At 47.1% G+C, this 144,179-nt stretch overlaps 1 protein-coding gene across 1 annotated transcript; it reads left to right on the top strand.

Moving 5' to 3' along the window:
- Positions 1–27,692: 27,692 nt before the first annotated feature.
- LOC120991097 lies at positions 27,693–122,334 on the top strand. The gene is made up of 7 exons (XM_040419989.1): positions 27,693–27,795; positions 28,330–28,357; positions 30,643–30,934; positions 48,858–49,473; positions 80,464–80,666; positions 81,035–81,158; positions 121,427–122,334. The coding sequence occupies exons 1-7, from the start codon at positions 27,693–27,695 to the stop codon at positions 122,332–122,334; spliced, it is 2,274 nt and encodes a 757-aa protein (XP_040275923.1).
- Positions 122,335–144,179: the final 21,845 nt, after the last annotated feature.

The following is a 144,179-nucleotide window of genomic DNA, read 5'->3' as shown; positions in this document are numbered from 1 at the left end:
AACTTTGGGTTGCCCCGCAATATAATGGTAAAATGAAAATAAAAATAGGATTGAATGAGGAAGTGCCCTGGAGTACAATAATATATTGTTAAGGGGAGGTAGTTAATGTCTAATCTGCACAAGGGATGGACAGGTCCTGTGGGATCCATGCCTGGTTCATTTTTATGAACGTCAGCTTGTCCACATTGGCTGTAGACAGGCGGCTGCGTTTGTCTGTAATGACGCCCCCCTGCCGTGCTGAGTACACGTTCAGACAAAACGCTGGCCGCCGGGCAGGCCAGCACCTCCAAGGCATAAAAGGCTAGCTCTGGCCATGTGGACAATTTGGAGACCCAGAAGTTGAATGGGGCCGAACCATCAGTCAGTACGTGGAGGGATGTGCATAGGTACTGTTCCACCATGTTATTGAAATGTTGCCTCCTGCTAACACGTTCCGTATCAGGTGGTGGTGCAGTTAGCTGTGGCGTGGTGACAAAACTTTCCACATCTCTGCCATGCTAACCCTGCCTTCAGAGGAGCTGGCCGTGACACAGCTGCGTTGGCGACCTCTTGCTCCTCCTCTGCCTTCGCCTTGGGCTTCCACTTGTTCCCCTGTGACATTTGGGAATGCTCTCAGTAGCGCGTCTACCAACGTGCGCTTGTACTCACGCATCTTACTATCACGCTCCAGTGCAGGAAGTAAGGTGGGCACATTGTCTTTGTACCGTGGATCCAGCAGGGTGGCAACCCAGTAGTCCGCACACGTTAAAATGTGGGCAACTCTGCTGTCGTTGCGCAGGCACTGCAGCATGTAGTCGCTCATGTGTGCCAGGCTGCCCAGAGGTAAGGACAAGCTGTCCTCTGTGGGAGGCGTATCGTCATCGTCCTGTGTTTCTCCCCAGCCACGCACCAGTTATGGGCCCGAGCTGCGTTGGGTGCCAGCCCGCTGTGAACCTGCTTCATCCTCATCCTCCTCCACCTCCTCCTCATCCTCGTCCTCCTCGTCCTCCAGTAGTGGGCCCTGTCTGGCCACATTTGTACCTGGCCTCTGCTGTTGCAAAAAACCTCCCTCTGAGTCACTTCGAAGAGACTGGACTGAAAGTGCTAAAAATGACCCCTCTTCCTCCTCCTCCTCCTGGGCCACCTCCTCTTCCATCATCGCCCTAAGTGTTTTCTCAAGGAGACATAGAAGTGGTATTGTAACGCTGATAACGGTGTCATCGCCACTGGCCATGTTGGTGGAGTACTCAAAACAGCGCAACAGGGCACACAGGTCTCGCTTGGAGGCCCAGTCATTGGTGGTGAAGTGGGGCTGATCCGCAGTGCGACTGACCCGTGCGTGCTGCAGCTGAAACTCCACTATGGCCTGCTGCTGCTCGCACAGTCTGTCCAGCATGTGCAAGGTGGAGGTCCACCTGGTGGGCATGTCGCATATGAGGTGGTGAGCGGGAAGGCCGAAGTTACGCTGTAGCGCAGACAGGCGAGCAGCGGCAGGGTGTGAACGCCGGAAGCGCGAACAGACGGCCCGCACTTTATGCAGCAGCTCTGACATGTCGGGGTAGTTGTGAATGAACTTCTGCACCACCAAATTCAGCACATGCGCCAGGCAAGGGATGTGCGTCAAAACGGCTAGTCCCAGAGCTGCAACGAGATTTCGCCTATTATCGCACACCACCAGGCCGGGCTTGAGGCTCACCGGCAGCAACCACTCGTCGGTCTGTTGTTCTATACCCCGCCACAACTCCTGTGCGGTGTGGGGCCTGTCCCCCAAACATACGAGTTTCAGAACGGCCTGCTGACGTTTACCCCGGGCTGTGCTGAAGTTGGTGGTGAAGGTGTGTGGCTGACTGGATGAGCAGGTGGAAGAAGAGGAGGAGGAAGCTGAGCAGGAGGTGGAGGAGACAGGAGGCAAAGAATGTTGCCCTGCGATCCTTGGCGGCGGAAGGACGTGTGCCAAACAGCTCTCCGCCTGGGGCCCAGCCGCCACTACATTTACCCAGTGTGCAGTTAGGGAGATATAGCGTCCCTGGCCGTGCTTACTGGTCCACGTATCTGTGGTTAGGTGGACTTTGCCACAGATGGCGTTGCGCAGTGCACACTTGATTTTATCGGATATTTTAAGTGCAGGGAAGGCACGGCTCTCCTGGAGAAGTAGTGCCGGCTGGGAACAACATACTGTGGGACAGCAAGCGACATGAGCTGTTTGAAGCTGTCTGTCTCCACCAGCCTAAATGACAGCATTTCATAGGCCAGTAGTTTAGAAATGCTGGTATTCAGGGCCAGGGATCGAGGGTGGCTAGGTGGGAATTTACGCTTTCTCTCAAATGTTTGTGAGATGGAGAGCTGAACGCTGCCGTGTGACATGGTTGAGATGCTTGGTGATGCAGGTGGTGGTGTTGGTGGTACATCCCATGTTTGCTGGGCGGCAGGTGCCAACGTTCCTCCAGAGGCGGAGGAAGAGGCCGAGGCGGCAGCAGCAGCAGAAGAGGCCGAGGCGGCAGCAGCAGAAGTTGTAGCAGAGGGAGCCTGAGTGACTTCCTTGTTTTTAAGGTGTTTACTCCACTGCAGCTCATGCTTTGCATGCAGGTGCCAGGTCATGCAGGTTGTTCTAAGGTTCAGAACGTTAATGCCTCGCTTCAGGCTCTGATGGCACAGCGTGCAAACCACTCGGGTCTTGTCGTCAGCACATTGTTTGAAGAAGTGTCATGCCAGGGAACTCCTTGAAGCTGCCTTTGGGGTGCTCGGTCCCAGATGGCGGCAGTCAGTAGCAGGCGGAGTCTCTTGGCGGCGGGTGTTCTGCTTTTGCCCACTGCTCCCTCTTTTTCTTTTGCTACGCTGTTGGCTCGGTCTCACCACTGCCTCTTCCTCTGAACTGTGAAAGTCAGTGACGCGACCTACATTCCATGTGGGGTCTAGGACCTCATCGTCCCCTGCATCGTCTTCCACCCAGTCTTGATCCTTGACCTCCTGTTCAGTCTGCACACTGCAGAAAGACGCAGCAGTTGGCACCTGTGTTTCGTCATCATCAGAGACGTGCTGAGGTGGTATTCCCATGTCATCATTATCAGGAAACATAAGTGGTTGTGCGTTAGTGCATTCTATCTCTTCCACCCCTGGGGAAGGGCTAGGTGGATGCCCTTGGGAAACCCTGCCAGCAGAGTCTTCAAACAGCATAAGAGACTGCTGCATAACTTGAGGCTCAAGCAGTTTCCCTGATATGCATGGGGGTGATGTGACAGACTGATGGGCTTGGTTTTCATGCGCCATCTGTGCGATTTCTGCAGAAGACTTGGTGGGAGATAATGTGAACGTGCTGGATGCACTGTCGGCCACCCAATTGACTAATGCCTGTACCTGCTCAGGCCTTACCATCCTTAGAACGGCATTGGGCCCCACCAAATATCCCTGTAAATTCTGGCGGCTACTGGGACCTGAGGTAGTTGGTACACTAGGACGTGTGGCTGTGGCAGAACGGCCACGTCCTCTCCCAGCACCAGAGGGTCCACTAACACCACCACGACCATGTCCGCGTCCGCGTCCCTTACTAGATGTTTTCCTCATTGTTACCGTTCACCACAATAAGAAAAATATTATTCGGGCCAATGTATTGAATTCAAATTCAGGCCTTTTTTTACAGACACCTAACACTATCTGGCTATCTATTTAGGTACCGTATTACACAATTACAGGCACAGCAGTAATGACAGATTTAGCTCAATATAAATTTGAGGCCTATTATTTAGGCGCTGGGTGACAGGTATACGTTTACGGACAGAATTAGACTTGGATCTGCACTGTAGCGTGTGTGTGAAGTTCTTGAGAATTACCCTATCAGCACCTTGAATCTAATATACCCTTTTAGGGATAGATTTAAAGTAGGCCTGATACAGCAGAAGCCACTAATTTTGAGAATTGCAAATTTGGGAATTGTTTTTCAACCCAGAACAAAAACTGTGCTTTGACGGACACTAAAAATAACTTGACCAGCTAAAACAGTACAGATTTGGATGAATATAAATGTGAGGCCTATTTTTTAGGCGCTGGGTGACAGGTATACGTTTAATCAAAGAATTAGACTTGGATCTGCACTGTAGCGTGTGTGTTAAGTTTTTGAGAATTACCCTATCAGCACCTTGAATCTAATATACCCTTTTAGGGATAGATTTAAAGTAGGCCTGATACAGCAGAAACCACTAATTTTGAGAATTGCAAATTTGGGAATAGTTTTTCAACCCAGAACAAAATCTGTGCTTTGACGGACACTAAATAACTTGACCAGCTAAAGCAATAATGACAGATTTGGATTAATATAAATGTGAGGCCTATTTTTTAGGCGCTGGGTGACAGGCTCAACTTGCCCCTGATGTAGTATATGGCCAAAAAATAACCACACTATTGATGGTTAAATGCACTTTGTGACAGGCTCAACTTGCTCCTGATGTAGTATATGGCCATAAAATAACCACACTATTAATGGTTAAATGCACTTGATGAAAGCTTGACCCTGATGTAGGATATAGCAAAAAATAACCACACTATTGATGGTTAAATGCACTTGGTGGCAGCTTGTGCTGGCGCACAAGCAAGCCACAAAATGGCCGCCGATCACCTCAGAAAAAAGTGACTGAAAAACGCTCTGGGCACCCTAAAAACACTGAGCAATTGAATAGCAGCACTTCAATGATCCACAGCTGTAGATCGATCACTGAAAGAAGTCTTTTGGAGGAGTTAATCTGCCTAATCTCGCCCTAACGTCGCAGCTGCAACCTCTCCCTACACTTGTATCAGCAGAGTGACGTGCAGCGCTACGTGACCCAAGCTTATATAGAGGCTGGGTCACATGCTGCACTGGCCAATCACAGCCATGCCAATAGTAGGCAAGGCTGTGATGGCCTCTTGGGGCAAGTAGTATGATGCTTGTTGATTGGCTGCTTTGCAGCCTTTCAAAAAGCGCCAAGAAAGCGCCGAACACCGAACTCGAACCCAGACTTTTATGAAAATGTTCGGGTTCGGGTCCGTATCACGGACACCCCAAAATTCTATACAGTTCGGGTTCGCTCATCCCTAGTCACAACAATACACAATCACAGTCTGCTTAAACTAATAACACACAAAGAATTAAATGTTACCATGTTTTTATTGAACACACCATGTAAACATTCACAGTGCAGGTGGAAAAAGTATGTGAACCCTTAGATTTAATAATTGGTTGAACCTCCTTTGGTAGCAATAACTTCAACCAAAAGTTTCCTGTAGTTGCAGATCAGATGTGCACAACGGTCAGGAGTAGAACTTGACCATTCTTCTTTACAGAACTGTTTCAATTCCGCAATATTCTAGGGATGTCTGGTATAAATCGCTTTCTTGAGGTCATGCCACAGCATCTCAATCGGGTTGAGGTCAGGACTCTGACTGGGCCACTCCAGAAGGCGTATTTTCTTCTGTTTAAGCCATTCTGTTGTTGATTTTCTTCGATGCTTTGGGTCGTTGGCCTGTTGCAACACCCATCTTCTGTTGAGCTTCAGCTGGTGGACAGATGGCCTTAAGTTCTCCTGCAAAATGTCTTGATAAACTTGGGAATTCATTTGTTCTTCGATGATGGCAATCCGTCCAGGCCCTGACGCAGCAAAGCAGCCCCAAACCATGATGCCCCCACCACCATACTTCACAGTTGGGATGAGGTTTTGATGTTGGTGTGCTGTGCCTCTTTTTCTCCACACATAGTGTTATGTGTTTCTTCCAAAAAAGTCAACTTTGGTTTCATCTGTCCACAGACTATTTTGCCAGTACTGCTGTGGAACATCCAGGTGCTCTTGTGCAAACTGTAAACGTGCACCAATGTTTTTTTTGGACAGCAGTGGCTTCCTCTGTGGTATCCTCCCATGAAATTCATTCTTGTTTAGTGTTTTACGTATCGTAGATTCGCTAACAGGGATGTTAGCATATGCCAGAGACTTTGTAAGTCTTTAGCTGACACTCTAGGATTCTTCTTCACCTCATTGAGCAGTCTGCGCTGTGCTCTTGCAGTCATCTTTACAGGACGGCCACTCCTAGGGAGAGTAACAGCAGTGCTGAACTTTCTCCATTTATAGACAATTTGTCTTACCGTGGACTGATGAACAGCAAGGCTTTTGGAGATACTTTTATAACCCTTTCCAGCTTTCTGCAAGTCAACAATTCTTAATCGTAGGTCTTCTGAGAGCTTTTTTGTGCAAGCAGCGTTTTGGTGTCCGTCTCCAAAGCGGAATGGAGACGGAACTGAGGCAAACTGATGCATTCTGAGCAGATCCTTTTCCATTCATAATGCATTAGAATGCAAACTGATCCATTTCAGACCGCTTGTGAGAGCCCTGAATGGATCTCAGAAACGGAAAGCCAAAACTTATAAGTATACTTAATTTGAGGATATTTACATCCAAATCAGGTGAGGAATTACAACAGTTTGCATATGTGCCTCCTACTTGTTAAGGGACCAAAAGTAATGGGACAATTGGCTTCTCAGCTGTTTCATGGCCAGATGTGTGTTATTCCCAAATTATCCCAATTACAATGAGCAGATAAAAGGTCCAGAGTTCATTTCAAGTGTGCTATTTGCATTTGGAATCTGTTGCTGTCAACAAGATAGCAAAAACATGAGGCGTGGCCAAAACAACTGTTTGGAACATTTCTAAAAAGAAGGAACGCAACACCAAAAGACCCGGAAGACCACGGAAAACAACTGTGGTGGATGACCCAAGAATTATTTCCCCAGTGAAGAAAACACCCTTTACAACAGTTGGCCAGATCAAGAACACTCTCCAGGAGGTAGGTGTATTTGTGTCAAAGTCAACAATCAAAAGAAGATTTCACCAGAGTGAATACAGAGGGTTCACCACAAGATGTAAACCATTAGTGAGCCTCAAAAACAGGAAGGCCAGATTAGAGTTTGCCAAACGACATCTAAAAAATCCTTCACAATTCTGGAACAACATCCTATGGACAGATAAGACTAAGGTCAACTTGTACCAGAGTGATGGTAAGAGAAGAGTGTTGGGAAGGAAAGGAACTGCTCATGATCCTAAGCATACCACCTCATCAGTGAAGCATGGTGGTGGTAGTGTCATGGCATGGGCATGTATGGCTGGCAATTGAACTGGTTCTCTTGTATTTATTGATTATGTGACTGCTGACAAAAGCAGCAGTATGAATTCTGAAGTGTTTCGGGCAATATTATCTGCTCATATTCAGCCAAATGCTTCAGAACTCATTGGAAGACGCTTCACAGTGCAGATGGACAATGACCCAAAGCATACTACAAAAGCAACCAAAGAGTTTTTTAAGGGAAAGAAGTGGAATGCTATGCAATGGCCAAGTCAATCACCTGACCTGAATCCGATTGAGCATGCATTTAACTTGCTGAAGACAAAACAGAAGGGAAAATGCCCCAGAAACTGAAGACAGTTGCAGTAGAAGCCTGGCAGAGCATCACCAGGGATGAAACCCAGTGTCTGGTGATGTCTATGAGTTCCAGACTTCAGGCTGTAATTGACTGCAAAGGATTTGCAACCAAGTATTAAAAAGTGAAAGTTTGATTTATGATTATTATTCTGGTCCCTTAACAAGTGGGAGGCACATATGCAAACCGTTGTACTTCCTACACCGTTCACCTGATTTGGATGTAAATACCCTCAAATTAAAGCTGTGATGGTGTATAGAGCCAAAAATTTTAGAATTGTGTCGGTGTTCCAATATTTATGGACCTGACTGTATGTGAAGTTCTTATCGACTCTTGACCTGGCCAGTGGGTATTGGCAGGTACTGGTGGCCAAGAAGGAAAAAGCGAAGACGGCCTTCATCCTACCTATGGGACTCTACGAGTTCAACTGGATGCCATTAAACCTTTCCAATGCCCCGGGAACATTCCAGCGGTTGATGGAGCACTGTCTGGGAGATCTCAACTTCGAGTTGGTATTGATATACCTGGACGACATAGTAGTGTTTTGGGCCTCCTTTGAGGATCACTTCCAGAAGCAGAGACAGGTCCTAAGACAGCTGCGAGACCATGGGCTCAAGATCATGCCCAATAGGTGCCAACTGTTTAAACAGCAGATAGAGTATTTGGGACATTTGGTCACCCAGGAGGGTGTAAAGCCGGCCCCGAGCAAGGCGGAGGCCATCCAGAAGTGAGTCCAGCCAAGTACACTAGAAGAGGTGCGGGCGTTCGTGGGACTGGCTGGCTACTACAGGAGGTTTATACTCAAATTTGCTCATTTGGTGGGCCCGTTAAACAAGTTATTAAGGGGCACTGCGGGGGGCCCAAAGAATCGTTGCTTAGAGTGGGGACCCCAGCAACAAGAGGCCTTTGAAGCAGTTAAGGAGGCGCTGACCAGTGCCCCGATTGTGGCTTATGCGCGGTTCAACACACCATTCCTGCTGTACACTGACGGAAGTCTACATGGTCTAAGGAAGTCTACATGGTCTGGAAACCGTGTTATCCCAAGTCCAGGATGGACGTGAGAGAGTCATTGCCTATAGCAGCCAGCCTCTGAGGGAGTCAGAGCGCAATGCTCACAACTATAGCTCCTTTAAATTGGAACTACTGGCACTGGTGTGGGGCATGACTGAAAGGTTCGCGGAGTACCTGACAGGTGCAGAGGTGACTGTGATGACACATAACAACCCGTTAGCACATCTGAAGAATGCCAAGCTCGGTGCGCTTGAGCAGAGGTGGTTGGCTCGCCTTTCTAAGTACCAATATAGTATCAAGTTCCTGTCAGGAACGGCAACGCTAACGCACTCTCCCAAGTCCCTATGGAGTTGTCAGCTCAGAGTGCCGATCAGGAGCTAGAGGACACTGAAACTCCTGATCTTGGTCGATTACCCATGTTCCAAGACGTGGCACATTCAAGTGGGGTGGCATCCGGGATGTCAATGGTTCTGGGAAAGACGTTGGCTGATTGGTCCAAAATGTCTGCCCAGACCTGTGGAAAGTGAAAGAATGGGTCCAGACTAAGAACTGGCCTCAGCCAGATGAGGGGGCTTGTCTGACTTCAGAGGGTCAAAAGTTGTTGAGGCAGTGAGATAAGCTGACTGTTACCCAGGGCCTTCTGTGTCGGACCATATATTTACAGTCAGAGCTGCAGTACCAGTCCATGAGAGGGGTGCCTATTTTGGGAGCGACAAAATCTTCAAGTGGCTCCAATGGCTAGTATACTGTCCAGATCCGGCAAACATTTTGGCCGAGGTATGTCTTAAGTTTCGGCCGTGCGGGCCGAGTAAGAGTACAGAACAGCGGGCTCCTTTCCAGGTCATCCGAACCTCAGCACACCTTGAGCTCCTTATAATCGATTATGTACAGATTGGGTTCTCTCCCTCGGGACACTGATACTGTTTAGTCATGACAGATCATTTCACAAAGTATGCGGCGGCTTTTCCCACCAGAGAACAGACGGCAGAGTTGGCCGCTGAAGCAGTCTGCAAACACTTTATACAGGTGTTTGGGTGTCCACGGAGGATACATTCGGATTAGGGGCATGTTTTCAGGGTACTCTAATGAATGATTTGTACCTACTGTATGAGATCGAACATTCCTGCACCACCGCATATCACCCCCAGGGAAAAGAGGCGTCTGAGCGGTTCAACTGCACCTTGCCCCAGATGCTGCGGACTCTGGAGGACTTCCTAAAGGATCGGTGGCCCGAGTACCTACCTGAACTGATGTGGGCCTATAACAACAGGCTACACAGTACCACCGGATACTCTCCACATATGCTCATGTTTGGGAGAGCCGGACGGAAGACTGAAGATCTCCACATATCTGATCCGATGGAGCCACTACAGAGAAATACCACCTCATGCGTGCAAGAGCACCGCCGCCGGCAGAGAGTGATCCACAAGGTTGTGGGGGAGCACCTGGGACAAGTGGTACACCCTAACCCAAGACCAGTGCAAAGGGATGGGTACACCCCTGGTGATCGAGTGATGGTCAAAGCCAAGCGGTCGTCTGGGAAGTTGGATGGGCACTAGGAGGCAGTCCAATACACGGTGAAGCGGAGGGTAGACCCTGCCATCCCAGTCCATGAGGTAGAGCCAATAGGGACTGGGGAACCCTCACAAAACTTGCACCGTAACATGTTGAGGCATTGTAATTTTGATTAGCTAGTGTGCATGGAGGAGATGCCTCCTCCTGCTCAGAGTACCGAGGAAATCCCCGTAGAGGAGGTGGAGGAATGGTGGGTTGTCCCTGCCCGGCACCCACAGAGGCTCCAGCTCCAGTTTGCGACCCAGGGAAAGTGTTGAGCGGTCAGCAGGTCCTCTCAAATTAAATGTGCCTGACGTCCCCAGTGCTTCTGAGCCTGTCACTCTACGAAGGTCAACAAGGACCAATGCTGGTGTGCCCCCACAGAGTTATGCCCAGGATGAGTTTGTATGGGGAGGGTTGCTGAGGACGACAACCTTTAGTGGGGTGGCATGTGAGATGGGGACACAGTTCTCCTTGTCTGAACACTGTTTGTGTAATTAAATTAAATGTTCTCGACCGACATTCTGCTGTTTGGCCACAAGCTGTTTCCTAAACACAGCTACAGACTGCACATATATCTCAATATTCATGAGAGAGGTGAGGTTTACACAGAGTCTGGAGAGAAGAGGAGGAGAAATCAGCCATCTTAGAGGGAGGTGAAACTAAGGAACTGTGTGAGCAGAGAATCTGATGGCATCCAGGTGTGAAAGCATCCCTCAGTGACCAAAGCTGCAGCTAAGTGAAGCTGATCATGCCCAAGATCCTGATTCTGTCCAGAGGAAGGAGGATTGCTGCCAGGAATGCTGATGAGAGCAGAGAAACAAAGCAACACTGCGGTACCGCATGCTTGTTGGAGAGACATTTGTTCTGTTCAGAGTCACCAGCGGATGCAAAGCAGACCCGACTCAGTAAGATCACATTGTTGGCGCTTAGAGACTGAGACTAGGCCTGTAGTTAGTTAGTTAGGGTTTCTGTTTGAGTCAGGTCACAAGTATTACTACTGTTCATTTCAAGGACTCCATAACTTAAAGTGACATTTCACATTGGAGAGCTGATAAAATTCTCACAAACTCAAGCCAGACTGGTGTTTTCTTGCTCAGGGGGAATACTCAGGCACGTGCTATAGGACCAGTTATGGGAGGGGGAATACTGTAGAACTTGGTAAGATTGTAAGCTGTTGTGCTGCACCGCAGGATAGCCCGTAACAAACACCCATACAATGCTTCTTTTACTTTTATAAATTACTGCACTTTCCTCCTTCATCTATCGGAGGATGCCATGCTGTGCTTCACAAGGGTCTCAGCCTTCGGACCGGGTGTATGTAAATTGATTGTATGTTCCCAGCATTTGTGGTTGTGTTATGAACCATTAAGACAAAATGGATACTTGCTTGTTGAGGACTATGTTTAGCTAATATGGCGGCCAGGCATTCAGCCAACGCCTATAAACTAGAATCTTACTTTGTGTTTTATCATGTGCTTCTTTGTGGTTTCCGTTCAGCTCAAGCAAGCAGTTTCAAAGAAAGAAGAAGTAACGGCTTCACCCACCAGCAAGGGGGGAGAGGGGGGAACTTCCTCTTGTAATCAATGTTACAGAAAATATAGAGTTTATAGCCAATAGAAAAGATACACCCCTCACTCTTTCCTGTCCTAACCTATGTACTGTCTGCTGTTCCGCAAATAAACCAGAGATCCTGTTATAACCCCTAGCTGTGTGTTGTCTCAGTTTGATCTCTACGTGCACGTACATTAATCAAATTCGGAGCAGTACATCAACCGAACTGGCAGTTTGACCAGAACCAGAACAATTTGGCGCCCAACGTGGGGCTCGAGGATTGGACCCTCTGTTCCCGTACCCCCGGAGACCAGATGAGGAGAGGTGCACTAACGGACATCGGGATAGCAACCCGTAATATGAGGTAAGAAAATTGAGTCATCTTGCCTATAAAGTGTCCCCTGGTGTATCCTCTTGATGATCGTCTGAGGGAGTGGTGCGGCAGCAGTCTGGGACGTCCTCGAGGGCATGAAAGTAAGAACCCCATATGTTTTTTAAAGTCTTGATGTACTGTGTTGTGCCTATAAGTTGTGAAGACCCTGTTGACAAGTATCACTGACTGAGACACGGAGTTCTCCTATGTGCCTGTATCGGAGTTCAGCCCGGCGTCTGACTCAAATCTCCATAAAGGGGACGATCACAGAAGGGGGGAGAGCGGTCCGTGGTAGCCCAGAGTGTGCTGACCGTGACTCAAAGGTCTTCACGTCCATTGATTACTCTATACAGAGGCCTTTAGATGGCTTCAGTAGGTGCGAGAGATAATGGGAAATGAGGAAATTGTCCCGAAGGGCTACTGTTCACCTGAACAGTACGTGGCGGACAGGAGAGGCAAACGTTTCATAAAAGGATTAACTAAGTTGGAGAAGAGTTATAGTGTCTGAAAGGAGGCATCCTATGTACTGCCACCTGGCAAATGTTGTTAAACGAGAAGAGGGGGAAGTTAGAGGATGATAAATTGACAGACATGGTTCGTGTGTGGTTGGACTGTAGTAAAGAATTTGAACAGACCGGGGGGGGAACTAAATTTTGATGAGAAAAGACAGATATATTTCTGTAAACCTGGTGTTGCACTGATACATGACTTGCCACCACCCTATAATGGCGCACGGAAGAAAGCAGGTGGGTGGACGTGCAAAACATGTGGTCAACAGAATCCCTCCTCCCGTGATACGTGCCTTCCCTGTGGGGTTCCCCACCCACAAAACCACACCTTGGTAACTACTCCCCGGCACGTCCCATCACTTCCCGTGTTAGCTACGGCGCCATCTTGTCCCCAGCCAACGCCCATGAACAGACCTTTAATATAATTCGGTCCGGACCCCCCCCGTCACTCCTACAGTAGGTGAACCCGATTTTGTGTCAATCTCGCCGTATTTCTCGGCGAGATTGAGCACATACGAGCCCCATCGCGGGAGCCAGCGCCGAGCTGGCTTGCCGCGATGGAGAGCAAGCGCGTCATAGAAGAGGCGGGAGATCCGACTTGGATTCCCGCCAATTCTACACGTGTGCGGCGTTTGTTATGAATCCTGAGGGGGAAGTCCCCGCCGGATTTTAAATAAAAATCCGGCCTGGGTCCCGCCCTCAGGAGCATACCGGGCCCTTAGGTCTGTTATGGGTTGTAAGGAGAGCCCCCCCTACGCCGAAAAAAACGGCGTAGGGGGTCCCCCTACAATCCATACCAGACCCGTATCCAAAGCACGCTACCCGGCCAGCCAGGAAGGGAGTGGGGACGAGCGAGCGCCCCCCCCCCCCCTCCTGAGCCGTACCAGGCTGCATGCCCTCAACATGGGGGGTTGGGTGCTCTGGGGCAGGGGGCGCACTGCGGCCCCCCCACCTCAGAGCACCCTGTCCCCATGTTGATGAGGACAGGGCCCCTTCCCGACAACCCTGGCCGTTGGTTGTCGGGGTATGCGGGCGGGAGGCTTAACGGAATCTGGGAGCCCCCTTTAATAAGGGGGGCCCCCAGATACCGGCCCCCCACCCTAAGTGAATGAGTATGGGGTACATCGTACCCCTACCCATTCACCTGCAAGAAAAGTGGTAAAAACACAAATAAACCACACAGTGTATTAAAATATTTTATTTTTCTGCTCCGGAGGCCGCCCCCTGTCTTCTTTATTAGCTCTTTTACCAGGGGGGGCTCTTCTTCTTCCGATATCCCGACGGGTCTTCTCCGCTATCCGGGGGGGGTCTTCTCAACTCTCCGGGGTTCTCCTTCTGTCTTCTCCTTCTGTCTTGTTGTCTCCTTCTGTCTTCTGTCTCCGGGGGGGGCTCTTCTTCTTCCGATATCCCGACGGGTCTTCTCCGCTATCCGGGGGGGTCTTCTCAACTCTCCGGGGTTCTCCTTCTGTCTTCTCCTTCTGTCTTGTTGTCTCCTTCTGTCTTCTGTCTCCGGGGGGGGCTCTTCTTCTTCCGATATCCCGACGGGTCTTCTCCGCTATCCGGGGGGGTCTTCTCAACTCTTCGGGGTTCTCCTTCTGTCTTCTCCTTCTGTTCTTCTTCTGTCTTCTCCTTCCTTCTTGTTGTCTCGGCGCACCCCGATTCTTCTCTCTGTTGTTGACTCGGCGCACCCCGGTTCTTCATCTCGCGAGAAGAGAAGAATCGGGGTGCGCCGAGTCTCGCGAGACGAAGAACCGGGGTGCGCCGAGTCAACAACAGAGAGAAGAATCGGGGTGCGCCGAGTCTCGCGAGACGAAGAACCGGGGTGCGCCGAGACAACAAGAAGGAAGGAGAAGACAGAAGAAGAACAGAAGGAGAAGACAGAAGGAGAACCCCGAAGAGTTGAGAAGACCCCCCCGGATAGCGGAGAAGACCCGTCGGGATATCGGAAGAAGAAGAGCCCCCCCCGGAGACAGAAGACAGAAGGAGACAACAAGACAGAAGGAGAAGACAGAAGGAGAACCCCGGAGAGTTGAGAAGACCCCCCCCCGGATAGCGGAGAAGACCCGTCGGGATATCGGAAGAAGAAGAGCCCCCCCCGGAGACAGAAGACAGAAGGAGACAACAAGACAGAAGGAGAAGACAGAAGGAGAACCCCGGAGAGTTGAGAAGACCCCCCCCGGATAGCGGAGAAGACCCGTCGGGATATCGGAAGAAGAAGAGCCCCCCCTGGTAAAAGAGCTAATAAAGAAGACAGGGGGCGGCCTCCGGAGCAGAAAAATAAAATATTTTAATACACTGTGTGGTTTATTTGTGTTTTTACCACTTTTCTTGCAGGTGAATGGGTAGGGGTACGATGTACCCCATACTCATTCACTTAGGGTGGGGGGCCGGTATCTGGGGGCCCCCCTTATTAAAGGGGGCTCCCAGATTCCGTTAAGCCTCCCGCCCGCATACCCCGACAACCAACGGCCAGGGTTGTCGGGAAGGGGCCCTGTCCTCATCAACATGGGGACAGGGTGCTCTGAGGTGGGGGGGCCGCAGTGCGCCCCCTGCCCCAGAGCACCCAACCCCCCATGTTGAGGGCATGCAGCCTGGTACGGCTCAGGAGGGGGGGGGGGCGCTCGCTCGTCCCCACTCCCTTCCTGGCTGGCCGGGTAGCGTGCTTTGGATACGGGTCTGGTATGGATTGTAGGGGGACCCCCTACGCCGTTTTTTTCGGCGTAGGGGGGGCTCTCCTTACAACCCATAACAGACCTAAGGGCCCGGTATGCTCCTGAGGGCGGGACCCAGGCCGGATTTTTATTTAAAATCCGGCGGGGACTTCCCCCTCAGGATTCATAACAAACGCCGCACACGTGTAGAATTGGCGGGAATCCAAGTCGGATCTCCCGCCTCTTCTATGACGCGCTTGCTGGGATGTGCTGTCGCTATCCCAGTGAGTGCGAGATCTCGGCACCACGTCGCCGAGTATCAGCGCGACGCTGTCGTGCTGAAAACACAATGTCACAAACACCTACTGTATGTCACCCTTGGCCCTTCCTACTGCTACCGTGTACGCCATGGTCAACCTGGACGGTACATTCATGCTACCTCACACACCTGCCACCTTTACTCCTATAATGGTGGGGGGGGCAACCTGATAAAGCAGAACAGGGGGATGCAGGCGGTGCTGCAGAATCCACTATGGGCATACAAAATGCACCGGGTGATATGCAGACTCCTCTGCGGGGTACCCCGACAGACTACGGTGATCCGCCAACTTTATCCCTAGCACCACAGTGGACTGTACCCATGGCCGTGCGCCCATCACGACGTTCACAAGATCAAATACTGCAGGGTCAGATTACAGAGTTACAAAAGAACTTACAGAAAATTGAGCAGGGAAACCTTGAGACACTGAAAAAAGCCCTAGCAATTAACCGGCCACAGGGACCACCAAAATATGTGTCTTTCACGCCAGAACAGTTATTCACCATAGTGAATTTACTGCCTGACCCTGAGACCCATCCCATGCCCTTTTTCAGGAAACTGTCCCAAGTGCATTAAACCTATGGGTGCACATGGTCGGACTTGCAAAGTATAGTGGAAAACAAGACAGGTGAATACTCTTCACTGATAATGGATCAAATCCACACCCCTGAACTGAAGGGTGATAAGTGGTAGGCAATTAAGAGTGCCGTGTTTGTGTGAGGGGAGGCGGGGCTTTAATTATTTAAACCTGGCTCTCCTGCCCCCACTTGTCGGTTCGAATGCTTTCGAATCGGCTCGTGGGTTGGCTGTCCTTCCAGAGAGGTCACGTGTCTCGTTGTTAGTTTGTGCGGTCGGCGGCGTCGGGCTCATCGCTGCGGAGAATAGGTAGGCCGGGTGGCTGCACACCCGTCTCGTTATTTATGTCATGTCATGCTGCCGGGCGTGCCCGCCGGTCCCCAGCCGCACCTGTGACTGCCCGCACTTCCGATCCGCTCCAGGCACCCCGCTCCCACATGCAGCGTCCCCCAGGCTAAACTGTACAACAGCCTCCTCACCTGTGGCTCCGTTGCGGCGAGTCACACTCCTGCTCTCGCAGCGCATCGGTCACGCCGGCCATCGGCTCCACAGTGCGGCTCACTGCCCTTCGGCGCTCTAGCAGGTCCTGGTCTGAGAGAGGGCGACACCTACAGGCCATGCTGGTACTGCAGTCCAGGTACTGGGCTCCTTGCTCAGCACCAGTGGCTAGGCACTAAGGCAGGCGTCAGTTTAAAAAAAAAAAAAATATATATATATATATTTTTTAAGTATTAAATAAAAGAGGGTTCAAGGAAGGGGATGGCCACTACGCCTTGCGCACGCAGCCTGGCCGCCCATAGCCCATACGGTACGTCGGGAGTCAGTGGGTCGGTTTCGGGCACAGCCGGGACAAGCCGGTGGTTAGCTAGGGAGCGGTTGCGTGGGTGAAGGGTCACTCAGCCGAGGTTCGCTCACTCACATGTCTGTCCTGGTTTATTCAGGTCCACAGGTGGTTGGCTACTTTGCGATACTGTGGGGTTTGTGGCTGTTATGGCCGCCAGGTGAGTCAGGTGTGGTGTGCATGCGTGGGCCACCCCCCTTTTTACTCCTGTGTGGGCTTGGGGGACTGGGTATGGTGGCCTATCAATGCTCAGGCCACTGGCGCATGTCTTGCCTACAGTCGTGGCCTTTGGTGGGAAGTTGAAAAAAAAATATATATATATATATATATAAAAATATATATATATATAGATATAAATTTTGTTTTGCCAGGTCTGTCACGACTACAGACTCGTTATAAAGCCCTGCCACGACTGCAGGCATCAGTCTGTCACGACTACAGACTCGTTATAAAGTCCTGCCACGACTGCGGGCATCAGTCTGTCACGACTACAGACCCACTCTAAAGCCCTGCCACGACTGCAGGCATCAGTCTGTCACGACTACAGACCCGCTCTAAAGCCCTGCCACGACTGCAGGCATCAGTCTGTCACGACTACAGACTCGTTATAAAGTCCTGCCACGACTGTGGGCATCAGTCTGTCATGACTACAGACCCGCTCTAAAGCCCTGCCACGACTGCAGGCATCAGTCTGTCACGACTACAGACCCGCTCTAAAGCCCTGCCACGACTGCAGGCATCAGTCTGTCACGACTACAGACCCGTTATAAAGCCATGCCACGACTGCAGGCATCAGTCTGTCACGACTACAGACCCGTTATAAAGCCCTGCCATGACTGCAGGCATCAGTCTGTCACGACTACAGACTCGTTATAAAGCCCTGCCATGACTGCAGGCATCAGTCTGTCACGACTACAAACCCGCTCTAAAGCCCTACCACGACTGCAGGCACAAATCTGTTATGACTACAGACTCATTATATAGGCCTGCCACGACTGCAGGTATTAGTCTCATGTCAACAGACTCGTGAGGTAATACTACCACGTCTACAGGCGATGGTCCGTTACCGCTACTCTCGATGTAGGGTCCCCTCACGACTACAGGGGCTAGTCGGTCACATCCACAGACTCGGTCGCACTCCCGTTGACTACAGGCACTGGGTGGGCATCTACGGGTAGTTGCGTCACGACTACGCACGCGGGTCAGCCATGGCCTGGGAGGTCAGCCTTCACGGTCACAGGTAGGTCCAGTCAGGCTTCAGTCTCCCAGCGGGTTCCAGTCACAATAACCAGCCCCTAGGTGAGGGGGGGCACTCCCGCACCGGTGCACAATGCCAGGGAGCTGTGCGGCTCCTCACGCGGCACACGGTTCAAACCAGCGGGGGCCGGGGCCCATGGTAAAGGAAGGGCTCCCTCTGATCCGGTGCACATTGCCAGGGAGTGGCACTGCTCCCCACGCGGTACGAGTGTCCAGCCGGCGGTGGGTCGGCCCTAGCTGAGGAGGGGGGCTCCCCCGCACTGGTGCATTCTGCCAGGGAGCAGCGTGAGCTCCCCACGCGGCTGGGGGGTAAAGGCTCCTCATCTTCAATAAAGTCTGGCACGGGCCGCCGTGCCGTTAGGTAGGCAGGGATCAGGGGAAGGAGTACTAGGCTCGGTCAGGGGGAGCAGATCATAGGCGGTGGCTGGCTTCCTGCTGCCGGCCGTACATAAGGTTCCAAGGGGGTTATTTAGGCACAGGATGTTAGCTAGTCCGTGCAGGTGATCTGCGTTATACCATGCTCTTCATGCTCGTACTCAGAGCTGTGCCCATACGGGAGCTGCTTAAGTGGTTTATAGTTTAAAAAAATATATATCTAAAAAATAAAATTTTTGAGTCTCTCACGCAGAGCTTCTCCGTTTTAGGTTACACATATGACTCCTCCATTAGAGTCTCTCATGCATGGCTTCTCCGTTTTAGGTTACACATATGACTCCGCCATCTGAGTCTCTCTCGCATGGCTTCTCCGTGTTAGTTTTACACATACAACTCCGCCATTAGAGTCTCTCACGCATGGCTTCTCCGTTTTAGGTTTACACATATGACTCAGCCATTAGAATCTCTCACGCATGGCTTCTCCGTTTTAGGTTACACATATGACTCCGCCATTAGAGTCTCTCACGCATGGCTTCTCCGTTTTAGGTTACACATATGACGCCGCCATTAGAGTCTCTCACGCATGGCTTCTCCGTGTTAGTTTTACACATACGACTCCGCCATTAGAGTCTCTCACGCATGGCTTCTCCGTTTTAGGTTTGCACATATGACTCCGCCATTAAAATCTCTCATGCATGGCTTCTCCGTTTTAGGTTACACATATGACTCCGCCATTAGAGTCTCTCACGCATGGCTTCTCCGTTTTAGGTTACATATATGACTCCGCCATTAGAGGCCCTCACGCATGGCTTCTCCGTGTTAGTTTTACACATACGACTCCGCCATTAGAGTCTCTCACGCATGGCTTCTCCGTTTTAGGTTACACATATGACTCCGCCATTAGAGTCTCTCACGCATGGCTTCTCCGTTTTAGGTTACACATATGACGCCGCCATTAGAGTCTCTCACGCATGGCTTCTCCGTGTTAGTTTTACACATACGACTCCGCCATTAGAGTCTCTCACGCATGGCTTCTCCGTTTTAGGTTTGCACATATGACTCCGCCATTAAAATCTCTCATGCATGGCTTCTCCGTTTTAGGTTACACATATGACTCCGCCATTAGAGTCTCTCACGCATGGCTTCTCCGTTTTAGGTTACATATATGACTCCGCCATTAGAGGCCCTCACGCATGGCTTCTCCGTGTTAGTTTTACACATACGACTCCGCCATTAGAGTCTCTCACGCATGGCTTCTCCGTGTTAGTTTTACACATACGACTCCGCCATTAGAATATCTCACGCATGGCTTCTCCATTTTAGGTTACACATATGACTCCGCCATCTGAGTCTCTCACGCATGGCTTCTCCGTTTTAGTTTTACACATATGACTCCGCCATTAGAGTCTCTCACGCAGAGCTTCTCCGTTTTAGTTTTACACATATGACTCCGCCATTAGTCTCTCACGCATGGCTCCGCCATTAGTCTCTCGTGCATGGCTTCTCCGCTTTAGGTTTACACACATGACTCCGCCATTAGAGTCTCTCACGCATGGAGAAAAAAAAAAAAGATTCCTCACCAGGCCCAGCTGCGCTGGGACTAGTCTCTCATCTCACCATAGCTAAGAGACTGATAGCCAATTCCTTGGCCAGTAATACTCTGAGGGCTTACAAGACAGCTTGGCGCCTGTTTCAGAGATATGAGAACACCTACCCGGCCGCTGGCCGGGGGCCTATCACTCACCTATTGGGCTTCGTCAGGGTTTTGCCACTCTCAATTAAACCAGTCCTATAGCATTGTCAACTATACCTGGCAGGTATTCAGCACCATTGGTACATGCTACATCCGGACCTACCGTCACTCTTCTCCGCCCACCCGATCAAAGCGGCGTTGAAGGGTTTGCGCAATATGTCTGTTGTGAAACGACATGTGCGTCAGCCATTTACCGGTAGCTTGTTCAGGCCGTGACAGACGAACTGCAGGGTAAACCGTTCGGGCCGCAGGTTAGCGCTCTGGTAGAAACAGCCTTGTACCTGGCCTTCCATGGATTCCTCAGGTCAGGCGAGCTCATGGGCACCAATACGCTGGCTGGGTGCTTGCGGAAAGGTCAGCTCATCCGGCGCGGGTCCATTTATGTCCTCACCTTGGCCTCGTCCAAGACGTCACGGCCGGGGGAATCAGTGGCGGTCAGATACTTTCCCACGGACAGCAGATGGTGTCCGGTGCAGGCCTTGAAGGCTTGGCTGCGTAGTATTTAGTCCAAGCGGCATGTTCTCCCGTACTCGAACTAGGCAATGCCCGGCTAACCACCGCGGCCTTTCTTACGTACATTCAGGTTTAGTTGACAGGTTCAGGGGTCGGTCCTCTCTGGATCACAGGACATTCCTTCCGCATGGGCGCGGCAGCTGCGGCGTCCATGCATAAGGTGCCAGTAAATGTCATCAAACGGTTGGGTCGTCGCAGTTCCGCGTGTTCCATGCGTTATACGAAATATAACTGGCTTTCGAGTTTTGGTTTGTAGTTTCTGTTATCAAGTTTTCAAACTCCTATGCATGGTTCTTTTGGCCCCTTTAGGCTACCCTTCGATAAGCAGTTCCGGCATTACTCTGCTGCTTCTAGGTAGGGGGGGTGGAGTATAGGCTTAGGTAGGGGACCCTCTCATCATGAGCCGATCCGAGCACAAGTGGTAGGCAATTAAGAGTGCCGTGTTTGTGTGAGGGGAGGCGGGGCTTTAATTATTTAAACCTGGCTCTCCTGCCCCCACTTGTCGGTTTGAATGCTTTCGACCCACCCAGAAGCCCTCCCTTCTTCTCAGGACTCATCATTGGTGTGGCCCCCTTTAGGCTACCCTTCGATAAGCAGTTCCGGCATAACTCTGCTGCTTCTAGGTAGGGGGGGTGGAGTATAGGCTTAGGTAGGGGACCCTCTCATCATGAGCCGATCCGAGCACAACTTTGACCCCTGGGATCCTGAGTCTGGAGAATACTTTATAGAACAACTACAGAAATGGGCAAAAGCAAGATTAGCAGACCAATCTACCACATTACAGGATATGACACAGGAAAAATTTGAAACTGTCGAGAAATTTGCTCAGAGGATTAAACAAAATTACAAAGACATGGGTTTTAGTCAGAATGAGCCTGTTCATCTCAGACTCTTGGCCCGCTCTTTTGTCGATGGTCTACGACCAGAGATAAACAAAGCCCTTGTGATTTGTCACCCCGAGTGGAAATCCTTGACACTAGATATGTTGGAGCAGATTGCAAAGGGTCTAGAGAGTAACACAAAGAAAACCCGTGCTGCTGTGATAGCCGTAATGTCAGGAGAAGATGGTGAAGAACACCCACCACCTTATGTCTGTTATGGGTGCGGCAAGCCCGGACACATCAAATGGCACTGCCGTAGCAAACGTCTGTTGCCAACCAATCAATGGCGACAGGGGGGCACTCAGCCCCCTTCATTGCAATAGGACGCTGGCAAACCAGTGCAGGGAGGGGACATTCCATGTATGACAGTCTCTACCCCTCCTACCGGTCCCACCCCTCGATTGACTCTCGAGGTGGCAGGAAAGGAACTTTCATTTCTTGTAGACACTGGTGCAGCCCGCAGTGTATTATGTGAGACTGCCGTACCTCATTCTTGGCTCACTGACATTCAATTACCCTGTTCTGGACTAGAGGGGGTTGTGCAACATAACCCCGTGACCAAGCTACTCTCAGTAACTTCCCCTAGATTCTCCCGGACTAAAACCCCCCAACTCCACCTCCCTGCAGGAGTCATGTCGCAGTTTGTTGTCAGCCAAACATGCCCCTTCAATCTGTTAGGCTCTGATTTTCTTCAGAAAATCCAGGCTAACATACAGTTCAAAGAGGATGGAACGTTCACTCTCGGTACAGCCCTACACCCGGAAGATACTTGCCTCCTTATGGCATTAACCACACTTCAGGACACTGACTCATATGAGAAAGGGAATTCGCTGCAAACCATTTTGCACCTCATCCCCAATACTCTCTGGGCCAAAGGACCCCAGGATATCGGACGCCTCAATGACCCTGAAGGATCCCAAGGTTCTGCCATACAAAGCGCAATATCCGCTTTCTATCTCACAACAGGATGCTATTACCCTCCAGGTGCAGGCCCTCCTGCAGAATGGGGCAATCAAGATCACTACCTCTCCCTGTAACTCACCCCTTTACCAAGTTTGAAAGAAAAGGTAGAAAGGACAGCCTCCAACGTACCGCATGGTGCAGGACCTCCGAGCTGTCAATGAGGCTACTGTTCTTGAGACACCTATTGTCCCCAACCCGCACACACTCCTTGCTGGCATTCCACCCACTGCCACTACTTTCACTGTCATTGATCTGGCCAATGCATTCTTTTCTATTCCCTTACATGAGAAATGTCAGTTTCTTTTTGCTTTCACACATGCAGGCAAACAGTACACCTGGACTGTTATGCCTCAAGGGCCCCAAAACAGCCCTTCCTGCTTCAGCAAGGCTATGTCCTCTGTTCTGCAACCCTGGCAAGCAGATCACCCGGATGAAGAACTCCTCCAATATGTGGATGACCTTCTCCTCTGTGCGGTCTCTCCCCAAATCTGCATGACTAAGTCTGTCTCACTTCTTCAGTTCCTAGCCTCCGCTGGATGTCAAGTCTCACAAGCCAAACTACAACTGTGTCTCCCCAAAGTTGTCTTCCTAGGTCATTGTATCTCTCAAGGTCACAAGCACCTAACTGAGGCGAGGAAGAAAGCTATCTCTGACAACCAACTCCCGGACACCCCTCATCAGCTGCAAACCTTTCTGGGAATCATCTCCTACTGCAGGCCCTGGATCTCTGATGCTTCTGTCCTCATGCAGCCCTTATATGACTGTATACCTCGCAATGCTGCTACTCCTTTCCAGATGACAATGGAGGCCGGAGAAGCTTTTCAGTCACTGAAGGCCACCATTGCATCTGCCCCTGCTCTTGGCATCCCCAACTACAACCTTCCTTTCCGACTGTATGTCATGGAACGCCAAGGTCACGCCACTGGAGTCCTCACTCAAACTCATGGTGGCCGCAATTGACCCTTGGGTTACTATTCTAAGCGTCTTGACCCGGTAGCCAGAGCCGCCCCTTCCTGCGTCAGAGCTGTCCATGCCGCCAGCTCTCTTCTAGACGTCACATCTGACGTTGTGCTGGGTCATCTCCTCACTATTCTGGCTCCCCATGACATTTCTGCCATCCTCCAGCAGACTCAACCTAAACACCTCACTGCACAGCGTCACCTCCGGCTTCAGTGTAGTCTGCTCCTGCCAGATAATGTCACCATTCAGAGATGCCACATCCACAATCCTGCTGCACTCCTTCCTCTTCCAAGGGAGGAGTATACTGGAGATTCTGAAGATTTTATTGATCTACATGGTGAAGAGGATCTTCAGGAAGAAGAACTATGGGCCTCAACTGACTCTTTTTACAAGGAACAAGAACATGATTACATCACAATGATGGAAGCTGAAGTAGGGACACCACCATCAGTCCAAGACACTCCTCTGACAAACCCTCATTGGACTCTCTTTGTGGACGGCTCAAGGTACGCCGATGACAAGGCGAAGTTCCATACAGGCATGGCAGTCACTAGTGAGCATGAAGTGCTGTGTGCAAGACAATTGCGCCCAGACCAGTCAGCACAAGAGGCTGAACTCATTGCCCTCACTGAAGCCTGCCTCATGGCAAAAGACTCTACCGCCAATATCTACACAGATTCTAGATATGCCTTTGGAGTGATTCATGACTTTGGACTAATATGGAAGGGATTACATCACAGCTGCAGGAACCCCAATTAAGAATGCTGCAGCAGTAGTGGCCCTAATGGCAGCAGTACTCCTGCCCACTCAAAGGGGCAGTGATCAAAGTAAAGGCCCATACTCGAGCTGACACCCCTGAGGCCAGAGGAAACGCCCTTGCTGACTAAGCAGCCAAGGAAGCAGCAGTGAAAGAGGAAAGAGTCCAGTCAGACCATATTATGGTAACACAGGAAGACCTGGAACAAGAAGAAATCACATGGAACCTACTGAAACAAATGCAGAAACAGGCCACTCCCAGGGAAAAGGAAATCTGGCTGAAAGAATCAGCCCTCGAAGAAGAATCTGTACTCTGGACACAAGGAAAGATAGTGTGCTTATCCAGAGCTCTTTATCCCCTTATAGCCTCAGTTGCCCATGGGCCCACCCACCAATCCAAAACCATCATGAAAGAACTAAATGACAAAATATGGGTGGCCCCAGGGATAACCCCTGTCCTGGTGAGACATATTCAAGCGTGTCTCATCTGTGCAGAGTGTAACCCCGGCAGAACCGAGCCCACGCCCCGAAAATGTCTCCCAAAAGCCTTATATCCCTTTCAGAGGATACAAATCGAAGATATCCAGATGCCAATGTGCCAAGGGTTTCAATATGTGCTAGTAGTGATAGACTTGTTCTCTGGGTGGGCAGAAGCCTACCCCGTCCGAAACCAGACAGCAACCACTACTGCTAAAAAACTGATGCAGGAGCTTGTCTGTAGGTTTGGAGTACCTGATGTCATTGAGAGTGATCAGGGCCCAGCATTCACTGCTAGTCTAACCCAAGAGGTCTGGAAGATGGTAGAGTCACACCTAGCGTATCATACCCCATACAGGCCCCAAAGCAGCGGCAAAGTCGAAAGATTGAACGGGGTGTTGAAATCTAAAATGCTGAAGATGACCAGGGAGACAGGGCTTGATTGGGTTCAGTGTTTGCCTATAATCCTTTTTTCAGTTAGGCATACACCAAGGCCCCCACACAAACTAACCCCATATGAGATCTTATTTGGGACAGGGCCAAGAATGGGACAGTATTTCCCACAACAGTTACAAATGCATTATGAATCTGTTGCTTTGAGCAAGCAATTGTCTAATATACATGCACAAGTTTTCTCTTCCATTCCAGATCCTAACTCTGTCCCATCGTCCCAGGAACCATAAGCCATGAGGATTCACATACTGATCATGACTTTGACAGTAGGCATATCCGCAGTATTCACGCCACTGGGTGATGAGTGGGACAATTCACTGATACGGCACCATCAAATTTTAGTCCAGGGGTTGAAGGAGACAGAAACTCTGAGAGATTGTTGGATCTGTACCCACAGTCCCGTGAGTTCAACCAGTATGCCTTATTTTGCAATACCCCTGGACCTTTCTGAACTGATTGACCTGTCTAATTCTACCATCTTTCTCACTAGCATACACCAAGTTAAATCCAGTACACACAAGGACAGGGAAGTGGCCTTACCTGTCGCATGGTGGGCAGATGCCCCATGGCTCATGATAAACAGATCAGGACCCTCGGTAGATTACAGCTCTACTCCCTGGCAAGAGGGACACTGGGCTAATGTCACATGTTTTCCTAGCTGGACACACTGTTATTGTTTCCAAGTACAAACCAAAGGTATGACATTTAGTACACACATACACTCAGGTTGCAATAACTCAAAAACAGACAGCCACGTGCAGTGTATTGGTGTAGATGCTGTGAACGGAAAGGACCTGCCCTGTAACAACCGTACTGTACAGGATCTCCTGACAGGCATATTAGCTAACGACACCGAAGGTCAGTCAAAAAGATATGAGCTGGCGAAAGGGATAAAATTAGCCAAAATAATTACCCGATTATTCAATAGCACAGCAGTGGCAGTTCCAGAAGACATATACTTAGTTTGTGGACACAAAGCATACAAATGGTTATCCGCAGGCCTTTTTATCTGGCGGAACGCCCCGGAACGGCGTTCCGCCACCTATTGCCAACTCGCCCCGCCCCCCTTTAGTTACTGGGCCCAGCCGGCCCGCTGCTTAGCAGTGGCGTCGCCAGGAGGGGGGCCAGAGGGCGCCACGGCCCCCCCTACATCACGCTGTGCCCCCCCATGTGCCCCCCCAATTAAAATGCCTCCCCCCTAATTGAGCCGCCGCCGTCGGGCACAGGGAGATGAGTGCTTCCATTGCGCTCATCTCCATAGTAATCTGCCTGTCCCCTTCCTCTGATAGGCTGCAGGCACTAGGCCGGCATAGGCGGCGCGATGACGTCATCGCGCCGCCTGAGCCATACAGCACGGGACACAGGCCGGAAGAGGCCTGCATCGCATCGCTGACACTGAGGTAAGTATAATATTTTTTTTTGTTGTTTTTTTTTACAATAGTGTTACTGGCACATTGGGGGGCTTATTACAATACTGGCGGCACATGATGGGGGGGCAGGCGGGCTTAATGGCACATGATGGGGGGGTGGGGGGCTTAATGGCACATGATGGAAGGCTTAATACTGGCACATGATGGGGGGGGCCTAATACTGGCACATGATGGGGGCTTAATACTGGCACATGATGGGGGGCTTATTACTGGCACGTAATAGCGGGGCTTATTACTGGCACGTAATAGCGGGGCTTATTACTGGCACGTAATGGGGGGCTTATTACTGGCACGTAATGGGGGGGCTTATTACTGGCACGTAATGGGGGGGCTTATTACTGGCGCGTAATGGGGGGCTTATTACTGGCACGTGATGGGGGCTTATTACTGGCACGTGATGAGGGCTTATTACTGGCACGTGATGGGGGGCTCTTGTTACTGGCACGTGATGGGGGGCACTTATTACTGGCAGTGGCACGTGATTGAGGCACTTATTACTGGCACATTATTGGTGGGCACTATAGGGGCATCTACTGAGGTCACAAAGAAGGGGTATTTTATATGGGGGGCTCTGTACAGTAGCATTTTATACTGGGACACATGGTGGGTACTATGGGGAAGGGAGGAGAGGAGTACTATGGAGTCATCTACGGGGGGCACTAAGTGAGTTCCACCACCTTTTCTCTGAGAAAAAAAGCCCTGGTTATCCGAGAATGTCACAGGACTGTGCACCATCGCCAGGCTTACTCCTGCCACCTTTATAGTACCACACTCTGGCAAGTCACATGTAGTAGAGATGAGCATTTCCAACAAAATTGTTAGTTCCATCTTCATATATCCCATGATAATGCAGATGTGGGATCATCTGGTAGTAGCAACAGACTACCTGGATGACCAAATATGGGAAGTGATGAGACTTATGAATACCTCGAACATTGTCACCAACCAACACACATTAGTTCTAGATTATGTTACAGCTAAAGATGGAGGTATGTGCCAGGTTGTGTGACCCTCTTGTTGCCATTACATAGACCCGCAGGGTAATTTGCAAGTTAAGGTGGGTATAGAGAAAATGGCAGATCTAAGGGATAAATGGCTGGACTCACATAAAGCTGATAAAGATACATGGTGGTCTGATACCTTCTCTTTCCTTAACCCCGACAACTGGTTTAAAGGTATTGGGGGTTGGCTCATGGGAATTGTCCAAGTAATATTGCAGGTAGCCCTAATAATATTGGTGATATATGTAGTGATTAAGCTTGTTCTTATTTGAGTGACCCGCTTTTCAAAAAGAATGAAGAAAACTGATAAACACCCTATCATGCTTCTCTACGATGAGGAAGAACAGAAGGAAACATCGCTCAACTCAGCTCCCCCTGCTCACTAAGATGTCTGGCTGAGATAGGGTGAGATGAATTCCAGGGTATTACCACAAGTCTGAGCAACCGGGAGCCTACCTAGAAGGGGTAGGTTGTCGCCACTGCGGGTGAAGAGGATACGAATGGTATGCCCAGGGGATTCGCTAGGCGAAGGGAAAGTCTACAATCAGGTTTCCAAGGGGGGACTGTTATGGACCATTAAGACAAAATGGATACTTGCTTGTTGAGGACTATGTTTAGCTAATATGGCGGCCAGGCATTCAGCCAACGCCTATAAACTAGAATCTTACTTTGTGTTTTATCATGTGCTTCTTTGTGGTTTACGTTCAGCTCAAGCAAGCAGTTTCAAAGAAAAGAAGTAACGGCTTCACCCACCAGCAAGGGGGGAGAGGGGGGAACTTCCTCTTGTCATCAATGTTACAGAAAATATAGGGTTTATAGCCAATAGAAAAGATACACGCCACCTTACACCCCCCACTCTTTCCTGTCCTAACCTATGTACTGTCTGCTGCTCCGCAAATAAACCAGAGATCCTGTTATAACCCCTAGCTGTGTGTTGTCTCAGTTTCATCTCTCCGTGCACGTACATTAATCAAATTCGGAGCAGTACATCAACCGAACTGGCAGTTTGACCAGAACCAGAACAGTTGTGTTTATTGCCACATTTAAAGGGATTTTGTCATCAGAAATTAGTCCTATAAGCTAAACATATGGCGATGTCCCTTGTAAAACACAGAATCCTAAAGTGAGTTTATCAAATGCCCCTGTGGCTCTATATTCATAAAAAGAGGTTTATATCACCTGTCAATCACTTCAAAATGTGTCCAAGGGGACGTCTCATGGTGAAAGGTGCCCGGCTGCAGCCATCTCGTTTAGGTGCCCAGCGCCACCTTCTGAGCTGAAATCGCCGCCCTCCCTTTCATTCGATCCGCCTACCTCAGGTGACTAACCTTCCTTGTGCCCAGCCGTGCCCAGCCACGCCCGCCTGTGAAAGAGCCCAGCACTGTCTATGTCTCCTCCTTTCATCAACGATAGATAGACGTAATCTCGCGATGCGCGAGCTCGCGCATGCGCAGTGCCGGTATAGTGTTCCTTCCCTGTGCTGGCATCAGCCTCAAGGAAAGAACTGCGCATGCGAGATTACGGCTATCTATCGTTGATGAAAGGAGGAGACATAGACAGTGCTGGGCTCCTTCACAGGCGGGCGTGGCTGGGCACGGCTGGGCACAAGGAAGGTTAGTCACCTGAGGTAGGCGGATCGAATGAAAGGGAGGGCGGCGATTTCAGCTCAGAAGGTGGCGCTGGGCACCTAAACGAGATGGCTGCAGCCGGGCACCTTTCACCATGAGACGTCCCCTTGGACACATTTTGAAGTGATTGACAGGTGATATAAACCTCTTTTTATGAATATAGAGCCACAGGGGCATTTGATAAACTCACTTTAGGATTCAGTGTTTTACAAGGGACATCGCCATATGTTTAGCTTATAGGACTAATTTCTGATGACAGAATCCCTTTAAGTAAATTTCTGTTTTGGCAAAAGCTGGTGTTGGGGTTGCTTTCCTCGTTCGTGACTTCACTGTATCCTGGGGAGCCCACCCCAGTACACGGCTTACACTTATGTTTTTAATAGATTTCAAATAAACTTGGTTTTAACATCTTATTAAAGAGTGCTGGAAGGAAATCTATGGTTGAAATAAATGTAGCTCACTGACATATTTTCATATAATCTTTCTTAGAATTATTAATAAAGTTGTTAACAATTCCCCTGCACAATCTCTGGATGTAAATCAGCCCCAGGTAATGAATATAAGCAGCTGCTGACTGTCATCTCTCCTCTGTGCTGAGGTTCTGTGGAGCTTTCAATGACCAGACTGCAGGAGAAGATCAGATCTTGTGGGTCATGGATTGGTCTCCCACATACTCTATATCTTCTATGTTCGTTATCTTTCTTACATTATGTGGTCAGATATACTCATCGTGTAGCCTGAGGAACCTGATAGTTGAATTTGAATACAAATATTTTCAGGAAGGAGACATCATTATCGGAGGGCTGATTTCTGCTCATCTGGACATTATGAATGTTCCTGTATTTTCTACAAATCTCTGTTTATTCCTTTACTGCACAGAGTGAGTAGATTTTATTACTCCACACATTTATTTGTTCTCATTACACTGTATATTGTAAATTATTGCATTGCTTCTAGGGAAAGATCCAGTGCCTCACAGAGTCATTATACGGTGACACATAGAGTGCATATCAGACCTTCATCCAGACCTGTAGAGGTTCCATGTGTATGGGGTCTGTGAATGCAGGGTCTTAGTACCATTAGTTCTGTAGATTTAGGTAACTTTCACACAGTCATGTTGTGATTAATAATTTGCATTGGGTTTTTTAAGGCCAGTCAGGAGGGTTCCAAAGGAAAAAATAATTGCAAATTTCAAAACTTACTTTTTTGTGATTATTTTCTAAGATACTGCCGTTTGAATGTGGCCATAGTTTAAGGTCAATGTTACATTTTAATGCCCTCACAATGTGGCTTAGTCAGGAACCATTAGACCAAAGCTATAAATACAATGTAAATGAAGCTCTTTGTATATTGTGTTGATCTCATTACATTGATGATGTTGTACGCATTTCAGAGTTCAAGTTGATCCATATAAAAACATTTTGGCTTTCATTTTTGCTATTGATGAGATTAACAAAGATCCCGACTTTCTGCCTAATATTACTCTCGGCTATAAAATATTTGACACATGTGGAAGTTCGAGGAAATCTCTGAAGTCTGCCATGCAAATAACGTCTGGAAAAGACAAGGAGGCTCCAAATTACTCTTGTGTGGATAATGGAGAAGTGGCTGCTTTTGTGACTAATCCTGGATCTGATACAAATAGAGCCCTGATAGAATTCCTCAGTCTATATAAGATTACACAGGTTAGTGGCCTCTCTGTGGTATGTATCACACAACAAAATACAGATATAGATACAAATTGATGGTTATAACTTCACTATACAGCAGAATACATGATGATGTTTAAGATTTGTGTATTTTGTTCAAATGGTCATGTGGGGTTAGCATGGTCGCCATATGCAAAGTGTTGTCGACAAGTGACATGCAATTAAACATGGCAGTTAGACAGGGCAGCAGTCTGGTAGGAGATGAGAGATACACATACATACACATTTTCACACTCTTCATTAATTATGTTCATTGTCTCTCTGTACAATTATTATGTGCTCGGCTCCTCCACACTCATTGCCCTGTTACCCTTCCATTGATTTCTCTCCACATCAGCTCTTCTTTCGTTCACTCACCTATGTACAGCTCACATGCTTTTTTTACCTTCCTAAATCATCTCAAATAGAGATGAATGAACATTTTGAGATGTAGTTCAGTTCCCATTCACCAAATGTTTTAAAAAGGTTGGTTCAGACCTCAATCGATTCTACCCGAACCTGTCACCGCAAGATCTCTAAGAAGCTCTGACAGACGTTCTTCTGTACCTCCTGCATGATGTTCTTTTGTTTTGCTTTCACTTTGTCATATCTTTTCCTTCTCCCAGCTGTCATCTATTCACACTGATTGCCTCCCTTTATAGCCCCTCCCATACTGCCTCACTTTGTGGTTTATACTACTTCCTGGATTGTGCTCTCTGCTAGAAGCTGCAACTGCTGGTTCCTCAGATAAGTCTCTTCATTTATTTGTGTTATTTGTGTTTTTCTGCTGGCTTGATTCTAGGTGACCCTGACTCCCTCCGTATTAAGTGCAGGGAGCCGGTGGTCGTGTCCCCTCACTATTGTAAGGATTTCAGGTGTCATATAGTCGAGGCACGAAGGCATGCAATTATCTATCATAGAGATCTTTGCATGGGCTGAGCAGTAAGGGAGAGCTCTAGGGCTTTTACAGGGCTTACCCATATGTTCCTTAGTTTGGGATCAAGTCAGTCTGATGTTTATTTGTGACTTCCAGTTTTCTGCAACACCATCCGTGACATTATAAACCACCAAAACCGTTTTTAGCATGGATCCGGTTTCAGCCTTGACGGACCGCATGCGGGGTCTTTCATTGGAGGTAGCAGATCTCCGTGAAACTGTATCTCAGTTTCAGGTGACCAGTTCTGCTTGTGTTCATGGAGTTTGTTCTGAGCCTAAGATCTCACTTCCGGATACTTTCTCTGGGGGTAGTGAGAATTTTGTTAGTTTTAGAGAGGCTTGCAAACTCCATTTTCGCCTACTTCCCCATTCCTCTGGTGATGAGGAGCAGAGGGTGGGGATCATCATCTCGCTGCTCAGGGATAACGCTCAGTCTTGGGCCTTTTCGATGCTGGTGGGGGCACGGCCCCTCCGATCGGTGGATGAATTTTTTGTAGCCCTGGGTCAGATATATGATGATCCGGATCGTATTGCTCTGGCTGAATTTAAACTGCGTCATTTATGCCAGGGTAAACGGTCCGCAGAGATATACTGTTCAGAATTTCGGAGATGGGCAGCTGATACTGGTTGGAATGATGCTGCACTCCGAAGTCAGTTTTGCCATGGTCTATCGGAGGGATTGAAAGATGCATTTGCCTTTCATGAGAGACCTGACTCGTTGGAGTCTGCCATGTCTCGAGCTGTTCGTATTGACAGGCGTCTTAGAGAGAGAGGAGAGATCACTCCTTCCTGTCATATCCAGTCCAAGGACAGTGGGGAGGTCTCATTCAGTGCGCAGGGGCCTCAGTCTCTCTCAATCCCCTCTCAGCAGGAGCCCATGCAGCTTAGTTTGCTTGCCTCAGATAGTAGAAGATTCAGCTCTCAGAGGAGTGTTTGTTTCTGTTGTGGAGGTATAAATCATTTGGCAAATGTTTGCCCCTCTAGGAGATTCAGGGAGTCTTTTGAGGGTAATAAAAAAACAAAAAGAAAAAAAATTCTCTAAAAACTTTCCATCTGTTACTATTGGCAAGGTTGATGCGGAAATTGAACAGGATACCTGTTTTTGCTATCAATTCCGCTCCACTTTCTCAAAAAGTCGTTAAAGGGCATAGTTCACAATATCCGTTTGACTGTGGATGATGCTCATGTTGAGGATGTGTCATGTTTCGTCCTGGGCGGATTACCTACTCCTCTAGTGTTGGGGCTACCCTGGCTCTCTAAACGTAACCCCACCATTGATTGGCAAGCAAGGCAAATAAATGGTTGGAGTGACTTTTGCAGAGAGAATTGCCTCACGGCGTCTTTCTCAGAGGTTTCTACCAAGTCTGTACCATCTTTTCTCTCTGAATTTTCGGATGTGTTTTCAGAGAGTGGTGTCCAAGACCTACCTCCTCACCGGGAGTATGATTGCCCTATTAATCTCATCCCAGGCACCAAACTGCCTAAATCACGTTTATACAATCTCTCCCAACCTGAAAGGGTCGCTATGCGTACTTACATCTCTGAGAGCCTGAGAAAGGGACACATCCGACCCTCGAAGTCATCTGTTGCCGCTGTTATTTTTTTTGTTAAGAAAAAAGATGGTTCTTTAAGACCATGTCTGGATTTCAGGGAGCTGAACTGTATCACAATTCATGATCCTTATCCACTTCCTCTGATCCCGGACCTGTTTAACCAGATTGTTGGGGCAAAAGTTTTTTCTAAGTTGGATTTAAGAGGGGCATACAACCTAGTCAGGGTCAGGGAAGGAGACGAATGGAAGACGGCCTTCAATACCCCTGAGGGCCATTTTGAGAATTTGGTTATGCCCTTTGGTTTGATGAATGCTCCAGCCGTCTTCCAACATTTTGTGAACAGCATTTTCTGTCATTTAATGGGGAAATTTGTACTGGTGTATCTGGATGACATTTAGATTTTTTCTCCTGATTTCAAAACTCATAGGGACCACCTATGTCAGGTCTTGCTGATTCTGCGGGAGAATAAATTGTACGCTAAACTGGAAAAATGTGTGTTTGCGGTTCCAGAAATTCAATTTCTGGGTTTTCTTCTCTCCGCTTCTGGTTTTCGCATGGACCCTGAGAAGGTCCGCGCTGTGCTTGATTGGGAGCTTCCTGAGAATCAGAAGGCGCTGATGCGGTTTTTGGGCTTTGCCAATTATTGCAGGAAGTTCATTTTTAATTATTCCTCTGTTGTTAAGCCATTCACTGATATGACTAAAAAGGGGGTAGATTTTTCCTCCTGGTCGGTGGATGCGCTTAAGGCCTTTTCTACTATCAAAGAGAGTTTTGCTTCCGTTCCCATCTTGGTACAACCTGATGTCTCTCTGCCTTTCATTGTTGCGGTGGACGCTTCTGAGGTGGGTGTGGGTGCAGTCTTGTCTCAGGGTCCCTCTCCTGCCAAATAGCGACCGTGTGCCTTTTTCTCAAAGAAACTCTCCTCCGCAAAGAGAAATTGCGATGTGGGAGATAGGGAGTTGTTTCCATCAAATTAGCTTTTGAGGAATGACGCCATTGGCTAGAGGGAGCCAGTCACCCTATTACCGTGTTTACCGACCATAAGAATTTGGCCTACTTGGAGTCAGCCAAGCGTCTGAACCCGAGACAGGCCAGATGGTCTTTATTCTTTTCTAGGTTTAATTTTGTTGTCACGTTCCGCCATGGGGTTAAAAATGTGAAGGCTGATGCCCTGTCACATTGTTTTCCGGGAGGAGGGAACTTTGAAGACCCGGGTCCCATTTTGGCTGAAGGGGTGGTCGTCTCTGCTCTTTATCCTGAATTGGAAGCAGAGGTTCAGGCAGCCCAGGCAGAGGCTCCTGATCTTTGTCCTCCTGGGAGGTTGTTTGTGCCTCTCGCTTTATGACACAAGGTTTTTATGGAGCACCACGATACTGTCCTTGCTGGGCACCCGGGGAGTAGAGCCACAGTGGATCTCATTGCTCTGAGATTCTGGTGGCCGGCTCTTCGTAAGACGGTTGAGGGTTTTGTGGCAGCCTGCGAGACCTGCGCTCGTGCCAAGGTCCCTCATTCACGGCCATCGGGTCCTCTCCTCCCGTTACCCATTCCTTCCCGTCCTTGGACGCATCTGTCCATGGACTTCATTACGGACCTGCCTCGTTCCTCGGGGAAGACTGTGATTCTGGTGGTGGTGGACCGTGTTAGCAAAATGGCGCATTTCATTCCCTTTCCTGGGTTACCCAATGCTAAAACGCTGGTGCAGGCATTTGTTGATCACATTGTCAAATTGCATGGTATTCCTTCAGACATAGTCTCTGATAGGGGCACGCAGTTTGTTTCCAGATTCTGGAGGGCTTTCTGTTCTCGCTTGGGGGTTCGGTTGTCGTTCTCTTCTGCTTTTCACCCGCAGTCGAATGGCCAGACAGAACGCGTCAATCAGAATCTGGAGACATATCTGCGCTGTTTTGTGGCAGAGAATGAGGAGGGTTGGTGTTCTTTTTTGTCCCTTGCTGAGTTTGCTTTAAATAACTGTCGCCAGAAGTCCTCGGATAAATCACAATTTTTTTGGTGCATATGGGTTTCATCCGCAGTTTGGGACATTGTCTGGCGAGGGGTCTTCTGGTTTACCTGATGAGGAGAGATTTTCCTCGTCTTTGTCATCTATTTGGCAAAAGATTCAGGGTAATCTAAAGAGCATGAGTGAGAGATATAAGCGTGTGGTGGATAAGAGACGTGTGCCTGGTCCGGACCTGAATGTGGGTGATTTGGTGTGGTTGTCTACTAAAAATATCAAACTGAAGGTTCCCTCCTGGAAGTTGGGTCCTAGGTTTATTGGGCTTTACAAAATCTTGTCCGTCATCAATCCCGTTGCCTTCCGTCTTGATCTTCCTCAGACTTGGAAGATCCATAATGTTTTTCACAAGTCCCTATTAAAACCTTATGTCCAACCCACTGCACCCTCCTCTTTGCCTCCTCCTCCGATTGTGGTTGATGGTAATCTTGAATTTCAGGTCTCTAGGATTGTAGATTCCTGCATTGTCTGCGGTTTTCTCCAGTATCTCGTTCATTGGGAGGGTTATGGTCCTGAGGAGAGGATGTGGGTCCCAGTGGCGGACATTAAGGCCTCTCATCTTATCAGGGCTTTCCATAGGTCCCATCCTGAGAAGGTGGGCCCTGAGTGTCCGGAGTCCACTCGTAGAGGGAGGGGTACTGTCACCGCCAGATCTCTAAGAAGCTCTGACAGACGTTCTTCTGTACCTCCTGCATGATGTTCTTTTGTTTTGCTTTCACTTTGTCATCTCTTTTCCTTCTCTCAGCTGTCATCTATTCACACTGATTGCCTCCCCTTATATCCCCTCCCATACTGCCTCACTTTGTGGTTTATACTACTTCCTGGATTGTGCTCTCTGCTAGAAGCTGCAACTGCTGGTTCCTCAGATAAGTCTCTTCCTTTATTTGTGTTTTTCTGCTGGCTTGATTCTAGGTGACCCTGACTCCCTCCGTATTAAGTGCAGGGAGCCGGTGGTCGTGTCCCCTCACAATTGTAGGGTTTTTAGGTGTCATATAGTCGAGGCACGAGGGCATGCAATTATCTATCATAGAGATCTTTGCATGGGCTGAGCAGTAAGGGAGAGCTCTAGGGCTTTTACAGGGCTTTCCCATATGTTCCTTAGTTTGGGATCAAGTCAGTCTGATGTTTATTTGTGACTTTCAGTTTTCTGCAACACCATCCGTGACAGAACCAAAGTGGATCCAATTGCCTCTAGTCTCCTAGGACTCAGAATTTTTAGAAAAACTTTTTTCAGTGGATTGTTAGAGAACCAAGTGTCCAAAAATTATGTTTTAATGGGGTCATAAAGACCATGCATATGACACACACAAGGGCAACATGTTAAAAGAAAAAGTAGCTTTTTTTGAACAAGGCTTAAAAAATTCCCAATTTAATTGGGACAGCAGCAGTGAAGGGTGGATGTGGAAAGGGTAGAGTAGGGTAAAAGGAGAAACGTGGCATCAGCAGAAGCAACATAGCATGGACCATAACAGACAGTGGATGGGATGTCTATGGGTAGTAGTAGTAGTAGTAGCAGTAATAGTAGTAGTAGTAGTAGTAGTTGTATTAGTAGTAGCGGCCATTAATAGTGGTGGCAGTAGGGGATTAGCAGCAAGAAGTTGCAGCTGCGGCGGCAGCATCAGTAATATGGTACATGTTGGCAGGCAGGCAGACAGCAGTTGTTGCATGATAGCAGCAACATCAGTCATAGGGTACCTGATGGTAGGCAGGCAGCAACTAGGGTGGCCACTGGCTTCACCCCAGAAAGCTGGATCTCACTGGTCACAACCCCAAACTGATGAACCACGCCCACCTCTGTGAAGCCACACTTCCATCTCCGTCCCGAGGGAAAAACGGGGGAAGAACTTTCTGATTGGAAGGTGAGCTGGGGGCAGCTTGGGTTCTTCTCTCCCCCTCAGTCAGCCACAGGTAGCCATGTCTGCAGCTCTAGTGACTGACTGGGGGTTAGATAAGCCTCAGTCAGTTGCCGCAGCTCATGCTTAGACAGTAAAGTGCTTCTTCTGAGCCTGAGCTACTAAAAATGTGGACATCCCTGCATCCGTCTAGGCCCTGCGCCTGGTGGAGGACAGGGAGCCTGAAAACTGGACACTGGTGGAGGACGGCTTGGCCTGCCTGGGTGTCATCACACACCCTGCAGCACTGAAAACCATCTCCACGATGACACTGGAGGCTGGGCATAAAAAAACAGAGAGCACACTGGGCCAGTTTCGGCCACGGTTCTAGTCTGCCTACCCAGAAGTTCATAGGGTCAAAAAACTGAGTATGGGCTCTGGAGACAAACCAGAATGTACTTAGGCCTGAACCTAGCTATTGAGGTGGGTTACCACTTGCTGATTTGCCTCAGCCTGGCGTGGCATGTAAAAAAACTGCTCCATCATGTTGAGGAGACTGAACTAGCTGCTGCTGCTGTTACTGCTGCTTCGGCTTTTGCTGCTTGTGGCAGTGGGAAGTGGGTGATTCTGTGGGGGGCAGAGAGGGGCCTTCTTTTCAGACACAATGGTGGCAGGCTCTGCTTGATGAAAGATTCTGCAAGCTACATATGTAGTGTCCCACTAGGTAAAGGTGGGCACTACACAAGGGTCAATTGGGTCACGTCGTACTCCACCTCCTGTGGAACAGTGGCATTGTATTTTACCTCACATTTGAATGTGTATTGCTATGTGTTATGTGCATTTTCCCTGTTTATCTGAGCATCAGGCCTGTTAGGGTGTAGTTCTACCTCCAAGACAGTAGAGGGAGCTAGGGAACCCCTAAAATAAATAGTCAGGTCCTAGTCAAGGAAAGGAAGTGTAGAGTCAGAAGCAAGAGGACACTTTAGCCAGAGAGCAGCTGAAGTGAGCTTCTGACATGCAACTAGACAGCCCAGGTTTGTAGTTGACACCAGGAGGCTAGCAAGTGTGGACCAGCCTGCCTGAGGATATTGAGCCAGAGTTATCTCAGAAGATTGTCACCAGGGGAAGAGTTGCCTCCTGAGAAACCAAGTTCCCATAACCAAGCAGAGCAGAGTTAGTATTCCTGCTAGACAAGAGAAGCTGAAGGGCAGAAGTATTTTACCTAAAGCAAGGATATATACCTGAGGAAGTTTTCTACCAAGGATAAAGCCAGCATTAGGGCATACGGGCCTTGGGGTAAAGACAGCCAGGAGTTCTGAGGAATAGTGCCCTTGATTTCTGAGGAAAAGTGCAGCCTGGTCTGTAAATGTTTTTACCCTCTGATTATCTTGCAAGAACATTGTGCATGCCATATATATATAGCCTGCTTATAACTGCTGCTGTCATATGGAACTTTACCAAAGACTGTATAAAGTTAACTGTTTCCAGTAAAGGAAGTTTTAGTTCACCACAACAACGTGTTCCTCAATTATTCCTATCTTCAACCAGTGTGCCACCGTTACAGGCACTGGCGTCACAAATCTTAAAGGGACCTTGCCCCCGGCACATTAAACATCCAGGGCACCTCACCCACCATCAGGCCTGGTCCCTATGTACAGAGAGTACCCCAGAGGACTACTGTGCCAGCCTCTCCATCACTGCTGTGCGCCTGCCCAGGGTCATCCTATAAACTGTGAGTACCTAAGAGCAACACTCGTTTGCCTAAGTAACCGTGACCTCACATCGCAATACCCTGCAGGGCTGCGTACTGCATATTTTGGCATCACGAACAGGATGCGATCATTCCTGCGCCATTGTGGAATATAAACTGTGTGCCGTTATTGCCATAAAGTGATAAAGCCCTATCCGTTTATTTGGAAAATTGCTGGGCCAAAGAACTGTAAAATTGCGGTGTGAAAATTGTATTTTTATGGACTGTTTGCGGCTTATTAAGTCACTGCTTGCTGTCAGTGAATAGACAGCGTTGTGCACAAAGATGGCTGCCTAAACTGACTGAATTTGTTGCTGCACCATCACTGTATCTTATTGGCCGGAAAAATTGGCACCTTCTGCTAGAAGAGCGGGAAAGGCTGTATGTCCGCGCCACCGCCCTGTCTACAAATTTGCATGTCTGCTGAAATGGACTCCGCCTCCCCTATGTTGGAGTACCTGGGGGCGGCCTCCCAGAGCAATGGGAGGTCTTGACTGAAATAATAGGTGTCGCCCTGTCGCTCTCCAGAGAAGGATCGAGCATGTTGAAGAGCCCTTCCCCAGCAGTGGAAGATATAGAATGCACTGACGCACAACCACTTATGTTTCCTGATGATGAGGACATGGGAATACCACCTCAGCACATCTCTGATGATGATGAAACACAGGTGCCAACTGCTGCGTCTTTCTGCAGTGTGCAGACCGAACAGGAGGTCGGGGAGGAACACTGGGTGGAAGACGATGCAGGGGCCGATGAGGTCCTAGACCCCACATGGAATGAAGGTCGTGCCACTGACTTTCAGAGTTCGGAGGAAGAGGCAGTGGTGAGACCGAGCCAACAGCGTAGCAAAAGAAGGAGCAGTGGGCAAAAGCAGAACACCCGCCGCCAAGAGACTCCGCCTGCTACTGACCGCCGCCAGCTGGGACCGAGCACCCCCAAGGCAGCTTCAAGGAGTTCCCTGGAATGGCACTTCTTCAAACAATTGTCACTACCAGAGCTTTGGGACGTTCTCACAGCTCTGTTTCTCCACCCCTGTGATGATGTCACTACTAGAGCTGGGAGGAGTTCTCACTGCTCTGTTTACTTTTGGTTTCCTTCCTCCCAGCTGTTCCTCATGCGTTTGATTTCCCTCTCTTTATATCACCCCTCCTCCTATTGTAGGGCGTGCATTATAGTTCTCATTTCAGTTGTAGCTCTTGCTTTAGTATCTTCACTTGTAGCTATCAGTTCACTGGACCTGTGTTCTGCTGCAGCAAGTACTCCGGATATTGCCAGCTGTCCTTGGATCCGTCTTCTCTGCGGCTGCAACACCTTCAGCTAAGTGTACAGACATTGTTGTGTACCAGATCATTTTCTGACTGGATCTGAGGTGGCCACGGTTCCCTCCATATACTGAGTAGGGCACCGGTGGCCGTGCCCCTTCCACTATTGTAGGGGTTACAGTGGTCATTAGTCTTAGGTATGTGGGCATGCCTCGTTCCGCCATTTGGATCCGGGCATGTGCTTAGCAGCATAGGGAGAGCTCTGAGGGTCTGACAGGGGTCACCCTTTATCCTCCCTAGTTTGGGTCCGGTCAGTAGCTCTTTTACTGTGTATACTATTGTTGCTCACATACAGCCGTGACATTATAATCCACCAAAACCGTCCTTTTTTGACATGGATCCGCTTTCTGGCCTGGTTGACCGCATGCAGGGTCTTTCTTTGGAAGTAGCGGATCTCCGTCAATCTATGACTCAACTTCAAGCATTGGGCTCTGCTCCGGCTCATGGAGTCTGTTGCGAGCCAAAGGTCTCACTTCCGGAAACGTTCTCCGGGGGCAGTGAGAATTTTGTTCGCTTCAGAGAGGCATGCAAACTCCATTTTTGCTTGTGTCCCCACTCCTCTGGTAATGAGCAGCAGAGGGTGAGGATTGTCATCTCCCTGCTCAGGGGTAATGCTCAGACTTGGGCTTTTTCGCTGCCATCAGGGGATCCCTCCCTTCGATCCGTGGAAAGATTTTTTGTGGCCCTGGGGCAGATTTATGATGACCCGGATCGTGTTGCTCTGGCCGAATCTAACTTACGTGTTTTATGCCAGAACAAACTGTCTGCGGAGCTTTATTGTTCTGAATTTCGGAGATGGGCAGCTGATTCGGGTTGGAATGATGCTGCACTCCGGAGTCAGTTCTGTCATGGTCTCTCAGAGAGATTGAAAGATGCGTTTGCTTTCCATGAGAGACCAACGTCCTTAGAGTCTGCCATGTCATTGGCGGTACGCCTTGACAGGCGTCTAAGAGAAAGAAACGAGACCTCTCTGTCCAGCCATTGTCAGTCTAAGGGCAGTGGTGCGGACTCATTCAGTGTGCAGGGGCCTCATCCTGTCTCGCTCCCCTCTGAGGAGCCCATGCAGCTAGGTCGACTTGCCCCTGATAAAAGAGGATTTAGTCCTCAGAGTATGGTGTGCTTTTGTTGTGGGGGCATAGGTCATTTGGCAAATGTTTGTCCGTCTAGGAGATTCTTGAACTGTACTAAGAGCGATAATAAGAGAAAAACCTCAAAAGGTAGATCATCAAATTCTGCTTCATCTGCTACTTTGGGCAAAGTTGATGTAGGAATTGATGCTTTTCCTCTGACCTGCAGTTCCCGTTTTCTCCTGTCTGCCAGGGTGGTGCTAGAGAGCAAAGTCATTTCTTGTGAGATTTTTGTCGATAGTGGAGCGGCCGTCAATCTTATTGACACTCAATTTGTAGCAATGCATGGTTTTCAGGTTTGCACATTAGAAAAGGATATACCTGTTTTTGCTATTGACTCTGCTCCACTCTCACAGAGATCTCTGAATGGCATTGTTCACAATATCCGGCTAGCTGTAGGTGACACTCATGTGGAGGAAATATCTTGTTTTGTCCTTAACGGATTGCCTTCTCCTCTAGTTTTGGGGTTACCCTGGCTCACTAGACATAACCCCACTATTGATTGGCAAGGAAGGCAAATAAATGAGTGGAGTGACTTTTGTAGAGAGAATTGTCTCACAGCGACTTTTGCAGAGGTGTCTACTAAAACTGTGCCATCATTTCTCTCTGATTTCTCGGACGTGTTTTCCGAGAGCGGTGTTCAGGAGCTACCTCCTCACCGGGAGTTTGACTGTCCCATTATCATCATTCCCGGCGCCAAGCTGCCAAAAGCACGCCTCTACAATCTCTCACAACCGGAAAGAATCGCAATGCGAACTTATATCTCCGAGAGTCTCGAGAAGGGGCATATTCGTCCCTTAAAGTCACCTGTGGCCGCGGGTTTTTTTTTGTTAAAAAAAAAGATGGCTCTCTGAGACCTTGCCTAGATTTTAGGGAGCTGAACCGTATCACGATTCGCGATCCCTATCCCCTTCCTCTGATCCTGGACCTCTTCAACCAAATTGTTGGGGCCAAGGTGTTTTCCAAATTGGATTTGAGAGGCGCGTACAACCTGGTCAGGGTCAGAGAGGGGGATGAATGGAAAACGGCCTTTAATACCCCTAACGGGCATTTCGAGAATCTTGTTATGCCTTTCGGCCTGATGAATGCTCCGGCCGTCTTTCAGCATTTTGTTAATAGTATTTTCTACCATTTAATGGGGAAATTTGTATTGGTGTACCTTGATGATATTTAGATTTTTTCCCCTGATGTTCAGACCCATCAGGATCATCTTTTTCAGGTTCTGCAGATTCTGCGGGAAAATAAATTGTACGCCAAGCTGGAGAAATGTCTTTTTATGGTATCGGAGATTCAATTTCTGGGTTTTCTCCTCTCTGCTTCTGGTTTTCGCATGGATCCGGAGAAGGTCCGTGCTGTACTTGAGTGGGAGCTTCCTGAGAATCAGAAGGCATTGATGCGCTTTCTGGGTTTTGCAAACTATTACAGAAAGTTCATTTTGAATTATTCCTCTGTTGTCAAACCCCTTACTGACATGACAAAAAAGGGGGCGGATTTTTCCTCTTGGTCGGAGGAGGCGCTTGCAGCCTTTTCTAAGATTAAAGAGAGTTTTGCGTCTGCTCCCGTCTTGGTGCATCCCGATGTTTCCTTACCTTTTATTGTTGAGGTGGATGCTTCCGAGGTGGGTGTGGGTGCGGTTTTGTCCCAGGGCCCTTCTCCTGCCAAATGGCGACCCTGTGCCTTTTTCTCTAAAAAACTCTCGCCGGCAGAGAGAAACTATGATGTGGGAGATAGGGAGTTGTTGGCCATCAAGTTGGCTTTCGAGGAATGGCGCCATTGGTTGGCGGGGGCCAGGCACCCTATCACCGTTTTTACAGACCATAAGAATCTGGCATACTTGGAGTCGGCCAGGCGTATGAATCCGAGACAGGCCAGATGGTCTCTGTTCTTCTCCAGATTCAATTTTGTTGTTACATTTCGACCTGGGATAAAAAATGTGAAGGCTGATGCTCTCTCTCGCTGTTTTCCGGGAGGAGGAAACTCTGAGGACCCGGGTCCCATTTTGGCGGAGGGGGTAGTTGTTTCTGCTCTATATTCCGATTTGGAGGCCGAGGTCCAGGCTGCCCAGACTGAGGCACCTGCCCGTTGTCCTTCTGGGAAGTTGTTCGTGCCTCCTGAGCTACGTCACAAACTCTTTAAGGAGCATCATGATACGGTTCTTGCTGGTCACCCCGGGAGTAGAGCCACAGTAGATCTCATTGCTCGGAGATTTTGGTGGCCGGCTCTTCGTAAGTCGGTGGAGGGCTTTGTGGCTGCTTGTGAGACGTGCGCTCGCGCTAAGGTCCCTCGTTCACGGCCTTCAGGTTCCCTTCTCCCGTTACCCATACCTTCCCGTCCTTGGACACACCTGTCCATGGACTTTATCACGGATCTTCCTCGTTCCTCGGGGAAGTCGGTGATCCTGGTGGTGGTGGACCGTTTTAGCAAGATGGCTCATTTCGTACCTTTCCCTGCTTTACCCAATGCTAAAACGTTGGCGCAAGCTTTTGTCGACCATATTGTTAAATTGCACGGCATTCCCTCTGATATTGTTTCCGATAGAGGCACGCAGTTTGTGTCCAGGTTCTGGAAGGCTTTCTGTTCTCGCCTGGGGGTTCGGCTGTCCTTCTCTTCTGCTTTTCACCCGCAGTCGAATGGTCAGACTGAGCGCCTCAATCAGAATCTGGAGACATATTTGCGCTGTTTTGTGGCAGAGAACCAGGAGGATTGGTGTTCATTTCTCCCTCTTGCTGAGTTTGCTCTGAACAACCGTCGTCAGGAATCTTCTGATAAGTCACCATTCTTTGGTGCATATGGGTTCCATCCGCAGTTTGGGACATTCTCGGGAGGGGCTCTTTCTGGTTTACCTGAGGAGGAGAGATTTTCCTCGTCTTTGTCTACCATTTGGCAAAAGATTCAGAGTAATCTTAAAAAGATGAGTGAGAGGTATAGGCGTGTGGCTGATAAGAGACGTGTGCCTGGTCCGGACCTGAATGTGGGTGATCTGGTGTGGTTGTCTACAAGAAATATTAAACTGAAGGTTCCCTCCTGGAAATTGGGTCCCAAGTTTATTGGGCCTTATAAAATCTTGTCAGTCATCAATCCTGTTGCCTTCCGTCTTGATCTTCCACGGGTTTGGAAGATACATAATGTATTTCACAGATCTCTCTTAAAACCATATGTCCAGCCCACGATACCCTCCTCTTTGCCTCCTCCTCCGATTTTGGTTGATGGCAATCTAGAGTTTGAGGTTTCCAGAATTGTGGACTCTCGCATTGTCCGCGGTTCTCTTCAGTACCTCGTTCATTGGAAGGGTTATGGTCCTGAGGAGAGGATGTGGGTTCCGGTGTCGGACATTAAAGCCACTCGCCTCATCAGGGCATTTCATAGGGCTCATCCTGAGAAGGTGGGTCCTGGGTGTCCGGAGTCCACCCGTAGAGGGGGGGGTACTGTCACTACCAGAGCTTTGGGACGTTCTCACAGCTCTGTTTCTCCACCCCTGTGATGATGTCACTACTAGAGCTGGGAGGAGTTCTCACTGCTCTGTTTACTTTTGGTTTCCTTCCTCCCAGCTGTTCCTCATGCGTTTGATTTCCCTCTCTTTATATCACCCCTCCTCCTATTGTAGGGCGTGGATTATAGTTCTCATTTCAGTTGTAGCTCTTGCTTTAGTATCTTCACTTGTAGCTATCAGTTCACTGGACCTGTGTTCTGCTGCAGCAAGCACTCCGGATATTGCCAGCTGTCCTTGGATCCGTCTTCTCTGCGGCTGCAACACCTTCAGCTAAGTGTACAGACATTGTTGTGTACCAGATCATTTTCTGACTGGATCTGAGGTGGCCACGGTTCCCTCCATATACTGAGTAGGGCACCGGTGGCCGTGCCCCTTCCACTATTGTAGGGGTTACAGTGGTCATTAGTCTTAGGTACGTGGGCATGCCTCGTTCCGCCATTTGGATCCGGGCATGTGCTTAGCAGCATAGGGAGAGCTCTGAGGGTCTGACAGGGGTCACCCTTTATCCTCCCTAGTTTGGGTCCGGTCAGTAGCTCTTTTACTGTGTATACTATTGTTGCTCACATACAGCCGTGACAACAATGTGCTGAAGACAAGACCCGAGTGGTTTGCACGCTCTGCCATCAGAGCCTGAAGCGAGGCATTAACGTTCTGAACCTTAGCACAACCTGCATGACCAGGCACCTGCATGCAAAGCATGAACTGCAGTGGAGTAAACACCTTAAAAACAAGGAAGTCACTCAGGCTCCCCCTGATACCTCTTCTGCTGCTGCCGCCTCGGCCTCTTCTGCTGCTGCCGCCGCCTCGGCCTCTTCCTCCGCCTCTGGAGGAATGTTGGCACCTGCCGCCCAGCAAACATGGGATGTACCACCAACACCACCACCTCCGTCACCAAGAATCTCCACCATGTCACACGGCAGAGTTCAGCTCTCCATCTCACAAGCATTTAAGAGAAAGCGTAAATTCCCACCTAGCCACCCTCGATCCCTGGCCCTGAATGCCAGCATTTCTAAACTACTGGCCTATGAAATGCTGTCATTTAGGCTGGTGGACACAGACAGCTTCAAACAGCTCATGTCGCTTGCTGTCCCGCAGTATGTTGTTCCCAGCCGGCACTACTTCTCCAAGAGAGCCGTGCCTTCCCTGCACAACCAAGTATCCGATAAAATCAAGTGTGCACTGCGCAACGCCATCTGTGGCAAGGTCCACCTAACCACAGATACGTGGACCAGTAAGCACGGCCAGGGACGCTATATCTCCCTAACTGCACTCTGGGTAAATGTAGTGGCGGCTGGGCCCCAGGCGGAGAGCTCTTTGGCGCACGTCCTTCCGCCACCAAGTATCGCAAGGCAACATTCTTTGCCTCCTGTCTCCTCCTCCTCCTACTCAGCTTCCTCCTCCTCTTCTTCCACCTGCTCATCCAGTCAGCCACACACCTTAACCACTAACTTCAGCACAGCCCGGGGTAAACGTCAGCAGGCCATTTTGAAACTCATATGTTTGGGGGACAGGCCCCACACCGCACAGGAGTTGTGGCGGGGTATAGAACAACAGACCGACGAGTGGTTGCTGCCGGTGAGCCTCAAGCCCGGCCTGGTGGTGTGCGATAATGGGCGAAATCTCGTTGCAGCTCTGGGACTAGCCGGTTTGACGCACATCCCTTGCCTGGCGCATGTGCTGAATTTGGTGGTGCAGAAGTTCATTCGCAACTACCCTGACATGTCAGAGCTGCTGCATAAAGTGCTGGCCGTCTGTTCGCGCTTCCGGCGTTCACATCCTGCCGCTGCTCGCCTGTCTGCGCTACAGCGTAACTTCGGCCTGCCTGCTCACCGCCTCATATGCGACGTGCCCACCAGGTGGAACTACACCTTGCACATGCTGGACAGACTGTGCGAGCAGCAGCAGGCCATAGTGAAGTTTCAGCTGCAGCACGCACGGGTCAGTCGCACTGCGGAACAGCACCACTTCACCACCAATGACTGGGCCCCCATGCGAGATCTGTGTGCCCTGTTGCGCTGTTTCGAGTACTCCACCAACATGGCCAGTGGCGATGATGCCGTTATTAGCCTTACAATAAGACTTCTTTGTCTCCTTGAGAAAACACTTAGGGCGATGATGGAAGAGGAGGTGGCCCAGGAGGAGGAGGAGGAAGAGGGGTCATTTTTAGCACTTTCAGGCCAGTCTCTTAGAAGTGACTCAGAGGGAGGTTTTTTGCAACAGCAGAGGCCAGGTACAAATGTGGCCAGACAGGGCCCACTACTGGAGGACGAGGAGGACGAGGATGAGGAGGAGGTGGAGGATGACGAGGATGAAGCATGTTCACAGCGGGGTGGCAACCAACGCAGCTCGGGCCCATCACTGGTGCGTGGCTGGGGGGAAATGCAGGACGATGACGATACGCCTCCCACAGAGGACAGCTTGTCCTTACCTCTGGGCAGCCTGGCACACATGAGCGACTACATGCTGCAGTGCCTGCGCAACGACAGCAGAGTTGCCCACATTTTAACGTGTGCGCAGTACTGGGTTGCCACCCTGCTGGATCAACGGTACAAAGACAATGTGCCCACCTTACTTCCTGCACTGGAGCGTGATAGGAAGATGCGCGAGTACAAGCGCACGTTGGTAGACGCGCTACTGAGAGCATTCCCAAATGTCACAGGGGAACAAGTGGAAGCCCAAGGCGAAGGCAGAGGAGGAGCAAGAGGTCGCCAACGCAGCTGTGCCACGGCAGGGTTAGCATGGCAGAGATGTGGAAAAGTTTTGTCACCACGCCACAGCTAACTGCACCACCACCTGATACGGAACGTGTTAGCAGGAGGCAGCATTTCACTAACATGGTGGAACAGTGCGTGGGCCCCATTCAACTTCTGGGTCTTTAAATTGTCCACGTGGCCAGAGCTAGCCTTTTATGCCTTGGAGGTGCTGGCCTGCTCGGCGGCCAGCGTTTTGTCTGAACGTGTATTCAGCACGGCAGGGGGCGTCATTACAGACAAACGCAGCCGCCTGTCTACAGCCAATGTGGACAAGCTGACGTTCATAAAAATGAACCAGGCATGGATTCCACAGGACCTGTCCATCCCTTGTGCAGATTAGACATTTATAACTACCTCCTCTTAACAATATATTCTTGTACTCCAGGGCACTTCATTCAATCCTCTTTTTTTAATTTTACCATTATATTGCGGGGCAACCCAAAGTTGAATGAACCTCTCCTCTGTCTGGGTAAATATCTGCCAGTGGCCTGTTCCAGTGGTGGGTGACATGCAGCCTGATTCTTTGCAATGGGACCTCTCTCCTCTGTCTGGGTGCCGGGGCCTAAATATCTGACAGTGGCCTGTTCCAGTGGTGGGTGACATGAAGCCTGATTCTCTGCTATGGGACCTCTCTCCAATTGATATTGGTTAATTTTTTTTTTTTTTTTTTTTTATTCATTTCCCTATCCACACTTGTTTGTAGGGGATTTACCTACATTTTGCTGTCTTTTGCAGCCCTCTAGCCCTTTCCTGGGCTGTTTTACAGCCTTTTTAGTGCCGAAAAGTTCGGGTCCCCATTGACTTCAATGGGGTTCGGCTTCGGGGCAAAGTTCGGGTCGAGTTCGGATCCCGAACCCGAACATTTCCGGGAAGTTCGGCCAAACTTCTCGAACCCGAACATCCAGGTGTTCGCTCAACTCTACATATGAGTCATCTCCATTATGTTAGAACAGCACAACAGTCCTGACAATGTGTTGCAGTGCAGCTGAAAATAGGGAAGGGATGACAGATTCCCTTTCATTGCTGACTTGTTTGTTTCTATGTGATTTAGAACTCTGTTAGTACATGAACCCCCTGATTGTAAAGCGCTGAGGAATTTGTTGGTTCTATAAAATTAAAGATAAAGTTTTATTATTGTTCTTATAGATAAATTATGGACCTTCTGACCCTCTACTTAGTGATAGAGTCTCATATCCAACATCATATCAGATCACTCCTGATGACCAGGCTCGATATGAAGCTATTGTGAAGACTCTGCAGTACTTTGGATGGAACTGGGTTGGGATCATTACACCAGACAATGGAAATGGTGAAATGGAGTCAGAAACACTTAGTAAAATGATGACTCAGCACGAGATCTGTGTAGATTTTATCATCAAATTAGATAAATATGATTACACTATGAACGTAATGGGGATGGAGAAAATTCTAAATTCACATGCGGAAGTCATAGTGGTTTCTGGTCATTTTAACCGGGATTATGCCCACACTATCTACAGAGCTCAAGTGGAAAATATCACATTGATCCTTCATGAGTCTTGGTTGAGTATTGTAGATTTAGGACGTGAATATTATCAATTGGTCAACTGCAGCTTAATGTTTATGTCACCAAAGAAAGTAATCCCCAAGATTAATGTCATTCAGAATGTGAACCCCATGACCCGTCCAGATGACCCACTGCTGGAAGATCTTTGGTTCATCCTTTATAACTGCCTGACTAACAATAAAAGGAAAAATAAATTATTAGAAATGTTTTATACAGGTGAACCTGCAGTTAACTGCAGTGAGATACGTGGTTTCCCAAATAAGATGTATAAAGGTCACACTCTGTACTATGTCTACACATCAGTCTACGTTCTGGCTCATGTTCTGAATAGAATTGAACCAAAAAAATCTAGTTTACAGACACATGGACTAAGACATAAAGTAAGTAATATACAATCTATCTGTACAATCAGTGCTTAAGAGGATAACTGATATAACTAATCTTATACGGTAGCATCACACTGTCACATCCAGCCCTAACCTTAATGACTTCATTACATGAGTGGACACGTGGTCACCACCCACTAGAGATGAGCGAATCGAAGTTGACAAAGTTTATTTCGAGCCGAATTTCAGGAAAAATTGGATTTGCACTGAATCTGAATTTCATGATGCTTCGTCGTAACAAATGGAATTTTTTCCTAAAATGGCTGCTGCACATGTTAGGACATGGAGCTCTGGGAACGAGGGGTCACCCACAATGCCATGCATGCAGCCAATCAGCAACCAGCCAGCCCTGTGATGTCACAGCTCTATAAATAGCCTCAGACATCTTGGATTCAGCCATTTTCGGCTTATTTGCCGTTCAGCGGTGCAGTTATATGTTCTAAAGCCTTTTTTGCCGATTTTAAGTGGAAAAAAATAAGGGCTTATTTTCCATTCAGCGGTGCATTTTTAAGTTCGAAAACCTTTCTTGGGGTGTATTAGTGGAAAAAAGGGCTTATTAGCCGTTCAGCGGTGTAGTTTTTGATGTATATTAGTGGAAAAAAATAACGGCTTATTTGCCATTCAGCGGTGCAGTTATATGTTCTAAAGCCTTTTTTGGGGTGTATTAGTGGAAAACAAGGGCTTATTAGCTGTTGTGTAGTAAAGTGAGAAAATTACAGACTTTTTTGGCCTGTATTACAGGAAAACAAAAAGTATTATTTGCCGTTCAGTGGTGCAGTTATATGTTCTAAAGCCTTTTTTGGCATGTATTAGTGGGAAAAAAAGGGGCTTTTTAGCCATTGTGCGGTGAAGTGAGAAAATTACTGCATTTTTTGGCGTGTATTAGTTGAAAAAAAAGTATTATTTGGGTTCAGCGGTGCAGTTATATGTTGTAAAGCCTTTTTTGGGGTGTATCAGTTGGAAAAAAGGGCTTATTAGCTGTTGCATGGTAAAGTGAGAAAATTACAGCCTTTTTTGGCATGTATTAGTGGAAAACAAAAAGTATTATTTGCCGTTCAGTGGTGCAGTTATATGTTCTAAATTCTTTTTTGGGGTGTATTAGTGGGAAAAAAGGGATTATTAGCCGTTGTGTGGTAAAGTGAGAAAATTGCAGCCTCTTTTGGCATGTATTAGTGGGAAAAAAGTATTATTTGCCGTTCAACGCTGCAGATAAATGTTCTAAAGCCTTTTTTTGCACATATAAGTGGAAAAAAATAAGGGCTTATTTGCCGTTCAGTGGGGCAGTTATATGTTGGGGTGTATTAGTGGGGGAAAAAAGGGGCCTATTAGCCGTTGTGTGGTGACGTGAGAAGATTATAGCCTTTTTTAAGGTGTATTAATTAATTTTTTATTGAATTGATCTAACAGTATGTCAGACAGAGAAGTTACAGGCCCTGCACAGGGGAGGAGCAGAGGCGTAAATGTTTCTGGCGTAGGCACAGGTCGCAGCAGAGTAAGGGGGCGCGGCAGCGGGGTCACTTCCAGAGGCCTGAGCTCCTGGTTGTGTCTTGACCAGCAACCCAGCGGTTTTTGAATAGTTAACTCGGTCATCCACTTCATCCCAAGTGACAACAGACACCCCCAGCCTTTAGTTGGTGGGTTCGTCAGACACAACCCTTAGTTGGCATGGCCCAGGATCAGGCCCTGTGCTCTCACCTGTCCTCAACCTGCCTCTGTCCTTTTCTGTTGCCTCAGTCAGAGAAGTATTATATGCTGTGGGCTCAGCTCCACTATACAGCGAGGACAAGCTACTAAAGGACAGTCAGCAGATACTGCCCAGCCAAGATCTGGAGAAGACATCCGCTGCTTCCTCCGGTAGGCGGGCAAGTCGTGATGAGCAGAGTGCCGTGGGAGCTGGTGTTGTGAGCGGTCAGGCTCCTGGCTAAGAGACCGTTGAGCAGGACATCAGTGACATGCAGACAGTATTCGATGATGAGGTAGCCGATCGGAATTGGGAGCCGGGTGATGAAAGGGCTTCATCATCATTGTAAAAAGAGTGTGGCAGCTTGCACGTAAGGCAGCGGCGGAGCCAACAAGTCGGTAGCGTGGCCGGGAGTCAGCAGGGTGGCAGCAATGGGAGGTCGGGAGCCAAATGTGCCCGGGGTAGACCACCTGCTTCGCAGGAGCCTACCTGCCCAGAAAGTAGTGGTGCAGGGGTTAACGGAGGCAGCGGCCTTAGCTGTCGGTCAGTGCAGAGTGTTAGGGGTAAAATCACCTACTCTGCAGTGTAGAAGTTTTTAGTTAAGCCGCCGGAGGAGGTGAACATGGACATTTGCCGAATCTGTGGGCAGAAGGTGAAGCGTGGCCAGGGTGACAATGTTGGCACCACGGCCCTGCATCAACATATACAGAGACACCATAAAGTGGCCTTGGAGAACCGTGTCTCCAATGTGGTGGTCCAGCCTGCCGCAGCAACCACCCAGTGGCACGCACCCAATTTCAGGCAGTGAAGGCTCCACCACCTCAGCCGAAGGGAGCTTTCTGTCCTTCCCATCATCTACCAGTCCAGATGCTCCTGCTCCTTGACCTACTACTCCTCGTCAGTCTTTCCGTCAGCAATCGATACCCGAAGAGAAAACAGTATGCGCGCACTCAAAGGCTCAGAAGCTGAAAGTGCTCCTGGCCAAGTTGCTGGTGCTGCAGTCCCTCCATTTCCAAGTGTTGGGCTCTGTACATTTCAGAGAACTGATGGCTTGTGCCGAGCTGAGGTGGAGAGTCCCAAGCCGTCATTTATTTGCTAAAAAGGCAGTACCAGCCCTGCACAAATATGTAGAACAGAAGGTGGGCCAGTTCTTTAGCCTGTAGGTGTCTGCCAAAATGCACGGCAGAGCCAACGTGTGGGGCTGTAACTACGGTCAAGGACAAGATATGTCCTTTACAGGCCACTGGGTAACTGTGGTTCCTGCCCAGCCAAACCAGCAACTTGGTCAGGTGACGCCGCTTCCGCCTCCAAGTTCTCACGCCATTGGTCCTGCGACAATGTCCGCCTCTGCCTCCTCATCTTCCACCGTGTCCTCAGCCTCCACTGCAGGAGCAATTCACAGTGCTCCTCCAGCATACCACATGTGCAGGGAACGGCGGTGTCATGCTGTTCTACACTTCGTTTGCCTGGGCAAACTGAGTCACACAGGGGAGGAAATCATGAGGAGGTTAACTCGGTCATCCACTTCGTCCCAAGTGACAACAGACACCCCCAGCCTTTAGTTGGTGGGTTTGTCAGACACAATCCTTAGTTGGCATGGCCCAGGATCAGGCCCTGTGCTCTCACCTGTCCTCAACCTGCCTCTGTCCTTTTCTGTTGCCTCAGTCAGAGAAGTATTATATGCTGTGGGCTCAGCTCCACTATACAGCGAGGACAAGCTACTAAAGGACAGTCAGCAGATACTGCCCAGCCAAGATCTGGAGAAGACATCCGCTGCTTCCTCCGGTAGGCGGGCAAGTTGTGATGAGCAGAGTGCCGTGGGAGCTGGTGTTGCGAGCGGTCAGGCTCCTGGCTAAGAGACCGTTGAGCAGGATATCAGTGACATGCAGACAGTATTCGATGATGAGGTAGCCGATCGGAATTGGGAGCCGGGTGACGAAAGGGCTTCATCATCATCGTGAAAAGAGTGTGGCAGCTTGCATGTAAGGCAGCGACGGAGCCAACAAGTCGGTAGCGTGGCCGGGAGTCAGCAGGGTGGCAGCAATGGGAGGTCGGGAGCCAAATGTGCCCGGGGTAGACCAAGTTCTCCAAGTTCTCACGCCATTGGTCCTGCGACAATGTCCGCCTCTGCCTCCTCATCTTCCACCATGTCCTCAGCCTCCACTGCAGGAGCAATTCACAGTGCTCCTCCAGCATACCACATGTGCAGGGCACGGCGGTGTCATGCTGTTCTACACTTCGTTTGCCTGGGCAAACTGAGTCACACAGGGGAGGAAATGCTCTGTGTCTTTCATCAAGAAATCGAATCCTGGCTTTCTCCGCGACAACTCAAAATCTGAACCATGGAGACCGACAACGGAAAGAACATGGTGTCGGCGCTGCGTCTACGAGGGATGAGCGATGCGGCCTGCATGGTACACGTGTTCAATCTGGTTGTCAAGCGGTTCCTGAAGTCTTCCACCCATCTGCAAGACATTATAAAAATGGCCAGGAAACTTTGCATGCACTTCAGCCACTCGTACACTGAAAAGCACACACTTCTTGAGCTGCAGCGGCAGAACGTCATCCCCCAACATAGGCTGATATGCGACGTTTCCACCCGCTGGAATTCCACCCTCCATATGTTGGACCGACTATACGAACAGAGAAAGGCCATAAACGATTTCTTGATGATCCAAGCGGACAGGAGTACTCCCCTGTGTAATTTCAATGTCAGCCAGTGGTAGCTCATGCGTGACACTTTATCAGGCCCTTTGAGGAGGCCACATTATTTGTCTTTCGCCAGGACTGCGGGATGAACATCATTCCACTGCTATATATCCTGAAACAGATTGCTGGTAAATCTGGCTGGTCAGGGGACTGGAGACGTGGTGCCTACATCTCACGGCCACATGAGCCCTGTGGGGGCTGAACTGGAGGAGGAGGAGTACATTGGAGCACAAGCAATGTGTAGCGAAATGGGTGGTTTTTCTACACAGGTGACAGGAGAGGAGGAGCAGGGGCAGCCGGAGGAGCAAGAAGTAGATGAGGAAGATGAGGCAGATGACCCAGGCACACAGTGGCAGTATGCACTGGAGATGGAGGCAGGGAGTCCCTCCGAGTCACTTGCGCAAATGGCCCACTGCATGCTCACTTGCTTGGGTAGTGACAGCCGAATTGTCACCATTCGGCAGAGGGATGACTTTTGGATCTCCACCTTGTTGGACCCTCGCTACCGGTCAAAAATGGGGGCCTTTTTTATACCCGCTGAGAGGGAGGGCAAACTGAACTACTATAGAGACAACCTATGCAGTCAGTAGGCCGCTGCCTATATGTGCCATCATCCATCCTCTCACCGAGGGGCCCTCTGTGCTCTCGTTTCACTGCCATGGCATCTGTGGTGGGGTGGGGGGGGTAGGAGCAGTACCAGCTCCATCAGCGGCAGCTTGAGTCTAGAGTCGATGATGGGCAGCTTTCTTAACCCGCCTAGTGAAGCAACTACTCACAGCAGCAGCTAGACCTGGAGAAGGACCTGAACCAGCAGGTGGTGGCCTACTTGGACAGCACCCTGCCACCCCATATTAAAGATCCGCTGGACTACTGGGCAGCCAAACTGGATTTGTGGCCGCAACTGACCGAGTTTGCCCTGGAAAAGATGTCCTGCCCGGTCAGTAGTGTGGCATCAGAGCGGGTGTTTAGTGCGGCGGGGGCCATAGTTACCCCAAGGAGAACTCGTCTGTCCACCGAAAATGTGGAGAGACTGACCTCTGTCAAGATAAATAAGGCGTGGATCATCCAGTATTTCCACCAACCAATGCCTGATGCATCAGATTAGATCATACATGCTGCCTCACCCAAACCTTGAAAAAAAGAGAGCGGATTCTTATGGCTACTTGCCTCAGCTACTATTCTGATGCTGCCACTCGCGTGATGCCACACATCTGATGCCAAGTGCTTCTTACACCCTCCAACGGGTACGGTTATTGCCACCCACCTACCCACTCTGTCAATGGGTCACTCTGTGGTCTCTTAATGCTGCTGCCACCTCACTACTCAGGTCTCCTCATGCTGCTGCTGCCACCTCCACACTCTGTCATTGTGCCACTCTGTGGCCTCCACATGCTGGTGCTGTTGCCACCTCAACACTATGTCACCTTGGCAATCTGTGGCATCCTCATGCTGCTGCTGCTGTCACCTCCACACTATGTCACCTTGCCACTCTGTGGCCTCCTCATACTGCTGCTAACTGAACACTATGTCACCTTGCCACTCTGTGGCCTCCTCATGCTGCTGCTGCCACCTTCACACTATGTCACCTTGCCACTCTGTGGTCTCCTCATGCTGCTGCTAAATCAACACTATGTCACTAGGTTACTCTGTGGCCTCCCTGATGCTGTTGCCACCTCCACACTCTGTCATTGTGCCACTCTGTGGCCTCCTCATGCTGCTGCTGCTGCCACCACCACCCTACGTCACCTTGCCAGTCTATGGCCTCCTCATGCTGCTGAAAACTCAACACTATGTCACTGGGCCACTCTGTGGCCTCCTCATGCTGCTTAGGTACCCAAATCAGATTCCACCTTTCATTTAAATTCTAAAGTTCTTATTCCTAAAATGAAGTGAAGTCTGGAAGAACCGATCTTACCAGTCCCAATATATCCGCACCTCTGGATGCCTAGTGATGTACTTTACATTCCACCTCATGTGGAGGTCAGTTCTCAGTTCCATTAAGCATCTTCAGTACAGGAAGAAAGGTGATTTTGTCTTTTTTTTTGTTTTGTTTTTACTGGCACAAATGGGGGCATTCTAACAATGCAGGGACATAAAGAGATTGACATTATATTGTAGGGGCCTTCATGGAAATATGGGGAAAGTGGGAAATTCTAACACAAAGGAGAACATTTTATTGTTGGGGTGTTGCTGTTTAGTGGGCACTCAGAGGTCACCATTACTGTAAGGGCAGTTTGGACACCATTAGAGTTAGGGGAGAGCTATCACTATATAGGACACAACAAGGGGTACATTTACTCTCTAAGGTACCAAGGGGGGGGGTTATTACTGCCTAGGACACTATGTCTTGGGAGCCCAGTTCCACAATTTTCCCAGGGACCTGCAGGACTCTTGTTAAGCCAGTGACTCTCCATGTCTTTGACTGAAGATTGTACGTTCTTTGAAGATTTTTCCTTTTCAGCTTGTGGGCTCATAGATGGGTTCTTTGAGTTTTTTCAGGTGCTGAAATTTTTTGTGCAGGTCTTTGTTTGTGACCCTTCTGTTCTTGATTGTTGCTGCTTTATACAGTAGTTATTATTATTATTTTTACTCCCCATAATTAATGTCCTTTCTGAATCCATTCCCTAGGCTTGGTCTTGCCTAGGCTTGGTCTTGCGGAAGTACTGTTTCGTCTTGACTGTTAAGATTGTTTCGGCAGGATGAACTTTTTGCATCTATTTTTTTCAAATGCTGAATGGGAGAAACCTGGCATCTTTATGAGAAAAATATTGTCATGGGGAAAAATGGAATCCTTCCTTTCTTAATTTGAGTTCATGGATCTTCTTAAACCCAAACTTCAAACTTATCTCCTTTTCCCAAGCAGTATTGCAGAAGCTGTTCCCATAGCCTTATTCTAACTGATACTTACTCACTCTTTAAGTGCATTCACCTTAACCTTCCCCCCCTTCCGGTACACTACTCCTTCTCCTTAATCCTTGAATCATTCGTTTTTTATACAGTACAAGGATAGTTCACCAATCTTACCGATATACATGCAATGGTGAATATTGGTGTAAAATGCTTGTATGTAAATGTTTGTTTCTCATGTTTATTATGCTGAAAGAATTCAATAGAAACCAACTGAAATAAAAAATGAGGATTGCTAACAGTTTGGTTTGTATTTCTTTTCTAAGAAAGAGTCCTTATCCAAATTTAAGCACAGTTACCGATTTAGCAGAGTTAGCACTCAAACTCTTAACTCAAATGTCTTAACTCATCGTGATCTGCTTGAAAAGCAATTGAGGGTGTTGGCTTAACACAACTAGTTTAAATAACATTAATCACCTAATAGGTCAAATGTTGTAACAATTACTGTCACTGGGATACTCTAAATATTATCTTCAAATGCAGGGAGTGGCAATGGGGGCGACCTGTGCCCCTTCGTATGGCAATTTATTCCTCGGAGCCTGGGAACGGTCGATTTTTCTGGACGGTCAGATCATCGAGATAGATAAGGTACACAATTGGATACGTTATATCGATGATGTCCTCTTCATTTGGGAAGGATCTTTGGAAGACCTAAATCGTTTTATGACACAGTTAAATACCAATGACCTTAATATCAAACTCACCTTTCAGGCTGCAAAGAAATTGGATTTTTTGGATCTCCGGATTACTGTTGGTGAGGGAGGTACCCTTAAAACAGACATCTATAGGAAAAAGATGGCAGTTAATTCCATCTTGCATGCTGAGTCGGCACATCCCAAGACAACCATCAATGGAATCCCCACAGGTCAGTTTTTAAGGCTCAAAAGAATCTGTTTAGAAAAAAATCAATACCAAAAACAATCACAGATATTGAAAGACAGATTCTTAGAAAGAGGATACAGCAATCGGCAAATTAAAAAGAGCATGCGTATAGCTAAACAAAGAACAAAGGACAAATTGCTGCACCCAAATAGTAAGATACTAAAAGATCAAAGCCAGGAACCAAGGTTTATAACCAACTATAATAGACAGTGGGGGCAGATTAATGGTGTCCTGAACAAGCATTGGGAAATACTCACTGACATGAGATTGAAGCAATTGGTCTTAAACAGACCCCTAATAACTGCAAGAAGATCCAGAAATCTAAAGGACATTTTAGTCCACAGTCATTACATACCAGATGTGGCAGGGAAGAGTGAGGAGATAAGAGGGGGCTCATATGCTTGTGGTAGGTGCTTCAAGGCTTGTAGAAACATGGAAAGAACTAATGAATTCATCGATGGAGATAGAAAGAGAACCTATCAAATTAGAGAGTAGATCTCATGCTCTTCCACAGGGGTAGTGTACTATGCCACCTGCCCCCGTGATAAAATATATGTGGGTCTGACTACGCGAGAATTGAGGAAAAGGGTCAGAGAGCATGTGAGGGACATCGAAAAAGCCAGTGAAGAAGAGGACTTGAATAATTTAAAAACCATACCTAAGCACTTTAAAATCTTCCATGGTGGTAATCCAAGTGGACTCAAATTTAGAGGCATTGATCTGATCCATCTGGGGACAAGAGGAGGTAATAAGGGCAAAAAATTAGCACAACTGGAAAGTAGGTTGATTTTCAGGTTGAACACCTTGGCACCTGTAGGGCTGAATGAAAAATTAGGATTTAGTTCCTTCCTGTAAAATGCTGTGTCTTTTAATAAATTTTATGGGGAGAATAAAAATATTTTTAACAGTAGTCTATTTAAATAATAAAAATATTTTTAACAGTAGTCTATTTAAATAATGTATAAATCAGTCTGATCAGTTATTAATCCATGTCCTTTTATATACCACCATCATAGGTCCTTTCCATCTAGGAGACTATCGTTGGAAAAACTTATACCATCTTCACTAAATGTCACCCGCAAAGGGATGTCTGCATTAGTTGAGTCAAGATATTATATCTACAATTATTAGGAGGGTGGAAGGGGGAGATGGTCTCTGGATAATAATGCCAACAATAGTATAATATGGATATGGGTCAGAATTTATTGGTCCCATTAGACTTAGAATTGTCTGGGATGAATTAAAGGACATCCAGCAGCATCAGTATAGCACTGCCGTATTTATTATATATTTAATGCGCACCAATATTTAGGTTTTAATATCATAAAATTATTCATAGTTTTCTGTATTGTTCACTGTATTTGATCATGTGTTTAAATTATAACTACACAATATATTTATAAATGATTAATATAAATATATATACACTAATTTATTTGTATGCACCTTACACTTTATATTGATCCCTTATTAATAGGGAGTATGATTCATTTGCACCTTAGGGAATTAGAGTTATTATTTTAGCACTTTTATGTATAATAATAGATTTATACACTTATACTTTTTATATAATGTTTATCATTGATATGGCTGTTTTGCTGCTACCTATTAGCTGGTCTATAGAGTCATTACCATACCTTGTACTCCTTTTTGTATGATTCCCCCGTTTTTAGAGAGGCCGTTATTTTAAGCTATCCACCCGTAAGTTACAACATGTTCCACACATATCTATATGATCGTGTCCCCTTCCTTCACTATATAGTCTCCTTACCGCTTGCAAGCAGCATGAGAGACGAGAATGGTCTAGTGCGCATGACGGTCCGGCGGTCAGCAGGCTTCCCTCTATCTCCAAGGAGATCAGACGTCGGTGACGCCGGTCAGTGCCGTGCGCGGCACGTGACTGCCCTCACCGGCGTCGGACTCAGGAAATGGGCGGAAGCGGATGTGAAGCGGCCGCTCCTGATTGGTCATGCGCCTCCAGCAGCCTCCACTCGTCACACCGCACATGTGACCTATACTGACACCATTCATTGGACATAATTTCATGTTAAATACCGATCACCTGACCCCATTTAATTACTCCTCCTGAGGACGCAGAACGGCGAAACGTACGTCGAGGAGATCATACACACCTATCCTGACCCTTACCGGTATGTTCTTAACTTTATCTCTGGTTTTCTTATTGGGAACATTTTGTATTTTACCTTGTCATCCCGATTGCCAATTAGGAATAGGGGAGCTACTCACCTTATGTTGAGCTTTATATATAGTGAGTGTTAGTTCACACCAGGCTCAGAGCACTATTGGTTTTAGAGCCCCCTCCTCCTGTTACGGTATTAACCACTGATTGAATTTCCTTGTAAGAGGTAGATTTATATTTATATAGGTGTTGTAATTTATTGGATTCATCCACCATATGCTTCATTATTAGAATTATATGTAATATACAGGGTGGGCCATTTATATGGATACACCTTAATAAAATGGGAATGGTTGGGGATATTAACTTTCTATTTGTGGCACATTAGTATATGTGAGGGGGGAAACTTTTCAAGATGGGTGGTGACCATGGCGGCCATTTTGAAGTCGGCCATTTTGAATCCAACTTTTGTTTTTTCAATAGGAAGAGGGTCATGTGACACATCAAACTTATTGGGAATTTCACAAGAAAAACAATGGTGCTTGGTTTTAACGTAACTTTATTCTTTCATGAGTTATTTACAAGTTTCTGACCACTTATAAAATGTGTTCAATGTGCTGCCCATTGTGTTGGATTGTCAATGCAACCCTCTTCTCCCACTCTTCACACACTGATAGCTACACCGCAGGAGAAATGCTAGCACAGGCTTCCAGTATCCGTAGTTTCAGGTGCTGCACATCTCGTATCTTCACAGATAGTGAAGATACAAAGATAGTGGGGCCATTCTTCATCAATGGAAACCTCAAGGCCACTGGATATGTGAAATTGCTACATGATGATGTGTTTCCCTCTTTATGCACTGAAGCTGGCACGTTCCCTGAGTTTTTCCAGCAAGATGGTGCACCACCACATTATGGGTGTCAGGTCCGAGCATTCCTAGATGAACAGTTTCCTGGAAAGTGGATTGGTCGTCGTGGGCCAGTTGAATGGCCCCCAAGGTCTCCCAATCTGACCCCCTTAGACTTTTAACTTTGGCGTCATCTGAAGGCAATTGTCTATGCTGTGAAGATACAAGATGTGCAGCACATGAAACTACGGATACTGGAAGCCTGTGCTAGCATTTCTCCTGCGGTGTTGCTATGTAAATTGTTATGCATGCTACATGTGACAAAAGGTTTTTCCCCAACTGGCTCTTCTCTAATTCCCATATGGTTAGTCTGCCCCTGTTGCTCATTGAGTGACCCCATGTTGTGCTGTTTTTTGCTCATGGTGTTGTGGTTTGTATTGTAAATTAGAATTGTCTAATTTGAAGAAGAATTTGAAAAAATTTAATTTGTGACAATTTTATTATTTTTGGCAGCTGTCCAAATATATGAGAAATTCTGTTTATATGGATCATTCTGGAAACCCCATTCTCTTTAATGAGAGAGGAAAACTGCCCTCCGAGTGGCATTTAGTAAACTTGGTTTTTCAGAAGAATCAGAAACATTATCTTTGGTATAAATCACACATGGCCTCCTTTGAAGAATCTCCACAAAAGAAAGCCGTACTTAACATTGACCTAGGAAACATTACATGGAAAAATCACAGAGTAAGAGAAGATAAATGATAAATGACTGTTATATAAAAAGTTTCTATAATTCATTGACAAATAATTACCATAAATATAAATACTAAACCAGAAATACTAAAATTTACAAATCTGGATATTATTCTGGTGTGTACTCATTTATTAATCAGAAGTTATACATTAATCCATAAATTGCTCTTTAAGAGGTTTATTTATATGTGTGCTGCCTCTCCAGTCTAAGCATTGAAAGTGTGATCTCTGTAACTTACAGTTGTGATGAGATAGCGGTAACATCAATCTTAGTTGAATTGGCTGACAGTGACTCGATCCAAACAACACCTTGTAGATCATGAAGGAGTTTATTCCAAACTGTGCAGATCATACACCAATGAACAAATGGATAAGTCAAAAAATTATGTTGTGAGCAGCTAACAGGGTACATGTGGCTGAGATGAAGAGTGAAGCCAGAATGCAAGGGAGAGAGGGGAGGAGACAATACAGAGAGCACAGCAGGAGGGGAAGAGAGAAGGGACACACAGAATAAAAAGGCAAACCATGCATGTGTAACATGACACTCCCCGTCGAAATCTATGATTTCTAATAACAATAATAAACTTTAAATAAGTCCATGAATAATAGATGTTTCTTCTTCTGGAAGATCTGCAAAACGAAAAAGGAACAAGAAAAATTCAACAAGGAAAACATTACTACAACACTTGTAGACGTGCTCTAAAGTGTTAACAGCATTAGGAGGAAGATAGATCCGTGAGTCCATCTTAAGAGGGAAAGGCACCAATATGCACAACTCCTTCTTAACTCCCTTTGCATCAAAAATGGGTGTTTTTTAAAACCAGAAAATTATTGAAGTATTCCAAGCTTGTTTTTAACAATGACAGATTCAGCAAACGCCGCAAAATTAGGATTTTGCCCTAAATGACACAGAATATGACAGCAGTATATAACGCTTGAATTTCACACTGACAGATGCAGCAAAGGCTGTAAAATTTTGTATTTTGCCCAAAAAGGGTGTTTTTTAAAACCTAGAAAAGTATTGCCGTATTTCTTGCTTAAATTGCACACTGACTAATATGGCATAGGCCCCAGATGGAGGGTATTGCCAAAATTTGGTGTTTTTTAAAACCAGAAAATTATTGCTGTATTTCAAGCTTGTATTTAACAATGACAGATGCAGCAAACGCTGCAAAATTAGGATTTTGCCCTAAATGGGTGTTTTTTTTTTTATAACAGAATATGACAGCAGTATATAACGCTTGAATTTTACACTGACAGATGCAGCAAGGGCTGTAAAATTTTGTATTTTGCCCCAAAAGGGTGTTTTTTCAAACCCATAAAATTATTGCTGTATTTCTAGCTTAATCAGTATTTTGTGGAAGCAGGTGTATTGCAGGCCTCAATCAATATTTGGTGGAAGCAGTTATATCAATCCCCTTAATCAGTATTTTGTGGAAGCAGGTATATTGCAGGCCTCAATCAATATTTGGTGGAAGCAGGTATATCGCACCCCTCAATTAGTATTTTGTGGAAGAAGGTATATTGTACCCCTCAACAATCAGTTTTTTGGGGGCAACTGGTATATCACACCAGTTGCAATTAGTTGTTCCAATAGCGCTTGTCCCTCTATATAGCTGCGGTATGGCAGCAGAACCGCACAGAACTGCTGCACAATACAAATGCACTATAATATACTTTCTATGTTAGATAGTATATTATAAGTATATTACACCCCTCAGTTTATCACACCTATCAATAGCACACCTATACCAGTCCTTAAAAGGACTTTTGTGGCCCTATTAGGTAGGCGTTTGGTGTCCCTAACAGCCTGTCCCTGCTCCACAAAGCAGCCTTTTCCTACACTGGCAAAACACAAAATGTAAAATGGCTGCCAGATCAGGTTCTGTTATAGGGTGGGTGTGTGTCCATGTGCTGAAATGTCTTAATTGGCTTTCCTGTCCCACCTGATGTGTGCGTCATGGGTCAAATTTTGGCAAAATTCAAAAGAATATGGCACCAGCGGACCTCGTCATATGTTCGCATGGTCGGAAAATTGCGAACGTGCAAAGTTCCCCGCAAAACAACTGCCGGGTTAACCGCAAGGCCATCTCTAAGGCTTGATTTAGTTGGTCCGTTTTGGCCCCGTAAGTGCCCAAATAAGAGAAGTGTGCAGTGATTCTAAGAGCGACGCCTGTCATCTGCATGTCATACTGACTCACAGTATTATTTCACTACCACAGCAGTCTCCCTATGCGTGTTCAGGCTCATGCACACGACCGTATGCCCTCCGAGTCATACGATCCATGAGCGGGCCATATATTCTGGAGCGGCATATATTGTGCGCACGGGAGTACACAGCATCATAGATTACAATGATGCTGTGCATGTTGAGCATCATATGAGTGCAGGACAATGGCACCACGGGTGGTCCGACGTGCACAGCATTATTGTAATCTATGATGCTGTGTACTCCGGTGCGCACAATGTATACCGCTCCAGGACATCCGCTCGCGGACCGTATGTCTCGGAGGGCATACGGTCGTGTGCATGAGCCCTTACTGCAAGGCACAGTGTTCTACATTACTATAAAGGCTCTCTGCAGGCCGGAAATAGCTGTTTAATGCGATTCGTCACAAATACATTTGTTAACAATCCACTTATCTCTACAACCCATGTAGGCGACACAGCAAAGGTGCTTTGGTCACATGAGACCAAAGTTAAACTTTTTGACCTAAATGCAAAACTAACCCTGCACATCACACTGAACACACCATCCCCACCATGAAACAAGGAGGTGGCAGCATCATGCTGGGGGAGGCTTTTCTCCAGCAGGGACAGGGAAGCTGGTCAGAGTTGATAGGAAGATAGATGGAGCTAAATACAGAAAGTGGTAGAGGCTGCAGAAGACTTGAGAATGGGGCAGAGGTTCACCTTCCAGCAGGACAACGACCCTAAAGATCCAGCTAGAGCTACATTGGAAGGGTTTCGCTCAAAGCATCTTCATTAGTGTTGGTCGAGCACCAAAGGACTCGTGTGTTCGAGTAAAACACTTTGCGATGCTCGGGTGTTCTACCGAGCCCTCGAGCACAATAGAAGTCAATGGGAGAACCCCAGGCACCCCCTGCTCAGAAGAGGGGAGGGTGTTGGGACTCTAGTTCTGCTTAAGAGTCCCGGCTCGGACTCCATAAATAGCTATGTCCATATATGGAGTCAGTGCTTGGGGACACCCCAGTGTATTTAAATGTCATTTAGCCTGTATTTCAGAAAAGTTTGAGGGGGGATGCAAACTCACAAGCTTTGACATTACAGCCCAGAATGTTATCCACCACACTACAAGAGCTGCTGAATAGTTACTATAAAAAAAATAAAAAATAACACAATTTGAGACTCCAGCTGGATAGGAATACTTAGTAGTATTTAGGGTTCCTATACAGCAGAAGTCTCACATGTATTTTTCCTTAGTAACTGGCCATGCAGCTCTTGATTCTGGGCTGTAATGTCAAAGCTTGTGAGTTCGAATCCCACCTCAAACTTTTCAGAAATACAGGCTAAATTTAATTTAAACATATATATAACTTTTTAACTCTAATATATTTACATATATTATTATATATTTAAAATATATAATATATTATAATATATGTAAATATATTATGGCTAAAACATCAGTAGTAGTTCCCCACATATTATGCATACATATGTATCAGTATGATTTTTTCTATGATTTAAATTCGAATGAGAATCTGTGGCAAGACTTTAAAATCACGTATGCTCTCCATCCAATCTGACTGAGCGCAAGCTCTTCTGCAAAGAAGAATGGGCAAAAATGTCAGCCTCTAGATGCGCAAAGCTGGTAGAGACAAACCCCAAAAGACCTGCAGCTGTAACTGCAGAGAACAGTGGTCCTACAAAGTACTGACTGAGGGGGAGCTGATGGCACAAAGGACTGATGGCACAGAGGATTAATGGCATGGGGGGAGCCGATGGCACTGGGGGACTGATGGCCCACAGGACTGATGAGATGGGGGAGCTGATGGCACAGAGGATTGATGGCACTGGGGGAAGCTGATGGCACAGAGGATTGATGGCACTGGGGGAAGTTGATGGCACAGAGGATTGATGGCACTACGGGGAGCTGATGGCACAGAGGACTTATAGCACTGGGGGGGCTGATGGCACTGGGGGACTGATGGCACAGAGGATTGATGGCATGGGGGAGCTGATGGCACTGGGGGACTGATGGCACAGAGGACTGATGGCATGGGGGAGCTGATGGCACAGAGGATTGATGGCACGGGGGGAGCTGATGGCACAGAGGATTGATGGCACTGGGGGGAGCTGATGACACAGAGGACTGATGGCACAGAGGATTGATGGCATGGGGGAGCTGATGGCACTGGGGGACTGATGGCACACAGGACTGATGGCATGGGGGAGCTGATGGCACAGAGGATTGATGACGCTGGGGGGAGTTGATGGCACAGAGGATTGATGGCACTAGGGGGAGCTGATGGCACAGAGGACTTATAGCACTGGGGGGGCTGATGGCACTGGAGGACTGATGACACAGAGGATTTATGGCATGGGGGTGATGGCACTGGGGGACTGATGGCACAGAGGACTGATGGCATGGGGAGCTGATGGCACAGAGGATTGATGGCACGGGGGGGAAGTTAATGCACAGAGGATTGATGGCACTGGGGGGAGCTGATGGCACAGAGGACTTATAGCACTGGGGGGCTGATGGCACTGGAGGACTGATGGCACAGAGGATTGATGGCATGGGGGGGTGTTGGCACTGGGGGACTGATGGCACAGAGGACTGATGGCATGGGGGAGCTGATGGCACAGAGGATTGATGGCACGGGGGGAGCTGATGGCACAGAGGATTGATGGCACTGGGGGGAGCTGATGGCACAGAGGACTGATGGCACTGGGGGAGCTGATGGCACTGGGGGACTGATGGCACAGAGGACTGATGGCATGGGGAGCTGATGGCACAGAGGACTGATGGCACTGGGGGTCAGATGGTATGGGAAAAGCTGATGGCACAGGGGGTCTGATGACATTTAATAATGGAAAATGTTATTTTTTTATTATTTTTTTCTTATTAGAGTACTCGATTAATCGTTGAATCAATCGATAGATTACTTGATTACTAAAGTATTCGATAGCTGCAGCCCTAGACTCTACACTGTCCCTAAAATTATTTTCTGTCAGACACCACATAGAGCCATCCACCCTCATTCACATCCCAACACTTAATGACTTTCTGCAAGGACACCTCCCTGCCCGCTGTAGCACTGATTGACCCATCCAGTCTATCGACCAGTGAGCCAATATGGGCAAGCCCTCCCCCCACTTCCTCTTAGGGTCATGTAAGCATCCATCTTCCTCCTCTATGTGTTTTCCCATGATATGGTCAGTAAAATAGGGCTGTGCGTGAATGTCCTCCGCCACCAGTTCACCCCCCACTGGGTTCAGGTGGCTATGAGATGTAGGTCCCACATCTCCTGTCCCCTGGCCAGCCAGATTTATTAGCATCTGCTCCAGGATGTGAAGGAGTGGAATTACATAATTCATCCCATAGTTCTGGCTACCTCAGAGGGGCTGCTTCTGTGTTATTGGACGAGTGCACACATACTGTTGTCTTTCTGCAATGGCCTTGTGATCAGTTGCTGGAAAAATGAGTGATGAGGAGTAGGAGGAGGAGCATCAGGACCAGTAGATGATGGGAAGGAAACACAGCTCCCTTCTGTTAAGGTGGTGAAGCCTTAACTGCTGGAAAAGGATTGCGGGCCGTACCTGAACTTTAGCACCACGGTTTTCCCAGGCCACTTTATGGTGACACTACATGTGTTGATGCAGCGCTGTGGTGCCAACATTGGCACCCTGGCCACGCTTCACCTTCTGCCAACTGATTCATGAAAAGTCACACCAGTGAGTAGGGAATTTTACCCCCTTCACTCCATGCTAATTGCCTGCCGCCTCCTTTATGAACCCATGCACTGCTAGTTTTTTCGGACAGGTATGCTCCTGAATAGCAGACGGTCTACCCCTGACATGTTTGGCTCCAGACATCACACTGCTTACACCCCGCCAACTCCCGGCCATGCTACCACCCTGCTGGCTCAGCCGCTGTCTCATGCGCAAGCTGCCACCCTCATCCCCTGATAATGAAGCCCCCTCTTCACCAGGCTCCCACGGTCTATCGGTTACATCATCATCATCCACTACTGTCTGCACGTCACTGATGTCCTCCTCACCAGTCTCAGAGCCATGTGCCTGACCGCTCGCAACACCAGCTCCCACGCGACTCTCATTGTTGCTACTTGCCTGCCTACTGGAGGAAGCAGCCGATCTCTCCTCCACATCTTGTCTGGGCAGTAGCTGCTGACTGTCCTCACTGAAAAGTGAAGCCAAGCCGACAGCATACAATACTTCCTGAGCAGATGGAACATGACAGAGGAAGTTTCAGGACAGGTGGGGACACATGGCCTTCTCCCAGGTTATGCCAACTAACCGTTGTGTTAGAGGAACCCACCGAATCTTGGCTAGGGGTGTCTGATGCTACTTGTGACGAAGTAGAAGACCAAGTCAACCATTCAAACATCACTGGGTTGCTGGTCAAAACACAACCTCCTTCCCCCCTTCTTCCGCTGCTACTTCTACCAGCTGCAGAAACATTATTGCCACTGTGTGTTCCCTTAGAAGGCCCTGGCACCTGTTTGTCTGACATACTGTACTATAACTGTAAGTATAAAATAGCAGTAGTATAAGCAAGGCCAGTGTTGGGGGGGGGGAGTCAAACTGGGCAATTGCCCAGGGCCCCCATGGTCTAAGGGGCCTCCTGCTTCAGTGTTGCTGTTCAGCTGAACGTTAGTGGAAGCAGGTGGGCGGACAGCGGAAAACCTCCACTGTAATGCAGTGTAAGGTCCCTGTACATATAAGAGAAATCATTACTACAGCGCTGCTCTGGGAACTAACAGCTCCTGACACCAGCAGCGCTCTTCTACTAGAGCTGTAGGACCTGCCATGATGTCAGGTGCAGGAGGCGGAGCTCAGCAGAGAAGAGGGGATGCAGCACCTGTGATGACCTTGCCATCATGTGACCAGAACAGGAGGCGGAGCTCAGCAGTGCAGTAAAGTAATGAAGAAGAAGACCAGTGATGCATGGGAAGAAGTGAAGGACGGATTCAATGTAAGTGTGAGGTAATGCTGGGAGTTATAGTCCTCTCCTCTTATACCTCCTGTAATGTGCACTTATATTACATAATAATGGGCCAGACATGCTGGGAGTTGCAGTCCTCTCCTCTTATACCTCCTGTTATGTAATTTCAGAGTACATTTGAAGATACATTATGAGGAGAGGACTACAACTCCCAGCATGCCCAGCTTGTTATGTAATATCAGAGTACATTACAAGAGGAGGTATAAATGTCCACACTGCTGGGGGCACCAGGGAAGGGGGAAGGAGATCATTAGATATACCGCGCACTAGTGGGGAGGAATGGAAGAGCATTATATACTGGCACTACGGGTACATTATATATATACTGGCACTATGGAGGGAGCATTATATATTGAAACTAGTGGGGGGCACTACAGTGGGACATTAGACCCATTGGGAGCATTATGGTTATATTATTACTATTAGAGTACTGTAAAAGCGTTATTATTATTTGACACAATATGGAGGGCATTGCTACTAATGGGGGCTATCTTGGGGAGTATTATCACTATTGGGGTCATTATTACTAATGAGGACAGTCTGGGTGTATAGTATAGTGTTTATGGACATAGGGGGGGCGCAGCAGGCTCAGTATTATGAGTAGCTTCAAGAGGTTCTCCAGGTTTTTTAATATTGATGACATCAGGATAGGTCACCCGGCACCCCCGCTGATTAGCTGTTTGAGGAGACGGAATGTGCTGTGCGGACGTGTCAATACCCTTCTCTCTTCCTAATCTGCTTCTGTATGTCTATGGGACAGCAGCAGTGAAGAGCACACATCTCCTGAAACAGCTGATCGGCGGGAGTGCCAAGTGTCGGACTGTGTTTTTAGCACATTATTACAAGATTTGGGGCCCCACTTTTGATTTTGCCCAGAGCCACATTTTGCCTAAAACCGGCCCTGAGTATAGGATGCAATTTCACCCCCGAAACAAGGATGAATGGATGTACTTACATATAGGAGAACGTGAGCACCCTCAAATCAGTAGTATCAGACCGCAATTTCACCCCAATCACAGAATCAAGAATTAATGGAAATAACTTTTGTAAAATAACAATGTGATCCCTCCCAAAATCAGTAGAATCAGTCCACTATTTCATCACAATTACATAATCAAGGATTAATGGAATTACTTCTGTATAAACCTGTGGATCAACTTGCAGGATAACAGGCTGACCTGGATGGAGAGATGTCTTTTTTCAGCCTTATAAACTATGTTATTATGTTACTAATGTGAACACCCTGAAATCAGTAGTATTAAACCTCTATTTCACCAAAGCTTTACACTCTCCTATTGGTCCCTTTTCTCTCCCTGTAGTGTGGATAATGCCTCCCTATTATCTCTACACTATCTCTAAGCTGTCCCTGCTCTCTCCCTGTAGTGTGGATAATGCCTCCCTATTATCTCTACACTATCTCTAAGCTGTCACCGCTCTCTCCCTATAGTGTGGATAAAGCCTCCCTAATATATCCCTACACTATATCTAAGCTGCCCCTGCACTCTCCCTATAGTGTGGATAAAACTTCTTATTATATCCCTACACTATCACTAAACTGTCCCGGCTCTCTTCCTATAGTGTGGATAAAGCCTCCCTATTATATCCCTACACAATCTCTAAGCTGTCCCTGCACTCTCCCTATTGTGTGGATAAAGCCTCCCTAATATATCCCTACACTATCTCTAAGCTGCCCCTGATCTCTCGATATAGTGTGGATAAAGCCTCCCTATTATATCCCTACACTATATCTAAGCTGTCCCTGAACTGTTCAAAAGTAATATTTTGTAAAAAAAAAAAAAAAGGGGGGGGGTTTATCAAACTAGTGCAACTTAGAACTGGCTTAACTGCCCATAGCAACCAATCAGATTTCACCTTTCATTTTCTAAAAGCCTGTGAGCCAATGTGGTCAGGCTCTCCTCCCCAGATCCTCTTAGGGTCATGTGAGCATCCATGTTCCTCCGCTATGCTTTTCCCACTGACATTGGCAGTAAAATAGGGCTGTGGGTGCATGAAAGTCTTCCTCCGCCAGTCCAGCCCCCACCAGATGGTGACTCAATTAATAGTGGTACAGATAGGGAGCTCTGCACAAAGACTGGGATCATCGAACGGTGTGTTGTCTTCCTGGCGCTCGAGTTCGACACATTGCGGATCGGGTTGACAGACTACTGGTAGGGGCTGGAGAAGATCCAGCAGTCGTGGTCCATATTGAAACCAATGACAAAGTTAGAGGTACAGTTGCAAGAAAAAGTATGTGAACCCTTTCTGCACAAATTGGTCATAAAATGTGATCTGATCTTCAACTAAGTCACAACAACAGACAATCACAGTCTGCTTAAACTAATAACACACAAAGAGCTAAATGTTACCATGTTTTTATTGAACACACCATGTAAACATTCACAGTGTAGGTGGAAAAAGTATGTGAACTCCTAGACTAATGACATGTCCAAGAGCTAATTGGAGTGAGGTGTCAGCCAACTGGAGTCCAATCAATGAGATGAGATTGGAGGTTTTGGTTACAGCTGCCCTGCCCTATAAAAAACACACACCAGTTCTGGGTTTGCTTTTCACAAGAAGCATTGCCTGATGTGAATGATGCTTCGCACAACATAGCTCTCAGAAGACCTACGATTAAGAATTGTTGACTTGCATAAAGCTGGAAAGGGTTATAAAAGTATCTCCAAAAGCCTTGCTGTTCATCAGTCCACGGTAAGACAAACTGTCTATAAATGGAGAAAGTTCAGCACTGCTGCTACTCTCCCAAGAATAGATTTCATAGGAGGATACCACAGAGGAAGCCACTGCTGTCCAAAAAGAACATTGCTGCATGTTTACAGCTTGCACAAGAGCACCTGGATGTTCCACAGCAGTACTGGCAAAATATTCTGTGGACAGATGAAACCAAAGTTGAGTTGTTTGGAAGAAACACACAACACTATGTGTGGAGAAAAAGAGGCACAGCACACCAACATCAAAACCTCATCCCAACTGTGAAGTATGGTGGTGGGGGCATCATGGTTTGGGGCTGCTTTGCTGAGTCAGGGTCTGGACGGATTGCTATCATTGAAGGAAAAATTAATTCCCAAGTTTATCAAGACATTTTGCAGGAGAACTTAAGGCTATCTGTCCACCAGCTGAAGCTCAACAGAAGAAAATAGATGGAAGAGCGATGGAAGGGGAGGATGCTATGGTGGCCCGGAATAGAAAATTATAAAGCTTGAAGACATCTACCCACAGCGGGTTAAGCTTCGGGCATTCCCACCATATATGAGTCATGGTCCCCCTAGCACCCAGGCACCGCCAACAAAGCTCAGAAACCGAGGGATAGAAAGATGCAATTTCTCCGGTGTCCGATACCATCTGGTAAGTATTTTATAATTGAGTTCTTGCAAATTACACGATATAGAGATCTTATGAGAAAGAAGCATAGAACGTCTCCATTGATCCCCAGTAAAGGTCTCATCCAATTCCGTCTCCCAATCTAACATAAACTTGAGCTTGGGGTAGGAATCTCCAGATTGGCTGTCCCCAGTCACCTCGGTGTTCAGCATGGCATAAAGTATAGAAATAGCATGGCCAGGGACCGCCTGAGCAACACATAACTTTTCAAACTCTGTTAGAGATGTGCGGGACTGCAAACCAGGCATCAGAGAACTAACGAACCCCCTGAGCTGAAAATAGAGGAACCATCTTCCGGGAGATGGCGGGAGTATGTGTGATAGGTCCTCTAGAGGGCGTATCCCAGTTGAAGAACAGAAGTCTCCCAGTCTTACAGTAGATGTGTGATTAACTCGAAAGGCGGGCACCTGTTTAAGTCCCACAGGTAAATCTGGATGATCAGTGAGCATTGAGAGGGGACCTGGGATCTTGGCTAGATTTAATTTAGGTGCAAACTTAATCCATGAGACGGCTAAAGTAGGGAGGAGCATATCAGATTGGGCATGCAGGAGATTACATAAGGAATTAGGGGGCAGCCAAAATATGCCTGTTGCAAGGTGGGGATTCTTTACATGTTCATTTTCTACCCACATCTTAGTATCCTTGTTATGAAACAGATCCAAGACGCAGTTCATAACTGCAGCCCTACAGTATGTCAAAAAGTTAGGTAAACCTGTCCCTCCCTCTAATTTAGGGCGAGTCAAAAGACTATGGCCAAGCCGTGCTCTAGACTGATTCCACACAAATTGAATAGATCAGGGGGATCTTACAGGGAATAGTTTGAAATAAATAGAGCAGGCGAGGTAATATGTCCATTTTAAGGGTATTGATTTTACCAAACATTGAAATTTGTAGGGGCGCCCAGTTCTGAAGACTCGCTGTAATGGATTTAAGGAGAGGAGTATAATTAAGTTTAAATAGGTGTGAGGGATTGGCAGGCATGTGAACTCCCAAATACTTAATAGAGCCTTCCGCCCATTTAAAGGAGAAGGATTCTCCGAGGGATTGCACTTCCCTGTGGGGGAGTGTAATATTCAGAATTTCGGACTTATGTACGTTAACTCTGAAGTTACTGAGGTGTCCAAACATACTAAATTCCTTAAGAACGGAAGGAAGGCCTATTCTGGGGGACGTGAGATATAAAAGTCCGATCCGAAAACCGTTGATTGCTTTGTTTGCCCTAAGGGCATTGGCCAGGGACTCCATAGTCAGTATGTACAGAAACGGAGAAAAGGGGCAACCCTGGCGGGTGCCGTTTCGAATCCGAAACGGTGAGGACAGAGTGCCATTGACCCGCACACATGCCGATGGTGAAGAATAAAGAGCCATGATGCGCTGGAGCATCTTGTCACCCAGACCTAGGTGGGCTAGGGTTTCAGACAGAAACCTCCAGTCCACCCGGTCGAATGCCTTCTCAGCATCAATCGACAGAAGACATAAAGGTGTTTTATATTGTCTTGCTCTGGCCATGAGACCCAGAGACTTCAGGGTATTATCACGGGCCTCTTGGCCGGGGACAAATCCCACCTGTTCTTTGTGAACACTACCAGGAATGTGTGGGCGCAATCGCGTGGCTAGTTTCTTAGCATACATTTTCAGGTTGACGTTAAGAATCGAAATGGGCCTATAGTTTCCACAAACCGTAGGGTCTCTACCCGGCTTAGGGATGACTACTACATGCGCCTGTAAGGCCTGATATGGAAAGGGGCATACAGAAGAAATAGAATTAAAGGTTTTAGTTAGGACTGGAGCTAAGTCCTCTGACAGGGCCTTGTTGAAACGGGGGGTGAACCCATCGGGTCTGGGACATTTCCCTATTTTCAGATCCTGGATTGCTGCTTTAATTTCCGAGGTGGAAAAATCACTTTCCAGGTCAGAGGAAGTCACAGTATCTAAAGGCTTGGGGCCGTTAGAGGCTATGTACTGACATATGTCCTCCGACGGGGGTGCCGAAGATACATCTCGGGAGGCCTGCAAATCATAAAGGGCGGAATAATAATTTTTAAATTCCGTGGAGATCGCCAAAGGGGCATGGGCTAAACCATTTGTGTTTGTATTGATTGCATGCACATGTGTCGCTGGGGGCTTGGGATGGAGGGCTCATGCTAACCACCGCCCGCTCTTATCACCATATTCATAAAAACCATGTCTAACTCTATCCCTGGCACATAGGGATTTCTGATCTAATATCTTTAAAATCTGCTGACGTAGGGAAGAAATGTCCGCTCTCAGGGAATCCGTGGGAGACAGCTTATTCCGCTCCTCACTCTGAGAAAGCTCAGAGAAAAGATTGGAAAGTTTCAAGGTACGCTCTTTTTTCAACCGCGACCCATGGGAGATAAAGAGGCCTCGTAACACACATTTGAGGGCTTCCCATTTCACCGGTTGAGCGGTAGTGTCGGATTCCTGATTTAAAGAAAATTCTGCCACGGCTTTCCTGATGTCAGCCATACACACCCCGTCGTTCAGCAGATTGTCGTTTAGCCGCCATGAGGACGCCCGATTTCCTAGCGAGGAACCCATCAGAAGGCCATATACAGGGGAATGGTCAGACCACACAATAGTGTCTATGGAGCACTTGGGATCAAGGTCAAGAAGTTTCTGTGAGATGAAAAGATGGTCCAGCCTGCCATAACTATTATGGCTATGAGAAAAATGGGTGTAATCTCTGATGCCTGGGTGCAGAACCCGCCACATATCCACCAACCCAAGGACACCTAAGTCCTTCTGAAATTGATGTACACACACCGAGGGGACTGAGGACTTACCAGTGGACGAGTCTAGGGCCGGGTCCATCACTAGGTTAAAGTTGCCACCTACGATAATCGGGGAACCATCAGCGAATCTAGCTACTTTCCTCAAGACTTTAGTCCCAAATGCGGATTGTCCCTGGTTGGGGAAATAAACATTAGCAATAGATATAACAGATTGGTCAACCGAGAGCTTAAGAAAGAGGTATCTGCCCCTAGGATCCACCTCAGAGGCTAATACTGAGTGGCGGAAGTGTTTATGCAAAGCAATGGACACCCCCGCCGCCTTTCTCTCAGGGTTGGGAGCATGAAACCAGGTCGGGAAATATTTAGATTCACATTTCGGGATAGCATTAGCTTTAAAGTGCGTTTCTTGCAACATAGCGATCAATACCCGTTTCCTATGCAATCTGTACAGGACCTGACTCCTCTTTTCCGGTACATTGAAACTCCTAACATTGTATGTACAAAATGAGAGAGGTGCCATCTCTGTGGAGCTCTAGATAAACCTGTATGGGAAGAGGGGTAGGGAGGAACACTAGGAAGGGGATGTGATAAATGGAGCTAGGGACTAAAACACTAAGTACAGGACTAGACCAGACACACACTGAAGGCCGACCAAGGCAGCCAAAAGAAAAGAAAGAAAAAAAATAAACAAGGGGGGGGAGGGGGAAAGAAACTGGACTAGAAAAACAAAGAGAAGGAACTTAAGTCGTGACTTCAGTCACAGGCAGTACTGCGTACCGCAGACCCCTAGGTGGGAGAAGGAGAAGACTAGAACTAAGTGGACTCCACCTTAAACTCCAGCATCACAAGAAAGTGAACTTATAACAGTGCAGGACATATAAAACACACAGTGTGACCCGTGAAAATGACAGGAGAAGAAAAACTATATAAGTAGTAAAACAATAACAATGGCGCAGCCTCCGACCTAAATATGAGTAGCACATTACTCAAAGTCACAAGTGGCAAGCGATACAATATAGGCTAATCAGATATCACAGGCGGACGTCTGGGGGGCCTCTTTGGTTTAGCCGCCACACTCTGCCATTGCTCACGACGTGGGGCCGCCGAGATTTCTCGAGGTCTAGGCCACTCCGGCAGGTCCAGATGAGGTAGATCAAAGGTCTCCAGAAACTTAGGAAGGTCCGCTATAGATTTGAATGACCCCGTCTTCCGGTCCTTATTGGCGATTAGTTGAAACGGGTAACCCCATCTATACGGTATGGAGCGCTTCTGTAGCTCAGAAAGAAGGGGTTTCAGGGCCTTTCTCAGGAGCAAAGTGCATCTGGCCAAGTCTGGCAAGATGAGAATCTCTTTATCTTCAGACCGGACAGGTTCCGCATTTCTGTAGGCTTTTAGGATTGCTTCCTTATCTATGTAAAAGTGCACCCTGCAGATAACTCGCTTGGGGCCTAGCGCCCTATGGATCCTATCCAGTTCAATATCTTGATCAGGGTTTTTTTGTAGGAGTGACCCGAAAAAGGAAAGGGCCCAGGCTTCAAGGTCTTGAGGGAGTATATTCTCAGAGAGGCCCCGTATCCGAAGATTATTCCTCCGGTTACGATTTTCAATGTCCTCAAGATGGGAGAGGATATCTTGAATCTGGTCAGTGTGGTCTTGCAAGACCTGCCTATGCGATTATATGGTCGCCTGAAATTGCTCTTGGGAAGATTCAATTTCCTCCACCCGATTGCCGATATGCTGTATGTCGTGCTGTATAGCCGCCATATCTTGTTTGTGAGACGTCTCAAGTCTCATAAATAATCCATCCATCTCCTGTTTAGTGGGGAGGGACTTGAGATGAGTTTTCCAGTCCCAGTCACCCCCATCATGTTGCAGGACACACGGGCTCACTGACCTGGGTGATGTCTCTGGAGAGCTGCGGACACGTGGTGAGCAGCTCAGGGATGCGTCCACCGTCTTGAAAAGGGCTGGAGAGGACGGGGGAGCCGATGATGGACTCACCGCCGCTGCATAAGAAGTTGGTGAGTGACTACTCGGCGGGTTTCAATTACCAGGCATAGTGCCCTGATCGGGGTTGTTCAGCGCACTGCTGGAGGAAGCAGCCGTCTGTCTCGGAGCCTGCGCCATCTTGGACACCGCGTCGTTCCCGCCGTGTGCACCCGGCTGGTTAGGGGTGTTGAAAAAGCGGGTGATCGATCTCGAGGATCTCAGGGCAGGAGCAGGAGTAGAAGGGGCCCCTCTTCTACGGCCACCCATGGGGTCTTGAAAGTGAACAAAGTCCTGCTGGAAGTGGAAATGCTGGAGTCTTTCAGGAGCACACACAAGACGCGTCTCGCTCAGCCATTGGCAAGCTCCGTCCCCCCCAAAATGGGATATTTTTAAAAGCATCATAAAATCTAATTGTGAGAGGTACATACCGTATGAGATTAAAAGATTAAGGAACAAGAAAAAAAACTATGTGGATAAATAGAACTGTAAAAAAAAGCAATAAATGACAAAAAGAAAGCATTTAAATCACTAAAACAGGGGGGTAGCGAGGAAGCACTGAAAAACTATAAGGAAAAAAAATAGAATATGTAAAAAACAAATAAAAGCAGCCAAACTAGATACCGAGAGATTAATTGCCAAAGAGAGTAAAACTAAGCCAAAAATGTTCTTCAATTATATAAATGGGCAAAAACAGAGCCTGGAAACTATAGGCCGGTAAGTGTAACATCTGTTGTGGGTAAACAGTTTGAAGGTTTTCTAAGAGATGATATCTTGGAGGATCTCAATGAAAACAAGCAAATAATGCCATATCAGCATGGCTTCATGAGGGATCAGTCATGCCAAACTAATTTAATCAGTTTCTATGAGGAGGTAAGTTCTGGACTTGACAGCGGCGAATCAATGGATGTCGTATATCTGGACTTCTCCAAAGCATTTGACACTGTACCACATAAAAGGTTAGTATATAATATGAGAATGCTCGGACTGGGAGAAAACGTCTATATGTGGGTGAGTAACTGGCTGAGTGATAGAAAACAGAGGGTGGGTATTAACGGTACATACTCAGATTGGGTCACTGTCACTAGCGGAGTACCTCAGGGGTCAGTATTGGACCCTATTCTCTTCAATATATTTATTAATGATCTTGTAGAAGGCTTGCATAGTAAAATATCAATTGTTGCAGATGACAATAAACTGTAGGTAATTAACATGGAAGAGGACAGTATACTGTATATATATACTACAGAGGACAGTATATTGTATATATATACTACAGAGGACAGTATACTACTACAGAGGGATCTGGATAGATTGGAGGCTTGGGCAGATAAGTGGCAGATGAGGTTTAACACTGACAAATGTAAGGTTATGCACATGGGAAGGAATAATGCAAGTCACCCGTACATATTAAATGGCAAAACACTCGGTAACACTGACATGAAAAAGGACCTAGGAATTTTAGTGAACAGCAAACTAAGCTGCAAAAAACAGTGTCAGGCAGCTGCTGCCAAGGCCAATAAGATATTGGGTTGCATCAGAAGGGGCATAGATGGCGGTGATGAGAACATAGTCCTACCACTTTACACATCACTAGTCAGACCACACATGGAGTACTGTGTACAGTTCTGGGCTCCTGTGAACCAGGCAGACATAGCAGAGCTGGAGAGGGTCCAGAGGAGGGCAACTAAAGTAATAACTGGAATGGGGGGACTACAGTACCCTAAAAGATTATAACCATTAGGGTTATTCACTTTAGAAAAAAGACGACTGAGGGGAGATCGAATTACTATGTATAACTATATCATGGGTCAGTGCAGAGATCTATCCCATCATCTATTTATCCCCAGGACTGTGACGAGGGGACATCCTCTGCGTCTGGAGGAAAGAAGGTTTGTACACAAACATAGAAAAGGATTCTTTACGGTAAGAGCAGTGAGACTATGGAGCTCTCTGCCTGAGGAGGTGGTGATGGTGAGTACAACTTGCAGGATAACAGGTCGAACTGGATGGACAGCCTTATATACTATGTTACTATGTTACATCAGAAAGGAGTAGAGGGATTGGTTATCTCACCGGTGTTTCATGATAATTAGATTAACCGTTTCATTTCCGTAGTGTTTATCCCCCTCCTTACCAGGGCAATTTTTCAGTTTTAGCAACAGGCCTATTTAACTGCAAATAACAAATTAATGTCACGGTGCCTCCTGTGAGAGAGGTGAGAAGATCGGATAGACTTGCTGCACGTGAGGCTATCTGACAGGTCTCTCTGTTTTCCTCTTTGTATGTTGTGGGTTGGCAGGATCTCACCGCTCCTCAGGTGCGGCTTGTTATCAGTGATGAGGCCCTATTTAGGACCGCCTCACACTACTGACCATGCGATTAATAGTTTCTGCTTGGAGTTGTTAGAGCCTTTGTGTCTTGGATCTCCTGCTTCTCCATACATCTCGAAGCTAAGTACTTGTTGCCTTTGCTGTATGTTGTTATCTGGTGTGTGTTGTTTCTAGGCCTCAGGGAGATCCTTCATTGTGGAAGGAACCAGCTGTCTCATCTGCGCCTACCTATCCTAGGTCTCGACTGTTTCAGCAGGGCTTTAGGTATCCGGCGTATGAGCATTTCCACCATCAGGATCTGCTCATACTGGCAGGAGTTAGGGAAAGGCCTAGGGATTACTAGAAGGTCATCATCCCTCTTCCTTAGCTTTTGAGGCCTAGATTGTCGTCTATTCGTTGTGGTGTGTATTTGGTGTTTTCCCTTCCCCTTACCCGTGACAATTAATTTCTGAGCCAGCCTACATGTATGTTATATTATTATTCATGGGACACCTTAGAAGTTTGTTTTGTGTCATTAGATGACAGATATAATATATAAATATTTTTTTAAAACTAATATTTAAATAAAAACTCCAAATTATGAAAAATCTTTTTTTTTATATAATTTTTTTCTGTTACAAAAGATTTCAAGACAAAATATTTCTAAAACCATTACCATATGTTTTTACTGTGGAAATGGACACTTTTTGGATAATTTATCTACTGGCTGGGCCCATCACAAGACTTCAGAGGACTGGAGCGCATTTTGGATTTTGGCAGCCTATTATTCTTTTGCTGATTCTGTGGCACCGTACCACCAGAACAAGTGTTGTACAGAGCCAAAACATTAGAAGCTCCTTCAAGGTGACTTTTACATGTTTTAAGTTTAAGTTTTTTTTTTTCATTTTTAAATCAGATTAAAAAAAGTGTTTGCATATTTTACATAATATATATAGCTAAAAAAAATTACCTATACTTTCAAAATTTGGAAGAAATAAAAAAAAATACACATTTGTATCTTTAACACAAACAATGTCTGCTATGCTATTACTGTTCTCTATATTTATACTATTCTTTATTCCATTTTTTATTATTTTTTACATTGTTATAAATTTTTTATTTATATATTTAACTTTTTATTTTTATTTTTTCTGAAATCTGAAAAAAGTGAATTTACCCCTTCCTGCCACAGTCAGGGCAGCCTGAAGGCTCACAATTAATTTAACTACCAACAGGGGGCCCTCTGACATCAAGAAGAGCAGGCCCCTGCCGGCTTTTTGACTTCACACTGCGATGGATCGCTGTACACCTGCCTGGGCTCTGGGATACTTACTGTGACCGGAGATGTCTAATGACAGCACAGCCATGGAGATCTACAACCTCATGGAGTGCTGACAGATCTCAATGTGACCTGACACTTTCATATGTCGGGCTACATGTAAGAGCTTACAGCCACAACGCAAATAGTATGGCGGTAAACAAAAGGTTAATGTATGCTGGTTGGTGTTTCATACGATTGTATTTAGTCTGTATTTGTATGGCCTGAAAAAGGCTGATATGAAAGGGGTATTCCACATAGAGAAAGTGATCCCCTTTAAGTGGAAATGTCGCTATGCTTCATATATGCCTGTAACCTAAAGCTAGAAGAAATAGGACCTGCTGACGTCACTCTTCTATGTAATATTCGGAGAACCGCTGGTGCTGTCTTCATTTACTTCTTATGATGGTGACTTCACTTTCTGTAGTCCACCCTTCTAGGTTCCTCATCACTATTATCACATTTGTGCCTTTTCTCTTTTCCTTCAGATCCCGGTATCCCGCTGCTCAGACCCATGTTTACCTGGAAGCCGGAAAATGGCGAGACCGACAATTCACACCTGCTGCTATGACTGCGTCCCATGTTCAGAAGGAGAGATATCCAATATAACCGGTATGTGGTAGTATGAGTTGTTGTACTGTGTTACCAGTGGTGATGATCAGAGATGAGCGAATCGAAGTTGACAAAGTGGAATTTGATAAAAATTTCAGGAATTATTCGATTCGCACTAAATCCAAATTTCCTCATGTTTCGTGATTTTTTCCTAAAATGGCTGCTGCACATTTTAGGACATGGAGCAAGGGTCTCTGGGAACGAGGGATCACATATAATGCCATGCATGCAGCCAATCAGCAGCCAGCCTTATAAATAGCCTCAGCCATCTTGGATCCTGACATTTTCCAGTGTCCTTAGTGCAGGGAGAGATGTCAGCAGGCGCTAGGGACAGTGCTAGGAAAGACATGAAACTTATATTTTTCTCAATAGAAGTTCAGGGAAAGAGCATTAGAGGAAAGGATAGGGATGAATCATGCCAGAGTATTGAAGCAGAACAGGGTTCAGTGGGGCAGTGTACAGCCTGGGTAATAGGAACAATCCTATTACACCTTGCTGCACTGACTGGGGAACCAAATTGGTGTTATACTGCTGCTTTTAGGTTTGCACTATATGATACCTCTGTAATTCCAGCAAACAGTTATTGTTATTGGAGTCTTATTAGCCCTTGTGCGGTGCAGTTATATATATATGTTCTAAAGCCCTTTTTGGCGTGTATTAGTAGGGAAAAAGAAAAGGGTTTATTAGCTATTGTGTGGTGAAGTGAGAAAATTACAGCCCTTTTTGTCGTGTATTAATTTCCTTTTTATTTACTTGTTTGATCTAACAGTATGTCAGACAGAGAAGTGCCCGGCCCTGCACAGGGGAAAGGCACAGGCCTAAATGTTTTGGGCGCAGGAACAGGTAGCAGCAGAGTAAGGGGCGTAGCAGCAGGGGTCACTTCGAGAGGCCTGAGCTCCCAGTGTCAGCTAGTGGTCATGTTTTGACCAGCAACCCAGCGGTTCTTGAATGGTTGACTCGATCTTTGACTTCGTAGCAAGTGACATCAGACACCCCCAGTCAAGAGTCGGTGGGTTCGTCAGACACAACCCTTCGTTGGCCCTTACCTGTCCTCACCCTGCCTCTGTCCTTTTCTGTTCCCTCAGCCAGATAAGTACTATATACTGTGGGCTCAGCTCCACTATATAGCGAGGACAAGCAACTAGAGGACAGTCAGCAGCTACTGCACAGCCAAGATCCAGAGGAGACATCCACCTCTTCCTCCGGTAGGCGGGCAAGTAGTGATGAGGAGAGTGGCATGAGAGCTGGTGTTGCAAGAGGTCAGGCTCCTAGGTCAGAGACCATTGAGGAGGACATCAGTGACGTGCAGACAGTACTCGATGATGTATCCAATCGCAATTGGGGGCTTCATCATCATCGGGAGAAGAGGGTGTCAGCTTGCGCATGATGCAGCGGTGGAGCAAGCAAGTCAGTAGCATGGCCAGGAGTCAGCAGGGTGGCAGCAGTAGGAGGTCGGGAGCCAAAAATGCGCGGGGTAGACCACCCGCTTCCCAGGACACTACCTGTCAGGAAAGTAGTGGTGCAGGGGGTTTACGGAGGCAGTGGTGGTAGTGTCACGGAACCATGAACCAGACGTACAACAAGAGATAAGTGAAAATAAGAAGGCTTTATTGAAAATAAAGCTGTAAAGCAAAAGTCCAAACGGATGGTGAAACCGAGCAGAGTCTTTGCGAAGCCAGAGGTCAGGAACCAGAAGGGTAGTCAGACGAAGCCAGGATCAGGAACCAGCAGGGTAGTCAGACGAAGCCAGGATCAGGAACCAGCAGGGTAGTCAGACGAAGCCAGGATCAGGAACCAGCAGGGTAGTCAGACGAAGCCAGGATCAGGAACCAGCAGGGTAGTCAGACGAAGCCAGGATCAGGAACCAGAAGCAGCAGCAGTCTAGAAGCATGTGAACACAGGAGGACCAAGCAAGGAACTGAAGCCACAGACCTCCTATATATATGAGCTAGGCATCCAGCTCCTCCCAGGGGAAGGAGGAGCCGCAGGGTGGAAGGCTACAAGAAACCCAGAACCCAAGATGGCCGCCAGCACATGTCAAACGAAGGAGAGCAGCAAGCAGGTAAGACCATGACAGTACCTCCCCCTCAAGGGCCCCTCCTCCGCGGAGCACAAAACGGTTTCTGAGGGAAGCGTGCGTGGAAGGCTCGGAGCAAGGCAGGAGCATGGACATCTGCGGAGGGAACCCAGGAACGCTCCTCTGGACCATAACCACGCCAATGGACCAAAAACTGCAACCGACCGCGGACCAGGCGTGAGTCCAGGATATTGCTCACCTCATATTCCTCACGATTGCCCACTTGGACCGGACGAGGCCGAGGAACCGAGGAAGTGAAACGATTACACACCAGTGGCTTCAACAGGGAGACATGAAACACGTTGGAGATCCGCATGCCAGGAGGAAGCGCAAGGGCATAGGCTACCGGGTTTACCCTGCGAAGCACTCGGAAGGGACCAACAAAGCGAGGCGCCAGCTTGGGAGTGGGCACTCGAAGGTTGAGGTTGCGGGTGGACAACCATACACGGTCTCCGACCTGGTAGGAAGGAGCAGGCGCTCGTCTGCGATCAGCCTGGAGTCTCTGGCGCTGCGCAGAGACCTCAAGGGACTTCTGGATCTGTACCCAAGAAGCACGTAGGACGGAAAGGTGATCCTCTACAGCCGGAATATCCTGGGGAGAGAATACCTCCGGTAACACGGCAGGTTGGAACCCATAATTGGCCATGAAGGGAGACGTCCCAGAGGAAGAGTTCACCGCCGTGTTCCTGGCAAACTCAGCCCAAGGCAGGAGGTCAACCCAATTGTCTTGGTGATCGGAGACATAGCAACGAAGGAATTGCTCCAAGGCCTGATTGGATCGTTCTGCGGCCCCATTGGACTGAGGGTGGTAGGCCGAGGAGAAGGAGAGATGAATCCCCAACTGGGAGCAAAAGGCGCGCCAGAACCTGGACACAAACTGACTCCCCCGATCCGACACAATCTCCTTAGGCAAACCGTGCAACCGGAAGACCTCCCTGGCAAAAATCGTGGCCAACTCTTGTGCAGAGGGTAACTTCTTGAGAGGAACACAGTGGCACATTTTGGAAAACCGATCCACAATCATGAGAATGACCGTATGGCCTCGGGATGCAGGGAGGTCCACAATGAAATCCATCCCCAGGTGTGACCATGGGCGCTCCCCGGTGGCTATGGGTTGCAGAAGGCCCAACGGAAGGTGCCGAGGGGACTTACTCTGGGCACAAACGGAGCATGCCGCTACATATGCGGCGATGTCGGAACGTAGGGAAGGCCACCAGAACAGACGTGAAACAGCCCAGGACAGCTGATTCTTTCCAGGATGCCCCGCGGTCTTGGAGTTATGGTAGGTTCGCAACAACCGAGTGCGCAACTCCTCAGGCACAAAACATCTGCCGTTGGGTCTCCCAGAGGGAGCACCAGATTGAGCCGCCAAAATCTGCTCACCCAGGGGAGAGGTCAGGCTGGTGCGAATGGCGGCCAGGATCTGATTCGGAGGTATGACCGAAGTCGGAATCGACTCCTCCCTGGACAGCTCGGAGTACTGCCGTGATAAGGCATCCGCCCTGATGTTCTTGGAACCGGGTAGGTAGGAGACCACGTAATTAAAACGTGACAAGAACAGAGCCCATCTGGCCTGACGTGGTGTCAATCTCTTGGCCTCAGAAAGGTAGGTCAGATTCTTGTGGTCCGTCAGGATGAGAACCGGAACCACCGAACCCTCGAGCAAGTGCCTCCATTCTTTAAGGGCCTGCACGATGGCCAATAACTCCCTGTCACCAATCTGATAGTTGCACTCCGCGGAAGACAGTTTCCGGGAGTAAAACCCACAAGGAAGCAGAGGACCCTCTGGTGTTCTACGCTGAGACAGAAGGGCGCCTACTCCCGTCTCAGACGCGTCCACCTCGAGGACAAAGGGCAACCCAGGGTTGGGATGCGACAGAATCGGAGCCGACACAAAGGCGGACTTTAGGGCCTCAAAAGCTCGGATGGCCTCGAGCGGCCAGACCTGGGAATTACTGCCCTTCCTGGTCAGATCCGTGAGAGGCTTGGCCAGCATGGAAAAGTCCCTGATGAACTTCCGATAATAATTGGCGAAGCCCAAAAAGCGCTGCAGGGAACGAAGACCACTGGGCTGGGGCCACTGTAAGACAGCCGAAACCTTCTCAGGATCCATGGAGAACCCCTCAGCGGAAATGATGTAACCTAAGAAGGTTACCTGGGATCGGTGAAATTCGCATTTCTCAAGCTTACCGAACAGCTTGTTCTCTCGTAACCGTTGCAACACTCGTCTGACATCCAGAATGTGGGCCTCCATGGATTCAGAATATACCAAGATGTCATCCAAATAGACTACCACACACTGCTGCAACAGGTCACGGAAAACATCGTTGATGAATTCCTGAAAGACTGCGGGCGCATTGCACAACCCAAAGGGCATAACCAAGGATTCGTAATGACCGGTCCTGGTGTTAAACGCGGTCTTCCACTCATCGCCCGCCTTGATCCTTACCAGGTTATATGCCGCCCTCAGGTCGAGTTTGGTAAAGACCGTGGCCCCTTTAAGGCGATCGAACAGCTCGGAAATCAAGGGTATCGGGTAAGCGTTCTTGATCGTGATGCGATTGAGACCCCTGTAATCGATGCAAGGCCTCAACTCACCGCCCTTCTTTTTCACAAAGAAAAATCCAGCCCCTGCCGGGGACGAAGACTTGCGAATGTGTCCGCGTGAAAGCGCCTCCCTCACGTACTCCTCCATGGCCTCATTCTCCGCTACCGACAGTGGATAGACTTTGCCACGAGGAGGAACGGCACCAGATTGTAACTCTATGGCACAATCGTATGGGCGGTGCGGAGGTAGGGCAACCGCGCGCACCTTATCGAATACATCCCGGTACTCCTCGTATTCAGGAGGCAACAGAGAGTCCGAGGAAGTACACAGCAACTTGACAGACCCATGGATGCAACTAGCCCCACACTGCGGTGACCACGAGAGGATCTCGACCGATCTCCAATCGAAAGTCGGATTATGCTTCTGGAGCCAGGGGTACCCCAAGACCACCGAGTAGTGTGGAGACGAAATAACCTGGAGGCAGACCGACTCTCTGTGAACGGCACCAATGGCTATCCCCACTGGAAGGGTCTCATGAGTCACGTGTGGCGGCAGAAGGGGTCTGCCGTCTATCGCCTCAAGAGCCAGTGGGGAACCTCGAGCCTGCAGAGGAATGGAATTGGCGGCAGCGAACACACTATCGATGAACAAACCACCAGCACCAGAGTCCACCAACGCCTGGGTCGTCACCGAGCCCCCGACCCAGGAGAGGACAACAGTGATCAGTGGTTTGTCAACACGGGAAACCGGGGACGAGGAGACTCCACCCAAGATCTGCCCCCGACAGGATCTCAGGGTACGAGCGTTCCCCGGACGGTTCGGACATGCCAACCGAAAATGCCCACCGAGACCACAGTACATGCATCGGCCCTCGCGTCTCCGGAGTGCCCTCTCCCCCTCGGACAGGCGAGCAAACCCCAGCTGCATGGGTTCACCCCCAGACAAGTCATCCCCAGGAGGCGTGGGAGGAGAGGGAGGCACGGGTGGGACAGCAAACGTAGGCACCAATCTGTTAGAAGACCTCCGCAGGTTCTCCTTAAAGGAAGGTCTCTCCCTGAGTCTGGTGTCAATCAAAATCAGGAAAGAAATAAGAGACTCGAGCTCAACTGGTAGGTCCTTAGCTGCAACCTCATCCTTTAAGGCATCCGAGAGACCATGAGAGAAAGCAGCGACCAGAGCCTCATTATTCCAGCCCACCTCTGCTGCCAGGGTACGAAACTCAATAGCGTATTCAGCTACGGATCGTGAACCCTGTCTGATGGACATAAGGAGCTTCGCAGCAGAGGCAGCACGAGCCGGCACATCGAATACCTTCCGAAGAGAAGCAACAAAACCGGAAAACTCGGCAACCACCGGATTGTTGTTCTCCCATAAAGGGCTGGCCCAGGCCAAGGCCTTGTCCGAGAGCAGCGAGATCAAGAAGCCCACCTTTGATCTCTCAGTAGGAAAGGCATGTGGCAGCAACTCAAAATAAATGCCCACCTGGTTAAGGAAACCTCGGCACTGAGTTGGCTCTCCCCCAAAGCGCTGTGGAAGAGGGGCAGAACCGGTCATACCCCGAAACACCGCAGGCGCAACAACAGGTGTCGGGGTAGACTCTGGCGCAACAACCGGAGCGGCAGTAGGAGCGAGCCCAGGAGCGACAACCGACCCATCGGCAACGGGAGCGAAATGAGCCGTGCGTTCAAGCAGGGTTTGCAACGCCACAGCGAACCGACCCAACAGGTGATCCTGCTGATCAAGTCTGGCAACCAGCGTGGGTAGCGAGGATGGCCCTGTACCGTCAGAATTCATGGCTTGGTCCTAATGTCACGGAACCATGAACCAGACGTACAACAAGAGATAAGTGAAAATAAGAAGGCTTTATTGAAAATAAAGCTGTAAAGCAAAAGTCCAAACGGATGGTGAAACCGAGCAGAGTCTTTGCGAAGCCAGAGGTCAGGAACCAGAAGGGTAGTCAGACGAAGCCAGGATCAGGAACCAGCAGGGTAGTCAGACGAAGCCAGGATCAGGAACCAGCAGGGTAGTCAGACGAAGCCAGGATCAGGAACCAGCAGGGTAGTCAGACGAAGCCAGGATCAGGAACCAGCAGGGTAGTCAGACGAAGCCAGGATCAGGAACCAGAAGCAGCAGCAGTCTAGAAGCATGTGAACACAGGAGGACCAAGCAAGGAACTGAAGCCACAGACCTCCTATATATATGAGCTAGGCATCCAGCTCCTCCCAGGGGAAGGAGGAGCCGCAGGGTGGAAGGCTACAAGAAACCCAGAACCCAAGATGGCCGCCAGCACATGTCAAACGAAGGAGAGCAGCAAGCAGGTAAGACCATGACAGGTAGCAGTCAGTCAGTGAGGAGTGTTGGGGGTAAATTCAACTAATTAGCGGTGTGGCAGCTTTTTGTCAAGTCGCCGGGGAAGGTGAACATGGCCATTTGTCAAATCTGTAGGCAGAATGTGAAGCATGGCCAGGGTGCCAATGTTGGCACCACGGCCCTGCGTCAACATATTGTCACGGCCTATGGTGTGTTTTGTGACACTTTCCTCCTCTTGCGGTTGCCCGTGACAACGTGTGGTGTTGTGTGCATGTGGTGGCAGTGTCTTGGCCTTCTGGCTGATCCCCAGGACATGGTTGTTGCCACGCATGCCGTTGCCGGCGGTAACAGGTGGAGTGTGAGCTTGTTTGTACTTTTCCCTTTTAAGTAGCTTCCATCCCTTGTCTGGTATTGGAAGGGTTAATTCCCTTCCTAGTGTGTGAACACTGGGTGTGTCTGTGTGTGGGTGTGGCTACTTGGGGTATTTCGCTCCTGCTGGATGCCAGTAGCGGAGGGGTACTCCAGCCATGGTGTTTGCTGGAGTCATCCTCTTGGTATTATACCATCTATCCAGTGAGGGCCACCCTTGTGGTCATACTGTCACGGCTGAGGGTGGGGGAAACCCTCAGCCGTGCGATGTCAATGGGAAAGGGTAGCTCCTAGTCCAGGGCCACCCTGAGGGCTATTAGGGATCTTAGGTTACGGTGTATGATCCCTCCTACCATCAGGGTTGGCTCATACGGTTAGGAGTCAGGGTCAGAATAGGGACGCGTTAGGAGGTGACCTGCTCCCTGATTCCTGTCCTGGCCCAGCAGCTACCCTTTCCATTGACATCGCACGGCTAAGGGTTTCCCCCACCCTCAGCCGTGACACATATGCAGCGTCACCATAAAGTGGCCTGGGTGAACCATGGCTCCGATGTGGTGGTCCAGCCTGCTGCAGCAACCGCTGCATCACCCAGTGCCATGCACCCGATTTCAGGCAGTCAAGGTTCTACCACCTCAGGAAGGAAGCTGTCTGTCCTTCCCATCATCTGCTGGTACTAATACTCCTGCTCTTGCTCCTCCTCCTCCTAGTCAATCATTCCGCCAGCAATCGATCACCGAAGCGATTGCCAAGAGACAACAGTATGTATACACTCATCCAACGGCGCAGAAGCTAAACGTGCTCCTGGCCAAGTTGCTGGTACAGTTGTAAGCCGTGTACCGGGGTGGGCTCCCCAGGATACAGCGAAGTCACAGACAAGAAAAGCGACACTGACACCAGCTATATATGCAAGAACAGAAACTTTACTTTAACAATAGTGAAAACACAACAATATAAGTATACAGACTAAGTTATACCCCAGGCCCACAGTCACCGTCCCTGTCCGAGGGACAGGCCTAGCCCGATGGCGCACACAGCAGAGCCTGCAAGTCGTGCCGTGCCGCTAAAGAGATCACACCTAGTCGGTGGCGGACGCAGCAGAGCCTGCAAGTCAAATACTGCACCGCAGTCCAGTACAGTAAGGCCTAGCAAAACATATAACCCTAACTGTCTAACTACTATAAGGCCTAGGCTAGTCTCTGTTACTTCAAGCGCCACACAGTAGAATACAATCAGTAACCAGGTGTACTGACCTGCGTCCGTTCTGGGCCCGAGGATGCCGCTTACCTGGGATGGCCACCAACCTCTCAGCAACCGTGCGGACTTGATTGATAATAAGACTTCTGCCCACATGCTGTACACTGTCTTCCTGGAGCACTCTCTCTTTCAAAGAGCCGGATCCAGTAAGGGGACAACAGCTAATCTCCTTCCTCTGTGTGTCCATTCACTCCCGGACATCCGCAAGTCAGGATGAAATCGGATTCAGTCTCTCAAAGAACATTGTTTCCACCATGTCAGATCAGCACTTCCTGGTTTTCAGAAGCAGCTAGCATGAGTCATCATCTGCTTTGCATATGCAGATCCCTGAGTGTGCTGACTGTGCTGCAAAACAGTGGCCTCTAGTGCCCGGAATGCCAAAAGACAGCTTCAATACAATTTAAACATAAACATTTACAGGCAGAGTTTATCTACAATCTCACATGCCACCCCACTCGAAGTTGTAGTTCTCGGCAACTCTCCCCATACAAACTCTTCTTGAGCATAGCGCTGTGGAGGCACACCAGCATTGGGCCTTGCTGACCTTCTCAGATTGAAGGTTTCAGAAGTACTGGGGACATCAGGCATATTTGACAAGAGAGGAGCTGTTGACTGTTCAGCATTGCACCTGGGTGGCAAACCTGTCACAGCCGGCACCTCGGTGGACACCTGGGCAGGGACAACCCACCATTCCTCCTCTTCCTCATCTGAGGGACTTTCCTCCATACTCGGAGCGTGAGGAGGCACCCCCTCCACGCACACCGGCTCATCAAAATTGCAACGTCTCAACATGTTACGGTGTAAGTTCTGTGAGGGTCCCCCTGTCCCTACTGGCTCTACCTCATAGACCGGAATAGCGGGGTCTACCCTTCTCTTCGCTGTGTATGGTACTGCCTCCCACCGTCCATCCAACTTCCCAGACGGCCGTTTGGCTTTGACCATCACCCGATCACCCGGGACATACCCATCTTTCTGCACTGGTCTTGGGTTAGGGTGTATCACCTGTCCCAGGCGCTCCTCCACAACCTTGTGGACCGCTCTCAGCCGGCGGCGGTGCTCCTGCACCCATGCGGTGGTACTTTTCGGTGGGGGCTCCATCGGCTTGGGCATGTGGAGATCTTCAATCTCCCGTTCAGCTCGTCCAAACATGAGCATATGTGGAGAGTATCCGGTGGTACTGTGTACTCTGTTGTTATAGGCCACATCAACTCAGGTAGGTACACGGGCAACTGGGCTTTTTGACTGTCTTCCAGAGTCTGCAGCATCTGACGCAAGGTGCGATTGAAGCGTTCGCAGGCCCCGTTTCCTTGTGGGGGATTCGGAGTGATGCGGGAGCGTTCAATCCCATACAGTTGGTACAGTTCATTCATTAGAGTATCCTGAAAGCATGCTCCCTGGTCATAATGTATCTTCCGTGGCAGGGGCGTAGCTAGAAATGCATGGGCCCTATAGCAAAAGAATTTCATGGGCCCCCCCCCAAATCTCCCACCCCCACATATCTATGGGGCCTCCCACCACCCCTTCCAGAGCTCCCACCCAAACACCCATCCTAGATCTCCCACCGCCATGAGCATAAAAAAATCTGAGGAAAAAACAAATAAGCCGCCGCTCCATCCCCATTGACTATAATGGGGACGGAGCTCCGGTGCAGCACGGCAGTGTGCGGTGAAAGGCTGGCGGGGTGTGTGCTGTAATTAGTAAGTGAGAGTCTGATGATCTGAAGTTAAAAAGAGATGCCAGCAGTGATAAGGAGGGCGCCCCTTCCTTATTTTGGGGGGCACAATCTAGTTCTGGGGTTTCTTCCCTCCCCTGTCTCATGGTGGACACTACAGAGGTGTGTGTGCTGTAAATTTGTAATTAGTGAGAGTCTGATAATCTGAATTCTGAAGTTAAAAAGAGCTGCCTGCAGACCTGCAATGATAAGGAGGGCGCTGGGGCCCGCGCCCTCCTTCACTTCAGGTCTGCAGGCAGCTCTTTTTAACTTCAGTATTGTGATGATGTTGATAATGATGATCTGAATTCTGATCATCATAATCCTCTTAGTTCTAAGTTCTCACAATTATTTTTCACTTAATCACTTACTTTTAGAGGGACACTGGCACAGTCAGAACAGCAACAGCTGTTACAGCAGGCACTGGGCAGCCGCAGGCACAGTCACAGAGGCAGCTCACAGTGGAGTGGTCGCCGGAGTGGAGACCACTGACCAGTTGAGGAGGAGGCAGGTGCACCGGCCGGGAGCAGACTGGAGAAGGGTCGGACCGGTCACCGGTCCCACAGCGCAGGCAGGCTGAGCTGAGGCACAGGCTGGCAGCAGTGAGTCTCAGTCAGTCTCAGTCAGACTCAGACACTGCTGCGGCGGGAATCTGACTGGCGCCGCGGCGGGAGTTGAGACCACTCCCTCCTAAACTCCAGGACCAGGTAGTACACACCTCGTAACCTCGGCCCGACCCCCTCCACCGCAGCCTATCTCATCTGCTGCCCGGCCCTGCCCTCACTGCCCTGCTCTCTCCTGACTCCTTCTCCCTAGCCATGCCCGAGCCGGCCCGGGCCGCGGACCGCACACGGACGGGCCGGCAAGTGTATGTAAAAAAATAAAATAAAATCAACAGGCCCGGGCGGGCCCCCAGTGGCGTAGGGCCCCATAGCCACTGCTATGGTTGCTATGGCGATCCCTACGCCACTGCTCCGTGGACACCCGAACACCTGTATAAAGTGTTTACAGACAGCTTCGGTGGCCGACTCTGTGGTTTGGTCTCTGGTGGGCACAGCCACCGCATACTTGGTAAAGTGATCTGTCATGACTAGACAGTACGAGTGTCCTGAGGTAGAGTACCCAATCTGTACATAATCAATCATCAGAAGTTCTAGGGGTGCTGAGGTGCGGATGGTCTGCACAGGAGCCCGCTGTTCAGTACTCTTACTCAACCCACAGGATCGACACTTGAGACATGCTGCGGCCACCATGCCGGCCAGATCTGGACAGTATACCAGCCGTTGGAGCCACTTGAACGTTTTGTCGCTCCCAAAATGAGCTCCCTTTTCATGAGCTTCCCTGGCGGCCTCCGGTCCCAACGACATGGGAATGACAATCTGTTGCCGGTACTGCAGCTCTGACTGTATGTATATGATCCGGAACAGGAGGCCCTGGGTAATTGTCAGCTTGTCCCACTGCCTTAACAACTTCTGACCCTCTGGGGTCAGACGGGCTCGTTCTTCTGGCCGAGGCCAGATCTTGCTCCGAACCCATTCTTTCACTTTCCACAAATCCCGGCAACTATCCTGGACTCTCTCCCAATCAGTCAACGTTTTCCCCAGCACAAGCGTCATTCCAGACGCCATCCCACTTGAATGTGCCAAATTCCGGGAACAGAGGTTAGCGACCAAGGTCAGGAGTTTCAGTATCCTCTAACTCCTCATCGCCTTTCTGAGTCGACTGTCCAACTGGAACTCGAGAGAGTGCATCGGCATTGCCGTTCTCCCTACCAGACCGGAACTTGATGCAGTATTGGTACTTAGAGAGGCAGGCCAACCATCTTTGCTCGAGTGCACCGAGCTTGGCATTCTCCAGGTGTGCCAACGGGTTGTTGTCCGTCATCACGGTCACTTCTGGACCAGTCAGGTATTCTGCAAACCTTTCGGTCATGGCCCACACCAGTGCCAGTAGTTCCAGTTTAAAGGAGCTATAGTTATCAGGGTTGCGTTCTGACTCTCTTAGGGACCGGCTCCCATAGGCGATGACTCTCTTCCGTCCATCCTGGACTTTGGACAATACGGCCCCCAGACCATGTAGGCTTCCATCAGTATACAGCAGGAATGGGGTATCAAACCGCGCGTAAGCCAGGATCGCGGCATTGGTCAGGGCCTCTTTCACCGCTTCAAAGGCCTCTTGTTGCCAGGGCCCCCAGTCGACGGGGCGTTTCTTCGGGCCCCCAGCCATGCCTCTTAGCAACTCATTTAAAAGGTCCACCAGATGAGCGAATTTGGGTATTAACCTCCTGTAGTAGCCGGCCAGTCCCACGAACGCCCATACCTCCCGTAGCGTACTTGGCCGGGGCCACTTCTGAATGGCCTCCACCTTGCTGGGGGCCGGTTTTACCCCCTCCTGGGTGACCACATGTCCTAAGTACTCTATCTGCTGTCGGAACAGCTGGCATTTTTTTGGCTTGATCTTGAGCCCATGGTCTCGTAGCCGTCCCAAGACTTGTCACAGCTTCTGGAGGTGATCTTCAAAGGAAGCCCTGAACACTACTATGTCATCCAGGTATATCAATACTGATTCGAAGTTGAGGTCCCCCAGACAGTGTTCCATCAATCGCTTGAATGTCCCCGGAGCATTGGAGAGGCCAAAGGGCATCCAGTTGAACTTGTAGAGTCCCATAGGTAGAATGAAGGCCGTCTTGGCTTTGTCCTTCTTGGCCACTGGCACCTGCCAGTACCCACTAGCCAGGTCAAGAGTTGAGAAGAACTTTGCTTGGCTTAGGGCTGATAATGACTCCTCAATCCGCGGAAGGGGGTAGGCATCCCGGACGGTCTGAGCATTCAGCTTCCGATAATCCACGCAGAACCGGAGACTCCCGTCTTTTTTCCGCACCAAGACTACAGGAGCACCCCATGGACTTTGACTCTCCTGGATCACCCGGTTCTCCAACATTCTGGCCACCATATCTTTCACCTCCTGATACATCTTAGGTGAGATCTGCCGGTAACGTTCCCTGATCGGCGCAGCATCGCCGGTTGGGATTTCATGTTCGATAGCAGTAGCACACCCAAAGTCCTCATCATGTCTTGAGAAGGCCTCCTGAAATTCCCAGAGGGTGTCTTCCAGCAGCGTTTGTTCCCCCGGGGTCAGGGTTCTGCAGTCCACCCCCATACGGGCCATGATCACTCAACCGTTCCACTCCACTGTCGGGGTTTCCCTTGAATGGATCTCCACGGCATAGGTCCAGGCTGATCTCCTATCCGGCTGCAGCGTGAAGCCCCTTTGTCAAGCGATACCCCCTTCGGACACATAAACTTTGGCCAGCAGGGTGTTTGCGGGGACGGTTAACTCGCAGTCCTCAACATTACAGCAGTGTATAGGCACACATCCGTCCTTCACAACGGCGAAGGCCCGGGCTACCAGTGGGCGAATCTGCGTTTCTTCTTGATAAGCGGGTTCGGTTATGACCTCCAGTCCATTCAATCATCGTCCAGCCCCCACTGGCAGCATCAATATTCGCTCTTGTCGAGGTGGGATCTTCAGCGGGGTCCTCCTGAGCACCCTCACGTCTCCAATGTCCCGACCGGACAGGTTACTCTTTTGCAGGCTACAGCTCCTCACCATCTGTTGTTAGACCTTCTGGGTAGGCCGGTGTGCCATGGCCCGTTGCCAGTACTTTGGCCCTTCCTTGGCATAGAGTTGATGGTCTAGGTCTCTCAGTATATTCATGCCCAGGGTCACGTCCATTCCTTTCCGGGACGAATGGTCCACCAGCACGACCCCTTTCTTGCCGATATCTTGCCCAAACAGTCGGACCCGCATCCAGACTATCCCTCGGACATCCATCACTCTATTTTTAGCAGCCGTCAGCCTGAAGACGCTCCCGTCTTCGGGCTCCATCATATGCCCAAAGTGCCTCTCGAAGAACTCCAGAGGCATTAAGGTACACTCTGACCCTATATCAACTAGGCAGCAGACCTTAAGGCCTTCCAACTCGGCTTCTAATACAGGGCTGCTGGCATACAAGTCACGTTCTTCACGCAGAGGGCTTAACTTCTGGTGCACTGCCACAGGACGCCCAGCTACTGTAGTGGTCGGAAGTTTAACGTCGGCTCAGACGCTACCTGTTCTGGGCACTCTCTGGCCATATGGCTGTACTTTCGGCAAGCCCAACAGAGGGGCCCTCTTCTGACCGGCTCCCTCACCGGGGTTGTTCTGGATGGAGTGGCATGAGGTGCGGGGACCGTTTCCGGACGCCGGGATGGTTCTGCCTTCATCTGGGACACTTCCAGCCGAAGCTCTTTCAATTCCGCCCGCAGGGCCTGGACCACATCCTTTAAGGACTCTGATTCTTCAGACCCCGGCCGGTCCCTTGTAACATGCATGCTATTCACCACTCTTGCTGCCGCAGGTATGGACTCTTCCTCTCTCTCTACGCCGGCTAAGTAGACACTGTAGAATGTTATATCGGCCATTGTTCGGGTCATCTCTTGTAATTTATCTTGTAAGAATTTATTGGAGAGCCCCACTATGAACTGATCTTGTAGAAGCCGATCCACCTCCCGGAAGGCGCCCATGGCCTCAGGGTCTCGTCGTTGTATCTCATTCAGCGTCTCCTGTAGAGCATTGGAATATTGCATCAGGGTCTCGCCCTCTCGCTGGGGTCGGTTAAAGAAGTGACTCCGTAACTGTACCACTTTGGCCCGCCCCCCTTGGGCTCTCTCTAGCAGGGAGAATATTTTCTCTAGGGTATCTCTCTCAGAGTCAGGCCTTACTATCACTGTCCTCCTGACGTCACCCTCTAGGGCTCCCAACGCAACCTCGGCCCGCAGTTCGGGGGTCAGGTTACACATTTTAACCGCACTTCGCACCCTTTCAGTCCAGTCCTGCAATGTCATGTTTCTACCGTCATACTTTGGAAGCAGCAGTGCCCCTACAGGGATGTATCCTACTGGGGTAGCCATATTGTTGGGGGCAAGCTGGACTTGCGCCTGTGCACCCTGGGCTGGGTCCTGATCCGGCACCAATGGCATCCGGGGACAATCTCCCGCCATGTTCCCGTCCATAACGGTCGCTGTATCCTGCCGACTATGCCAAGTTGTAAGCCGTGTACCGGGGTGGGCTCCCCAGGATACAGCGAAGTCACAGACAAGAAAAGCGACACTGACACCAGCTATATATGCAAGAACAGAAACTTTACTTTAACAATAGTGAAAACACAACAAAATAAGTATACAGACAAAGTTATACCCCAGGCCCACAGTCACCGTCCCTGTCCGAGGGACAGCCCTAGCCCGATGGCGCACACAGCAGAGCCTGCAAGTCGTGCCATGCCGCTAAAGAGGACACACCTAGTCGGTGGTGGACGCAGCAGAGCCTTCAAGTCAAATACTGTGCCGCAGTCCAGTACAGTAAGGCCTAGCAAAACATATAACCCTAACTATTTAACTACTATAAGGCCTAGCCTAGTCTCTGTTACTTCAGGCGCCACACAGTAGAATACAATAAGTAACCAGGTGTACTGACCTGCGTCCGTTCTGGGCCCAAGAATGCCGCTTACCTGGGATGACCACCAACCTCTCAGCAACCGTGCGGCCTTGCTTGATAATAAGACTTCTGCCCACACGCTGTACTCTGTCTTCCTGGAGCAATCTCTCTTTCAAAGAGTCGGATCCAGTAAGGGGACAACAGCTAATCTCCTTCCTCTGCATGTCCATTCACTTCCGGACATCCGCAAGTCAGGATGGAATCAGATTCAGTCTCTCAAAGAACATTGCTTCCACCATGTCAGATCAGCACTTCCTGGTTTTCAGAAGCAGCTAGCATGAGTCATCATCTGCTTTGCATATGTAGATCCCAGAGTGTGCTGACTGTGCTGCAAAATAGAGGCTAGTGCCTGGAATGCCAAAAGACAGCTTCAATACAATTTAAACATAAACATTTACAGGCAGAGTTTATCCACAATCTCACACTGCAGTCCCTCCCTTTCCAAGTTGTGGACTCTGCACCTTTCAGAGAACTGATGGCTTGTGCCGAGCCGAGGTTGAGAGTCCCAAAACGTCATTTCTTTGCCAAAAAGGCAGTACCAGCCCTGCACACACATGTAGAACAGAAGGTGGGCTCGTCCTTGAGCTTGTTGGTGGCTGCCAAAGTGCAAGTCAGCGCCGACGTGTGGAACTATAACTACGGTCAAGGACAATATATGTCCTTTATGGACCACTGGGTAAATGTGGTTCCTGTGGCCTCTTGATGCTAACGCCACCTCCACACTGTCATTGGGCCACTCTGTGTTCTCCTCATACTGCTTCCACCTCACCACTATGTCATAGAGCCACTCTGTGCACTTTTCATGCTGTTCCCACCCCCCCTACTTTATTCCTTTTTTTCCTGCTTCCCACTACATTATATGCAATATTAAATGGTGGTGTTGAAAAGTACAACTTGTCCCGCAAAAAACAAGCCCTCAATTGGCTATGTGGACAGACAAATAACAAAGTTATGGCTCTGGGAAGGCAGGGAGCAGCCAATCAACAAGCGTTTAACTCTGTGCCCTTAGAAGCCATCACAGCCATGCCTACTAATGGCATGGCTGTGATTGGCCAGTGCAGCATGTGACCCAGCCGCTATATAAGCTGGAGACACGTAGCGCTGCACGTCACTCTGTTGTGCTTAGTGTAGGGAGAGGATGCTGCTGGTGATTTCAGGGAGAGAATAGGACAGAATCTTTGTTCAGAACTGGAATCTAACTCAGCGATCTACATACATTGTGTTGTATGGGTGCAGGGCATAATCTTTTTATGCACAAAGAAAAGTCCAGCTCAACCCAATTATCCAAACACCTGCGTGCACGGAAAAGGCTGGTGAGCCTGTATATCTTTAGTATGAAGCACAACAAAATTCCAGCACTCACGATTTTGGTAGCTAAAATCTTCGTCTTTTATTCAGGCAGTAGACAGTTTAGACAGGACATCCACCCACAAGTGTAGCAACTTTGACGCGTTTCGAACAATAGTTCTTAGTCGTAACAATGAGCTGTGTTACCTCTGGTGGTTTTATGTTGGTTTGTAGAGTAATTACTCACTGCCCCCCACCTGCAGGGCGGGGGAGCAGAGGAGGCAAAGCACACTTTAACCTCTTATTTTCCAGATGTAGCAGTGCTCATGTGTTTTACAATATGCATTGATAATTTATGCATCCACATATAGTCATCAGTTTGTCAATTAAATCAAACGTGAAATATAACATAAATAAAAACAGTATACATAATAAAATTGAGGTAGAGTATCAAATGTCATGATAGCCGTAGAACACCACACCAGCTATATACAAACGCATCCATGCATGGATCCATATGTGACAGTGCTCCACTGCCATATCTGACATAGGCTCTTTCCCTCTCCCCGCTCCCGCTAGTACTCTCAATTGCAGTGTAAAAGATAATATGATGCAAAAAGACCGTTGGTCAATAGAAATATAAGAGCTCTTTTTTCATATTCAGGCCATTAGGATGCCTGGTATTCAATTTGAAAATCCAGAAGGCTTCTCTCAATCTCACTAGACGTTTGAAATCTCCTCCTCTGCTGGGTAGTCTCACTTGTTCTATTGCAAAAGCTTTGAAATTGCGCACTTGGCTTTCATGTTTGCAAATAAAGTGTCTGGCCGCATTGGATGTGTTCACACTGTGCAGATTTTTTATGTAGTTAAGGTGCTCCAAAATTCGAGTTTTGAGCTTTCTGGTGGTGCAGCCCACATACATCATGTCACAGGCTGCACATGTTATAATGTATATCACCCCTATTGAATTACAATTAATATATGATTTGATTGGGTAGGTATGGGAATTATTGGCATCATGGAAGGTTTTTGTATTCACTGCATATGTGCAGGTGCGGCAGCGTAAGCTTCCGCATTTAGTAAAACCTTTATAGATTAGCCATGGATCCCATTTCTGTTTAACCCTTTGTGTATACACAGATGGAGACAAATCGTTTCCTATAGTTCTTGGCCGTCTTGACACAATTCTGCAACCTTGTTTTAGCATACAGTGCAATACTTCGTCATCATAGAGGATTGGTAAATATCTCTTAATAATTTGTTGTATTTTTTCGAATTGTTTGCTGTATGTCAAAACAAGTGTGGGTAGATTTTCATTGTCATTTTTATCTGATCCTACAACTCCAGGTTTCTGTTTAAAATTATTTTTCTCACGGATTGGGAAGAGTAATTCTTTCCTATTTTTACTTTTTGTTATAGCTAGACCTCTGGATATCATCCATTTGGGGTATGCTCTCGGTTTTAATCTATCTGCAATAATTTGGGCTTCTATTTCAAAAGCCGCTGCAGTACTGCAGTTTCTGTAGGCGCGTGTGAACTCTCCCACAGGGATTGGTTTTATTGTGTGAGTCGGGTGGTGGCTGTTTGCCCGTAACAGAGTATTCCCTGTTATTTCCTTGCGATAGGTTTTAGTTTGAATGATTTGGCCAGGTTTTCCCAGAAGTGTAAGGTCAAGGAAATTGATACTTTGTGAATGCTCCATATGTGTGAATTTTAAATTATATGCATTATTTTCAAGGTATCGCATGAAGTGCTGTATGGCAGGCACATCGCCACTCCATATGAGGAGCATATCATCTATGTACCTGCCATACCACACCACATGTTCCCTGAAGGGATTTTTCACATTATAAACATATGCTTCCTCCCAATAAGACATTGTCAAATTGCCCAGGGAGGGTGAGTACTTCGCACCCATTGATACGCCAGAGATCTGTACATAGTATATAGAGTTAAACGAGAAGTAATTGTGAGACATGAGGAATTGGGTGACAGATAGGATGTAATCTATAAGATCCTCAGAAAAATTACTATATTTGTGCAGGTGAAATTCCAGTGCTAGCATTGCCACATGGTGTGGTATCGATGGGTAAAGCGACACCACATCAATAGACACCCATCTATAATTTTCGTCCCAGGTCATATCATAAAAAGATTGTAGAATTGAAGTAGTGTCTTTAATGTACCCTGGAATTCTTTTAACCAAGGGCTGCAAATTGCAGTCTAGCCACTCACCTAGCCTCTCTGTTAGGGATCCAATTCCACTGACTATGGGACGTAGAGGAGGGGGGAATTGGCCCTTGGGGATTTTCGGAAGAGCATGCATTATGGGTGTAACTGTAAATTCGACATTTAAATAGCTGAATTGCTTTTGACTAATAGGATTACACTCCAAGCCCCTTCTTAGGATATCTAGAAATTCTACCCTGTATTTAAGCTGGGGATCTGTATCCAGCCTTTGATACACTGCAGAGTCTGAGAGCAATTTATTCATTTGTTCACAATACATGTCACAATCCAGGACGACGACAGAGCCCCCTTTGTCAGCCATTTTTATGACTATGCGTTCGTTATCAGATAATTCCTTGATAGCTTTTTTATGTTTCATAGACAGGTTGGCATGTCCCCCCTCGTCCTGGATGTGATTGTGCATCTGTTTCAACTCCTTTTCTATAATATCCTGAAAAGTGTCCATGTTTGTAGTTCTGGACAAGGTAGGATAGAAACCTGGATTAGTAGTTCTGAATTTTTGGGCACTAACATGTTCATCATATTCAAATGATTCCCCACGGAGATCGGTGAGACATGTTAAAGCTAGTTGTTCTTGGAAAGACAAATGAAGGTATTCATTTTCAATCCTGTTTTCAGAACTTGTCTGATCGATATCTGATAACGAACGCATAGTCATAAAAATGGCTGACAAAGGGGGCTCTGTCGTCGTCCTGGATTGTGACATGTATTGTGAACAAATGAATAAATTGCTCTCAGACTCTGCAGTGTATCAAAGGTTGGATACAGATCCCCAGCTTAAATACAGGGTAGAATTTCTAGATATCCTAAGAAGGGGCTTGGAGTGTAATCATATTAGTCAAAAGCAATTCAGCTATTTAAATGTCGAATTTACAGTTACACCCATAATGCATGCTCTTCCGAAAATCCCCAAGGGCCAATTCCCCCCTCCTCTACGTCCCATAGTCAGTGGAATTGGATCCCTAACAGAGAGGCTAGGTGAGTGGCTAGACTGTAGTTTGCAGCCCTTGGTTAAAAGAATTCCAGGGTACATTAAAGACACTACTTCAATTCTACAATCTTTTTATGATATGACCTGGGACGAAAATTATAGATGGGTGTCTATTGATGTGGTGTCGCTTTACCCATCGATACCACACCATGTGGCAATGCTAGCACTGGAATTTCACCTGCACAAATATAGTAATTTTTCTGAGGATCTTATAGATTACATCCTATCTGTCACCCAATTCCTCATGTCTCACAATTACTTCTCGTTTAACTCTATATACTATGTACAGACCTCTGGCGTATCAATGGGTGCGAAGTACTCACCCTCCCTGGGCAATTTGACAATGTCTTATTGGGAGGAAGCATATGTTTATAATGTGAAAAATCCCTTCAGGGAACATGTGGTGTGGTATGGCAGGTACATAGATGATATGCTCCTCATATGGAGTGGCGATGTGCCTGCCATACAGCACTTCATGCGATACCTTGAAAATAATGCATATAATTTAAAATTCACACATATGGAGCATTCACAAAGTATCAATTTCCTTGACCTTACACTTCTGGGAAAACCTGGCCAAATCATTCAAACTAAAACCTATCGCAAGGAAATAACAGGGAATACTCTGTTACGGGCAAACAGCCACCACCCGACTCACACAATAAAACCAATCCCTGTGGGAGAGTTCACACGCGCCTACAGAAACTGCAGTACTGCAGCGGCTTTTGAAATAGAAGCCCAAATTATTGCAGATAGATTAAAACCGAGAGCATACCCCAAATGGATGATATCCAGAGGTCTAGCTATAACAAAAAGTAAAAATAGGAAGGAATTACTCTTCCCAATCCGTGAGAAAAATAATTTTAAACAGAAACCTGGAGTTGTAGGATCGGATAAAAATGACAATGAAAATCTACCCACACTTGTTTTGACATACAGCAAACAATTCGAAAAAATACAACAAATTATTAAGAGATATTTACCAATCCTCTATGATGACGAAGTATTGCACTGTATGCTAAAACAAGGTTGCAGAATTGTGTCAAGACGGCCAAGAACTATAGGAAACGATTTGTCTCCATCTGTGTATACACAAAGGGTTAAACAGAAACGGGATCCATGGCTAATTTATAAAGGTTTTACTAAATGCGGAAGCTTACGCTGCCGCACCTGCACATATGCAGTGAATACAAAAACCTTCCATGATGCCAATAATTCCCATACCTACCCAATCAAATCATATATTAATTGTAATTCAATAGGGGTGATATACATTATAACATGTGCAGCCTGTGACATGATGTATGTGGGCTGCACCACCAGAAAGCTCAAAACTCGAATTTTGGAGCACCTTAACTACATAAAAAATCCGCACAGTGTGAACACATCCAATGCGGCCAGACACTTTATTTGCAAACATGAAAGCCAAGTGCGCAATTTCAAAGCTTTTGCAATAGAACAAGTGAGACTACCCAGCAGAGGAGGAGATTTCAAACGTCTAGTGAGATTGAGAGAAGCCTTCTGGATTTTCAAATTGAATACCAGGCATCCTAATGGCCTGAATATGAAAAAAGAGCTCATGTATTTCTATTGACCAACGGTCTTTTTGCATCATATTACCTTTTACACTGCAATTGAGAGTACTAGCGGGAGCGGGGAGAGGGAAAGAGCCTATGTCAGATATGGCAGTGGAGCACTGTCACATATGGATCCATGCATGGATGCGTTTGTATATAGCTGGTGTGGTGTTCTACGGCTATCATGACATTTGATACTCTACCTCAATTTTATTATGTATACTGTTTTTATTTATGTTATATTTCACGTTTGATTTAATTGACAAACTGATGACTATATGTGGATGCATAAATTATCAATGCATATTGTAAAACACATGAGCAGTGCTACATCTGGAAAATAAGAGGTTAAAGTGTGCTTTGCCTCCTCTGCTCCCCCGCCCTGCAGGTGGGGGGCAGTGAGTAATTACTCTACAAACCAACATAAAACTACCAGAGGTAACACAGCTCATTGTTACGACTAAGAACTATTGTTCGAAACGCGTCAAAGTTGCTACACTTGTGGGTGGATGTCCTGTCTAAACTGTCTACTGCCTGAATAAAAGACGAAGATTTTAGCTACCAAAATCGTGAGTGCTGGAATTTTGTTGTGCTTCATACTAAACATAATCTTTTTACCCTGCCCTGAGCCCAGTGACAGAAAAAAATAACTTTTATCTGTCTGTTAGTTAGGTGGGCGGCGGCGGCGGCCATTTTATGCAAGCTCATGGCACCAGCACTGCATCTGAGCTTTTGTGACATTGTAATCCAATCTGTGGAAAACTGCACTAATAATCTGGTTGTAAAAAATCATCCTTTTTTGGCAATATACAACATCTGGTGCATTTGCAGGATTAGTCAGTGTGCAATTTAAGCTAGAAATACAGCCATAATTTTCTAGGTTTTTACAAACACCCTTTTTTGCCAAAATACCCAATTTTACAGCCCTTGCAGCATCAACACGTGTGAAATTCAAGGGTTATACACAGCTTTCATATTCTGTTAGTAAAAAAACACACTTTTTTGGTAATATCCAACATCTGGATTAGTTAGTGTGCAATTTAAAGGGCTTCTGTCACCCCACTAAACAGTTTTTTTTTGGTTACTTATAATCCCTATACTGCGATTTATGCATACATACTGTAATTAATCATTTTGGTTCAGCAGATTCTGTTAAAAATGTACTTTTAAAATATGCAAATTACCTTGCTATCAGCAAGTAGGGCGTCTACTTGCTGGTAGCAGCCGCATCCTCCTATCCTAAAGACGCCCCCTCCGCATGTTGATTGACAGGGCCAGCGAACGGGATCTTTCTCTGCTGGCCCTGTTTGCATTCAAAATCTGGCGCCTGCGCCGTACCTGTCTTGCATGTTTTAAAAGTATGTTTTTAACAGAATCTGCTGAACCAAAATGATTAATTACAGTATGTATGCATAAATCTTAGTATAGGGATTATAAGTAACCAAAAAAAATAATTATGTTTAGTAGGGTGACAGAAGCATTTTAAGCTAGAAATACAGCCATAATTTTCTGGGTTTTTAAAAACACCATTTTTTTTGGCAAAATCCACTATTTTACAGATCTGCACGTGTGAAATTCAAGTTTAATATATACAGCTTTCATATTCTGTTACTAAAAAAACACACTTTTTTGGAAATATACAACATCTGGATTAGTCAGTGAGCAATTAAAGCTAGAAATACAGCTATAATTTTCTGGGTTTTTAAAAACACCCTTTTTTTGACAAAATCCACTATTTTACAGCTCTTGCAGCCTCAGCACATTTGAAATTCAAGGGTTATATACAGCTGTCATATTCAGTTAATAAACAAACACCCGTTTTGGGCAAAAAAGTTGATTTTGCAGCCTTTGCTGCATATGTCATTGTAAGATACACCATTTACATAGTGTGGTTATATTCTGTTATTAAACAAACACACGTTTTGGGCACAAATCTTTAATTGCGGCCTAGTGTGGATCAGGGCGTGTGAGATACACTCTTTACATACTGTCTTTCTATTCTGCTATTAATTAAACACCCATTTAGGGCAAGATCCTAAATTTGAGAGATATGAGGAGAGCGTCAAATAAGGGACGTGGCCCCGGTCGTGGTGCTGCTGGTGGAGCTCCTGTTGCAGGGAGAGGATGTGGTCGATCTGTGCCAGCTACACGCACAAATAAAACCCTTTCCTCAGGTGCGATTAGGCGACAGAACCTGCAGCGATATTTGGTCGGGCCTAATGCGGCTCTACGAATGGTGAGGCCAGAACAAGTACAGGCGATAGTAGATTGGGTTGCTGACAGTGCCTCCAGTTCCTTCACATTGTCTCCCACCCAGTCTCCTGCTGAAAGACCACAGTTGGCACCTGCAGCCCATGTCCATCAGTCTTTCACCTCACCCCCTTGCAAATCAGCCAAGCAGTCTGAGCCCCAAGTCATGCAGCAGTCTCTTCTGCTTTTTGATGACTTTGTTAGCAGGGTTTCCCAGAGCCATCCACCTATCCCTGCCCCAGAAGTGGAAGAGATTGAGTGCACCGATGCCCAACCACTTATCTTTCAAGGTGAGTACATGGGAGGACCATCGCAGCACGTCTCGGATGATGACGAAACACAGGTGCCAACTGCTGGGGCTTTCGAAAGTGTGCAGACCGACAAGGAGGGCAGGGGTGAAGACTGGGAGGAACATGATGTGGAGGACGATGAAGTCCTCGACCCCACATGGAATCAAGGTCATGCGAGTGACCTATGTAGTTCGGAAGAAGAGGCGGTGGTCGCACAGAGCCACCAGCACAGCAGAAGAGGAAGCAGGGTGCAAAAGCAGAGCGGCCGTCCCCTAGACAGTTTGCCTGCTACTGCCCACCGTAGCAAGGGACCGAGCACACCAAAGCCAGCTCCAAGGAGTTACCTTAATAAAATAAGATAAAAACGGTGCATCGTCTGAAGTTGATCAGCGGGGGGGGGGGGGGGGTGATGCGCTGACAGTGGCCGGAAGCTAAGAGTACGCAGAATAAAATAAAATGCTTGTGCCCCAAAAAAAGTTGTGGAGGGGGCGGGAGGGGGGCAAGCTACAGCACACCTGGGGGGTCTAGGGTCAGGGTTAAAAACATGGGGTGGAAAGTGGGCAGGGTTTCAGCAAATCAAGAGCGCAATATCTCGGAAACCAAAGTGGTGCAAACGTTAATTTTTGCGGCACAAATCAGCACAAATGCAGCACAAACGAATGGTGTATTTATTTTTGAAATTTAAAAACATAGGGTGGAAAGTGGGCAGGGTTTCAGCAAATCAAGCGTGCAATATCTCGGAAACCAAAGCGGCGCAAACGTTAATTTTCGCGGCACAAACCAGCACAAACGAATGGTGTATTTATTTTTGAAATTTAAGAACATGGGGTGGAAAGTGGGAGGGGTTTCATCAAATCAAGCGTGCAATATCTCGGAAACCAAAGCGGAGCAAACGTTAATTTTTGCAGCACAAACCAGCACAAATGCAGCACAAACGAATGGTGTATTTCTTTTTGAAATTTAAAAACATGGGGTGGAAAGTGGGCGGGGTTTCAACAAATCAAGCGTGCAATATCTCGGAAACCAAAGCGGCGTAAACGTTCATTTTTGTGGCACAAACCAGCACAAATGCAGCACAAACAAATGGTGTATTTATTTTTGAAATTTAAAAACATGGGGTGGAAAGTGGGCGGGGTTTTCAGCAAATCAAGCGTGCAATATCTCGGAAACCAAAGCAGCGCAAACGTTAATTTTGCGGCACAAACCAGCACAAACGCAGCACAAACGAATGGTGTAATTATTTTTGAAATTTAAGAACATGGGGTGGAAAGTGGGCGGGGTTTCAGCAAATCAAGCCCGCAATATCTCGGAAACCAAAGCGCCGCAAACTTTCATTTTTGCAGCACAAACCAGCACAAACGCAGCACAAACGAATGGTGTATTTCTTTTTGAAATGTAAAAACATGGGGTGGAAAGTGGGCGGGGTTTCAGCAAATCAAGCCCGCAATATCTCGGAAACCAAAGCGGCGCAAACGTTAATTTTTGCGTCACAAACCAGCACAAATGCAGCACAAACGAATGGTGTATTTCTTTTTGAAATTTTAGAACATGAGGTGGAAAGTGGGTGGGGCTTCATAAAAATCTAACGCGCAATATCTCAGGAACCGAACCGGGGTGCAAACTTCACACAGGTGTAACATTCTGCTATCCTGTAACATCTTGTTATCGTGTAACATCCTGTTATCCTGTAACATCCTGTTCTTCTATAACGTCATGGTATTCTGTAACATCCTGTTCTCCTGTAACGTCCTGTTCTCCTGTAACGTCCTGTTATCCTGTAACATCCTGTTCTTCTGTAACGTCATGGTATTCTGTAACATCCTGTTCTTTTGCAACATCCTTTTCTCCTGTAACGTCCTGTTCTTCTGTAACATCCTGTTCTTCTGTAACACCCGTTCTTCTGTAACATCCTGTTCTTCTGTAACATCCTGTTCTTCTGTAACATCCTGTTCTTCTGTAACATCCGTTCTTCTGTAACATCCTGTTCTTCTGTAACATCCTATTCTTCTGTAACATCCTGTTCTTCTGTAACTACCGTTCTTCTGTAATATCCTGTTCTTCTGTAACATCCTGTTCTTCTGTAACATCCTGTTATTCTGTAACATCCTGTTCTTCTGTAACATCCTGTTATTCTGTAACGTCCTGTTATTCTGTAACATTCTGCTATCCTGTAACATCCTGTTCTTCTGTAACGTCATGGTATTCTGTAACATCCTGTTCTCCTGTAACGTCCTGTTCTCCTGTAACGTCCTGTTATCCTGTAACATCCTGTTCTTCTGTAACGTCATGGTATTCTGTAACATCCTGTTCTTCTGTAACATCCTTTTTTCCTGTAACGTCCTGTTATTCTGTAACATCCTGTTCTTCTGTAACATCCGTTCTTCTGTAACATCTTGTTATCGTGTAACATCCTGTCATTCTGTAACATTCTGCTATCCTATAACATCCTGTTCTTCTGTAACTTCCTGTTCTTCTGTAACATCCTGTTCTTCTGTAACATCCTGCTAACCTGTAACATCCTGTTCTCCTGTAACATCCTGTTCTTCTATAACACCCGTTCTTCTGTAACATCCTGTTCTTCTGTAACATCCTGTTCTTCTGTAACATTCTGCTATCCTGTAACATCCTGTTCTCCTGTAATGTCCTGTTCTTCTGTAACACCCATTCTTCTGTAACATCCTGTTCTTCTGTAACATCCTGTTCTTCTGTAACATCCTGTTCTTCTGTAACATCCTGTTCTTCTGTAGCATCCGTTCTTCTGTAACATCCTGTTCTTCTGTAACATCCGTTCTTCTGTAATATCCTGTTATTCTGTAACATCCTGTTATTCTGTAACATCCTGTTCTTCTGTAACATCCTGTTCTTCTGTAACATCCTGTTATTCTGTAACTTCATGTTCTTCTGTAACATCCTGTTATTCGATTGTTTCAGCTTATTATTATTCGATTTTATCCTTCTTCTCCGCCCCCCCTTTTTCTATACGCTACTCCTCCTACTTTCCACACTTCTTCGACCTATAGCGAAGTAAGTTGCTTGTGCTTTAATAAGCGATCCCACCCTCAGGGCCCCTGTGGCAGACCACCGAAGACCCTTTTTTTGCCATTGACTTTGACAAGGAAAATTTTCAAATCGCTCCCACTCGCACAGTTATGAAGCTACACTCCCCAAACTCGGACCATATATTGTTGGTGTCAACCCGAATACAAATTTTGAGGGGACACCTCAAAGTGGGTGGAGCTAGCAACAGGCAATGAAAATTTAGCTATTTTCTATACGCTACTCCTCCCACAGTTTTAGGAGTACAATTTTCCCTATTGACTTCAATGAGAAAATTTAAAAAGCTGTCATTCTAACATAGTAACATAGTAACATAGTACATAAGGCCGAAAAAAGACATTTGTCCATCCAGTTCGACCTGTCATCCTGCAAGTTGATCCAGAGGAAGGCAAAAAAAACCTGTGAGGCAGAAGCCAATTTTCCTCACTTTAGGGGAATAAAAAATTCCTTCCCGACTCTAATCAGGCAATCAGAATAACTCCCTGGATCAACGACCCCTCTCTAGTAGCTATATCCTGTAATATTATTACACTACAGAAATACATCCAGGCTCCTCTTGAATTCCTTTATTGTACTCACCATCACCACCTCCTCAGGCAGAGAGTTCCATATTCTCACTGCTCTTACCGTAAAGAATCCTCTTCTATGTTTGTGTACAAACCTTCTTTCCTCCAGACGCAGAGGATGTCCCCTCGTCATAGTCACAGTCCTGGGGATAAATAGATGATGGGATAGATCTCTGTACTGACCCTTGATGTATTTATACATGGTAATTAGATCTCCCCTCAGTCGTCTTTTTTCTAACGTGAATAACCCTAATTTTGATAATCTTTCAGGGTACTGTAGTTGCCCCATTCCAGTTATTACTTTAGTTGCCCTCCTCTGGACCCTCTCCAGCTCTGCTATGTCTGCCATGTTCACTGGAGCCCAGAACTGTACACAGTACTCCATGTGTGGTCTGACTAATGATTTGTAAAGTAGCAGGAATATGTTCTCATCACGGGCATCTATGCCCCTTTTGATGCAACCCATTATCTTATTGGCCTTGGCAGCAGCTGCCTGACACTGGTTTTTGCAGCTTAGTTTGCTGTTTATTAAAATTCCCTGATCCTTTTCCATGTCAGTGTTATCGAGTGTTTTACCATTTAGTATGTACGGGTGACTTGCATTATTCCTTCCCATGTGCATAACTTTACATTTGTCAGTGTTAAACCTCATCTGCAGTGTTAATTACTTTACACAGTTTAGTGTCATCTGCGAAAATTAATATTTTACTATGCAAGCTTTCTACGAGATCATTAATAAATATATTGAAGAGAATAGGGCACAATACTGACCCCTGAGGTACTCCACTAGTGAAAGTGACCCAATCTGAGTGTGTACCGTTATTAACCACCCTCTGTTTTCTATCACTCAGCCAGTTACTTACCCACTTAGACGTTTTCTCCCAGTCCGAGCATTCTCATTTTATATACTAACCTTTTATTTGGTACAGTGTCAGATACACGACATCCATTGATTCGCCGCTGTCAAGTCTAGAACTTACCTCCTCATAGAAACTGATTAAATTAGTTTGACATGACCGATCCCTCACGAAGCCATGCTGATATGGCGTTATTTGCTTATTTCCGTTAAGATGCTCTAACATAGTATCTCTCAGAAAACCTTCAAACAGTTTACCCACAACAGATGTTAAACTTACCGGCCTATAGTTTCCAGGCTCTGTTTTTGGACCCTTTTTGAATATTGGCACCACATTTGCCATGCACCAATCCTGTGGGACATTCCCTGTCAGTATAGAATCTGCAAATATCAGAAATAAGGGTCTGGCTATGATATTACTTAATTCCCTTAGGATACGGGGGTGTATGCCATCCGGTCTGGGCGATTTGTCTATTTTAATCTTTTTAAGTCGCTGTTGTACTTTTAATGGGGAATTTATTTTTACAATCAGCATTTCATCTGACAGTTTATTTTCCTCAGTGAATACATTGGAGAAAAAAATATTTAACAGCTTTGCTTTCTCCTCGTCGCTCTCTGCGACTCCCCCCTCATTACTCTTTAAAGGGCCGACACCTTCAGATTTATACTTTTTAACATTTATATAATTGAAGAACATTTTTGGGTTAGTTTTACTCTCTTTGGCAATTAATCTCTCGGTCTCTAGTTTGGCCGCTTTTATTTGTTTTTTACATGTTCAATTTTTCCCTTATAGTTTTTCAGTGCTTCCTCACTACCCTCCTGTTTTAGTGTTTTATATGCTTTCTTTTTGTCATTTATTGCTTTCTTTATAGTTCTGTTTATCCACATTGGTTTCTTTTTGTTCCTTAACCTTTTATTCCCATACGGTATGTACCTCTCACAATGAGATTTTAGAATGCTTTTAAAGATATCCCATTTTGTGGCGGTATTTTTATTTGTGAGGACTTTATCCCATTTAGTTAGGCCTATGGCCTCTCTTAGTTGGCTAAATTTAGCTTTTTTTGAAGTTTGGTATTTTTGTTCCTCCCTGTAGAAACGCTCTTTTGAATGATAATTGAAAGGTTATTACTTTATGGTCAATATTTCCCAGGTGTCCCCCAACCTGCACGTCTGTTGTTCTGTCAGGCCTATTGGTTAATACTAAGTCCAGTATGGCCGTCCCTCTAGTCGGGTCCTGAACCAGTTGGAAGAGGTCATTGTCTTTGGTTATTGCCAAGAACCTGTTTCCTTTATGAGATATACAAGTTTCAGTTTGCCAGTCTATAACTGGGTAGTTGAAGTCCCCCATAATAACCACCTCATTATGATTTGCCGCCTCGTCTATCTCGTTTAGTAGTAGATTTTCTGTGGACTCTGGTTATTAGGTGGTTTATAGTAAACTCCTATTAGTAATTTATTGTTGTTTTTAGCTCCATGTATCTCTACCCACAGTGACTCCACATGTTCATGTCCCTCACTTATATCTTCACGGAGTGTGGGCTTTAGACAGGACTTTACATAAAGGCCGACCCCTCCCCCTCTCCGGTTTTGACGATCCTTTCTAAACAGACTGTAACCTTGTACATTAACTGCCCAGTCATAGCTATCATCCAGCCATGTCTCAGTTATTCCCACTGTAATAGCTATCATCCAGCCATGTCTCAGTTATTCCCACTATGTCATAGTCCTCCTCACACATCACTAATTCCAGTTCACCAGTTTTATTAGTCAGGCTCCTGGCATTAGTATACATACATTTGAGAGGTTTATGTATATTTTTTACCCTACACCTTTCCTTCTGAACTACTCTAGTCCCTCCTTCCATTCCTCCCCCGGTCCCACTACCTTGCCCCCGGTCTCTATCTGCACTATCTTCCCATCCTGTAACGTAATTACCCTCCCCCCCAGTCCCTAGTTTAAACACTCCTCCAACCTTCTAGCCATCTTCTTCCCCAGCACAGCTGCCCCTTCCCCATTGAGGTGCAGCCCGTCCCTACGATAGTGCCTGTAGCCGATAGAGAAGTCGCCCAGTTCTCCAGGAACCCAAACCCCTCCTTCCTACACCAGTTCTTGAGCCACTTGTTAATTTCCCTAATTTCCCGCTGCCTTTCTTGTGTGGCCCGTGGTACAGGTAGTATTTCGGAAAATACTACCTTTGAGGTCCTTGCCCTAAGCTTTTGACCTAAATCCCTGAAATCATTTTTAAGGACTCTCCACCTACCCCTAACTTTGTCATTGGTTCCGATATGGACCATGACCGCTGTATTTTCTCCAGCCCCTCCCAGTAATCTATCAACCCGATCCGCAATGTGTCGAACTCTAGTGCCAGGAAGACAGCACACTGTTCAATGATCACGGTCTTTGTGACAGATTTCCCTATCTGTTCCCCTAATAATTGAGTCTCCCACTACCAGCACCCGTCTGCCCTGCTCTCCTGGTTCCCTACTTACTGGAGCTGACATTCCCCTGACTGGCAGAGGAAGTGTCCGGCTGCGGCAGTGCCGTCCCTGGACTGATATCCCCCTCATCTGCCAAACGTGCAAACTTGTTGGGGTGTGTCAGATCAGGGCTAGCCTCCCTGGCACTCTTCCCTCTACCCCGCTTTCTAACTGTTACCCAGCTAGCTACCTCACTTTCCTCAGCCTCCTCTCTGTCACCCTCCCCCTCATCTACCCCATAGAGCGCTTGCTCGGTGAGAAGCAAACTCTTTTGCAAATTGTCAATGCATCTCAGTGTTGCAACTTGCTCATTTAGACACTCGATTTGCGATTCCAAACGAGTAATTTGCTCACATTCTGAACAAAGATATGCACCCTCGAAGGGCTGTTCCAGGACTGCATACATCATGCAAGATGTGCACTGGACGGCGCTGTCAATTGTGCAACACATACTAAATGGGGATTACACCACAAAAGCGAAAAATATAATATAATGTAGTACTAAGAAACTGGCTAATTGCAGTCCCCCACTGAAGTCCCTGAATCTAAAGTCACTTAATCTTAAGTCACACACTTAATCAACCACGCGTCGCGGTCAAACTCGCGTTATATATCTCCTTATATAAATATAAATGCAGCTCACTACACCAGCCTGGTTTGTTTCCCCTCTGGATTCAAAAAGGCTGTGCTGCTCTCACTGCTGAGTTTTTATAGTCTCCTAATTAGACAGCCACACCCTAATTAGACAGCCACACCCTAATTGCTCACCTGTGCAACCCCTGGAGAAGGAAAAAAAAAGTGTTATCACAGCACACAATACAGTCAAACACAGCCACTCATCAATGTCCACAAATAATTTAGCTCTCAGATACTCCCTCACTTAATCTTCTCACAGTATTTAAGCCAGAATACCCACCGTTGGTCACTGGGTGAGTGGGGTTAAAATTTATAAAAAGAGGGTGGAGTCTACAGCGGCCAATCAAATTTCAGCCATTTGCTTAAATGGGAAAATTTAAAACTACCGCTGCTCTTAGACTGTTAATGGCAGGGTCCTCAAACTTGGCACAGTTGGTCACTTGAGGACTGGGGTTAAAATGCTGAAAAGTGGGCGGGGCCATAAAACAACCAATCAGATTTAAATGGGAAAAACTAAAAATGCTGCCATTCTCACATTATTGATGTCATGGACCTCAAATATCACAAATGTGGTCATTGGGTGTTTCCACTTCAAAGTTAGAAAAAGTGGGCGGATCCACCAACAACCAATCAAATTTTACTCATTGATTTTCAATGGAAAACAATAAAACTGCTGCCATTTTTACACGTTAAATGCCATAATTCCCAAACCTTAAAGGGGTATTCCCATCTTATAAAATGGGGGCATATCGCTGGGATATGTCCCCATTGTCTGATAGGTGCGGGTCCCACCACTGGGACCCTCACCTATATCGAGAACAGAGCGGGAAGCGCTGTGGCTGGAGGACCACAGATTTCCCGGAGTTCGTCCACCACCAAGCTTTAATCCCCGCCTCTCCCATAGAAGTGAATGGGAGTGTGCCGCGCATGCACAGCCCATGCTTCCATTCATTTCTATGGAGCAGACGGCAATAGCCGAGCCAGCCCTCGGCTATTTTCGACGGCCCCATAGAAATGAATGGAGGGCGGCTGCGCATGCGCAGTGCGCTCTCCTTCATTTTCAGGGCTTCGTTCTCGATATAGGTGTGGGTCCCAGCGGTGGGACCCGCACCTTTAAGACAATGGGGGCATATCCTAGCGATATGCCCCCATTGTGTGAGATGAGAAAACCCCCTTAAAGTGTTAGTCACTGGGTGACTGTGGTTCACAATTAGGAAAATAAGGGGCGGGGAAACAACAGCCAATCAGATTTCAGCCAGTGACTTTAATGAAAAAAAGGCAAACTGCTGCTATTATCACACTTTAAATGCCAAGTGCCCCAAACTTAGCACAATTACTCACTGGGTAACTGCAGTCAAAATTTAGGAAAATTGGGTGGAGCCTAAAACAGCCAATCAGATTTCACCTATTGACTTCAATGTAAAACTTTCAAATACTGCCATTCTCACAGTTTTAAAGCCAGCAGCCCCAATCTTGGCACAGACCATGACTGGGTGACTGGGCTTAAAATTCAGAAAACTGGGCGGAGCTTAAAACAGCCAATCAAATATTACCTAGTGCTATTCAATGGGAATATTTAAATTGCTGCCATTCTTACACTGTTAATGGCAGGGTCTTCAAACTTGGTACATTCGGTTACTGGGTGACGGGAATTCAAATTTTAAAAGTGGGCGGAGCCACAAACAACCAATCAGATTTTCCCTATTGACTTCAATGAGAAAATGTAAAAAGCTGTTATTCTTACAATATGAAAGCCAGAGTACCCAAACTGGCACCATGGGTGAATGGGTGAGTGTGGTTAGAATTTAGGAAAATTGGGTGGAGCCTTTAACAGCCAATCACATTTCAGCCATTCATTTTATATGGGAAAATTTAAATTACTGCCGCTCTTTGACTGTTAATTGCAGGGTCCTCAAATTTGGCACAGTCAGTCATTGTGTGACTTGGGTTCAAATTTTTAAAAGTGGATGGAGCCACAAACAGCTAATCAGATTTCAAGCCAACATCCTGTGGTTTCTTCAGAAATGATACCATCTAGTTATTATTCTTCTCCGCCCCCCCCTTTTTCTATACGCTACTCCTCCTACAGTTTTGGGGGTGTATACCCCAAAATTTCCACAGTTCTTCGACCTATAGCGAAGTAAGTTGCTTGTTCTTTAATAAGCGATCCCACCCTCTGGGCCCCCAGTTTTGAAGCTACACTCCCCAAACTCAGACCACATATTGTTGGTGTCAACCAGAATAAAAGGGTAAATTTTGCGGGGACACCCCAAAGTGGGCGCAGCTAGCAACGGCCAATGAAAATTTTGCTATTTTCTATACGCTACTCCTCCCACAGTTTTAGAAGTACAATTACCAAACTTTGCACACTTGTTCGGCACATACCCGAATAGGTTGCTTGTGCTTTGTTAACCGATCCCACCCTCCGGGCCCCTGGGGCAGCCCCCCGAAGACCCTACTTTTTGTCATAGACTTTAATTGGAAAATTGTCAACTTTTGCTACTCGCACTTAGTCATGGAGTCAACCTGAAAATTTCTGTCACATTTCGTGGACTCTGAAAAATGGGCAACATTAAAAATGATGCCATTCTCGCATTATTGATGTCATGGACCTCAAATATCAAAAATGTGGTCATTGGGTGGTTCCACTTCAACGTTTAAAAAAGTGGGCGGAGAAACCAACAACCAATCAAATTTCACTCATTGATTTTCAATAGAAAAAAATAAAACTGCTGCTATTTTTACACGTTAAATGCCATAATTCCCAAACCTTAACCCCTTCACGCAACATCACGTACATGTACGTGGGGGAATGTGGTGCCTCACCGCATTCCCACGTGCATGTACGTGATCGGCTTTCACTGTCAGCGCAGGGAGCGAAGCGCTGAAGCTCCAGTGAAGCCGGCGTGCTGGGGTTGCTAGGCAACCAGAGAAGCCGGCAGGAGCTGTATTGTAGCTCTGACCCGCCCACGATCGCTGTGATTGGTCCATTACTGCAGAGGGACCAATCACAGCGCATCGGGGCAGGTAAGGGGGGGTTAGGGAAGGACTATGTGCTTCTCCTTCTCTGATCGCCCCAATTCCTGTCAGGGAAGCGATCAGAGAAGGAGATAGTGTGAAAATATTCCCCACCTATGACGAGTATACTCGTCATGGCGCACTGCTACTTAGCGCGCCATGATGAGTATAAACGTCATGGCATAAACTGTCACCATGTCTGCAGACATGGTGACAGCGCTGAGATCCCGGCTGTCACACACAGCCGGGCACCTTAGGTCAATGCCGAGGGGGGTCCTGTGACCCCCCCATGTCGGCGATCGCTGCAAACCGCAGGTCAATTCAGACCTGCGGTTTGTAGCGCTTTCTGCGGTTTCTGATCGCCGCGGTCCCTGACCGCGGGGATCAGAAACTTTACTATGCCCAAAATATATATGTTTCGCCCCCCCCTGCACCCCTGAATAATATTATGGGGGCGGGTGGTGCAGGGGGGGGTGTCGCAGGCGGTGGGGAGGTGCGGTAAGCTGCGGGAGGCGGGCGGTGCGGCAGGCGGGATCGCGATCCCCCGCCCGCCTCCCTTTCAATGATCGTTGGTGGTAAGTGGTTATACCAGGGTGCCAGCACATTGCTGGCACCCTGGTATAAACGGCTGACATCTGCGATGCGATGTCAGCCGTTTAACCCTTTCCATACAGCGGTCCGTACGGACCGCTGTATGGAAAGGGTTAACAGCGCAGGGAGCTCCCTCCCTCTCCCATCGGGGGGCTGCTGTGCCTTTGCAGCCCCCCGATGGGAGAGGGAGAGAGCTCCCAGAGAGCCCCCCTCAGCCCTGTACTTACCCTTCCCCGTCTGCGCAGTTCTGACCAGTTCTGAGCAGACGGGGAAGGTTCCCATGGCAACAGGACGCCTCTCAGGCGTCCTGCTGTCCATGGTGCTGAACAGATCTGTGCTGAAAGCATAGATCTGTTCAGACAAGTGTAAAATACAGTACAGAACAATATATATTGTACTGTACTGTATTATACAGACATCAGACCCACTGGATCTTCAAGAACCAAGTGGGTCTGGGTCAAAAAAAAAGTAAAAAAAAGTGAAAAAAGTAAAGTTTCAAAAAAACACATTTATCACTGAATAAAAATTAAAAAAATAAAATACACTACACATATTAGGTATCGCCGCGTCCGTAACGACCTGATCTATAAAACGGTCATGTTACTTTCCCCGCACGGTGAACGCCATAAAAATAAAAAAATAAAAACTATGAGGAAATTGAAATTTTGCCCACCTTACTTCCCAAAAAAGGTAATAAAAGTGATCAAAAAAGTCGCATGTACGCCAAAAAAGTACCAATCAAACCGTCACCTCATCCCGCAAAAAATGAGCCCTTACATGAGACAATGGCCCAAAAAATAAAAAAACTATGGGTCTCAGACTATGGAGATACTAAAACATGATTTTTTTTTTGTTTCAAAAATATTATTGTGTAAAACCCTGATAAATTATAAAAAGGTAGACATATTAGGTATTGCCATGTCCGTAAGAACCTGATCTATAAAAATACCACATGACCTAACCCCTCAGGTGAACACTGTAAAAAAAATTAAATAAAAACGGTGTCAAAAAAGCTATTTTTTGTCACCTTACATCACAAAAAGTGTAATAGCAAGCGATCAAAAAGTCATGTGCACCCCAAAATAGTACCAATCTAACCGTCATCTCATCCCGCAAAAATGATACCCAACCTGAGACAATCGCCAAAAAACTGAAAAAACTATGGCTCTCAGACTATGGAGACACTAAAACATGTTTTTTTTTTGTGTCAAAAATGATATAATTGTGTAAAACCTAAATAAATAAAAAAGTATACATATTAGGTATCGTCACGTCCGTAAGAACCTGCTCTATAAAAATAGCACATGATCTAACCTGTCAGATGAACGTTGTAAATAATAAAAAATAAAAACAGTGCCAAAACAGCTATTTTTTGGCAAATTTTCCATTTTAATTCATTTTTTCCCATAACAAAGCAAGGGTTAACAGCCAAACAAAACTCAATATTTATTGCCCTGATTCTTTAGTTTATAGAAATGCCCCATATGTGGTCGTAAACTGCTGTACGGGCACACGGCAGGGCGCAGAAGGAAAGGAGCGCCATATGGTTTTTGGAAGGCAGTTTTTGCTGGACTGGTTTTTTGACACCATGTCCCATTTGAAGCCCCCCCGATGCACCCCTAGAGTATAAACTCCAAAAAATGACCCCATTTTGGAAACTACACCCCTCAAGGTATTCAAAACTGATTTTACAAACTTTGTTAACCCTTTAAGTGTTCCACAAGAGTTAATGGCAAATGGACTTGAAATTTCTGAATTTCTATTTTTTGTTACTTTGCCTCACAAAAAAGTGTAATATAGAGCAACCAAAAATCATATGTACCCTAAAATAGTACCAACAAAACTGCCACCTTATCCCGTAGTTTCCAAAATGGGGCCACTTTTTTGGAGTTTCTACTCTAGGGGTGCATCAGGGGGCTTTAAATGGGACATGGTGTCTAAAAACAATCCAGCAAAATCTGCCTTCCAAAATCCATATGGCATTCCTTTCCTTCTGCGCCCTGCCGCGTGCCCATACAGCAGTTTACGACCACATATGGGGTGTTTCTGTAAACTACAGAATCAGGGCCATAAATAAAGAGTTTTGTTTGGCTGTTAACCCTTGCTTTGTTACTGGAAAAAAAAATATTAAAATGGAAAATCTGCCGAAAAAGTGAAATTTTGAAATTTAATCTCTATTTTCCATTTATTCTTGTGGAACACCTAAAGGGTTAACAACGTTTGTAAAATCAGTTTTGAATACCTTGAGGGGTGTAGTTTCTTAGATGGCGTCACTTTTATGGAGTTTCTACTCGAGGGGTGCATCAGGGGGGCTTCAAATGGGACATGGTGTCAAAAAAAACAGTCCAGCAAAACCTGCCTTCCAAAAACCGTATGGCATTCCTTTCCTTCTGCGCCCTGCCGTGTGCCCGTACAGCGGTTTACGACCACATATGGGGTGCTTCTGTAAACTACAGAATCAGGGCCATAAATAATGAGTTTTGTTTGGCTGTTAACCCTTGCTTTGTAACTGGAAAAAAAATATTAAAATGGAAAATCTGCCAAAAATGTGAAATTTTGAAATTGTATCTCTATTTTCCATTAAATCTTGTGCAACACCTAAAGGGTTAACAAAGTTTGTAAAATCAGTTTTGAATACCTTGAGGGGTGTAGTTTCTTAGATGGGGTCACTTTTATGGAGTTTCTACTCTAGGGGTGCATCAGGGGGGCTTCAAATGGGACATGGTGTAAAAAAAACAGTCCAGCAAAATTAGCCCTCCAGAAACCAAACGGCGCAACTTTCACTCTACGCCCCGCTGTGTGGCCATACAGTAGTTTACGGCCACATATGGGGTGTTTCTGTGAACATCAGAGTCAGGGCAATAAAGATACAGTCTTGTTTGGCTGTTAACCCTTGCTTTGTTAGTGGAAAAAATGGGTTAAAATTGAAAATTAGGCAAAAAAATGAAATTCTCAAATTTCATCTCCATTTGCCAATAACTCTTGTGCAACACCTAAAGGGTTAATGACGTATGTAAAATCAGTTTTGAATACCTTGAGGGGTGTAGTTTCTTAGATGGGGTCACTTTTATGGAGTTTCTACTCTAGGGGTGCATCAGGGGGCTTCAAATGGGACATGGTGTAAATAAACCAGTCCATAAAAATCAGCCTTCCAAAAACCAAACGGCGCACCTTTCACTCTACGCCCCGCTGTGTGGCCGTACAGTAGTTTACGGCCACATATTGGGTGTTTCTGTAAACGGCAGAGTCAGGGCAATAAAGATACAGTCTTGTTTGGCTGTTAACCCTTGGTTTGTTAGTGGAAAAAATGGGTTAAAATGAAAAATTAGACAAAAAAATGAAATTCTCAAATTTCCTCCCCATTTGCCAATAACTCTTGTGCAACACCTAAAGGGTTAACAACGTATGCAAAATCAGTTTTGAATACCTTGAGGGGTGTAGTTTTTTAGATGGGGTCATTTTTGGGTGGTTTCTATTATGTAAGCCTCGCAAAGTGACTTCAGACCTAAACTGGTCCCTAAAAATTGAGTTTTTGTAAATTTCGGAAAAATTTCAAGATTTGCTTCTAAACTTCTAAGCCTTATAACATCCCCAAAAAATAAAATATCATTCCCAAAACAATTCAAGCATGAAGTAGACATATGGGGAATGTAAAGTCATCACAATTTTTTGGGGTATTACTATGTATTACAGAAGTAGAGAAACTGAAACTTTGAAATTTGCAAATTTTTCCAAATTTTTGGTAAATTAGGTATTTTTTTGTGCAAAAAAAAAAAATTTTTTGACTTCATTTTACCAGTGTCATGAAGTACAATATGTGACGAAAAAACAATCTCAGAATGGCCTGGATAAGTCAAAGCGTTTTAAAGTTATTAGCACTTAAAGTGACACTGGTCAGATTTCCAAAAAATGGCCTGGTCCTTAAGGTGAAAATGAGCCCGGTCCTGAAGGGGTTAAAGTGTTAGTCACTGGGTGACTGTGGTTCATAATTAGAAAAAAAAAGGGGTTCGGCAACAACAGCCAATCAAATTTCATCCGTTGACCTTAATGAAAAACAGATAAACTGCTGCTATTATTACAGTTTAAATGCCAAATGTCAATTACTCACTGGGTGACTGCGGTCAAAATTTAGGAAAAGTGGGTGGAGCCTAAAACAGTCAATCATATTTCACCTATTGACTTCAATGTCAAACTTTCAATTACTGCCATTCTCACAGTTTTAAAGCCAGAGGCCAATCACATTTCAGCCCATTCGTTTTATATGGGATAATACAAATTACCGCCGCTCTTAGACTGTTAATGGTAGGGTCCTCAAATTTGGCACAGTCAGTCATTTGGTGACTTGGGTTCAAATTTTTATAAACCAGGTTAAACAGATTTTGCTTATATCTCTAGCGTTTTTAAGCCAACATCCTGTGGTTTCTTCAGAAACGACACCATCTAGTTGTATTTGCTATTTGAGTAATTTTGGTTTTCTAATATAACGTTAATAGGAGTCACTAAACAACCATGGTAGGCATATTATGTGGATGATGTAATAAACCATGCTGTTTAGCATCGCTACTACTGTGTATGAGATGGGGAGATAGATATAAGATGTTATGACATTTTCCTACAGATTCTGACAACTGCATTAAATGCCAAAGTGATGAATGGCCTAATGAGAAGAGAGACCTATGCCGGCCCAAAGTAGTGGAATTCATCTCTTACCAGAATGACACCATTGCTTCTGTCTTCTCCTGTGTCTCGGTCTTCGGATGTCTTGTGACCAGCTTCATATTTGGAATATTCATTTCCCATCGAGACACTCCTATTGTTAAAGCCAATAACAGGAACCTGAGTTATCTCCTCCTGGTCTCCATCATCCTCAGCTTCCTCTCTGTCTTCTTGTTTCTGGGTCATCCCAATGATGTGACTTGTAGATTACGTGAAACCAGTTTTGGAATCTTCTTCTCAGTAGCCGTATCTTCACTTCTCGCCAAGACTGTGATGGTTTGTGTTGCTTTTAAGTCCACCAAGCCTGGAAGCCCTTGGAGAAAATGGCTCAGTGTGAAACTACCATATACCATAGTGTCATTGTGTTCATCCTTTCAAGCTGTAATCTGTATTATCTGGTTGTCTATTTCTCCTCCATTCCAGGACCTTGACACTGACTCTTATCCTGGGAAGATCATCATTCAGTGTAACGAAGGCTCAGATATCTGGTTCTACTCCATGTTGGGTTATCTGGGGTTCCTGGCAGGTGTGAGCCTTGTTCTGGCTTTCATGGTGAGGACATTACCGGACAGTTTTAATGAGGCCAAGTACATCACCTTCAGCATGCTGGTGTTCTGCAGCGTCTGGATCTCCATGATCCTGGCTTATCTGAGCAGCAGGGGAAAGAACTTGGTGGCTGTGGAGATATTTTCAGTAATGGCTTCCAGTGCTGGACTTTTAGGTTGTGTGTTTTTCCCAAAATGTTTTATTATTTTGTTTAAATCTGAAATGAACAGAAAAGCTGACCTGCTGGGGAAAAGAAAGAACTGACAGCAAAATAGTAACCCCGATAATAGTGATTAACTCTGAAAATAACAACTTGTAGATATCATCTTATACTAGAAAGAAATGATAAAATATAATTAGATTCCAATCGTTACATTATCTCAGCAGTGCATTTATTAGGAGGAGAAGGAGAGGCTCTCCCCATGTCTACCTGCTGATATGTAGGATCTATACACAGTTCACACAATTCATACATCTGACATGGTGTCAAAGATATCGGACCAAAAATATCAGTCCCTTTATGTTACGGGGGCTTTGTAATTGTCTTTCTTTTTCTGGGTAAGGTATTTTTAAATATACAAATAAATATGAAAAAAGATGAATTCTTTTATCACAAGACTCTACATACATATACAGTGTATAACGTGCAGGGCAGAGTGATGTCATAAGGTCATTCAGGATAAAAACAGCAGACCTTGAGAACAGATCTAAGAGAAGCTGCAGCAACCGCAGTCCGCAAGGGGCACCTTTAAGATGGAATAAGTGTTTGTTGTGACGCCAGTTGCATTGCAGCAACGAGGGTACAGGGCCCCATTTTAGTGATATGGTGGTACCCAGGTGTAGGAATGCCAGAGTGGTGCAGGGTGGCCTAATGTCCCTTAAAGGTGTTGCACTTGTCACGGTGCTCCCACCTGGATACACTGGAACCCCAGGTGTGGCCGTCCATTGCAGCAAAAGGAGTAGTTGAAGGAGATGATTAAATAAATTGAGTCCAGACCCTGTGATGAACTTGACAACAGCTTTATTTGAATAAACTTTCATCAGGCAACAATCTTCCAACTTTATCTTGGTCACCAGCAGGCTTTGGAATAAATTCTGGCAGGCAAACACACTCGGCTCTGCTACATCCGCTACTCTGTGGCTATGCAGTGCTGACAGGATTAGATAGGAACTCTTCCTTTGCTGTATGCTGCAACTTAACTTTGTCATCTGGTCTGTCTCTTACTTTCTTTATCCAAAGGAACTGTCTCTCCCTGGCTCTTGAGGCTTGTAGCATAAGCCTCCAGGTCCAGCAGAGCTGATGGTGCTCTGCTGGCTTTAGCAGGGTCCGTCCAGCAGGGACGAGGGCCTGCTTCCTTCCCCTTAGAGGGGATACTCTCATCTGACCTTCATTAACTAAAACTCGTCCCTCTCTAAAGAGGTCTAGAATGGAAAGAAAGGCTCAATTTCAGGTAAACTATCTCTGCCAAGCTTGCTGCCACCTGCTGGTGAACCAGGCACATTACATGAACACAACAGTTACATAGAAATAAATATACACATTTTGCAGGATCTAGAAATAAGTGCATATGATGACCTGGAGTTAACCATATGAGATAGCGAGGGGGTGTAAAAGGTGGTAACGCACCTCTGGGGTGTAAAAAAGCAACATCAGAATAAAAGGCTTGCGTGAAAGTTGTTACGGCATACAAGGCAATGCTCCAAACTCCCGAATGGAACCTCACGAATAGCTGCTAGCAGACGAATAGGAAACGCACCCAAGCGGCTTACACTCCTAGCAATCTCTAACAGCATACAGTGAATCCCCCCAAGAACGAGATGAGGCTCCGTGTTGAGGGTCAAGCAGTGGACACCCAGAGCTGTGTCTTTATTGTTCTTATATAACATTGGTACACAGTAGTACCACCCACAGGGTTTTGTAAAAACAACCAATAAACACGTACAATACAGTAAAACACTCCCACACAAAATCCTCCCCTCTGCCTGTGATACAATTACCTTACACAATGGGTGGATGTAATTATCACAGGCAGGAGAATACACAATGTTTTCTGTCCTGGAGACAACCGAGGAGTAATTCAATTATCTCTCAGGACAAAGGGAAATCGCCAATACACACGTGGAGACAATAGGACAGACATCACTATTCAAATATGCAATGTCCCAACCATTACAGTAACATAGACATTTAACATATTCCCAGATAGCTTGGATCTGAGCTCTCAATATATCCAAACAGCGCTCAGATGCCACAAACACAGTCAAATCGCCATGGGGTTTAAGTTTAGCATGGGCCGATGAGAGGGCCCATAATCCTGGGGCAAGAGGCTGGCAACCAGGCTTCTCCAGCACCCAGTGGCGAGGTTCGTTTCGTCACACATCATGCTTTTTCCAAACGGACTAACAGGGTATCTGACCTTCTGCCGGTCAGTGCCCTTGTTAGTCCAGCAGCCCACCCACAAAATAGAAACAGCAGTACAGCCCACCCACAATAAATGGTTACTACACTTGAGCAAGGGATAAACTTGTCCATGTCCAGGTGCCTCACCATGGCTGTGTGGGGGACTGGTAGACTGCCTTGGTGGGTTGCTGAGTGGGCAGAGACCAGCGGAACTCTGCCCTGGTGCCAGCGCTACCACGGAAGTAGCCTGGTTGGAGCCTAGTTGTTGGAGGGGGAGACCGACTGTCTCCCCTTTAGATGCACCGCTCTGCTGTTGTAGGGAGAGACCGACTGTCTCCCCTTTAGATAGACTACCATGCTGCTGTGGGGGGAGACCGACTGTCTCCCCTTTGGCTAAACAGCCCTGTTGCTGGGGGACAGGACCGACTGTCCCTACCCCCTGTGCTGTGAGTGCAGAAACCATGGTCCCATCTGCACTCTTGTGGGGCTTACTGTCTCCCCCTGGTGCGTTAAACTGCCGCTGGGGGATGGAGACTGTGCTCCCAATTCCTTGTAGATCACACAGTCGCTGGGGAATAGAGACTGGGCTCCCAATTCCTTGTAAATCACACTGCAGCTGGGGAATGGAGACTGGGCTCCCAATTCCCTGCATATCACACTGCCGCTGGGAATGGAGACTGGGCTCCCAATTCCTTGTAGATCACACGGCCGCTGGGGAATGGAGACTGGGCTCCCAATTCCCTGTAGATTACACTGCCGCAGGGGAATGGAGACTGGGCTCCCAATTCCCAATAACTCCCATTGCCGCTGGGGGACAGGACCGACTGTCTCTGCCCCCTGTAACTTAGCCTGCCGCTGGGGAATGGAGACTGGGCTCCCAATTCCCTGCATATTACACTGCCGCTGGGGAATGGAGACTGGGCTCCCAATTCCCTGCATATCACACTGCCGCTGGGGAATGGAGACTGGGCTCCCAATTCCCTGCATATCACACGGCCGCTGGGGGATGGAGACTGGGCTCACAATTCCCTGCATATTACACTGCCGCTGGGGGATGGAGACTGGGCTCACAATTCCCTGCATATCACACGGCCGCTGGGGGATGGAGACTGGGCTCACAATTCCCTGCATATCACACGGCCGCTGGGGAATGGAGACTGGGCTCCCAATTCCCTGTACATCACACGGCCGCTGGGGAATGGAGACTGGGCTCCCAATTCCTTGTAGATCACACGGCCGCTGGGGAATGGAGACTGGGCTCCCAATTCCCTGTAGATTACACTGCCGCAGGGGAATGGAGACTGGGCTCCCAATTCCCAATAACTCCTATTGCCGCTGGGGGACAGGACCGACTGTCTCTGCCCCCTGTAACTTATCCTGCCGCTGGGGAATGGAGACTGGTCTCCCAATTCCCTGCAGGAGCAGTGGAGAGACCTCGGTCCCATCTCCACCGGCCACCTGGGGTTCTTCCCAGTAAACATCCACAATATCCTCCCAGCTGAAAGGCTCTGGACCTGTGTCTGACTTCTTGCTGTCCTGCTGAGCCTTCCCAATGGAGTGGAAGAGATCTCGGCGGTTCTGCTCCAGTTCCCACTCCAGGGTTGCTATGTGCTAGGTGAGCCAGGTCTTTCTCTACCTCATGGAGGTCATCCCAATCCTGCCTAGCCTCCCTCTCATAGAAAATGTCCTGAAGTCTGGACTGTGCAGGGCTCCCAAAGTCAGGCTCTGCAAAGGACTCCCATAACAAGCCAGGACCATCAAACTCCTCTCCCTCTGGCTTGTCATGCTCACCTGTCCGGGGTATATACTGTGCCATATACCACCAGGGCGCCTGGTAGGCATCCTCCAGCCATAGCTCCTGCCATACCCGGTGCTCTAGTTCCTTCACCTATTCCTCCAGGGGCTGCTCTCCCAGGAAGGGCATCTGCAGGGCCACTTGCTTCTGCAATCGCTGCTCTTCACTGTGGAGACTCTCGCCTCACTGGTATTGTACATTATCCAGGGCCTGGTACCAGATACCTTTCCTTAATGCATCCCGGCCATCCAGGTATTCCTCATCGTATGCCACTGCTGGTTCCATCCTGCTGCTGTCAGGGTCGCTGTACTGGGACATGCGTTGCCCTCAAATTGTAATTCCAGGGAATGATGTTTCTTTGTAGCTGTCCTTCTGGGCTGTGAGAACGATCCCGCCACTTGCCACCAATTGTTACGGCATACAAGGCAATGCTCCAAACTCCCGAACGGAACCTCACGAATAGCTGCTTGCAGACGAATAGGAAACGCACCCAAGCGGCTTACACTCCTAGCAATCAGTCTCTAACAGCATACAGTGAATCCCGCCAAGAACGAGACGAGGCTCCGTGTTGAGGGTCAAGCAGTGGACACCCAGAGCTGTGTCTTTATTGTTCTTATATAACATTGGTACACAGTAGTACCACCCACAGGGTTTTGTAAAAACAACCAATAAACACGTACAATACAGTAAAACACTCCCACACAAAAATCCTCCCCACTGCCTGTGATACAATTACCTTACACAATGGGTTTATGTAATTATCACAGGCAGGAGAATACACAATGTCTTCTGTCCTGGAGACAACCGAGGAGTAATTTAATTATCTCTCAGGACAAAGGGAAATCGCCAATACACACGTGGAGACAATAGGACAGACATCACTATTCAAATATACAATATCCCAACCATTACAGTAACATAGACATTTAACATATTCCCAGATAGCTTGGATATGAGTGCTCAATATATCCAAACAGTGCTCAGATGCCACAAACACAGTCAAATCGCCATGGGGTTCAAGTTTAGCATGGGCCGATGAGAGGGCCCATAATCCTGGGGCAAGAGACTGGCAACCAGGCTCCTCCAGAACCCAGTGGCGAGGTTCGTTTCGCCACAAAAGTTATTTAAAAAATACATTTACCAATATGTGTTTATTGTTGTTACTCCAAAATGCCCCCATGGACTTAAGGGTGGATCAAGATCCATAAGTTATGTCAAGAGCTAAGATTATAAATCAAGTAACGGACGTGATGGCTTAACTTCATTACTCAGCAAGGGAGAAAAGAACGCTGTCTGACCATTTTTCCAATGTGCGTTTTTTTTTTATATTTATTTTTTGGACATTGGTCAGACAAAGTCAGAAATTAAAATGTTTGCCTTGGCTCTTCAGAGGGAAGACATTAAATATAGCTGAGGAATCTCCCTTCTCCTTGAAATTCAGAAAATGGGACAAGAGATACTTGATTAAGACAGTAAAAGAAGCGAAGGATGTCTTTATGAAAGAATTCTTATGCCTGCTCCTGAAGGCCTGTAAGTTTAGGAAACTTTAGCTCTGGTGGTGAGGGTTAGGGAAACATGGTGCCTAGATTATAGAAATGGTGCTAGGAGTTACAGTTTGGGTGTTTTTTTTTTTTTCTCTCAATTTATTTTTTCTCTCTGGTGGGGAGGCACCCCAGGTTTAAGAGGAGGAAAATAGGAAAAAAATATTTTTCATCAGACATTATATCAGATCCTCAGATCAGAACCTCATAAATATCAGGACATCAGATCAGGCCCCCATATCAGGACATCACATCTGACCCCCTTATCAGGACATCAAATCAGCCCTCCATGTCAGAACCTCAGACCTCAGATCAGCCCTCTATGTTAGACCTCATCAGACTTTAGATCAGCCTTCAATGTTAGACCCCATCAGACCTCAGATTAGCCCACATTGTCAGACCCCCATCAGACCTTATATCAGCCCATATTGTCAGACCCCCATCAGACTTTAAATCAGCCTTCAATATTAGACCCCATCAGACCTCAGATCAGCCCACATTGTCAGACCCCCCTGAGACCTCAGATCAGCTCTCAATGTTAGACCCACCTCAGATCAGCCCAAATTGTCAGACCCCCATCAGACCTCAGATCAGCCATCAATGTTAGACCCCATAAGACCTCAGATCAGATAAAAATAAAAACCTCCTCTAACCTGTCCTGCGCCGTGGCTCCTCTTCACCTCCGGCAGAAGTTGCGCTCCCCTGTCTTCCCAGCCTGCGCTGCTCTGTCACCTGACTGCGTGCATGGTCAGGTCATAGAGTGCACACTACGTCCTGATGCTGTACGTGGTCAGGGCAGTGAAGCACCGGCCCCAGCAAGGAAGATGGGGGAGGGAGAGTACTACAAGCACTTGCTCATATTAGCAGTTGTCTATATATTATGGATAAACATTTAGCTGGCAGGACGGGCAATGATATGTAGTTCTCCAACCATGTAGGATCAGGCAGAGGAAGGTGGTTGGATCTCTTGAAACTAGTGCAAGATTTCTCAAAGTCCCAAATTTGTAGGATATCCCCCGGTGTGCTAACATTACCGGTTATATCTCTATAGAAATCCCTACTAGCTTTGGAGCGGTACAAATCACCTAGTCTAAGATGAGCTACAGATGACCAGATTTTTGTGGTTTCCAGGGGGCGTCTTGCAAGTATCTGTGGTAATATATGGAGGGGGATTAGGGGGGACAGTTTATTCTTCCCCATATTCAGCTCGCTAGATTTTTGGCAACCATGTATTGTGCTTCTAATTAGATCGTATGGTAGATCCTGCTTACTCGGTAAGGGCGCTTTACACCATAGCAGGAATTCTCTTTGACTCCCTAACAGGGATTTTTCCATACCAATATGTATAGGGGTCGGCTCCGGTTGAGTCAATGCCAACCATCTTTCTAAGTGTATGGCTTGTAAATACATGTTAATATCTGGTAGGGAAATGCCACCTTGTTTCTTTTTCCTAGTGAGAAGCGAGTATGGTAGTCTAGCTTTTTTACCATCCCAGAGAAATTTCCCAAAAACCGATTTCAATTTGGCTTGGAATGTGTTGGGTATGGACATCGGGAGAGATCGAAATAGGAACAACAATTGTGGAAGGATGAATGTGACTAATGCATTTTTCCTTCCCAGCCAGGATAGCATTTTCTTTGAGAACCCTGTTAAATTAGACTGTATCTTAGTCAATAAGGGGGTATAGTTGAGTTGGTGAAGCAAGTTTAAGTTAGCAGGTATCATGATCCCCAGATATTTGATTGCTTTAGCAGGCCATTTAAAGGGGGTCATATCTCTTATTCTTCTCAACTGGGAAGGGGAGACAGAGATCCCTAAAGCCTCTGATTTGTCAAAGTTTATCTTGAAATTAGATGCTTTACCGAATGCCTCAAAGATATCCAATACATATGGTATGGCTATTTCCGGGTTTGAGATAAACATTAACAAATCGTCAGCAAACGCTGCCATTTTGTGTTGAAATGTATTTATTCTTAATCCACTAATATTAGGGGATTGCCTGAATTTAAGCAGCAACGTTTCCATGGCTAATATGAAGAGTGAAGGAGATAGTGGGCATCCCCGTCTGGTACCATTTCCAATGCTAAAGGAGTCCGACAGTGTATACGGGCAGAGGGGGAGGAGTACATTGTGACTATTGCCTGTACAAACCTATCTGGGAATCCAAAGGCTTCCAGAGTTTTCCGCATAAATTTCCAACCCACCCTGTCAAACGCTTTTTCTGCGTCAGTTCCTAGCAGAACTAGGGGCGTCTTTTTAGAGTGAGCATAAGAAACAGCATGTAAGACTCTGCTAACATTATGTCTACCCTCCCTGCCCAAGACAAAACCTACCTGCTCCTCACCTATAAGGCTGGGGAGCAGTGAGGCAATCCTGTGACTTAGCAGCTTGGCCCACCACTTCGTGTTTAGGAGAGAAATGGGTCTGTAGCTACCGCACAGCTCCTGATCTTTCCCTTCCTTGTGGATGATGGTAATATGCGCTTCTTGGGCTTGAGCAGGGAGGGCAGAGCCCTGCATCAGGTCATTACAGAGTCTCACAAAGTATGGGATCAGGATATGTTTATATTTCTTATAGTAATAAATGGGGTAGCCATCTGGACCTGGGCTTTTGCCCATTGGGATAGAGCTAAGGATCGTATCTGCCTCTTCACTTGTAAAGGGTTGTAGCAATTTGGACCTATCATCTATTGACAAGGTGGGTATTGTGATGGATTTAAGGAAGGTATCTATAAATTCACCCGAATCTTGTTGGCTAGGATCTGCTTTCATTTTCTCTTTGTCTAGATTATATAATGATGAGCAAAAGCTACAGAATTCACTCGCTATATCCGATGTTGTGGTGAGTTTCTTACCTTCTTTAGTTTTAATAGTTTGGATAAAAGTTTTGCTCTTTTGAGCTCTTAAGAGACTAGTCATCACCTTAGAACCCTTGTCTCCCTGACAGAAATACTTGAAGCGAAGTGCTTGCATTATTTTGGCCGTTTTAATATTTAACAGGTCTTTGACCTGGTGGCGCAGCGCCTTAAGTGTACATTGTACTTCTCCAGTCTGTTTCATTTTGTGTAAGGTTTCCAGGGTAGAGATCTGTGTCAGTAGGGAGTTTAACTTCTGAGCTCTTTGCTTCTTTACCCTGGAGCCTAGGCTAATCAGCTCTCCTCTAATAACTGCCTTGTGGGCCTCCCAAATCATGGGCACGGGGGTTTGAGGTCTATCATTTTCATTAAAGTAGTTTAGGATCTTCTGTTCTATCTGAGTCCTGTTAAGCTCGTCCTCTAGAAGTGTGGTGTTAAGGCGCCACGTCCAGGCTTTTGGGGGCAAATCCTTCAGTTGCCACTTAACTTTTACCGGGGAATGGTCAGGGACGGTGGAATTCCCAATTTCCGCGCTTATCACAGAAGTGAGCGAATTATTGGACATATAAATGTAGTCTAGTCTCTGATAGGTACCATGTACCTGGGAAAAGAACGTATAGTCCCTCCCTTCTGGATTGAGGGCCCTCCAGACATCCGAGATCCGCAGGTTCGAGAGAGACAGCTACAGTCTACGTATTTGTTTTTTAGAGAGGAGCAAAGTTTTTGAGGTGGAGTCTATGCTGTGATCTATGGCTAGGTTGAAATCCCCCCCTAATATCAATATGCCTTCCACGAAATCCTGGAGGGTGCCCAACATCTTTACAAACCACAGGATCTGCTTAACATTCGGGGCATATACATTTGCCAAAGTGATAGTTTTGTTAAGGACTTTCCCCTTAACAAACAGGTACCTTCCCAGAGGGTCCTCCATCTTAGCTGTCAAGGTAAATGGTATGTTTTTGCTAATGCCAATGGAAACTCCTCTAGCAGCTGAGGAGTAGGAAGAATGGTACCAGACAGGGAAGCATCTACCACTTAGACTAGGGACACGCTGATGTCTAAAGTGAGTCTCTTGTAAAAAGAGTATGTCAGCTTTTTCCCTTTTAAGGGTGTGGTACACTTGACTTCTCTTCTGAGGGATGTTCATCCCTTTAACATTAAGTGTGCAAACAGTTATTTCAGCCATATTATTAGTCAGCTGGCAACCAGCACAGCCATCTCAGGGACATTAACATGTAGATCGACATTGGATGGGAGACAGGGGTAAATGTTGACATAAACATAAAAGGGAGAAGAGCACTGAGGCTCTAACGGCACAAATCTGCGCAATAGTGCAATGGCAAACAAGTAGAATAGACTCGGGGGGGGGGGGACATCAGTGGTAGAGCCCAATGCGACCACCAACTCCACACACACCCGGCCAGTATAAGGGCCTTACAAGGCCTACTCGCATCAAAAGATATAAGTATGGACTATTACAGGTCCGAAGGGAGAGAGCTGCTCCCAAATGAGGGAGAAAGGAGGCCTATAAGAGGGTTACGCCAGCTCAGGCAGACTCTCCCTCCCGACCGGCACCTCCGGTATTCAGCCGGGTATACACTCTGCACCTGGTTGTACAAAGTGTCAGTCCAAGTGAGGCAACTTCACTTATAATAACTGTAACATGAACCCAACAGTATGCGAATGTGTGGATTATGAGACTAAAACGCTGCAACTGGCAGCTTTGTCACCTTCTATAGCTAAGTTTCAGTCCATGGAGGCCTGTTTCTTCCTTGTCGCTTTGGCCTTAGACGAAAGTGCCCAGGGCGCAAGTGAAGGCAGATGAGGGAGTTCTTCTGCGGTAGTTGCTGGTAGCCACGATGGTATGTCCATGGGCGCTATCTCAAGAGCCTCCCAGATCTTCGGCAGGTCATCAGTGTGGCGAACCGTGTATTGTCGGCCTTTAATTGAGGTACTTAGCCCGAAGGGAAAGAGCCATCTCATAGGTAGTTTTTTAGCTCTCAGTTCCGCTGTCAAAGGGCGCAAGACCCTCCGTTTAGCAAGCGTGCTAGCCGCCAAATCCTGGAAAATCTGGATTTTGTGAGTGTCCATGAGAATGTCCTCTTTTTCTCTTGCCTTTTTGAGGATCTTTGCTGTGTCCAGGTAGTTTAGGAGTGCGCAGACTGTGTCTCTTGGCGGGTCTCCATCCGCGGGTTTGGGCCTCAGAGCCCTATGGGCCTGTTCAATTGTAATGGCGTCTGCATGAGTCTGCCCCACCAGCGTTGAGAAGATTCGGCGAACACATTCTGAAATTTCTTCAGCAGGGATAGACTCAGGGATCCCCCTGATTCTTACATTCTTTCGCTGTCCCCTATTCTCCTGATCCTCCAGGCTAAGGTAGGCATTATTCAGTTGTGAGCGTAGTGACTTCATTTCAGCTTGCAGTCCCCTGCTATGCTCTGTAATAGCTATCTGGGAGTTTTCGAGCGATTCAACTCGGGATCCCATTTGGTGTACCTCCATCTTTATGTCTGCCAGCTCCTTCATCACCGGAGACAGGGCTTGCGACAGGGAGTGTTTCAGGAAAGATCTTGTAATCGGCAGTGTGTTTGCAGCTCCTTGGGTATCGGAATAAGCACATGAACTGCCGCCATCTGAATCGTCTTCCTGCGTCTCAGAGCGGGCAGCAGCCGCCGCCATTTTCTTCCCTCTGGCCGGAGAAGGCATCGCCTTGTTCAGGAACCTTGTCAAGTCCCCTTGCGATTTCTGGGGTCTAAGTGTACCCTCTGCGTCTTTGCTTCTCTCCTTGGACAGTTTACCCATATTTCGAGTAGTTTCTGCGCTATAGAAAAAGCTATGACCGGGTGGTGTGATGAGGAGCACAAGGCTAAGCGTCCACCACCATGCTCGGCTAGCTCCGCCCCCCACCCCAGTGCCATATTTTTTTGCATAGCGCCAAACTTTGACCCATGACACATCCATCAGGTGGTACAAGACAGCCAATTCAGAAGTTTCAGCACATGGACATACCCCCTACCCTCTAAATAAACCCGATTTGGCCGCCATTTTACATTCAGTCTTTTGCCAGTGTAGGGAGAGGTTGCTGTGTGGAGCAGGGACAGGCTGTTAGGGACAACAAACGCTAGCTAATAGGGCCACAAAAGTCCTTTTAAGGACTGATATAGGTGTGCTATCGATAGGTGTGAAATGCTGTGAGGTGTGATATACTTATAATATACTTTATATATAGTGCATTTGTATTGTGCAGCAGTTCTGTGCGGTTATGCTGAGATACCACAGCTATACAGAGGCACAAACGCTATTGGAACAACTAATTGCAACTGGTGTGATATATCTGTTGCCCCCAAAAAAAACTGATTAAGGGGTGCGATATACCTGCTTCCACAAAATACTGATTGAGGGGTGTGATACACCGGGTTCCACCAAATATTGATTGAGGCCTGCAATACACCAGCTTCCACCAAATATTGATTAAGGGGTTTGATATACCAGCTTCCAGCAAATACTCATTACCGGGTTCTATATACCTGTTTCCACAAAATACTGATAGAGGGGATTGATATACCAGCTTCCACCAAATATTGATTTAGGAGTTTGATTAACCGTCTTCCAACAAATACTCCTTATTGGGTTCTATGTACCCGTTTCCACAAAATACTGATACAGGGGATTGATATACCGGCTTCCACCAAATATTGATTGAGGCATGCAATATACCTGCTTCCACAAATACTGCTCTTCTATAGGGACTTTTTCACAGGGTCATTTTGAAAATGACAGGCTGAGGAAGGGGCAGGCCATTCCGCAGGGGTGGTAGGGGTCGGGCAGGTGTACCAGGCCGGAGCCTAAGTGGGAAGTTGGCGAAGGTGGGTGCGATTACGAAAAAAAATGCACCAGAGTTTGTTGAGTGGCTCACTCAGCCTTCTGCTTATGCACCCTCCTCATCCTCTGTATCAACACCCTCCTCAATCTCTGCTGTGTGCACCCCCAAAGACACAACCACCACCATAGCCCCTCCGCTCGAGTCAGAGGAATTATTTTCCCATCCATTGCCAGACCATACTGATGTGCAGCCATTCTTGGCATCGGATGAGGAAGAGGAGGTAGCAACGGCCGCCACCCAGCGGTCTGACAACAGTACCCAGATCAGCCAAAGGAGGGTGGTCCCCGCTGTTGCTACCTACTCCGAGATCTCTAATGTCAGTGGTGGTGAAGGTGACAATGATGACGTGTTGATGGACATCACATGGGTGCCCACAAGAGAAGAAGAGGGGAGTTCAGAGGGAGAGACGGAGCAGCAGATAGGGAGGAAAATGAGGAGAAGCAGGCAGAACTAGCAGTGCACAGGAGGCAAAAAGCAGACTGCAAATGTATCTGGAGCGAGCCATCCACCATGCACGGTCAAATCTGGCGCTCCCAGGATGCCGGCACATGGCTCCGCAGTGTGGGCTTTTTTAACGTGTCAGCTGCTGACAATAGTGTTGCCAACTGCAGCCTTTGCTGTCAACGCATAAGTCGCTGTTAGCCCAACACTCACCTAGGGACGACCGTCTTAAGAAGGCACCTGGCCTCCCATCACGAGCCCAGTGGGAGCAACACTGTAAGAACCCACAAAGCCACACTCCCGTCGCTCCACCTCCTGCCTCTTCTCCTTCTCCTCTCTCCTCCCATTTGTCCTCCACCTTCCACTATGCCATCATCGCGTACATCTGGCAAAAGGCAGGCTTCAGTGGCCCAAATGTTCGAATGTAAAAAGTTTGATGACGCCGGATAACCCTCTTGCCCAAAGGCTTACTGCCGGCTTGTCGGAACTGCTAGCCCGCCAACTACTGCCATATAAACTGGTGGACTCTGAGGCCTTTAGAAAATTTGGAGCCTTTCGCACACCGCAATGGAAGGTCCCCGGGAGAAAATATTTCTCCAAGAAGGGTATCCCAGAGCTATATGGCCACGTTCAGCGGCAAGTGAATGTATCTCTGGCACACAGTGTCGGTGCCAAGATACATCTGACCACAGACATGTGGTCTAGCAAACACGGCCAGGGAAGGTACATAACTTTTACTGCCCACTGGGTGAACCTTCTGACAGCTGTCAAGCATGTAACCCATGGCACCCATGTGGATTTAGTGTTACAGCCACAGATTGCATACAAGCCTGCCTCTTCTTCTCCTCCTCCTACTCCATCCTCCGTCACCTACTCCATTTTAGAAGATCTTACACGGCCATGGCTTGCCTTGCTGACATTCAGCGGCAACACCACTTGCCTGTCAGAAGTCTGATTTGTGACTGCCCGAAGTGCTGGAACTCCACCTTGTATATGTTTAATAGGCTGCTCCAACAGCAATGTGCCGTTAACGACTACTCTGCAGCAGGACAGGTTCTAGGGAGCTTGGATTTTTTTCACCGTGCCAGTGGCTGCTCATGCGCGACGCATGCAGACTTCTGCGGCCATTTGATGAGATCACCAAACTGGTCAGACGCAGCCAGGGCGCCATCAGTGACATCGTACCTTGCGCCTTCTTTCTGGAGTGTGCATTGGGTTGTGTAATTGATCAAGCCATCGAGGAGCAGGAGCAGGAAGATGAGGAAGTCACAATGCTGAATGAATTCCCAGGGGGGGCTAATCCATCTGAGACAAGTCAACTGGAATCTGAAGAGGAGTCAGAGGAGGATGGTGGTTGGGGAGGGGAGGAGGGGAGGAGGAGGAGGAGGAGCAAGAAGAGTAGCTTTAAACCTTTCTGGGATCCCTGGTGTTGTCTGTTTATGGAGGTAGGAGACCAAGGACAACATTCTCCTGGCTGATGAGCAGGAGCCAGACCACTCCACCTCTTCCAATTTAATGCAAATGGGGGTCATCAGGCTCCAGTGTTTGAAGAGGGACCCATGTATAAAAAGCATAAAGGGCATGGACCAGTACTGGTTGGCAACGTACTTAGCCCCCCAGTACAAACACAAAATGGCAGACATGTTACCAGCATCACAGAGGGCTGTCAGAATGCAGCACTTCCAGGCCTTGCTTCGACAGATGCTGCATTCTGCTGTTGCAAGCGCTGGCAGAGGAATTTCCACCCACAGAGAAACAATTACCAATCCTACAGCACATGCAAGAAGAGGGCAGTTAAAGATGTGTTGGTCACTTTGCATATGAGATCATTCTTGTAGCCAACCCATCGACAGCAACCCTCCGGTTCCAGCCTTAGGGAACGCCTAGACCATCAGGTGTCCGACTACATCATGTTAAGGGCCGATGTGGACGCTCTGAGAAGCAAGAAAACCCTTGACTAGTGGGTGTGCAGGCTTATCCTGTGGCCAGAGCTGGCACAATTTGCCATGGAACTCTTGGCTTGCCCCTCGCCGAGTGTCCGCTCAGCGCAGCAGGAGGGATCGTAACCGATAAGTGCACTCGCCTAGCTCACGACAGTGTGGACTACCTCACATTTCAAAAAATTAATGAGGCATGGATCTCGGAGGAATTCAACACCTGTGACGACCACATTTAATTGAATTTCCTCCTGCCAGCCCACACATATCCGCCACCACACAGAACAAATAATGGTCCCTGTCTTATGTAAATACAATGCCTTTTCTGTCCGGGTAATGCCTAATGTTTGGGGCCTTGAAGGAATTCAACTATTATCAATAGTTTTTTTTTCAAGAGTGGGGATTTCGATTGCCATGTTTTTAATCCAATTTAATATTTTTAGCTCTTTTAAACATATGTATTTGTACTGGCCTGCAGTAAAATTGATATCCATTGACCTTCTAATATACCTCCAGCCACATAATCATTTGATGTTTTCTGTAAGGTGAATGCAATAATTTTGGGGCCTGTAATCTAACTGGCCAACATTAAAATTGTTATGCGGTGATCGCCTAATGTACCTCCAGCCACATAATCACTTGATGTTTTCTGTACGGTGAATGAATAATTTTTGGGGCCTGTAGTCCACTGGCCTACATTAAAATTGATATCCAATGACCGTCTAATATACCTCCAGCCACATAATCACTTGATGTTTTCTGTCCGGTGAATGAATCATTTTTGGGGCCTGTACTCCACTGGCCAGCAGTAAAAGTGATATCCATTGACCGTCTAATAGAAAGAGAGAATCCAGCTTCTTGTGGAGTAAAAAATAGTTCTTTATTGGCTCATCATATAAAATAGACCAAAATCATAGGAAAAAGGTGTACAGTAACATGTTTCGGGCTACAGAATCCAGCCCTTCATCAAGACATAACACACATATTAAAACCATTCCTTTTTATGTAGCACAAGGTCCAACCCCCTCTAATCAGTAAAGTGTCTGCACCTGGAGCCTGGAATGGGAACCATTCAGCGGTCCAGGGGAGGAGATCCAACATCACAGGTGATGCATACATACACATAATGAACATATCCTAGTTGTATTGCAGAGTGAGGTCATGTTTTCTATTTAACCCCTTTGGCACGCAGGTATCAAGTGAAAACATCCAAAAAGTCTCCCTGCTAAGGAGTTTTTGTCTGCGGTCGCCTCCTCTTATGGGCAGTGACACCACTTCAATCCCCTGTGCACAAAACGCAGATGCGTCACCTCTGTGAACAGTGGCGAAGTGGAAAGTCGCTGCCGATACATTGCGAGTCTGAAAATGAGGAATATCACTGAGATGTTTTCTGATACGTATCTTCAGCTCATTTACAGTGCATCCAACATATTAAACTTTACAGATTCTGCATGTAGTAACGTACACAACAAACTCTGTATTACAGTTGATATATTGTTTTAGAGCGTATATGTTGTCATTCACTGTAGATGTGACCTCCTTAGTGACACACATGTATCGGCAGCATATCCATTTCTTACTTCCACATTTATAATTGCCAGTAGTTTTTGGCCAGGAACATGCCCGGGGAATGGTATCAGTAAACAAACTGGGGCTGAGTTTTTTTCCCACCGTAGGTGCTTTTTTGGATATACACCAGATACCCGCAGACACCACATCTCTCCACTCCTCATCGTAATTGAGGACAGGGAGATGTTTACGGATAATTCTGCAGATGTGTGGATATTCTCTACTGTAATTGGTAATAAAAACAGTAGGTTTTTTGTCCTCCTCAGCAAGATCTTTTTTGACTTTTTTGACATCTATAGGATTTTTTCAAGGTCTGAGGAAAGATCAGAGATTTCCTATCTTTCAATCTGGCAAACTCAACGCCTTTGTTAATGTTCTGGAGTGTATAGCCTCTGCTCAGGAGTCTCTGTGTAATAATCTCTGTTTCTTTTAAAAACAACCCCTCTGTAGAGCAATGCCGTCTAGCTCTAATCATTTCCCCCTTTGGTATGTTATTTATGACATGCATGTGGGAGACTTTTTGGATGTTTTCACTTGATACCTGCATGCCAAAGGGGTTAAATAGAAAACATGACCTCACTCTGCAATACAACTAGGATATGTACATTATGTGTATGTATGCATCACCTGTGATGCTGGATCTCCTCCCCTGGACCGCTGAATGGTTCCCATTCCAGGCTCCAGGTGCGGACACTTTGCTGATTAGAGGGGATTGGATCTTGTGCTGCATAAAAAGAAATGGTTTTATTATATGTGTGTTATGTCTTAATGAAGGGCTGGATTCTGTAGCCCGAAACATGTTACTGTACACCTTTTTCCTGTGATTTCGGTGGATTTTATGCGATGAGCCAATAAAGAACTATTTTTTACTCCACGGGAAGCTGGATTCTCTCTTTCTATTGGATATTGTATTAGGCCCAGTTCTGGCCTTTCTTCCGTGCTTCGTGGATTAAAGTCAGAGGTGAGAGCTGCAGCCATTTCAATCATTGTTTTGGACATATTTGAACAGCGTGCACTCCCTCTGTATGTCTGAGTAAAACTGACCTTAGGCTCTGAATACACCATTTCTTCTTTTTTGTCATCTATTTTGACTGAAGTATAATGTCCACAGCTTTGCGATCCGTAGAACAATGTGAGGATCGCATTAAGAAAATGGACGATATTTTCAATACAATGAATACACCCCAACAGGGTCATATGGAGCTAAAAGTCAAGATGACAGCACTGGAATAACTTTTAACTAAGGAATTACGCGTGTGGTGGGATTGTACATCCCTGAAACGATATCTGGATAAGAATATTGCACCGAGGGGACTACGTATTAAAAGAAACCTACCACCGGGATTCCGATCCTTTTGCAGCGCAATGGTACAACACTCTAAATGATTGCTCTTTGAAGCTGATGCAGCTCATTATTACACAGGAGGAAGTGTGTCGGAAGGAACTCCATGAGGAGATTAAAATTTCACAAGGTGACCTTAAACAAAATGAGCAAGATGGCAGCTTTCTCAATATGGACATTAAACTAAAAGAAAACCTGAATAAATTGGAGGACACCATCATTGATTACAAACAAAGCAAGTATAACAGAGATCTTCTGGACTATAGTACGGACACAGTTTTCACTTGGTCTATTAGGAAAAAAAGTGTCCCGCGATCAACTCTTAAGAAGATGAACCGCAATAAGTGGAGACGCAGTTCACGTGTTTCATTTAGCTCCACGGACATGGACTCGGCGGAGTCTGCTACAGATGAAACGAATGGTTCCGATACAGGGACCCCGCATAAATCGCATGATGACTCCACTCATAAGGAGCAGGCAAAAAACGCAGGGCAGGGAGAAAGCACCGTAAAAAATCGGCGATATCCTACTCGCCGGAAATAGTTCATGACGATATTCAGGTAATTAACCTATCCTCAGTGCCCATCTCCCCCATCCAGGAGGGGGTACTGCGGAGGGGTTTTTCTTTCTCTCCGTCCTGCAGTTTTGACCTGTATCACACGATCATTGATATCAACCGTCTTGCTAGAAATCTCACTTTAAAAAAACCTTTCTCATCCAGTAAAGACGCGATGAGTGTGAATACAGGCCAAACAGGCGAAACAATAATGAATGTAAACACGGGTCAAATAGGTCATACAATAATGAATGTGAACACCGGCTCAATAAATCAAACAATGTTGCAGACGGTTCCTACCTTAAGTGATACATCTATGCATTACCCAGTGTTTGACTTTACAGAATTGGTCTGTGTCTCATCTCTTCAGGAATCTTGTCAGAGGGAAGAGAACTCACAATTACAAAATGTCTCTGAAACATTCAGGGTATTAAACAAGGGTTTTTACCCAATACAATCCCGTTCTGTGGCCCTTGACAAGTTCCAGGAGTTAATAGAGAAGCATCTGTGTACTCTAACACAGAAAAACGGGTCCAAGCAAAAATTCAACAATCTCACTAGGGAGGAAATGAATGCTTTGCAGGCTTTACATGATATGCAGGAGATTGTGATCCGTAAGGCTGATAAGGGAGGAGCGGTGGTCATCTTAGACAGCAGTGTATAGAAGGAACAAGTTCTAAATATGTTGAAGGACAAGAACACCTATCTGCTGTTGGATTCCAACCCGCTCCTCCCTTATCAAGAGAAGCTTCACAACATTCTGTTGGAGGGTCAATGATTGGGAATTTTATCTAAAAAAGAAGTGGAGTATATTTATGTGGAACACGCGACCACACCAATCTTTCACGCACTTCCAAAAGTGCATAAACCGGGTTCCCCGCCCCCTATGCGTCCGATCGTGGCAGGCATCGGGTCCTATTCTGAGAGACTATCGGAGTGGACCGATTCCCTGCTACAGCCACTGATACCTTTGATGCCTGGCTATCTGCAGGATAGTCGCACAGTGCTTCAGAGTTTTTATAACTTTAAGTGGAGTGAAGAATCTATTTGGGTTGCGGCTGATATTACCGCACTATATACTAACATTCCTCAGGACTCCTTAAATGGTTTCTGACGCACTATAGCGACTATACTATGGAACTGCAGGATTTCTGTGCAGATGTGTGGATTTTCTGATGAGACATAATTTCTTTATGTTCAATAGGAAATACTATCTCCAAATGTTGGGTTCTTCAATGGGGGCCAAACACTCACCATCTATTGCAAACATATACATGGCGTGGTGGGAGCGACATTTTCTTTTTCTTGATGACAACCCCTTTGCTGGCTCTATTAAATGGTACGGACGTTATATAGATGATATGCTGTGGGTCTGGCAGGGGGGAGAATAGGGTGACCCGGTGCATCGAGTATCTTAATAACTGTACAGATTCCATTAAACTTACTTATATTAGCGATTCAGCTAAAATAGATTTTCTTGATTTACATTTGGAATCGGACCTCTCTGAGGGATTGGTCACTACCTGTACCTTCAGAAAAAAGACATCTGGGAACACCATTCTTCTCGCCTCCTCCTGCCACCCACCGCATGTCATAAATAACATACCGAAGGGGGGAATGATTAGAGCTAGACGGCATTGCTCTACAGAGGGGTTGTTCTTGAAAGAAGCAGAGATGATTACACAGAGACCCCTGAGCAGAGGCTATACACTCCAGAACATTAACAAAGGCGTTGAGTTTGCCAGATTGAAAGATAGGAAATCTCTGATCTTTCCTCAGACCTTGAAAAAATCCTATAGATGTCAAAAAAGTCAAAAAAGATCTTGCTGAGGAGGACAAAAAACCTACTGTTTTTATTACCAATTACAGTAGAGAATATCCACACATCTGCAGAATTATCCGTACACATCTCCGTGTCCTCAATTACGATGAGGAGTGGAGAGATGTGGTGTCTGCGGGTATCAGGTGTATATCCAAAAAAGCACCTACGGTGGGAAAAAAACTCAGCCCCGGCTTGTTTACTGATACCATTCCCCGGGCATGTTCCTGGCCAAAAACTACTGGCAATTATAAATGTGGAAGTAAGAAATGGGTCTCATTTTTTTCGGTATGAGATTACGGTTTGATTATATTGTAGGGTGTATATTACTTTTTGATCGCTTGGTATTACACTTTTTGTGATGTAAGGTGAGAAAAAATGGCTTTTTTTACACCGTTTTGGCCATTCAGGACACCCTCAAAAGATGGACTTAAAATCCCCGCCCCAGGTCCCATCAAGCCACTCCCCTGACATAGTTAGGCCACGCCCCATCCCACTCTGCAGCTGATAGTGATTGAAAAAATGAAGGTAAAAATCAACTTCTGTCAGCTGCAGGAGTAGGAGGGAGGGTGACTTTCTCCCTGCAGCTCACGCTCAGACAGCACAGTGCTGCTGTCTGAGCAGGAGCTGTTCAAAAGGACATTCCTGTATCCATCCAGGCCCTGCGCCGGACGGAGGACAGGGAGTCTCAAAGCCGGACTGTCCGACCTAAAACCTGACCTTTGGCCACCCTAGGGACAGGCTGCTGTGGAGGTCACAGTTAAGGGGACGTTCTGCTATGGAGGTCAGTGTTAAGGGGCAGATTGCTGTAGAGGCCACTGTTAAGGGGGCGGGGTGTTGTGGAAATCCCTGTTAACTCCTTAAGGACCAGGCTCATTTTCACCTTAACCACCTCCGGACCGCCGAACGCAGAGACGCGTCCTGGAGGCGGTCGATTCATTCCTCCTGGACGCATATACGCGTCCTCTCGCGAGACGCGAGATTTCCTGTGAACGCGCGCACACAGGCGCGCGCGTTCACAGGATCGGAAGGTAAGCGAGTGGATCTCCAGCCTGCCAGCGGCGATCGTTCGCTGGCAGGCTGGAGATGCGATTTTTTTTTACCCCTAACAGGTATATTAGACGCTGTTTTGATAACAGCGTCTAATATACCTGCTACCTGGTCCTCTGGTGGTCCCCTTTGTTTAGATCGACCACCAGAGGACACAGGCAGCTCAGTAATATGTAGCACCAAACACCACTACACTACACCCCCCTGTCACTTATTAACCCCTTATTAACCCCTGATCACCCCATATAGACTCCCTGATCACCCCCCTGTCATTGATCACCCCCCTGTCATTTATCACCCCCTTGTAAGGCTCCATTCAGACGTCCGTATGTTTTTTACGGATCCACGGATACATGGATCAAATCTGCAAAACACATACAGACGTCTGAATGGAGCCTTACAGTGGGGTGATCAATGACGGGGGTGATCACCCCATATAGACTCCCTGATCACCCCCCTGTCATTCATCAACACCCCTGTCATTGATCACCCCCCTGTAAGGCTCCATTCAGACGTCGTTTTTTTTTTTACGGATCCACGGATACATGGATCGGATCCGCAAAACATGTACGGACATCTGAATGGAGCCTTACAGGGGGGTGATCAATGACAGGGGGGTGATCAATGACAGGGGGGTGATCAGGGAGTCTATATGGGGTGATCACCCCCCTGTCATTGATCACCCCCCTGTAAGGCTCCATTCAGATGTCCGTACGTGTTTTGCGGATCCGATCCATGTATCCGTGGATCCGTAAAAATCATACGGACGTCTGAATGGAGACTTACAGGGGGGTGATCAATGACAGGGGTGTGATCAGGGAGTCTATATGGGGTGATCACCCCCCTGTCATTGATCACCCCCCTGTAAGGCTCCATTCAGATGTCTGTACGTGTTTTGCGGATCCGATCCATGTATCCGTG

Source organism: Bufo bufo, chromosome 2 (assembly GCF_905171765.1).
Source record: "Bufo bufo chromosome 2, aBufBuf1.1, whole genome shotgun sequence".
Lineage (NCBI taxonomy): Eukaryota > Metazoa > Chordata > Amphibia > Anura > Bufonidae > Bufo > Bufo bufo.
Note: the sequence above shows the minus strand (reverse complement) of the source record. Positions and strands in the feature narration are given on the sequence as shown.

Coding starts and splice junctions, on each gene's coding strand:
- LOC120991097 (XM_040419989.1), top strand. CDS start 27,693: ATGGCAGATCTAAGGGATAAATGGCTGGACTCACATAAAGCTGATAAA. Junction 28,358..30,642: donor AGCAGTTTCAAAGAAAAGAA/GTAACGGCTTCA, acceptor TACGCATTTCAG/AGTTCAAGTTGATCCATATA. Junction 80,667..81,034: donor TTTCATATGTCGGGCTACAT/GTAAGAGCTTAC, acceptor CTTTTCCTTCAG/ATCCCGGTATCCCGCTGCTC.